We start from the raw sequence: 120,290 nt of genomic DNA, 5'->3' as shown, positions 1-120,290 counted from the left end.
GTTAGTGGTTCCTTGACGCAGCCACGCACAATTGTTCATTATATTAATGATATCAGTTTAATTTTATCATCACCCCTTCTGCTGTTATAATAATTAAATCATTATGTTATAATAAAATGGTACATCCGGAATCTCATACTGCAAGGATAGCTCGAGAACGATTAGAAGCAATTAAAAAATTTCTTCCTGTTAGAGATTCATTTAGAAAAAATCTACAAGCGCAGCAAGAAGCACAAGTTGAGTACGAAGAGGACACTAAAAAACTGTTTAAGCCCGTCACTGCAGCTACTGAACAAGTTGCAACAGTCATCAAAGAAGATCTTCTTCCGGTATCAAAACAAACTGCGGCGCAGACTGAAAAAATAGCAAGAAGAACTAAACAGACAAAAGAGATTTTACGAGATCTTCCAACTGATATAGCTGCAGCTCAACCTCCACCTGTCGGTGAAGAAATACTTGAAGGTATTGGAAAACTTCGTACTGAAGTCGCCGACGTGAGAAAAAAACATGCATCTGAATCCAAACCAGTAGGAGAAAACTTAGAATTGATTGCAAGATTTAACGAAGGGATTGTTGAAGATATTAGAAATACTGAAAGAGAAAAATTACCTGAAATGATATTATTTGGTATATTTAATAAATCTGGTATTTTAAAAACCAGTCATGAAAAAGTAAATGATGATAATTTTATTAAATGGATATATCGCGTATATTACAACAAAAAACGAGCTAGAGGCCCAGAATACGAAAGTCTTCATGAAGAAGTAAAAAGACTTTATAAAGAGAGAATGAAACAACTAAAACAAGAACAACTCTCTCAGTATCAACTTCCTCCACCTCTGCAACAGATAGAACAACAACAGTCTTCTCCACCTCCGCAACAGATAGAACAACAACAGTCTTCTTTGCCGAAACTTAAAAAGAAGTATCTTAAAAAAGCAAAAAGGTTCTTATCTAAAGACACAGAGACAACAGAAGAAAGAGATCCTGACGATGATCCTCCTGGCGCTGTAGGAAGTGGTTTTTTGACTGCATCAGGAGAAAATAATTTTGTTTGTCCTGATAATATTATCAATGACGTCTCACGGTTAGAAGTTCTTATAGGGGGAAAACGTGCAGGAAATAACTCAACAGAAATAACCAATGAAGCAGCTGATATTTGCCGGCGACTATTTCAAGGTGGTATCATGGATATCGGCGTTTACCGAGAACTTATTGATGAGCTCGTTGATGATTAGTCACCGCGATTAGATAAATGGTAAATAAAATAAGATGATCGTACACAATAATCATCGTAAACCCGTATCGGTCAGAGCGGTAAACTCACGATTACCAATCTATAGGGTTATTTACGGAGATGGACTTGGTGATGTCATTCGGGGATTATTCACAAGGATAGCTCCAAAAGCAGCACCTATTGCAAAACAATTATCGATGAAAGCTATCGATATTGTTCGTGAAAAAGCTCCTGGAGCAATTGTCAATGACGCTGGTAAGGCATTCTCGGCGATCAAAGACAGACTAGCACGATTATTGCGACGAAAACGACAACCACCAGTGAAACTGGCAAGTACTGATATTATGCCCGCAGACGTAAGTAAAATAATAAATCAAGCTGCAAATCAAAAACTAGCAGCGTTAGCAGATCAGGGACTCGGTGAATCGGGAAATAATGTCTCAAGTTTGATATCCGGAAGTGGAACTTCCCGAAGTGGAATTTTCCGAACGCGGTAATCAACGTGTTAGACGAAATAATTATAATAAAATGTTCAAGCGCGTATCCGACACAGCATTTGACATGGAAGCACCTGTCCTTAAGGATGAATCGGTACGTGATTATCAGTTTTATTCTTATGAAGCACGAGTACCAGATCAACGTGGAAGAATTGAACTACAAGTTCATGACACAAGTAGATACTTTTTACCCGCTGAGGCCTTTATTGAGGTAGAAGGTACAATTATAAAAACGGATGATACTAATTACGCAGGTGCAGTAAAAGTTGGTTTTGTCAACAACGGGATCATGGCATTATTTGATAGTGCCACGTATATGATTGATGGAAAAAATATTGAATCGATTGAGAAAGATGTAGACGTTGCTACAACAATAATTGGTCACGCAAGATATTCTGATGATTATACAAGATCAGCAGGTCCCACAATGATGTTTGTGAAAGATAACTCCAATAACCCTGAAAGCGATCCGTATAATATAAGACGACCAAGAAATAATGCCAATACCGGTGATGCTGATTTGTGGCCAGTGGTTCACGGTTCTAATGAAAATTTCAACTTGGGATTTGCAGCGCGTAGAAATATGTTGTCAGGAGACAACAGAAGTTTTTCATGTACAATTCCACTATCGCACATTTTTGGATTTTGTAGGAATGTTAAAAGGGTTATTTTTGGAGCTAGACACACGGTTGTTCTTGTAAGAAAGATTAATGATGACGACGCTCTGTGGAGACCTGTTGGTGATGCTGGTAAAGTAATATTATCGAAACTTTCACTGTGGATGCCGGTAATGACTCCAACGATCGCAGAAGAACAAAAATTGATTTCTTTCATGGACACAGGTGGTAAATCCTTGTTGTCATGGTTGATAACAAGCACAGATAGTAGGCAAACTAACGTTAACGGTCAGTTTACATGGCATATAGCATCACAACAAGGTGTTTCTGCACCACGGCATATTTTTATTGCGTTTCAGGAAACTAATCGTTTAAACTCACAAACTCACTCTCATATGATATTTAACCAACTAGGTCTCACAAATATTTCCTTACGGATAAACGGACAACAAGAACCAACAGAAAATATACAACTAAATTATGCACAAAATCATGTAGGACGTGCATATCATCGTTTGATGTCATTTATGGGACATGATCAAAATGTAGATACTGGGTTGCAAATATCACAATTAGATTTCAGAACTTTATATCCGATTTATTATTTCTCACTGGAGCATCTTGATCTATCAAAACAATCTGTCGTTGATATACATCTTAAAGCAACATTAGATACAGGTGGTGTTGATTATAGAGCAATCGCGGTTATTCTCAGCGATAAAGCCATGTTACTTGAAGGTGGTAGTGGTCTAATGAGAGTCGTTGATGCACCAGTGGAAAATCTTTAATCGTGTTATTTAAAAACACGAGTATTATCATAAAATGCCATATCAACACGTTAGCGTCAGTCTGACTCACGCTCAGATTAAAAACCTTCAATCAAATTCAGCAAAAAACTGCGGAATGAAAATATCACTAAAGCGAGATCAAATCACGGGTGGTCAAAATAAACTATCATTATCGGAACGCCAGCTTAAACATTTCAACGACGCTAAACAATCAAAAACAGGCGTCAAACTCAATCTCTCTGCGGGTGCGGTTAAAGACTCAATTAAAACAGGCGGTATTTTTCCACTTCTCGCGGCTCTTCCAGCGTTAATAGCTGCTGCCGCGCCAGCCGTAGCAAGGGCAGCCGCGTTAGGTGCTGTTGGAACAGCTGCTGGAATGGCTCTAAAGAAAGCAACAGGGCAAGGATACAAAAAAAGGGACGCGGCTTAAGATTGCCAGGATCTCGTTGGGGAAGAGGTCTAAGGCTTCCACGTTAGACGTTCCAGCATCAAATTTTGATTTACTTGATGCCGCTAAACGATTAAAAATAAAAGCTTCTAGAGGTGTTTTCATGCGAGATCAATTACCAAAACAACCAAACAAACTCGAAACAGGTATTATTAATCTCGACGAACGTTCCGGACCTTGTACTCATTGGGTATCATACGCGGTTGATCCACGTGGAATCGTTTATTTTGATTCATACGGGTTAGCTCCGCCTGTTGAATTTATCAAGTATGTTGCACCACTTCACGCAAGAACCTCTGGTTCCAAAGTTTGGTATTCAACGCTACCCACACAAACAATGACAGATTCGCCAATATGCGGCCGTGAAGTAATTAATGTACTCGATGCTATATCAAAATCATCCAGGCCACCACATAAAGTCGTGCATGATTATACAAGCAACCGATTCGTTTTAAACAACAGGTCTTATTATAATGGTTGATATTTACGGAAGATCTTCCTCACGTGTTAAGAAAAAGCCCGGCGACGTTGATCTATCGAAGTACGCGACTAAGGATGACCTCGCTGATATTATGAACCTGGCTGGAGTTGACCCAGATGAGGTTGTTATTTTTCAGGATCGACATGGTAAACTAAAAAGCAGCAATATCAAATGGAATGATATAATTCGACGAGTACTTGGTGCAGTTACGGATAATATACCCGTGTTTACTGACAGCGGCAGAATCAGGGATTCAAGTATATCGTTTACAACCATCAGAAATCAAATTACGGCAGCTGCTGCTAATCGCGTAAAAAATACCGGTGACACAATGACAGGTGAACTTAGCATGAACGGAAATAAAATAGTAGTTTTAGGAGATCCAACATCCGGTGAAGATGCTGCAACGAAAAATTATGTTGACACCGTAGATAATAAATTATCCACGCTGAGAGCCGAGTATGATGTTCACGTAGGCGCTTTTGGAAGATTTCGAAGAAATTTTCAAAAAACCGACGAATCCATAGATAAATTCTTCGGTACTCCGCACGCCGTTGACATGAAACTCGTTGATATCAAAACTAACCTAGACACGATCAAACAAACACAGCAAGACATCGTAGCGGGAATTCCTGAAATCGTTAATAAAACAAGTCTGATTAAAATCCCAGCCGGAATAACTTCCGGGCATATTACCAACATCGTATGCACGGTATCATCGGGATTTGCAACATGGTCGCAGCAAAATAATGCTATTAAATATACTGCAACAGTCACTGGCGTGTACAGGCTGTCTGTGTTTAGTGCTGCAAAATTTGAAATATTTACAACGTCTCCATGGCGTCATTCAACCGATAGGTTTTCCGGGGTTGTATCTGTTATATTAAATAGCGGAACCGAAGAAATATTTATTCTGGAAGCAGCTGATAAGAAATTAACCGCAACATCCTTCTGGTGGTGTTTGGAATTTGTAGCTGAAACACCTCAATTGGTTACGGCATAAAATATAATGAGTGCTATCGACGTTCAAGGATTTAGGTACAATCAAGCGCGTGAATGGCAGGCAGCGTTGAAAGATCGAGTCGAACAATATACAGTAAAAATAAAAAAGTATCAACGACGATTAGTTATCATCGACGTTGTTGTTTATTCGGTATCCGCTGTTGTTGCCGGAAGCGGAATAATATTATCCGCGGTAACAATGATGGCACCAGTAGCTGTGACTATTTGTGTTTGTGCAACTACGACAATTGCAGGTGTTCTTAATATCGTTGCAAAAAAAAATATGTACTTGCACGAACGAAAAATTATCCGATTACAAGATAAAATTACACATAGCAACTGTCGCATACACGAGGTTATCCTCGTTGTTATCAGCGAGTCTCAATGATAGAATTATATCCGATTTTGAGTTTTCAATGATGATCAGCGTATACAATTGCGCTGGTATTAAAGGTACGAGTATCAATAATGACGGAATTACTACAGCAGATCGTGACGAACACAACCCCGCACAAGACCACGATGATCTCGCTAAGCTCGATTAATCCTGAATTTAACATCAATTTTCCAACAGCAATTCGCGCGAATGAAATTGCACTAGTACAATTACGAGTATATTACAGCTGGCCAAACATCAGATCGAGATCATTTAATGGTACACCAGCAAATAATTCGCTTGTATTTGCTGATAAAAACAAACCCGATGGAACACCTGACTGGGTTGTTGTTGGAATACCAACTGGTAGTTATGAGGTCGAACAAATCAATGATGAATTTGCTCGTAGAATAAAATCAATAACAGGAAAAGAAGCAAAAATATCAATTAATGTTCATGAGCCGACGCTGTCCTCGACGATTGAAATAAACTCGCCTGATTATGCCGTTGATATTTATCAATCCACGATAAGATCCGTGCTAGGCTGGCCTGAAATATCACCACCGACAACACAGATACCACCAGAACCGAAAAAGTCTGATTATGTCACGGATAGGCAATCATATCATGAAATTAATCCATCATACCGGGAACAACTACGTATTTTAAAAAATAAATCACTGTTTAGCTTCCTTATCCCCGACGGTGGTAATGAGGCATGGACTTTTAAAAATCCCGGGGAAAAAACTACTTTAGGTATTCGTCGAAGTAATATTGTTGAATATTTTCAGGAAATCAATCAAGAATGTAAAAACAACTAGATCAACTAAATCAATATTTTAACGAACATATTTTTGACATATCAGCGTCATCACGTGAAAAAATCATCACGCGTGTGGAAATATTAAATCAGCTTGTATCAGATATGGAATATTTTAATAACCGAATAGTTCAAGCTATGGTTAGTTCAAAATTTGGTGAAGGGTCTAGTGAAAAAGAATGGTTAGATAAATATAAATTAACAGAAGCCGATGTACCAAATTTTAAATTTCCCGGGTATAGTGTAGTTGAGTTAAGAAAATCTGTCAATGATGTCATTGATGAGTTCTTTCCTAAAATACTTGATGCATGGACAAAAATAGCCCCACCAGCAACTGTTCTCAGACATAATAATGATCCACTCGGCGGCGGTAGGCACATATCTCCCGGAATCGTTAATATAACATCGACAATCGCGGTTAACCTAGTTTGTGACGTAATCGAAGGCAGTTATCAAATAGATCTTGGAAAATCAAATCAGGCTCAACAAGGATACATCCTATACACGTTCACACCACAAGTTCCCCCTGGCGATTTGATCGTGCAAGTACCAACCAATCCTGTCTATCTACGCACACATAATCAGTATTTGTCACGAATAAATTTCAAACTCACAGACCACCTTAATCGCTTAATTGACCTACGTGGAGAAGAGCTTGTAATAAATCTGTATGTGAAATCGTAGAAAGATCCAGCACGTGAGGGTTTTTATACACTTGAAAACGCGCGTTTTCACAAAACATAGAACAATTTAGCCACGGAAACGAGGATTTCTTATTAACACAATGAACTCCGTCGAGAGAGATCATTTGTAGCAGAGATCAGGCACATTCCTGCATTAAAGTCGATCAACTTAAAAAAATAATATTCCAGAATGAATAAAATAAGGAGTGGATTAAGAAATATTTTATTTTATTTTATTTCATCAGAAATATTTTTTTTCCTGAATTTCAGTGAAAAATCAACAAATTTCGTGTTTTTGATGGGTATTTTAGTCGATTTGTCAGGGAAAATTTGTCAAATTACAGTTTTTCATCAGGTCAATCCTCAAGCGGTTCTCTAATTGATTTATCGATAAATCGTCAAAAACCCTCATTTTTTTCGAAAACTACCAGAAAAATTAACAAAAATCGCATGAAAAATCTCATTTTTTGAGCTAATTTTACTGATTTTTGACGATTTATCGATAAATCAATTAGAGAACCGCTTGAGGTTTGACCCGAATGATAATGGAAAATTCATCAATTTTCACTGACAAATGTTAAAATATTTTATTTTTTTTTCTGAAAATTTGATCATTTTACATAAATCTGAGTACCAACTAACCCATCAATTTCAGAAATAATAAAAATTCAGAATAAATAAAATAATTCAGAAATAAATAATAATTCAGAAAAAATAAATAAAATAATTCATAAAAAAATAAATAATAAATCTGACTACCAACTAACCCATGAAAATTACAAAATTGATTGGTTTGCATGATTCAGAGTATTAACTAACCCATCAATTTCAGAAATAAATAATAATTCAGAATAAATGAAATAATAATTCAGAAATAAAATAATAAATCTAAGTACCAACTAACCCATCAAAGATCTCAGTCATCTTCAAAATTACTACTTTGGACGGGGTTACTCGCTAACATAATTTTTCTTAATAGTCTTATGCGAATACTAATTGTTTTCTTTTCCTCGTACTCGTGGGATAACAGCGATCTAATTTTTTCCACTGCGGCAGAGACAGGAACGAATTCCTTCACCCGATTATCTTCTACGGTAGCTAGCGACTGAAACATAGCTGCCTGAATCCGCTTTATGAACTTATATTGAGATGATAGAACGTACTTATTTTCATTCTTAAGCTCTTCTAACGTTTCAAAATCAGATATTATTTTTTCAGGATTTAGTTCATCAGATATATTAATTCTGTTTTCTTCTAGTTTTTTGATGGCAGAAATAATGTCTTCGATATTTTCATGGTTCATTATATAATATATAAATCTTTAAAATAAAAAAAAAATATCCCTAGAACCCCTATCGAGTCTTTAGCGAGTTCGTCGGGATGTTTCAAGGACAGTACAGCCAAGAACTCGTAGATTGCCTTCGCATTCTACCAAGTTCACCAGGCACACAGAATGAAGAGCCCCTATCGAGTCTTTAGCGAGCTCAGATTATGCATGGACGACACAAACATATATTATGAAATGGAACCTCTATTCGAGTCTTTTAGCAGGTTTAAGTATGTAATGAATGACGACACAAACATATATTATGAAATGGAACCTCTATTCGAGTCTTTTAGCAGGTTTAAGCATGTAATGAATGAAATATATATAATGAGATGTAATGAATGAATGAATGTAATGAATGAATGAAATGAATGAGGCCATTTTCTCCGCTCAACAGAACCACCTACCCCAATAACACTGGACAACAAATTTTTACAAAAGTCATGTTACTGAAATAAAATTAGTCAATTCTTATCAATTTTTATGTGCTGAACACGAATATGACAGTCAAATTGCAAAATTGGCTCTAGTTTTTTTGTAATCTGCAAGAAATTAATGTTTACATAACGAAATGCATTCCAATAGTAAAAGGTCAACTGTAATAGCCTACCTATAAAAAATCAAGTCATTGACTACATCTTAGATTTCTTCGCCTGTCTCTTGTACAGCTGTTCGGGAGCATCTCTGAGGAGTGTCCAGCAGTAGTCAGCCAGCATTGTAGTGGACCATTTTCCCTGGTATCTTTGTTCCATTGTTGCGATATCTTGATGAAAATGTTCGCCGTGTTCATCACTAACAATACCACAGTTGCTAGGAAAGAAATCCAAATGGGAATGAAGGAAGTGAATCTTTAGAGACATATTGCAGCCAAGTTTCTTATACTTCATCAACATGTCTTCTACTAGTTCCTTATAGTTTTCTGCCCTAACATTTCCGAGGAAGTTTGTAGAAACTAGGCGAAAAGCATTCCATGCTTGTTTCGCGTCACCTTCCAGCAAGTTGTTGAACCGGTCATCTTTGAAAAGCTCTCGAATCTGAGGACCCACAAAAACTCCCTCTTTAATCTTTGCTTCGCTGAGTCGAGGGAATTTTTCATGCAGGTATCGGAATGCTGGCAAAGTCCGGTCAATGGCTTTCACAAAGTTCTTCATCAAACCTAGTTTGATGTGAAGGGGTGGTAGCAAGATTTTCTGAGCCTCAACCAGAGCTGGGTGTTGGATATTCTTCTCTCCAATGGCTACATTCTGCCTGTGAGTCCATTCCTTCCTCATGTAGTGCATTTCCCTTGCTCGGCTATCCCACTCGCATAAGAAACACATGTATTTTGTATATCCTTGCTGCAGTCCCATTAAAAGGGCAACTACCTTCAAATCACCACAGAGGTGCCAGCTGTACTTGTTATACTCAATGGAATTCAGTAGCTGCCTTAAGTTATCGTATGTCTCTTTCATGTGGACAGCATACACTACTGGAATAGATGGAAGAATGTTTCCATTGTGTAAAAGCACAGCCTTGAGACTCGGTTTCGAAGAGTCCACAAATAGTCTCCATTCTTGTGGGTCATGAGTGATTTTTAAAGCATTCATGAGGCCCTCAATATCGGAACAGAATATCAGATTACTTTCCTTTCTGAAGAAAGGCTCCAATTGCTGGTGGCGCTTTCGATATGCAGTAATTGTGACATCTTCTTCTAGAAGATTCCATTGTTGGAGTCTTGATCCTAGCAATTCTGCCTTGTTCTTTGATAAGTCCAAATCACGAATCAGGTCATTTAGTTCTTCCTGTGTTATTCTGTGTGGGGTTGATGATGCACCACAGTGAAAATCTGGATCACTGCATGCTGATGGACCAGGAGAAGAACAGGTCGACTCACCTTTGTCTTCGTCAGATGAATCAAGAGAATATTCTGCTGGAGGTTCTGGAATAGGAAGTCCCTCACCATGTGGAACTGGTCTCAATGCAGACGGAATGTTTGGGTAGACTATTCTCGACTTCTTTCGCTTCGTTATTCCGCCGGAAAGAGGAGGAACCAAGCAGAAGTAACAGTCATTTAGGTGGTTGCTTGGCTCTCTCCACACCATTGGGACTGCAAACGGCATTGATGACCTTTTGCAATTCAACCACTGTGAAAGCTGTGTTGTACATGTAGCACAGCATATATGCGGAGCCCAAGGCTTGTCTTGGTCACCAACCTTGCATCCGAAGTAAAGATGATATGCCTTCTTCACTTGAGAATTGATACTTTTCTTCTGGTTGGCAAATGTCACTTCCCCACAAATATAGCAAAAATTGTCCGCGGTATTAACACACTTTCGAGGCATTACTGTTCTTTATTGTACGTAAATGGATAAAATAATAAGTTTTATGTAACAGTAGCTTGAACTGTCTCGCACAACGTCTAAAATATTTTAAATGCTGAACCTATCTGATTGGGCTTTATATAGTACACTGCTTACGTCAGCTTCAGCAGCCGCCTGGCATTAGTATAATAGGCCTACACATGTATAGTACACTGCTGACGTCAACTTACTTCAGCAGCCGCATGGCATTAGTATTGCATTGCATCAGAAAATGATGCAATCAACTGTGGATGATGTGAGCATGATGGTATTATGCAATGTTACATCATTATTCCGGATGTTGCTGCAGTCCTACTGGAGAAATTTACACAGTGAAACATAGAAAATGAGGTATATGAATATCTTCAAAACGAGAGCCAATACAAATTTTTCACGGTTATATTCGTGTTCGGCACACCAAAATACTACAGATTAGGGCCTTTTCAAGTCAGTAATGATTTCACTGTTGACCAGTGTAATCAACCCGTAGGTAATACAAAACATGTATTAACTACCGGTGATATGTGGTTTGGATGGTTTTGAGAGCGGAGAGAGGCTGGCGGTGCCCCAATTAATTATAAAAATCGCTAATATGCGTAACCACCGACCAATTGTCAGTCATGGGATTCGATCCTGGACCGCGAGCGTCACAGTCCAATTCGATACGGATTGAGCTATCAAATCTTATTACAAACATATGTTTCGGAAGTTAATATATAGCTACAGCATTTCTGAATTAAAACAGCGGAATAGTTTCTACATTTAAATAACTGTTTCTGAATATATCTGTATTATAACAACGGTTTCTGAATATAACAGCGTTTTTCGTAACAGACTGCAAATATAAACCTGCGTGCGGTATGTGAATCACTGCATATCGATTTGTGCATAACAACGGTTTGTAAATGCAGCATATACAGCTACTTGCGGATCAATAACAACGGTCAAGTTACCTCAGTTTCTCGCTATGTTGTGTGATGGGAAATTTCTATTTTGTAAGTTAGAAACCATAAATATACTTCTACGAGTAATTAATTACGACGTAAATGGTTAATCTGACCATAAAAATCGGAAATTTACGAAGAAAACTATATATTACAAAGTAATCTCCCTTTTGCATAATTAAAAATTCAGTAGTATAAGGGGGACATACAGCGACTAATATAATTCAATGTGGTGATGATACTGAAAGGTGATTTTCTGCTTATATTTCTTTGAGAAAGTAGATTTGGTTATATTTTCTGCGACGTATTTCACCGCACGCGAGTTAATATCAAAATATTTCGCAGCCGCGTTCATAGACTGAAATATAATTTCTTCGCCAGTTTCTGTGTTTGTAGCCTTGATCACCCTTCTAGAAACTGTCTTACATCTTCCAGTATTACCACGCGCAGAGTTCACGCTTTGCGTGACAACACAAAGGTTGGATAAGGAGTTGTTCTGAGGATTCCCGTCAATATGATAAATAACAAAACCATCTTCGATCAATCCGTTATGAAACTCATACGTAAATCTATGACACAGATAATTTTTCTTTCCAGCAGAAAACATTAGATAACCAGTATTAGTGACAAAACCAACCGGTCTTTTAAGCATACAATTTCTGATCATACCATAAATATTTGATTCGTAGTTTGTCACGACAGGATGTGGGATAAATATATTTTGCTCCATATATGATAATATTATTTGTTTAAATTATTGTTTGTCTGAAAACTTAGTTAGATAATCCTCCACGGATTTTATAGCATTTTCACTATTATTATTTTTTTTGTCATAATACCTTTTAAGTTGTCTGAACCGTTTCCCCCCGCACTTTCCACATAATTTTGTTTTTCCTCGCACTCCAGTACTACATCGCAGACATGGTATTGGTCCTAAGCTTCCACGGTTAACGCACTGCATGTGTTGTCCGCAGAACTCCCTTTTACAGGATTTATTACAACGAGTCAATGAACCCACCATGAGCCATCTGCATTGAGACATTGTATACATAATATTTTAATTTAAATACTTGTCTGAAATATAGTATGAACGAATTCGATATATTATCCCGAATAAAGCCCTGGAGCGTGGATAAATTCAACCTCAACAGAATATCTTCTGACTTACCAGTACGAGATCTGGTTGATCCGAAAAATAAAAGTTTGATTAATAAAATTCACGACGCCAAGAAAGAATTTCACACAGATGGTGCATCTCATGTCTGATCAACGTTCAAGATTATACGCAACGGCGCCATTAACGCTATGATGAACGACAAACGAGCAGCAATTATCATTAACTACCTCTTTGATATTCATCAAGGTAATCGCAAGTATCTTTTCAAAATAAAATTCGTCGTGCTGACAGAAACAAATGATTGGATTATCCGTGACAAATATGATCCTGTCCACGGTAATAAAAAAACTGTCGTACTAAGTAAAGATTCCAAACCAGGTCTATTGACAGGTATTGACAAACCGTATTATGAACGAGCATATCCTGTGACCACGGTTATTTATGGAATCTATGTGATAAATGAAAAACCTAGCGTTGATAAACTAGCGCCGATGAAATTTTCAAAACTAAATTGTGTAGCTGAACGAGTAACAGAACATTTTACCGTTTTGACTCGTGGAAACGGTCTAACGGATAAGAGACGTAAAATAATAAACACGTGGGGAGAAATGGTTAAATATACTGGTGCGTCTATGAAAGATGTCGCTGAGTTAGGAAAAAGATTAAAATTTCCAATAACCGTAGCGACGATAACAGGAGAAATTTTGTATGAATCAAAATATAGATCAAAAGGAGCTTCGATCGAAATTATTGATCATAACTCACACGCGTGGACTAACGCAGTAACAATATTTCCACGAGATCGAACTGTTAAATGTTATCCCGGAGACATGTTTGATTTTATTAACGAAATAAGTAAAAACGATCCTGTGTCAGTATGGTTATTTCATTCTTGCGTGGAAGAAAATAATCAATTTGATCAGTTTGTGAGGCCAAATGGTGTTATTTATCGAACAAATCATCTTCACGAGAAAATGAAAAATCTTGCACTGCAATACACTGATGACACTGACGAATTATTGACCAACTGCTTTACTGTTCCGTCCGTTGCGGCCCATTTTGCTAGAAAGAAAAATTCGTGGAAACCAACTCGGTTTGATTTTCTCAATGACATAGTATCCAGTTGTGTCGAATATGGACACGGCGGACTATGGAATACTAAATACGATCATAGAGATGTTATTTCAGTTGATATGGTTGCGTGTTATCCGGGAAGTTTTCTTGGATACGGAGATTGTTCTGTGTATTTTGAGCGATTCGGTCATCCCACGCACGAAATGACGCGAGTATCGATAAATGGACCATTACCGGATTTTGATCTGACTGGATTTGCTCGTATCGAGTCATTCGAAATGTCTAAAGGACTCCATGCAATTTGTTATGTTTGGTTTGGAAAACATTTTTCTGAAAAAATGTGGACACCAATAGTACTATTACGGTATATGCTTGATTGCACGATGTTAATATCGCTGACGATCAGCGAAGCAATTATATCATATCGAAAACAAACCGAAGTTTGGTTACCACATTCGGATGAAACCGATTCGAAGGATCTTGGTAGAAAAATAATTGGCAAATTTACCCAGGGAGCAGCATATGATCACAGACAACATTGTACAAGATTGATCATGGACGACGCTGAGTTAGATTTTATAATCGCTGATACAACGAACAAGAACACGTTTGTAAGTCGAGAAACAGCTTTCTTGTCAAATGGAAATAAACTAGGTCCATTGTGAACTACATGGACGGTGAGTCACCTCAGTATACTCATTTAAGATCATCGATGCTTGCGTATGTTTCAATAAATCTATTATCGATGATAAATAAGGTTTCTACGCACGCCGTCAGAGTTGCTACTGATTCGTTCTATATAAGTAAAAAACATTCAATGCTGTTAGAAAAATTAAACATAGGCACTTATGCATCGTGGGGTTCGTGGAGAATAAAAAAGGAATATATGCTCGATTATTCCGAATCCGCTGATGTTGCGGTTAAAGATATTTACTGTTAAAAAATATCAAACGTTGACAACTTCGTTGTTACCATCGGTATACGATCCAATAACTAGACACAAAACGGTTTATCTAAACGGACCTGGCGGCAGTGGTAAAACCACTCGAGCTATCGAACTATTTCAGAACTCGGATATGATCGTGCTAACACCCACACATAGACTCGCGCGAGAGATGAAACAACGCGGTGTTAATTCCTGTACTTATCACAGCTTTTTTCGATGGAAGGGTGATACATGGACATCTTTAAGGATGGGCGAGAAATACATTCCAAGGATTATAATATGGGATGAAATATGCACTGTACCGCTAGAAACATTAAAAACATTTCTTGATTGGTTGTTAACAAGAAATACTGCTGTGATAATGTGAGGCGATCACGGTCAACCACCACCTGTAGCTGGACCATCTCCACATGATTGGCTGAAAAGTTTCGTTGATCACGCTGAAGAAATAACTGATGATCATAGAGCACTTGATGCAGCATTGAAGGAATTTAAAAAATTAATCAGACTACAACCGAATGAAATTCAATGTGAAATAATGCGCGAGATAATTTCAGAAACACCCATGAAAGACTTTATGCAAACGTGGCGACCAAACGATTTGATAGTTGCAAGTAGAAAGATAGTTCGTGATACAGTTCAGCGGGAGTTGTTTCAGTTACAACGAGAAAAGTTTCCAACGTTGTCAGTTCCACTATGTTATCGACCAGCAGATACGCGACGGCAAAATATCGACGTTGATATACCAGGAGAGTCAAAGAGGAAACAGAATCTTTTATTGAATGATATTGTTGCCGTCGACGTTGATGTTGTTGAAGATGCTCTACGTGCTGATAAATCCCCGTGGACGCTCGGATACGCGATGACGATTCATTCATCTCAGGGATTAACTATTACTGATACAGTTGTTTGGATCGTTGATGATCACATCGAATGGTCGAACTTGGTTTATCTCGCAGTGTCTCGAGTTAGAAAAATATCTCAATTGAGACGAATCGTCATGGACTCGTCAGTGATCAGTGATGATGATGTTGACGGTGATATAATAAGAAAAAAATTATCTGGTTATAAACAGTGTGATAAAAAAAATAAACGCAATTTTGATCTTGATGTTGATTTTATTAATGCGCTAAAACAACAACAGAATAATCATTGTGCAAGTTGTAATTGTATAATGTTATGGCGGTATCTGAAAAATGATCCAAGACAATTTACCGTAGATAGAAAAAATAACAATCTTGGTCATACACGAGAAAATATCATGTTGACCTGTCTTGAATGTAATCGACGTCGTGGTGCTAGTTAAGTGATTTTGGTGGTAATTGTGTATCCGTAGGGATTACTTGTAATTGTTCACGCACAAATCCGCGTTGAGGAGCAGCCGAATCTAGTCTGTAGATTGCGGGTCTACCTGGCGATCTTGTCACGGTGGATATCTTATGCGTGGTAACACTCCAAATAGGATCAGTCGCTCTTTTTTTACCGCCTTCAAGTTCACCCGGTTCATATAAATATCTAACTGTAACATCACCCAATATTTTTTGTTTTTCAGTATCTTTTCGTTGTGTTGGTATATTTTTTTTTGTAATTGCATTAATGGGTTTCATGTTGGTTGTTCGTGTAATCTCATTATTTAATGCAGCTATCACGCTTGGTAATCTTGCCACCCATTCACGAGATCTTTTATCCTGAATCAATTCCTTCGCGTATTGATATCCAAATAACCGCTCAGCGAGTGTTCGATTAAATCGCTCAACAATTGCCTGATCACGATGAATTGCAGTATGCCCTCGTCGTATTTTGGTATTATGTTGTTTCATCAACGATGATACTGGACCAAGAAATTCCTTGCCAGGATCAACCTGTAGCAGCTGTGGCCATCGCAGACCACCTTGTGGTCCGGGTCCTCGTTGATAAATTCGTTTAAATGCGTCGGCTACTTCAGCAGCTGTTTTAGTCGTCAACGGTTCTGCTTCTTTATATCTACTTGCAACATCAACAACAGTTAGCGCATATTTGTACGTTTTTCTACGTACAGTATCATATGGTAAAAATAAAATATCAGCTTGATGAACTTCATTAGGAACACTGACACTGAAATACGCGTACTGAATTTGTTTAGGACGTGGTAGATAAATTTGCCATATTGCCTGCCTGGACAACCACGTTTTAGCGGCAGAATGTTTAACCGCTGCTGCATCAGCGAGTTTACTAATTGCTGATTTACCCTTCCAGTATCCAATTGGTGAATAATAAATTGATTCCATTATATATTACCAGCCCCTAGCGCTAATTTACTTTTCATCGCGGATCTTACTAACCAATTAGCTAATGATTCTCTGATATTTTTATTTTTTATGGAATTTAATGAATGAATTAATTTCTCATCTGCATTATGCCTATCTTGTAGATTTTTACTCTTATAAGCTACATCATGAACATGACAAGCTCGATCAATAGCGTTTACTGGTTCCTCGCCTGGTTTTGGTTGATCCTGATTATCAAGCCTGATATCGAGTCGAGTACCAGGACCGCAATAATTATATCCTGGTAGATGTTTTTCTCAGCTGTATTTAGCCCATGGAGCACCTGGAAACTTTGACATCAAATTAGCAATATCACCACCGCGCCTATTAGGTAAAAACGAAAATTTCTTTCTACCGCATACAGAACATTTTCCACCATACGCTATTTTTTTATTTTTTTTAATAACCGTAGCTAAATCAATGGTTGGAGTTTCAACTTTACAGCGTAAACATTATAAATTCATGTTATAATATATATTGATATAATTGATTTCTCAGCAACTCGGCAGCGAGAGCCAGTTAAACACCATCCTGCACTACCGAATTCCATCCGAATGATTATCATGGGACCATCTGGATCGGGTAAGACGCAATTATTACTTAATCTGATAATGAGATGGTTGAAATGGGATAAGTTGTATTTGGTAGCACCATCCGCTGATGATCAACGATGTTATGAAGTACTTAAAGATTTTAACGAAAACGCGCGATTACTGGAGGAAAATAATGATGTTATAGAGTTTATAACAGATATTGATGAAGCACCGTCCGTTGATGTTTTAAACGGATTTATTAATAATTTAGTTGTGTATGATGATGTGATGCTAGATAAACAGTCAAATCCAGCTAGGATTTTTTCCCGTGGTAGACATAAAAATACCGATGTTATTTATGTTACTCAACGATACACACAAATACCAAAAGTGATCAGAGATAACTGTAATATTTTAGTTGTGTTTAATGGCGTAGACACACACACGTTGCGAAATATTCATCAAACCTGGTGCAGCGGTGACATGGATATAATTAAATTCAGAAACTTCTTTTCACGAGCGCAAACTACTCCGCACGGGTTTATAACAATAAATTTGCACGATCCTAGAACAAGATATCGTATTGGACTTGATAAAATATTTGGATAACGGGGGGTGATGATAAAATTAAACTGATATCATTAATATAATGAACAATTGTGCGTGGCTGCGTCAAGGAACCACTAACAAATGTGATAAAAAATGTCGTGGAGAATATTGCAAAAAACATAATTATCTTATAAAGAAAAACCCTCATGCTGGTCCACGAAGATGTGTTGGATGTAACAACGGTGTTAGAGGATTATATCAGATTTGCAAAAATTGCGGTGGAGATCGATACAGAAGTTTGATGATATATTACAGAAAAAGAAAAAACATAAATCCAAAAATAGAAAAACCACCATCAGAACTTGAATATTACTTGAAACATAAAACAAATTCCCAGGATTCAGATGAAGATTCAGAATAACATAGCAGCAGAGGAGCCTTGTCTACAATTATGTTGGGGACAAACAATAATCGTAGACGTGGTATTTGACCTCTATGAAGGGTCACTATTTTTTTTGTATAACAAGGGTGACCCTTCCCTAAAGTGGTCTGTTCCCCTCCTCTGCTGCTGGTTTTCTGGTTCGGGATGATCTTAATGCTAGGTCGGATGTTGGATATTTATTTTCATCTATCTCCAACTTTCTTTAGATTTACTGTATCATAATTATCTGGTCATAGGATGGTGGAATACGGGTGAATTATTTATTGTCTTGAAAAATGACGAATTTCTAGTTATATGATGGTCTTCTCTTCTCGCTGTTATTATTTATCCCTTTTTGTTGAAACTTCATATGGTTTGGCGTCGAATGGAGTTGATAACTTGTCTCGCTTTTCTTGCTTTACTAGAACGCTGTCTCCAACTTTGAAATTTGATTTCTTAGCTTTCTTAGTTTGAACAATATGGTTTACATTTACGTTATTTAGGATTGAAAAATGATGGATTGATTTAGTTTTTTTTAATATACTTTTGACAGTAAAACTAGCCAACGAGAACACATGCATAACTTAAGCTTCAAATAAAGGGTCAACTGGTTTTCACGACTATGGGCTCGTATCGTTACTTACAATTTACGTGTCATGCATGAAATATATTATATAGTACATGCATGACAAGTAAATTGTAAGCAACGATACGAGCCCCTGTGTGTCAGCCACATGTGCAAATACCAAAATCTAAATGCCTGGAAGGTCAAATAGGGTCAATCCCGTGTAAAACAGTTGTACAGAGAATTAACAATACCTTAATTGAATTATGTCAAGCACGCTTCCCTCAAATTCATTTGTTAGTTATTATTTCTGTCTTTAATGTAAAATTATTCCCTTTGGATTTGTTTTTTCGTTTTGTTTTCTCTGCAATCAGTCATAGTCTGGGGAAAATTAAACCAAAAGTATGTGAGACATTAAAATGGATGAGAACTTGGAATAACCTTGGCTATTTCTGAAAGACAGAAGTCTCTCTTTGATCGCCCTCGAAGTTGCGAATGATCCCAACCAAGTCATGCAGAAGTACTGCCCGAGGAAGGCACACTAAGCAAAGAGAAAAAATGGTACCCATCAAGACTTGCAAAGAGTTTAGTTGTTTCCAGGCAACCTCCCCTCTTATCTGGAAATTGTACGGGTTGCGATAGCTCGCTACAACATTCTCTTCATTAGATTGGAATTTTGCGTCTGATGTTTTGGGTCTGATTTATTCTTTAAGTAGAAAAGTCCTCCCTCTGTTGGACTGTCTTTCTTCTACTTACATAAAACGATGTAATTACTGAATAATGTACATTTTGACCCACGCCAATAAAAAGTATAAGTAACCAAATGCAAAAAAAAAAAAAAAATACAATCAAGTTTATACATATAATCTTAGAATTTAAACCTATTGGATAGACGGCGAATCTTTTAATAGAGGGTTCATTCTGAAATTAATAGTATCTGCCTGAAAATGACAATTTTGTAAATTACGGAAGCCGTAGAGATTATAATCACACATCGCTAAGTCATTCATATCCAATCATTGTTTGTTCAGCTGTTCACTGTTGGTATGTTCTAGTGTGACTCTATGGTCTTAAAATAAATAATACAAAAGAGTGAAAAACAAAAAGCTTTGTAAAGTTCAACAATTAATTTATTTGCCTAGATTACAAAGTGAAAATGTAAATAAAACTTACGGTATTGTGAATTAAATCCCACATAATCATAGAATTACAAACACAAGTCCTAATAATTATATTTCAGAATAAACTTTGGTGGAAATCCACAAGTAAGTCCAATGCTGAAAGGGTTGATGTGCTCAGAAATTGTTGACCAGCAGTCATTTGTTGAAAAACAGTAATATAATTCAAGGTCTGAATTCACTATACATCTCAATGTATTTCCAGAGAAAAATGACTTGAATTAAATAATTTGAAGAAATAAATTCCAGCCCTAAATGATTTACTGGACGCAATATAATGCATTGATTCTGCCTCAAGATCTTATAGTATGAAATAATATTTTTTTCCAGCAGCAGGATTATACAGTCCTCTTTTTGACCAGGGGTAACAACTAATATTTTCTAGTAAAACTATTACCTAATGGAAAATTTCAATCTGGAAGGTTCTAAATGTTTACAATATTAAGTGTTAGTTATAGTTAGAGAGTTGATAATATATGACCTGGAATATGTCAGGTACACCAGGTAAATTGTAGTGGAATCCCAAATAACCTAGACCCAGATCCAAATAAACATGTTTATTTGTATTAATAATGATCTTAACATTAAGCCCATACACACAGATAATATTTTAGCTATGTATTAGTTGTTTGCAGAATAATAAAAGATCAATATTTCAGGTCAGATAAAAAATAAACTTGATTTTGTACAAGGTTAAGTCCAATATACAATGTTACATTACAGTATCATATAATTAAATTAAAAATTTTTTTTTTTTTGTTCATTAATGAAACAGCAGTTCCAATATCTCGGTCATGTAATTAGTTAGTTAATAATTTATTAATTGACCATATCTTTTAAACATTTCACAACCTTAATTCATTTTTTATTGACATATACTAAAATTATGAAATCTGACGTCAGAGTCAGCATGACATACTCTCCAGATATATTTTGTCGTACTTATACTTATATTTCATGTTTCCCTCCTTGTACTATTTATACTTACATGTATATGTTCTTAAATTCAGCATTATTTCATCAGTGTGTTCCTCATGAATTATTTATACAATTGGTATATGTGGGTAACATTTACCGATCCCTTTTGTAAGTATGTTTTACCTTTTACTTCTTTCTCTAGCAGATACTCTTTTTATGCAATTATAAAACGTTCTCATATGCTACCAGACAGAAGACTTTTCTGTCTTACACCATATACAGGACCATCACTTCATATAGAAAATAATAGGCACATATATACCATTCCAAAAAATAAACCATCGCTACGGTGGCTTAGTGGTTAGAGCGTCCGCCTCGGATGCAGGAGGTTGTGGGTTCGATCCCCGGTCGAGTCATACCAAAGACTTACAAAAATGGTACTAACAGCTGCCTCGCGTGGCGCTCAGCATTAAGAGGTTAGTGTTAGGACTGGTCGGCCTGGTGTCAGGATAATGTGACTGGGTGGGACGGCATGCTATGTGTATGTGGCATGACTCTCCATTGCTAGACATCACTATAAACTGTCCCACTGCAGACATCATAGCGATATGACTGAATTGTTTTAAAAGCTACGTTAAAAATCCAAATCACACAGACTCGCGCGCGCGCGCACGCACACACAATAAACCTGCAACAGAAAATTACATGCCAAACAATAAATAAATATCATTTAATGCATATTAATCTCAGTTACAGTTTTCTTACATGTCATTGCTCTTATAACATCGCTTGGTACTTTTCTAAAGTACCACTCGTATTGTCGTGGTGTGGAATAATTGACTAACAGCGGGATACATTCTTCTTCTATCTGACATGAATGTGAGATTTCTTTTTTTGTGTGTGTTGTTGTTAGGTTTCAGCACATTATAGTCTATGTATGGCATCCATTATAGCTGGTGGAGGAAGAACCTGGGAAAGCCTGGAGTAGAACCAACCAATTAATGTTTAATGCCAAGAGAAATGTTTTGTTTTATTATCTTCATGCTTATCTCGTTACTACTTAGAAAGTATATCAAAATGTTTTGGTATACTTACTTTTTTATTTTTATCCCACTGCATCAACAACCAGCGTGTGTTGCATTGGTAAGAAATGAATGATTTTCATTTCCTAACGATCGCTCTGGTGGCTTAGTGATTAGAGAAACCACCTTGGATGTGGGAGGTAGCGGGTTCCAACCCTGGCTGAGTCATATCAAAGGCTTTTATAAATGGTACTAACAGTTATATCGCTGGGTTCTCAGCATTAAGAGGTTAGTGTCAGGACTGGTCGGCCTGATGCCAGGATAATGTGCATGGGTGGAATAGCATGCTCTATGTCTGCAGCATAATGTCCAGCGCTAGGCACCAATGTAAACTGCCACACTGCAGACATCGTAGCGATATGATTGAAAATTTGTTAAAGCTACGTTAAATATCCAAATTATTCGCACTCATATCCTATCAATAGACCCATCAACGTACTGGGCATTCCGAGTTGAAATCTGATATGAGGCACATTAATGACGGAGGGTATAACGTGAGAAAAGACCAATCTTTTTTTTTTTGCGTAAAGGATTTTCCTTCTGCGAAAAATAGACCGATGATTTTTTTTACTATGAGTTTCAATCAATATTTCTACGTCACAAACGAAACTTGTTTTGTGTAGTAACTCGTTTTCATAGCATTTAATATATCTTTCTTAAAGTAAAGTGTTAAAAAGGGTATTTTTCTCGAAAACGACTTACCGTCTGCAAAAAGTACCGAGGACATTTTTACCAACAGTTTCGAGTAATAGTTATATTTCAAAAACGAGTTTTTGTGTAGTAATTCATTTTACATATCATTTAATATATCTTTTTAAAAAATAAAGTGTTAAAAATGGGTCCTTTTCATGAAACAGATCCTCTCGCGAATAGGACTTACCGTCAGCGAAAATGACTCAATACGTTTATACGAACAGTATCAATTAATATTTCTATTTCACAAATTACAGCTGTCAGTTGCCCAGGTATAGGATATCAGGTCTACACGGGTCTCTTGTTGGTTAGCTTCATAGCAGTATCACAAAATTATAGCAGTAGCTAGTTAAAAACAGTTTGTTCATTTACATACACATACTAAGGCACAGTATATATTGTGGTATGCATATCTAAATGTTGTGTTTAACTTTTGTCCATGACTATAGAGTGGAATGGTCATTTGTAAACAACATATTACAAAGCCATCCTTTGTCTGTGATTGTAGTATATAATTTAAGATTACGGAAACATGCTGAAAGGGCCTTTTGACTTTAGAAGGTTCTAGAAGGTGTACCTTTTATGTATTGTTGTAATAGGGTTAAGTTAGAGGTCAAATTGCATATTTTAAAATTATTATTATTTATATATATTTAGATGGTTCTTGAAGAGATTTTTTAAACTACATCCTGGACATTGTGTTGTGTCCTAGATTTTCATGTAAGGTTCTGATAAACAGAATTAATTAATTCTTTCAATTAAATTCAGCTCTAAAATTACTGTTATTTGTGTTCAGATACACTTTGAGAGTAATAAATTATTTACAAATTATTAATTGGAATTACAAAATACTCGATTACATTTTGGACTGAATCACTATTTTAGGATTATTGTAAATTCAATTTCAAGGACATTCTGGAGGATATAACTGTGAAACATCAAGACTGTTGGCACACCAGCTTATCCAAACTGGGGCCTTCAGTGGCTGAGTGGTCTAAAGCGCTCACTATTACGGATCACTGCCATCTCACCTCTGTCTGTGTGGGTTCAAGTCTTGGGCTCAGCCAATGTGGGTACACGAGAAAGTTTGCCAGTAGCTTCTCATGGGTTGGTGGTTTTTTTCTGGTATTTTCCTAGGTTCTTCCTCCACCATTTATACTGGCCACCATGTATAGCCTATATTGTCCCAAAACATGGTGTTAAACCCTACAACAACAACTTATCCAAACTATCAGCACATCAGCACATTCAATAATGGAATTGATTTGGAACACTATACTTTTTTACTTGTGACTGAACTTTCAGAATCATCTGGGATTTAGTTCACAATACTGTAAGTTCTTGTTGCATTTTCACTTGGTACTCTTAAAAAATAAATTACCTGTTGAATTTTACCAAACTTGTTGGTTTTACTTTTTCATTTAATTTGTTTAAGACCATAGCATCGTAACAATTTTTATGACATTTTCTGTCCATCGCTCTGTTATTAGTTTTGTTCCACCTAACTTCAGTTACCAAGTTTTTAATGTTTTGAACTTGGGGTAAGGATAAACTAAACTGATATTGGGGTAAACAGGTAAAATGTCAAGGCCTTTCAGACTAAAAGAAGATAACAAATTTGTATGCACAATACCGTTGATTAAAGACCATGTACCTAGACCAAAGTTTGTAGGTTGCTTGCACTTAAAGTTAGGAATAGGTATGTTGATTTGGAGGTTAAAAGGTCAAAGGTTAAGGTGATTAGAAATAATTGCATTTTTAAAAATAGCTTGACTCTAAATTTAACATTCTTGACCAAACTTTGTGGATGGTTTGCACATAGGTTAATAAAGAAACATATTGACTCTGGTGTCTAAAGGTCAGTCACAGTCAAGTGCTCCTTAAATCCCAGGGTTACTGTCCTCCTACAATGTACAGCAGGGTGCTAAAATAATAACCAGCATAGGTGTGAGAAGTCGCATGCCAATTGAATCTAAAAGTCTACTATGGCAGAACATCTAATTACCTTTATAAACATTGATAACTTAATATATTCAAACCTGTCTAAAGCAGTAACTTCTGCAAAGTAAGAAAAGTATCCACTGAAGACAGGTAATTGTATAATAGAGGTGACCACTATAAACATCGATATCTTGGCACAATCCAGTCTGTCTTAAGCAGCCACCTTCATGAAGAAAGAAACCAGTGAAGACAGGTGATTGTGTAATAGAGGTGACCACTATAAACATGGATATCTTGGCACAATCCAGCCTGTCTTAAGCAGCCACCTACATGAAGAAAGAATCCAATGAAGACAGGTGATTGGGTAATAGAAGTGACCACTATAAACAGTGACATCTTAATGCAATTTAGTCTGTCTTAAGCAGCCACCTTCGGAAAGTAAGAAAAGTATCCTTTTGATGAAATCTTAACTGTGTATGTAATTGAAAAGTTAAATACACTGTCAGAAAAGAAAAGTATCCACTAAAGATAAGTGACTGCTTAATATAGGTTATCTCTAAGGCAGGTTTGATTTCTCTACTGACAGCCTTTCATTATTGTTGTATTCATGATTTATTTTAAACAGACTAATTTTAATCTCATCACATATAAGGAAATGAATTGAATCTAACTATGAAGTGAGATTTTATTGAACACTCTGCCTAATGTTATGAAGTGAGATTTCATTATATATTATGGAGAATTTTTGTAAGAAGTGAGATTTTATTGGACACTGTGCAAAATCAAATTATGTGAGATTTTATTGGATCCTGTGCAGATCATCATATGACAAGATTTTATTGGACACTGCATAATTATCTTATGAAGTGAGATTTTATTGGACACTGCAGAATTATCTCAATGTAATATTTTATTAGACTTCAGAATCATCTTATGACATGATTTTATTGGACACTGTGCAAAATCAAATTATGTGAGATTTTATTGGATCCTGTGCAGATCATCATATGACAAGATTTTATTGGACACTGCAGAATTATCTTATGAAGTGAAATTTTATTGGACACTGCAGAATTATCTCAATGTAATATTTTATTAGACTTCAGAATCATCTTATGACATGATTTTATTGGATACTGCAGAAGCATCGTATGAAGTGAGATTTTATTAGACACTGCAAAATCATCTTATGAAGTGAGATTTTATTGGACACTGCAGAATCATCTTATGAAGTGAGATTTTATAAGACTGTACATAATCATCTTATGAAGTGAGATTTTATAAGACACTGCAGAATCATCTTATGAAGTGTGTATAATCATCATATGACATGAGATTTTATTGGACACTGCAGAATCATCTTATGAAGTGAGATTTTATAAGACAATGCAGAATCATCTTATGAAATGAGATTTTATTGGACACTGCAGAATCATCTTATGAAGTGAGATTTTATTGGATAACATGTCAATTGGAAAATAATAGTGTTAATGAGTCTCCTTTAAAATACATACACATACAAAAAAAACAATACCTGATAATAGTTATAAGAAACAAAAGCATAATGGAAACAAAACAGGGAGACAGTAACTTTAATTTAGTAGATGGAGGTAGGTAAGATACATATGTAGAAATAAAATCAGTACAAACACTAAGAAGTGGTATACATGAAACAGGGATAAAATAGTTACAATTAGTCGGTAGAAGTGGGTCAGATAATTTCTAAAAAACTGTAAAAACACTAAGATGTGGCATGCATAAAACAGGGAGAAAAATAGTTACAATTAGTCAGTAGAAGTGGGTAAGAACTGTAAAAACACTAAGATGTGGCATGCATAAAACAGGGATAAAATAGTTACAATTAGTCAGTAGAAGTGGGTAAGAACTGTAAAAACACTAAGATGTGGCATGCATAAAACAGGGATAAAATAGTTACAATTAGTCAGTAGAAGTGGGTAAGAACTGTAAAAAGACTAAGATGCAGCATATTTGAAATATTGTCAAGTTAAAAATAAACAATATGGACTCCATATCCAATGTAGCACATTGAGAAATAATGCAAAGAACAAATACAGTTTTCCATAACAATTATAACATGATAATACCATTTATCACAGAATATAAACATTACAATCAATTTCTTAGAGGTTTTATATTCTTATTTCTTATAAATTTTAACATCGATAGTGGATTGTATATATGTGGGAAGTCATTCTAGGTCCCCATTCACTTTAAGATTGCTATGATATCTAATGACATATCAAATAAAAGATGAATTCAATATTTCTGACTACATGGTCCATACATCAAAATTAAAATATAAATATATTTTAAGCCTAAAAGATGATAGGTATCTTATGTATAAATCTACAAACACATACAAGTACAGAATGGGTCTGCCATTGTTAAGAACAAAATTATGTTGGGCATTATGATATCAAATTTTGAAAGTGACCTATTAGGGTGTTCCGGTGTGAAATCACAAGTGAGTTTAATGTGAACTGGTCTGTTAAGTGTCTGGGAGTCAAGCCATGCATGACCTTCCACATTAAGTAGTCAAGTGTCTGGAAGCCAAGCCATGCATGACATTCCACATTAAGTAGTTAAGTGTCTAGGAGCCAAGCCATGCATGACCTTCCACATAAAGTAGTTAAGTGTATGGGAGCCAAGCCATGCATGACCTTCCACATTAAGTAGTTAAGTGTCTGGAAGCCAAGCCATGCATGACCTTCCACATTAATTAGTTAAGTGTCTGGGAGCCAAGCCATGCATGACCTTCCACTTTAAGTAGTTAAGTGTCTGGGAGGCAAGCCATGCATGACCTTCTACATTAAGCAGCATTTGTTGTAGTTAATTCATTCATAAATAAAGGAGGAACTGAGCTGATTGAGTACATTAATTGTGTGAGTATGGTAACAACAGTCTGGATATTTTTTTAATTTTAAGTCAGTACAAGTCTTTGGCATTCCACAACATATATTACAACTATAATTGATACATGGGAGTATAAGAGTAGTATACAATAATTTTCAAGTACAAGAGTATTATACAACATTTGTCAAGTATAAAAATGTTACACAACACTTTTCAAGTACTAGAATGTTATACAACATTTGTCAAGTATATGTTAGGATGAAAGAGAAAACATTACTAAGCTTTGACTACAAAACTGGCCTTATTTTGTCAACATTGTTATAAGCAAAGTAAAATAATCATCATTTGCATATAGGTTAGCTTCAGCTTCTTTAAGGGATTAGATCATTTGTATAGATGACAAAAATGGGGTTAGGGTTAGATATTTGACCCTTGATGAACACCTGTATTGATGATCTTTGAGACAGAAGGGTTACTGGTAGTTACAGCTTTCTGTTGGATAGATATTCATGAAACCACAGTGTCCTTATTGCCGTAAGGTTTCTTATTCTAAGAAATATTAAATAGTGATGACTTAAAAATAGTTGAAACAATTGCGTTTTTTTCAACTTGCTAAAGGCTTTACATGTTTCTCCTTAGAAAAGAATTATGTATACAAGGCTATGAGAAATAGTAGAGACAGATATTATCATCAGTTTATATTGACAGTTGTCAATTCCTCTGTATTTGTTGTTAGAGGTGGTTTTCAATATGTTATAGCATAAATGTCAAATACCAAAAGATATATGTTTAAAATAACATTTTATTGTTTATGCAATGAGCTGCAACACATTTGCACATGTGTAATGAATTACTTAATTTTGCATGTTATATTGTGCATGCAATCAGCTGTAACATACTTGCAAATATGTTGTTGTTGTTGTTGTGGGGTTTAATGCCATTTTTCAGCACACAATAGGCTTTACATTGCGGCTTGCAAATATGTAATGGATTACTTAAATTTACACATTGTATAGTGTATGCAATTAGCTGTAACACATTTATTTGCATATATGTAATGGATTAAGTTTACACATTGTATAGGGCATACAATTAGCTGCAACACATTTATTTGCATATATGTAATGAAGTACTTATGTTTACACATTGCATAGTGTATGCAATAAATTGTAACACATATATTTGAATAAATTTAATGAATTACTTAACTTTACACATTGTTAAGTCTATGCAATAAGTTGCAACACATTTGCATATGTGTAATAATTACTTACCTTTACACAAACATATTTTACTCTCTCCTCCACAACTGCATTATTTGAATACTAGTAATATAAAGTGCTCTATACAATTAATTTAAAAATTAATTCAAAATAAATAGCATTGAGACATATTTATAGATATGGCTCTATGGGCAAGTTATTATAAAATATGTGAGCATGAACCATTAAAGGTAGGCTGTCTGTATCAAAATGGAGCATGCCATGTAGTCATCTCCTATTTGCAAACGTTCCAAATGTGGGTTGTTTTTTTATCTTGCATAATGATTGGTATTAAGGAATGAAAGTCACTATAGATAGAGAAACATGTTGCTCCCTCCATTTTCTTGCTTACATTTGTATAAATCCATTTGTTCCTTCTATTCCATTAGAAGTAACGGACAATGCCAGTAATCACTCTTTGGTGTTTTTTCTCTGTCCAGCCCTACCCCTCTATAATGGTGAAATTTTATCATACACACTCTGTTCTGTGTTTCCTTTATTCAATTCCTCATAAACTGGTTTTGCACTCTGTGGGTTCATCTCAGTATTTGAATATGTATGCATGGCTTCATCTGCCTTGCTGAAGAACAAAAAATAAATACATACTATACCCATCTCATCAAAATTTACATTAACCAGTCGTCCTGGCCTGTACCCTGATTACTATACATAATTTACCCATCTCACCAAAAGTGATAACCAGTCCTGTTGGCATGTACCTGATTGCTATACATAATATATACAATTCATCAAAAGTAATGTTACCCAGTCCTCTTGGCCTGTGGAAGGAACTCTTTTTGATAAAATTTATCCATCTGAACTTAATGTTGAATGTTTACAATCTTTGTATTATCTTATTTGTAGATCTACACAGTAGACATGAGGGAATAATATTGACCAGTGGTATCTTTTTTGATAACTGGACTCAAATTCCTGTAATTTGATACGTTGACAAACTAGCAGCATTTCATTTTGAATCAACTTTACAATTTCAGGCCAAGAATAATACAACATTGACATGACTCTAATATATCAGGCATGCCAGTATAAAGTGAGGTCATATATCAGGCCAGCCAGTATAAAGTGAAGTCATATATCAGGCCAGCCAGTATAAAGTGAAGTCATATATCAGGCCTGCCAGTATAAAGTGAAGTCATATGTCAGGCCAGCCAGTATAAAGTGAAGTCAAACATCAGGCCTGCCAGTATAAAGTGAGGTCATATATCAGGCCAGCCAGTATAAAGTGAAGTCATATGTCAGGCCTGCCAATATAAAGTGAAGTCAAACATCAGGCCTGCCAGTATAAAGAGAAGTCATATATAAGGCCTGCCAGTATAAAGTGAAGTCATATATCAGGCCAGCCAGTATAAAGTGAAGTCATATATCAGGCCTGCCAGTATAAAGTGAAGTCATATATCAGGCCTGCCAGTATAAAGTGAAGTCATATATCAGGCCAGCCAGTATAAAGTGAAGTCATATGTCAGGCCTGCCAGTATAAAGTGAAGTCAAACATCAGGCCTGCCAGTATAAAGTGAGGTCATATATCAGGCCTGCCAGTATAACGTGAAGTCATATGTCAGGCCTGCCAGTATAAAGTGAAGTCAAACATCAGGCCTGCCAGTTTAAAGTGAAGTCATATATCAGGCCAGCCAGTATAAAGTGAAGTCATATGTCAGGCCTGCCAATATAAAGTGAAGTCAAACATCAGGCCTGCCAGTATAAAGAGAAGTCATATATCAGGCCAGCCAGTATAAAGTGAAGTCATATATCAGGCCTGCCAGTATAAAGTGAAGTCAAACATCAGGCCTGCCAGTATAAAGTGAAGTCATATATCAGGCCTGCCAGTATAAAGTGAAGTCAAACATCAGGCCTGCCAGTATAAAGTGAAGTCATATATCAGGCCAGCCAGTATAAAGTGAAGTCATATATCAGGCCAGCCAGTATAAAGTGAAGTCATATATCAGGCCTGCGAGTATAAAGTGAAGTCATATGTCAGGCCAGCCAGTATAAAGTGAAGTCAAACATCAGGCCTGCCAGTATAAAGTGAGGTCATATATCAGGCCTGCCAGTATAAAGTGAAGTCATATGTCAGGCCTGCCAATATAAAGTGAAGTCAAACATCAGGCCTGCCAGTATAAAGAGAAGTCATATATCAGGCCTGCCAGTATAAAGTGAAGTCATATATCAGGCCAGCCAGTATAAAGTGAAGTCAAACATCAGGCCTGCCAGTATAAAGTGAAGTCATATATCAGGCCTGCCATTATAAAGTGAAGTCAAACATCAGGCCTGCCAGTATAAAGTGAAGTCATATATCAGGCCTGCCAGTATAAAGTGAAGTCATATATCAGGCCAGCCAGTATAAAGTGAAGTCATATGTCAGGCCTGCCAGTATAAAGTGAAGTCAAACATCAGGCCTGCCAGTATAAAGTGAGGTCATATATCAGGCCTGCCAGTATAAAGTGAAGTCATATGTCAGGCCTGCCAGTATAAAGTGAAGTCAAACATCAGGCCTGCCAGTTTAAAGTGAGGTCATATATCAGGCCAGCCAGTATAAAGTGAAGTCATATATCAGGCCTGCCAGTATAAAGTGAAGTCAAACATCAGGCCTGCCAGTATAAAGTGAAGTCATATATCAGGCCTGCCAGTATAAAGTGAAGTCAAACATCAGGCCTGCCAGTATAAAGTGAAGTCATATATCAGGCCTGCCAGTATAAAGTGAAGTCATATATCAGGCCAGCCAGTATAAAGTGAAGTCATATGTCAGGCCTGCCAGTATAAAGTGAAGTCAAACATCAGGCCTGCCAGTATAAAGTGAGGTCATATATCAGGCCAGCCAGTATAAAGTGAAGTCATATGTCAGGCCTGCCAGTATAAAGTGAAGTCAAACATTAGGCCTGCCAGTATAAAGTGAGGTCATATATCAGGCCAGCCAGTATAAAGTGAAGTCATATGTCAGGCCTGCCAGTATAAAGTGAAGTCAAACATCAGGCCTGCCAGTATAAAGTGAAGTCATATATCAGGCCTGCCAGTATAAAGTGAAGTCATATGTCAGGCCTGCCAATATAAAGTGAAGTCAAACATCAGGCCTGCCAGTATAAAGTGAAGTCATATATCAGGCCTGCCAGTATAAAGTGAAGTCATATATCAGGCATGCCAGTATAAAGTGAAGTCATATATCAGGCCAGCCAGTATAAAGTGAAGTCAAACATCAGGCCTGCCAGTATAAAATGAAGTAATATATCATGCCAGCCAGTATAAAGTGAAGTCTTATGTCAGGCCAGCCAGTATAAAGTGAAGTCATATATCAGGCCTGCCAGTATAAAGTGAAGTCATATATCAGGCCTGCCAGTATAAAGTGAAGTCATATATCAGGCCTGCCAATATATAATGAAGTCATATATCAGGCCTGCCAGTATAAAGTGAAGTCATATATCAGGCCTGCCAGTATAAAGTGAAGTCATATGTCAGGCCTGCCAGTATAAAGTCAAGTCAAACATCAGGCCTGCCAGTATAAAGTGAAGTCATATGTCAGGCCTGCCAGTATAAAGTGAAGCCAAACATCAGGCCTGCCAGTTAAAGTGAAGTCATATGTCAGGCCTGCCAGTATAAAGTGAAGTCATATATCAGGCCTGCCAGTATAAAGTGAAGTCATATGTCAGGCCTGCCAGTATAAAGTGAAGTCAAACATCAGGCCTGCCAGTTAAAGTGAAGTCATATGTCAGGCCTGCCAGTATAAAGTGAAGTCATATATCAGGTCTGCCAGTATAAAGTGAAGTCATATGTCAGGCCTGCCAGTATAAAGTGAAGTCATATATCAGGCCAGCCAGTACAAAGTGAAGTCAAACATCAGGCCAACAAGTATAATGTGAAGTCAAACATCAGGCCACTCAGTATAAAGTGAAGTCAAATATCAGGCCAGCCAGTATGAAATGAAGTCAAACATCAGGCCAGCTAGTATAAAGTGAAGTCAAACATCAGGCCTGCTATTATAAAGTGAAGTCATATGTCTGGCCAGCTAGAATAAAGTGAAGTTAAACATGAGGTCAGTCAGTATAAAGTGAAGTCATACATCAGGCCAACCAGCATAAAGTGAAGTTGTATATCAGGTCAGTAAGTATAAAGTAAAGGAATAGATTTGTATGGAATTAAACTCATACTTTTATGTTATCCAAAGCTACTCACCCCCTGAAGCAAGAGCTCTTGCATCCTGAAGAGAAAGAAATAGCTCAGTGAGGAGTCAGTAAACCACACGCACACACACACACACACACACATTAGGACAATTACTTTATTCACTTTGTTCAAATTGTGTATCACTGAACTGAATACATTTACTTTTTAAACAAATATATAAATACAAATGAAATAGATCAATCCATTTTTTATGTAAATAAAATATAAGTGAAGATGTCTCCTTAATATTCCTTCCATCTAGAAAACAATTGAGATATATGAATAAGTAAAATCAGATATGTCACAAAATCCAGACCATGAATTTCTATGAATATAGAAATCACAGTAGTAACAACCAAGATTTCAATCAATTTTGAATGAAAATGAACAATATTTGAAGCAGATCATTATTTGAAAAATCAAAATGTTGCTATCTGTCTCACAGGAAATGGATGATTCCATTGAAGGCTTATCTGACATATCAAAGTTTGACAAAAGATAAGCATGCAGTTTGACAGGTTTGAATATTCTATGCCACACATAGACATCATCCAACCAGAGGGACCTTATATACTGAATTGCCTGAATGGATTAAAAGATAAATGCTTGTATTAACCTTAAAGAATAAAGATGGCATATGTATCTTTTCTGGAATAGAGAATTTATCAAATGCACCAGTTTTCCATTTAGATAGCCATTCAAATGATTGCTTTATGACATCAAAGGAAAGTAGAGAACATCAGAAACTTTGAAAATGAATATGATATAAACTTCACTATATATGAAATAGTTGCATCATCTAACATCAAGCCTGCCAGAATGTATAAAGTAAAAATGAAAGACATGCTAACATCCTAGTCAATCTTAGTAACAAGCAATAATGTGTATTCCTTTGAGAGAAAAAAGGATGTTGATTATATATGTATTAATTTAAGAGTTAAAAGTGTGGTCAAAATATGTGTATTCATCTAAGAGTTTGCTGTGATAGATATATGTAGCACAATAATAAAATCTAAACATTGTAGCAAAGCCACAAGTGGTTAGAATATCCACCACGATGCAGGAGGTCACAGGTTCAAACCCTGGCCAAGTCATACTGAAGACTTATCACAGTAGTATTAGCAGCTACCTTGCTTGACACTCAGCATTAAGAGGTTGATGTTAGGATTAGTCATTCTTGTGTCAGGATAATGTGATTGGGTGGGACCTGATGCTACATGTCTGCAGCATTATGCCCCAGTGTTAGAAATCACTATATACTTACTGCCACACTGCAGACATAGTAGCTATATGACTAAAATTCCTTAAGCTACATTTAAAAGCTTAATCACACACACACACACCCCAATTGCTTATAGAGGTACTGACTGTGTCTGAGCATTCTTTAACTGGCTTAGAAAAAAAAAACATTCGTGTATCATGATTAGAACTTAAAAATATATGTTGTTCACAGTGGATTAAAAGTATATTTTAACTTCACACATACAAAATATGTAAGAGACAATGTCTTGAACAAGATTTCTCAACAGACACTTAAATCAGAGATAAATTTTGTCATACTATACAAGCTTAATTTTAAAACAAACTCACTAAGTCCTCTTGGAAATGTGAATACTGTACTAGGCACTGACTTGGTTGTTTCTCTCATTACAGCTACTTGCATTATGCGTAAACATTTTACACACATGCTGTGTTAGTCTATGACTTTCACATCTTCATTTATGTTGCTTGGAATGGCACTCCTAAACAAAGTCACCACGTGAAACATTACCAGTAGAAATTGTGATAAAGATGAATAGTAAGCACTAACATAGTCTGTGTTCCTGTTTTGCCTGAGATAAATTTAGCAATGATCAGGTTGAAACAATCCATTACTTGTATCAGATCCATAAGATATCTACATGGTACAATCCATTACTTGTATCAGATTCATAAGATACCCAAATGGTACAATCCATTACTTGTATCAGATTCAAAAGATACCCAAATGGCACAACCCATTACTTGTATCAGATTCATAAGATACCTACATGGTACAATCCATTACTTGTATCCGATTCATAAGATATCCAAATGGTACAATCCATTACTTGTATCCGATTCATAAGATACCAACATGGTACAACCCATTACTTGTATCTGATTCATAAGATACCTACATGGTACAATCCATTACTTATATCAGATTCATAAGATACTCAAATGGTACAACTCATTACTTGTATCAGATTCATAAGATACCCACATGGTTCAATCCATTACTTGTATCAGATTCATAAGATACCCAAATGGTACAATCCATTACTTGTATAAGATTCATAAGATACCCAAATGGTATAACCCATTACTTGTATCAGATTCATAAGATACCCACATGGTTCAATCCATTACTTGTATCAGATTCATAAGATACCTACATGGTACAATCCATTACTTGTATCAGGGTCATAATATACCCACATGGTACAATCCATTACTTATATCAGATTCATAAGATACCTACATCGTACAATACATTACCTGTATCAGAATGATAAGATACCCACATGGTACAATCCATTACTTGTATCAGATTCATAAGATACCTACATGGTACAATCCATTACTTGTATCAGATTCATAAGATACCCAAATGGTACAATCTAATACTTGTATCAGATTCATAAGATACCCACATGGTTCAATCCATTACTTGTATCCGATTCATAAGATACCCAAATGGTACAATCCATTACTTGTATCCGATTCATAAGATACCTACATGGTACAATCCATTACTTGTATCAGGGTCATAATATACCCACATGGTACAATCCATTACTTATATCAGATTCATAAGATACCTACATGGTACAATACATTACCTGTATCAGAATGATAAGATACCCACATGGTACAATCCATTACTTGTATCAGATTCATAAGATACCCAAATGGTACAATCCATTACTTGTATCAGATTCATAAGATACCCAAATGGTACAATCCAATACTTGTATCAGATTCATAAGATACCCACATGGTTCAATCCATTACTTGTATCTGATTCATAAGATACCCAAATGGTACAATCCATTACTTGTATCCAATTCATAAGATACCAACATGGTACAACCCATTACTTGTATCTGATTCATAAGATACCTACATGGTACAATCCATTACTTATATCAGATTTATAAGATACTCAAATGGTACAACCCATTACTTGTATCAGATTCATAAGATACCCACATGGTACAATCCATTACTTGTATCAGATTCATAAGATACCTACATGGTACAATCCATTACTTGTATCAGATTCATAATATACCCAAATGGTATAACCCATTACTTGTATCAGATTCATAAGATACCCACATATTTCAATCCATTACTTGTATCAGATTCATAAGATACCTACATGGTACAATCCATTACTTGTATCAGGGTCATAATATACCCACATGGTACAATCCATTACTTATATCAGATTCATAAGATACCTACATGGTACAATCCATTACTTGTATCAGAATCATAAGATACCCACATGGTACAATCCATTACTTGTATCAGATTCATAAGATACCTACATGGTACAATCCATTACTTGTATCAGATTCATAAGATACCCATATGGTACAATCCAATACTTGTATCAGATTCATAAGATACCCACATGGTACAATCCATTACTTGTATCAGAGTCATAAGATACCCACATGGTACAATCCATTACTTGTATCAGATTCGTAAGATACCCACATGGTACAATCCATTACTTGTATCAGATTCATAAGATACCCAAATGGTGCAATCCAAATACTTGTATCAGATTCATAAGATACCCACATTGTACAATCCATCACTTGTATCAGATTCATAAGATACCCAAATGGTACAATCCATTACTTGTATCAGATTCATAAGATACCCAAATGGTACAATCCATTACCTGCATCAGATTCATAAGGTACCCAAATGGTACAATCCATTACTTGTATCAGATTAATAAGATACTTAAATGGTACAATCCATTACTTGTATCAGATTCATAAGATACCCACATGGTACAATCCATTACTTTTATCAGATTCATAAGATACTGAAATGGTACAATCCATTACCTGTATCAGATTCATAGGATACCCAAATGTTTCTCTGGGAATGGAATTCTAACAATATGGAGTTGTAGTTATTTATATTGTTATCACTCTATGGTCTTAAACTTAGTTACAGAAAAAAAGAAACCAACATGTTTTGTAACATTCAATAAATAATTTCACTAGAATACAAAGTAAAAAATTAAAAAGGCAAGATCCGTATCGATTAGAATACAAACACAGAACATACTGAAGAATTATCAATTGTCAGAAGTCACTTAAACTTGTCTACATGTGTAACGTGTCTACAAGTGTAACTAGTCTACATGTGTAATGTGTCTACATGTGTAACTAGTCTACATGTGTAACTAGTCTACATGTGAAACTTTTGCTGAATGATCATGAACAGGAATTATGCAATGAGCATGATCATGTGCTCAGAGTGCTGTAGTACATAACTCTTACGTTCTTTTTTAAAGTCTCTAAAGTGGTGTTGATTTATCATTATTTCTGATTTGACATTATTTGAAGTTTGAACAAATCCATCTGCTCTAACATTTTTCATCATTTTTAACATCCACATCTCACACGTATAGTGTTTTGCATAACATCTGGTGCCAGTTTTTTTAATGGTAGACTGCACTACAACTATCTTATCAATACATTGAATCTGGGAGGAAAAGTGTATATTTTAGGAAGCCTTTCTGTTTTGTTGGAAATGGATTATATACAGTTGTTATAAATAACAAATAAGGAAAGTACTCTTATGTTATTCATATGCAGCATTCATCCTTTTAAGAATATTCTCAAATTTATAAGTGGAATTAAATAGCTGGTAATAAAAATGACAAAAACAACTTTGTATTGCTTCATTTTTATTTTATTTTTTATCTACCCCAAAAATGTAACCCATATAACAGTTTACATAATGTAGTGAAAAGAAAGCATAATGATTATGCAAACATCATAATGGCTGGCATGTCTGTATTCCAAATGAGTTCCAGTGGTGTCTGGAATAGTTTGCTGTGCTAACGGTCTTGATGTCACAATTATAAAATCTAAAATTTCTTGAAAGGAATTCACAGTAATTCCAAAATATTTACTTAGTCCTAAAAGTTATGTGTGCCTTGTAATTCCAATGAATAATTGAAATAAATAAATCCTCTGAACACAACTAAAGCTGATTATACTAAGTTTTTAAGATAGAAATAATTAATTTTCAGCTGAGCATTATATATATATATATATATATATATATATATATATATATATATATATATATATATATATATATATATATATATGCACACACACACTAGGACACTATTTCATATCAAGGATGAGGGTCAAATATTCATTTCTAGATCATTCAAACAAGGTCAGGTACTTTAACAGCTAACCAATCAATAACCAGTTAACCCAGAAATTCCTAAGTGAAAGCCATTCACCTTAACTCAGATCCAATCAAATTCATCAACAATATCACTTTTACACCTTGTAAGGTCAAACAACCAAAAAATCAATTTACCAAGCAAAATGACCTTACCTTAAAGTATAAACCCACAATGAACAAAATTAACTATAATATAGATATAAAAAATATTATGTACCTTGTCTGTGTTACTCTGTGTAATTTTTTAACTTTTGTTGATATGCATGGTGTTATTGTTATGAACTAGACTGGTAAAATAGTCCTTTGTAATGATATTGTTTTCTCTGAAAATTCTGTAATAAAATTAACTTTCCATTTATTTGTCCCAAAAGGGTATAATAAAGAGCCTAATAAAGGTCTAATAATATATCCCTATATATAAGCATATTCATTTATATAGCATAGGGAAGAACCCACTTTGTTAGTCATGTTAGTTTTTGTATCCCTACATTTTTAGAATTAAAATTTTATTGATTCCATGACATTACTGTGATAGCTGGCCATCAAACCCTACACATGCATGCATAAGTATTTTTGTATTTTCTTGATTTTATTTCAAACCTGTAGAAAGTCTTTTGTTAGCTTTTCAGTATCCAATTTTTGCTGTTGTACTGATGGTGAATCATGAGTCATCAAAAAAATCTCACATCTTGTCTCTCTCAGCCAGAGGGTTGACACATGATGTTCATAATGCAGATTGACCCAGTATACAACCTTATAGTTTTCTTTGTATTTTTTTTCTTGCACCTCTATTGTATTAAATTTCTCTTATCGAATGAATTCTAATCTTGCTGATCTTTTGCAGCTTGAACCTTGGCATCATCATAGAAGACATACACTTCATGTCAGGCATTATTCTGTTGGATCTTCTCTAAAGAGGAATGCCACAGCATACCAACTCTATTGTCTCTCATGATATCAATTTGCTTGCATACTTTTAATTTATCGATTAAAGATTATTCTAGTATATGCTATTTAGTGGGCAGCCATTTTGACAGGTGAAAGTCCATTTGATATCAGGTGAACTGGCTCAGCATTATCATCCAACTTTTTTCAACTGAAATAGACTTTCCAGCTGGTAGGTAGATCGAGTGAAAGGACACTTGTTAGCCTTATCATGTCATATACTAACCATTGATGTGCCACCTTTGTGGCCTCTTTATACAAAGAGGTCTCTCCAACAGCATTGCAAGCTCTATGCTGCTGGTTTTCAGAAGGGTGTCACAGTTCATTCTGTGGGTGGTAAAATGATGGGGATGGTAAATGCCATATGTTTTGAATAGGTGTCTCAGAAGGCTTCAATGTTAGAAGTCAGAACGAGCACATCTATCATGATAGTTATCTATGGTCTTACAGACAAAGGTATCTCATATACACTTGGATTGCTGTTAGTTCTGCTTTTCACCTGACTGGTTTCAGCTGTCCATGTACTCATTTGGCAGTCAGACAAGTGACATTGTGTTTGGAGATAAAAGTTAATTTACATACTTTGACCTTTTGTCTCGTGCAAACTCTAAATCATTATACATACTTTGACTTTTATCCTATGTAAACCCTTTCTGTCAATATACAAACTTTGACTTTATATCCCGTGCAAACACTCCAAATTGATATACACACATTGACTTTTATCCCATGCAAACTTTTTCAATCAATATACATACTTTGACTTTTATCCCATGTAAACACTCTAAATCAATATACACACATTGACTTTTATCCCATGCAAGCTCTTTAAATCAATATACACACTTTGACTTTTATCCCATGCAAGCTCTTTAAATCAATATACACACATTGACTTTTACCCCATGCAAGCTCTTTAAATCAATATACACACATTGACTTTTATCCCATGCAAGCTCTTTAAATCAATATACATAGTTTGACTTTTATCCCATGCAAACACTCTAAATCAATATACACACATTGACTTTTAACCCATGCAAACTCTGAATCAATATACACACTTTCACTTTTATCCCGTGCTAACTCTTTCGATCAATATACATACTTTGACTTTTGTCCCATGCAAATACTCTAAATCAATATACACACATTGACTTTTATCCCATGCAAGCTCTTTAAATCAATATACACACTTTGACTTTTATCCCATGCAAACTCTTTAAATCAATATAGACACTTTGACTTTTATCCCATGCAAACTCTTTAAGTCAATATACACACTTTGACTTTTATCCCATGCAAAGTCTTTAAATCAATATACACCCTTTGACTTTTATCCCATGCAAACCATACTTTCTTCTCTTAATTAAATGAATACACATTATTGCTTGATACAAAAATTAATGCCTTTGAAACTCCTGTCATATTTCTAAAACCTCTCTAAGAAAATGCTGAATGTGTGACAGTGTAGCTTGGTACCATTAATTCATCTGTGTCAAAGAGTTTGGGATTCAATCAGTATTTTCTCAGTCTGTCTGGCCCGGCATAGTAAAGTGACTGTACTACGGTCCAAAGTAAAAGGCCATAAATTCTTAACCCATGCAGCAAAGTTCATCGCACTGGTAAGTTACAGGTTTCTATCATGCACTTCAGGCAATAGTTTGGAATTTTGTCTATAATATGCTCACTATACATACCATTTAATCGTCTTCTGACTGTGAAGGCAATGATAGCTGCAATTAATCCAAGAACAATTCCACCAACACCAACTCCAACAGATCCACCAACACCTATTCCAATAGATGCACTGGCTTCTAGCAAAGATGCAGTCTCTATTAAATGCATATCGAAGATCAGTTTTAACACATCATGTATATTTCAATTACAATGAGCCATTTAAAAATTAAACAATAATGATTAATTGGATCATATATCATATGTAATTTAGATAATAGATGTATATCACAAGGGACACACATATGCAGAGAAGAATTTTGGACAGTTTTAACAGCATGCATAACACATGTTTAACTATACAATGATAAAGAAATGGGAGCTAAGTGCCTTTCCCAGGGACAAAGTGAAGGAGACTACATGGGCTGGCATGGGCAGGTATCAAACCCATTGGATTTTGAGTTTGACATTCTGTCATGTATGTCTTGACTACCAAGACTCTCAGATAAACATGCAACAGTCAGAGATGTATACAGATAGGTAAACCTAACTGCCAGACAGAGATGTATACAGATAGGTAAACCTAACTGCCAGACAGAGATGTATACAGACAGGTAAACCTAACTGCCAGACAGAGATGTATACAGATAGGTAAACCTAACTGCCAGACAGAGCATTTGTTTATGGCTGAATAAAACTTATGGAAATGGCAAATTTATTATTGCTGTTGATATAAATTTGTACTTATTGGCCTATTTGTTTTCTAATGGTACTTGTAAGCTTAACATTAATGAAGTCCCTGCTTTTAAAAATGATAATATTCTTTTCAGATATTATTTTATGGCTGATCTGCAAACGTAAAATCAAAATGGGCATACTGAGGAAAATGAGTATACTAAAATACACTACTAAATATCGAGCACTTAAAAATAAAATTCAAGAAAATAGTTTAACCTTTTAGCATTCTGATGGCAAGTTGTACATCAGCAAAGTCTCCTCTTCCATTTATGTTGTATGCATACAATCTTAAATAATATTCCGATCCTGGGATAAGGTCCCCAATAATTGTAGAAAACCATCCATCCCTGTTTCCAGAGTTGACTTGAGACACATTATTCCATGTTATATTATCAAGACTTCTCTCAACCACGAAAGTTTGAGTGAATCCCCCATGATATCCAGATTGCCACCTCAGTGACAGTTGTTTTTCCTGTATGTTGGCAGCATGGAAATTTATTGGCTTCTCTGGTGTAACTGAAATGCAATGTTATATATAAGTTATACATAAAATAACATGTTAGGCATTACTAGCAACTCTTGTTGGGATTAAATATCTTTAGGAAGTCAGAAGAAAAACATATTTTGTTTCAAATGTGCAAAAAAGGTGGTAATTGTCCAGGATCAGAATTTTTATATGTGGAACATTTTAAATTTTCAGATACTACACTTCATGTAATATTGATGATTTTATTTAATTGTATGTCTGTCCATAACCTTGTACCAGATAATCTCACAAAGTTATAGTGCAACTAAAAAGCAAAATTGGTGACCTGGCAGACCAAAAAAAACATCAGACCTATAGCTCTTATGACTATTATTTCAAAAATATTTGAATACATCATACTGCAAAAGTGTGAAATCACAACCTTCGATAATCAGTTTGGTTTTAAAAAGCAGCATTCAACAGATTTATGCATATATGCCTTTAAGGAAACTGTCAGCTATTACGAAGAACATGGAAGCCCAGTGTTTGCATGCTTTTTAGATGCTAGCAAGACATTTGATAAGGTCAATCACTGGACACTCTTTAAAAATTTGATTGATATTAATATACCTGTCTACATAGTTCATATTTTAGTTAACCTGTATGGCAAACAGCTGTATAATGTGTGATGGGGAAGTGTAATATCCAGCACTTTCCATGTAACCATTGGGTTAAGGCAGGGGGTTATTATTTCCCCTTTGTTATTTAATATATATATATAGACGAGTTAAACCATAAGCTGGGTCAGTGTTACATGGGGTTACATCTGCCACCAAATGTGTTGTTTCTTAATTTTTAGTTTTGCTGATGATATGTCATTGATAAGTCCTTCTATCATAGGTTTAAGGAAATTATTAAAGATATGTGAACAATATGCATTTGTGAATAATATCATTTACAATACAAAACAAATCAGTATGCATGTTCTTTCAACCAACTTCTTTCAAATTACCATCTACTCCCCCTGCTGAGACATTACCAATATGTATGTACTCGAACAAACATGCTTCTGCATAAATTTAAGAACTGTTCATTGAGTATCAAAATTAGATTATTCAAATCTTATTGCTGCACTATGTATTGTACTCCTCTGTGGGCAAACTTTAGTGAATGTATGAAAAGAAAACTAGTTATTGGTTATAATAATAGTCTTTCATTTCTGTTAGGTCTTCCTAGATGGAACTGTATGTGCCTCCAACATGTTTGGAAATTATAATGTATTCAGTTTTGATGAAGTAATGAGAAAGTAGGTTTTTCAGTGATGACAAGAATATCTAATAGTAAGAACTGTATATTCAGATCTCTTTGGAACTATGACATTCATTTAAATTCTCATATTATTAGTAGATGGAACAATTTACTCTTTAAATGTGCCACTTAATTTCATTCTTGGGGCCCCAAGTGGCTGAGTGGTCTAAAGTGCTCACCATTCCGGATCAATGCCATCTCACCTCTGTCTGTGTGGGTTCGAGTCCAAGGCTGCCTGAGTAGCTTCTCATGGGTCGGTGGTTCTTCCCTGGGTTTTCCAGGGTTCTTCCTCCACCAGTTATACTGGCCGCCATGTATAGCCTATCTTGTGCTGGAAAATGGCGTTAAACCCTAGAACTACGACTACAATTTTATTCTTAACAATGCAGGGCGCAGTTAATTGTGTAGGTGTATCTGTATAATTGTACATATGATTTATATGTTCTTTTGTGTTTACAATGTTTTTTCTTTATATCACGATTTTAATTTAGATGTATGGACTATGTAGTCTGAAATAAAGAATTCTTATTTTATTCTTATCTTATCTATTTAAAAGCTTCTTGTCACAAAATCCTGATCCAGGCTCTTCTTTATCACTATTTTGCTTTACAAATAGTCTGCCTAAAGGCAATTATACACATCCCCACATTTGCTTTACAAATTGTCTGCCTAAAGGCAATTATACACATCCCCACATTTGCTTTACATATAGTCTGTCTAAAGGCAATTATACACATCCCCACATTTGCTTTACAAATAGTCTGCCTAAAGGAAATTATACACATCCCCACATTTGCTTTACAAATTGTCTGCCTAAAGGTGATTATACACATCCCCACATTTGCTTTACAAATAGTCTGCTTAAAGGAAAGTATACACATCCCCACATTTGCTTTACAAATTGTCTGCCTAAAGGTGATTATACACATCCCCACATTTGCTTTACAAATAGTCTGCCTAAAGGAAATTATACACATCCCCACATTTGCTTTACAAATAGTCTGCCTAAATGTAATTATACACATCCCCACATTTGCTTTACAAATAGTCTGCCTAAAGGAAATTATACACATCCCCACATTTGCTTTACAAATAGTCTGCCTAAAGGAAATTATACACATCCCCACATTTGCTTTACAAATTGTCTGCCTAAAGGCAATTACACACATCCCCACATTTGCTTTACAAATTGTCTGCCAAAGGAAATTATACACATCCCCACATTTGCTTTACAAATAGTCTGCCTAAAGGAAATTATACACATCCCCACATTTGCTTTACAAATTGTCTGCCAAAGGAAATTATACACATCCCCACATTTGCTTTACAAATAGTCTGCCTAAAGGAAATTATATACATCCCCATATTTGTTTCATTATTTCAATAGTCACACTACTACACATGAGAGTAGAGTCCAAAGTTAGTAAACATTTTCACTTATATTTTGAAATGGTGATGTCTAAGTAATAGTCTACTAATATGACTTTATTTGCTAGTCCTGAGTTCCTAATCCACTTTTTTTAATTCTCTATTTTGCTTGTTTGAGATACAAGTATTACATAGGTTATGTGTTACAAGCATTTTCTGTAATAAATATAAAACTTACAAGAAATTCTTTGGCGAGTTATTTACAGAATACTTGACCATAGTGCTTTCATTAACTTGGCTGATGATACAGTATGCACAAAGATTGCATCAATTGGTTATAAATAACCCATTTTTGTGCAACAACAACAATGCTTACTGTGTATTCATTCATTCATTCATTCATTCATTCATTCATTTATTTATTTTGTCCCAATGGTCATACTACCGCACTTCCTTACCTACATCTATGCATGTGAAATATTATGTTAATCCTTCTTAATATACACACATTCTTCACTGAAACATACATGGGTAAAACTGGAGTCCTTAAATAAGATACTGTGAAACAATTAATTTTATCCAATAATATAGATGCATTTATTATAAAAGTATTTCAGGAAACAAAAATATCGCTGTAATTTCTAATCCAAAAACATGCTAAGGGATATAATAGTTATAAGACAAACGTAACAACTTACTCTGTTGTATTATTTTGACGTTTTCCGAATCTGGACCAATAATGTTTTTGACTTCTATGACATACAGTCCAAAATCATTTTCACTGATCATGCTGATGGCTAAAGTTGCTCTGAAGTCTGGAGCTGGTATCTGTGATGAATAAACTGGTATATTGTCAAGAAAAATTGGCAGGATTGTTCCTTGATATATTAATCCACTCAAGTTTGAATGTTGTGCTGTGACGGTTAAGTTCTCCTTTGTATTAGAGTAGAACTCAAACTGGATCATGGTATATTGGCCAACATAACCTTTATAGCTTGGAGAGACATCAAGTATTTTTGGAGCAGCTATAAAACAAACATTCATATTTATCTTTGGCATCTAGAGTTCATCTTTCTTTTCCATTCCCAGACAGTTATAATTACATACCCCATTTCCATTGCTGAAAAGACAGTTATAAGTACATACCCGATTTCCATTGCTGAAAAGACAGTCATAATTACATACCCCATTTCCACTGCTGAAAAGACAGTCATAATTACATACCCCATTTCCATTGCTGAAAAGACAGTCATATTTACATACCCCATTTCCATTGCTGAAAAGACAGTCATAACTACATACCCCATTTAAATTGCTGAAAAGACAGTCATAATTACATACCCCATTTCCATTGCTGAAAAGACAGTTATAATTACATACCCCATTTCCACTGCTGAAAAGACAGTCATAATTACATACCCCATTTCCATTGCTGAAAAGACAGTTATAATTACATACCCCATTTCCACTGCTGAAAAGACAGTTATAATTACATACCCCATTTCCATTGCTGAAAAGACAGTTATAATTACATACCCCATTTCCACTGCTGAAAAGACAGTTATAATTACATACCCCATTTCCATTACTGAAGAGACAGTCATAATTACATACCCCATTTCCATTACTGAAAAGACAGTCATAATTACATACCCCATTTCCATTACTGAAAAGACAGTCATAATTACATACCCCATTTCCATTGCTGAAGAGACAGTCATAATTACATACCCCATTTCCATTACTGAAAAGACAGTCATAATTACATACCCCATTTCCATTGCTGAAAAGACAGTCATAACTACATACCCCATTTCCATTGCTGAAAATATTCATGTACCATGATAACTTGCAACACCATATACCAACAAGATTACTAAGGCACGAGATATTAAAATTGTAAGAAAACATTACCTATCTTTGAAAAAGTGCATAATTTTTCTTAACAAGTCAAGTATTTTTTTGGAGAACAGATATCAAAACAAGTGGGTCTTCAATTTCTTTCATCATGGAGATATATGGCTTAAACCTTTCCAAAACTGCATCTTAGTGTGATTCTTTGATTCACTTGTGATTTTACATAATTACTGAAATAAAGCTGACACTTTATAATTTATATAATTATTAAAACAAACCTGTCATTTTAGACAGCATGACATCACATACAATGAAAACTAACTTTATCATGCAAAATGAAAAAGACAATAATCATTATTAGGATTTTCATGAATAGTTGATATTCAGGTAGTTTTCATGAATAGTTGATATTCAGGTAGTTTTCATGAATAGTTGATATTCAGGTAGTTTTCATGAATAGTTGATATTCAGGTAGTTTTCACATGTAGCATATTTTGGTACATGTTTTAATCCAGAATGGATCATTAACCCTTCTTAGATGTAAAGAAAAACAACACTTATTTCAAGATGGCCACATAGCCTTGCCATTTTCAATTTTGACCAGCTAGATATAAAAAGTCTATGATAATACTAAAGCAACATCACTGTTCAACCAGGAAGATTATAAATATCATTTTTAACATGGTAATTGTGAAAGTCATATTGGACAACAGGCTGGCACCATATTCAGGTAGGACCAACTAGACATTATATATCTGCTGGTGAAAACCTAATGGCAATATTACATTTCATTCAGGAGGATTGGCAGTCATAGCATTTTTAAGATGGTCACTTTTGTGGGAAAACTGGACATCAGCCCAATTTTCATTTAGAACCAATTGTCATAATAAGTTTTTAGTGTAAATCCCATTTTTGTGACTATTCCTCCATGAGTTGCAGTAGCCAGAAAACAATGTTGAAGATGGTTACTGTGGAGGCATATTGGACATTTAGATTAGCTTTATATTCAATTAGGGTCAATTAGACATAAGAAATCTTATGATGAAGTCTCATGTCAATATGACTTTCCGTCCAGGAGTAGCAATAATTAGATTTTCAAGATGGTTGTTATGGTGGCCATATTGAACATCAGATCAGTACCATTTTCATCTAGGACCAGTGAGATGCCATAAGAAGTCTTTCAAAGGGTGTGTGTGTGTGTGTGTGTGTGCTCTAACTACTAGACCACCAGAGCAGTCTAGTCTTTCACTGTATACCCAATGCTTATATGTCCTTCCCTTCAGAAGAAATAGTGATGAAAAAGTAAAGTTGTGGCATCCAGACTGTAATTGTCTGAACAGCACCATTTTCATGTATACAGACCACTGGAAGATTTTTTATGTCATGTGTCATTGCAATATTCCTACCATTTTATATGCAGTAGCAATAACACAACTGTGCTCACAGAAGATAAATTGCAGACCATCTTTTTGGAATTAAAACCAAACATCTTTACTGTGAGGCCAATCTTTAATATTTGCCATACAATTGTTCAAAGATTTGACTGCCATTCTCTCCCCACATACAGCCAGCTGACAATGAATAGCTGTAGTCTTCAGGCAGTTGAACTGCAACATACATAGTTGGCGACATTTCTACTGCTCATCCAACAAAGAAACAATATGTAAATTAGACCGATTAACTTTAAAATAAGTTACAGGCTGTAGACAAGACATAGTGACCATCGAGTTTTATTGTTTATTTGACAGTGTCATTAATAAACATACCAAAGAGAAGTTGATATAATGATATTATGGAAGGTCTTATGACCTGTATCCGGTTGCTCCAAACATATGCAAGTCAAGACCTTTGAACTGCCCGATATGTCTACAAATAGACGGATTTGAGGAGACATGGAGTATACCATCTCATATCTATAGGATGCATAATACATGCATTTACACCTATCACAGATTTCCAACCGTCCACTTGAGACATTGATCATTTGAATAAGGGGAACGTTATTAAGTAGATTTTAGTTCTCACTTCATATGGTGGTTAACCACTCTATATTGTAGGATTTCGTCATCAATTTTGATGCAGCTATAGTGGGTATTATGATACCTGTTGCTAATTTTACTGCATCTGCAATGGTTTGACATGCTAAATAAACAGATATCAGATTCTGTAATAATGAATTTGGCACATGTAAATCCCCTACCAATACTAACTACACACTAATTGCTTGTGTTCATGACTAGCTGCAGGCATACACAGTTATTGCTTGTATTGCTTGTGTTATTTATTGACTAGCTGCAGGCATACACACCTATAGCTTGCATTATTTATTGACTAGCTGAAGGCATACACACTTATTGCTTGTATTGCTTGTGTTATTTATTGACTAGCTGGAGGCATACACACCTATTGCTTGTGTTATTTATTGACTAGCTGCAGGCATACACACCTATTGCTTGCATTATTTATTGACTAGCTGCAGGCACAAACACCTATTGCTTGTATTATTTATTGACTAGCTGAAGGCATACACACCTATTGCTTGTGTTATTTATTGACTAGCTGCAGGCATACACACCTATTGCTTGCATTATTTATTGACTAGCTGCAGGCATACACACCTATAGCTTGCATTATTTATTGACTAGCTGCAGGCATACACACCTATAGCTTGCATTATTTATTGACTAGCTGAAGGCATACACACTTATTGCTTGTATTGCTTGTGTTATTTATTGACTAGCTGGAGGCATACACACCTATTGCTTGTGTTATTTATTGACTAGCTGCAGGCATACACACCTATTGCTTGCATTATTTATTGACTAGCTGCAGGCATACACACCTATAGCTTGCATTATTTATTGACTAGCTGCAGGCATACACACCTATAGCTTGCATTATTTATTGACTAGCTGAAGGCATACACACTTATTGCTTGTATTGCTTGTGTTATTTATTGACTAGCTGGAGGCATACACACCTATTGCTTGCATTATTTATTGACTAGCTGCAGGCATACACACCTATTGCTTGTGTTATTTATTGACTAGCTGCAGGCATACACACCTATTGCTTGTATTATTTATTGACTAGCTGGAGGCATACACACCTATTGCTTGTGTTATTTATTGACTAGCTGCAGGCATACACACCTATTGCTTGCATTATTTATTGACTAGCTGCAGGCATACACACCTATTGCTTGTAGTATTTATTGACTAGCTGCAGGCATACACACCTATTGCTTGTGTTATTTATTGACTAGCTGAAGGCATACACACCTATTGCTTGTGTTATTTATTGACTAGCTGCAGGCATACACACCTATTGCTTGTGTTATTTATTGACTAGCTGCAGGCATACACACCTATAGCTTGCATTATTTATTGACTAGCTGAAGGCATACACACCTATTGCTTGTGTTATTTATTGACTAGCTGCAGGCATACACACCTATTGCTTGTATTATTTATTGACTAGCTGAAGGCATACACACTTATTGCTTGTATTGCTTGTGTTATTTATTGACTAGCTGGAGGCATACACACCTATAGCTTGCATTATTTATTGACTAGCTGAAGGCATACACACCTATTGCTTGTGTTATTTATTGACTAGCTGCAGGCATACACACCTATTGCTTGTATTATTTATTGACTAGCTGAAGGCATACACACTTATTGCTTGTATTGCTTGTGTTATTTATTGACTAGCTGCAGGCATACACACCTATAGCTTGCATTATTTATTGACTAGCTGCAGGCATACACACCTATAGCTTGCATTATTTATTGACTAGCTGAAGGCATACACACTTATTGCTTGTATTGCTTGTGTTATTTATTGACTAGCTGCAGGCATACACACCTATTGCTTGTGTTATTTATTGACTAGCTGCAGGCATACACACCTATTGCTTGTATTATTTATTGACTAGCTGGAGGCATACACACCTATTGCTTGCATTATTTATTGACTAGCTGCAGGCATACACACCTATTGCTTGCATTATTTATTGACTAGCTGCAGGCATACACACCTATTGCTTGCATTATTTATTGACTAGCTGCAGGCATACACACCTATTGCTTGCATTATTTATTGACTAGCTGCAGGCATACACACCTATTGCTTGTATTATTTATTGACTAGCTGCAGGCATACACACCTATTGCTTGTATTATTTATTGACTAGCTGAAGGCATACACACCTATTGCTTGTGTTATTTATTGACTAGCTGCAGGCATACACACCTATTGCTTGTATTATTTATTGACTAGCTGGAGGCATACACACCTATTGCTTGCATTATTTATTGACTAGCTGCAGGCATACACACCTATTGCTTGTAGTATTTATTGACTAGCTGGAGGCATACACACCTATTGCTTGTAGTATTTATTGACTAGCTGCAGGCACAAACACCTATAGCTTGCATTATTTATTGACTAGCTGAAGGCATACACACTTATTGCTTGTATTGCTTGTGTTATTTATTGAGATGTTGAAATGTACTTGGTGATCCTTTCATCCCAAACAGCATTACTTTATATTGGTAAAGTCAATCTGGAGTCATGAATGCTGAAATTTCCTTCGCTCTTTCCGTTAGTGAAATTTGCCAAAATCCTTTGAGAAGGTCAAATTTGGTGACATACTTGGCACTCCTGATCTTTTCAATACAATCACTGATTCTGGGTAATGGGAGTGAATATGTTTTTGTCACACTATTCACTTTCTTATTATCAGTATACATATGTAAAGTTTTTTCTGGTTTTAGAACAAGTGTGCATGGTGAACTCCAGTCACTTTTAATGGGCTCTATAAAATCATTCTCCAGAAAATATTGAATTTCCTTTTTCAAGTATTCCTGTTTGAGAGGGTTCATCCTGTATAGGTCTTGTTTCACAGGTTTGGAATTTACAATTTCAACATCATGGACAATTTTGTTTGTTCTTGTAGGCACATCTGGAAATAAGTGGTCATATTCAAATGATAACTGTTTAAGTTTATTTCTTTCTTGCTCTTGCAAGTGTGAATGTTTCTGGTCCAGACCTTTCATAATGTCTGAATTCCGAAGATTTGTCACCCCAATGTCAGTAGAATCCAATGATTTTCCTTCACATAAATCTTCACTGAGTGGGACAGGTACAACTAAATTAACCTGGCTATCTCTTTCAAAATAATTTTTTAGCATGTGTTTGTGACAGAGTTGCTTTTGTTTACACCTCCCAGGAGTATTTATGATGTAATTTAAATCATTTATTTTCTTGTTAACTGTGTAGGGACCATAATACTTTGCCTGAAGAGGATTTTGTGGTATGGGCAAGAGAGCCAGGACTCTATCACCAGGTTGAAATGTCCTTTCTATAGAGTTTGTATCATATCTTGACTTCATTGTCAATTGAGTTGAGTACAGATTTGCTCTTGCGACCTCACAAGCATTTGATAACTTATACTCAAAATTAGAAACATAATCAAGAAGATTAATTTTAGAATCTTCATTAGAATGAAGTTTCTGTTTCAGTAACTTCAATTGACCATGCACAGTATGTCCAAAAACTGGTTCAAAGGGACTGAAACCTAAAGATACTTAAACTGATTCCCTAACAGCAAACTGAAACAGTGAATGGATCCCAATCTTTACTTGTATCAAAACAATAGGACCAAATCATATTTTTCAAAGTCAGATGAAATCTTTCTAATGTCCCTTGGCTCTCAGGGTGATAGGCAGAAGATTTTAATTGTTGGATGCCTAATTCATATATAAATTGCTGGAAAATTCCAGATATGAAATTTGAACCTTGATCAGACTGGGCAGACTTGGGATGGCCAAACTGAGTAAAAATTTTTATGAAAGCCTTTACTATTGTTTAAATTTTATATTCGTCAAAGGAATTGCCTCTGGAAACCTTGTTGATGCACACATAATGGTCAACAGGTATTGGTTATCTGAATTGGTTTTAGGTAAGGGACCAACACAATCTACCATAATTCTACTGAATGGTTTGTCAAAGGCAGGAATAGGTTGTAGATGAGCCTTGGGAATTTTCTGATTGGGTTTTCCTACCATTTGACATGTATGGCAAGATATACAGTATTTCCTAACATCACTTTTAATTTTTGGACAATAGAAGTGAGCTAAGATCTTGTGAAAAGTTTTATTGATTCCTACATGACCAGCCAAATGAGTTTCATGGGCCAGACTAAGTATTTCCTGTCTGTAATGTTTTGGAACTACAATTTGATAGTTCAGTGACCATTTGTCATCAGCAGGTACCTTGTGAGGTCTCCATTGTCTCATAAGAATTCCATTTGTAATGAAATAACAGACAAGAACATCAGTAGCTTCAATTCAACTATTGGCCCTTTGAAACAAACAGGAGATCTCAGGATCATTTCCCTGTTCAACGACAAGTGATTGTCATTTATCACCCTGATTAGAATACAGAGAATGAGCAATTAAAAGAGGATCACTGTGATCAATACATTCTGATTGATCCAAACAAGGAGTGAAAGTGGCATAATCGAAAGCCTGACTAATACATGTGTCAGCTAAAGGAATACTTTCCTTATCAACAAGAGTTTTCTTTGCCATAACTCTGGTAACTGTACAAGCTGGAAATAAATCAGGAAATTCTTTTTCAATTGGATCGACTTTCTGATCCAAGCAAGACTAAGTGTCAGTTACAAGTGGATTAACCACAACCTTGTCTCCAGGTATGTCGTTGCCTAGTAATAAATGAATGCCCTCAATGGGTAAAACAAAGACTGTTCCGACTGTCACAGGTCCTGAGACTAGTGAGTGATGTGATTTTGATTTTTAACGTAGAGTAAGTCTGGTGAGAAATTTACACAATGGTGAGGAACATTAACAAAGCTGCACTCTACTCCCAGAATAAGAACACTCTCATTAGAGAAGACTTCTCAGAAAAAGACAAAGTACCTGACAATAAAATACTTTGAGAAGCTCCTGTTCCCTTAAAATATTAATAGGGATAGGATTGGCCAAATCACCCAAGAGTGATATAGAACCATTCGATATGAATGTTTCATAATTCTCCATAATAAAATTAGACTGGGGTTTATTAGACCCAACAAATGTATTGCTTTCAGGACTCACGGTACTAATTCAACTCCAACGGTAAACATATGGAAACACTATCATATTCAAAATTCAATAACTTAAAATTTCTAGTGCTGATAATGACACCTGTAATTCTTCATGTACATCTAACCTTGGTGCAAGCTTATGTGTGGAGAACACCATATGACCCGCGGCACTTTGTTTACATACATGTGCATGAAACACGTGTTATTGATTCTGCACCAAATGAATCAGGTGAAACTTTCAGTATTGAGTACTCCTGAGTCAAGCCTGTAAAAATGCTAAAATTGCATCAGTAGAAATCTGTCAATATTTTTTTTACATTACATATAGGATAAGCTCTCAAAAGATATTTTTCCTAAAACTTTGATCTTAATTAATAACCAATTATGGACCATCAAACCTGTAAATACTCTATTATTTCTTCATCCATTTCTAGACTGGTTCACAGTTCTTCCATATAATTAGTACCATGTGTCCTTCAATACATGACTGTGACATTGACATCTTAGAAATAAGAGCATTTGGAATAGGACTGTCTCGATTCTGATGCCTATTTTTCAATTTGTTGCAATCCAAAATAATGTGTCCTTTTTTCTTGCAATAGGTACACGTAGGACGTGACAAGGATCTTGAATCAAGCTTATCAGCAGTTTGAATTTTAGAATTTATGCCAGTTTGAGTTTTAGAAGATGTTGTATTAGGCTGAAATACTTTTCTGACAGAAGATTGTTGGGTAGAAGTCTTATTTACAAAAGGAACTTTATGAGTTAAAGAATACTCATCAGCAACATGAGCAGCATTTTCCAATGTTTCAATCCGATGCTTAGAAAGATAAGACTTTATGTCACTATGGACACAGTTTTTGAACTCTTCAATTAATATAAATAATATAAGTTGCTTGAGACTTTGATAATCTTGTTCAACTTTTTGGCTAAGCACCAGCTATCAAATAACACTGCTCTTTTTCTCTCACAAATTCAACGTGAGTTTGTCCTGCTTCTTTTCTATAGTTTCTGAGTTTTTGCCAGTAAGCTTAAGGGACTAACTCATAACCTGTAGAATGCATTCTTTAACTGTATCATTGTCACCACTTTGTTGAACTGACAGCGAATGGTAAATGTCACTAGCTTTACCAGTGAATACACATTTTAATAACTGAGTCCAATGCTCCCTTGGCTACTTTAAATTTTCAGCAACTTTTTAAAAATAAGGAAAATATCTGTCTACTTCTTTTTCTATGAAAGGGGGCACTAATCTAATATTATTTGCAAGATAAAAACTTCAATTTGTGTTTGAAGTATGAATGTGCTTTTCTCTTGCCAGTGTCATTTCTTTCATTCTAATTGATATTCCATCTTCCTTCTCTTTGCATTTGCATCTTGTTCTTTCTGTAATTGCATTTGTTTTTCTTTTTCACTTTGTAAATGCATGTTTTTTTTTGTAACTGCATTTGCATTTCTCTCTCTTTCTCTCTTTCCTCTTTCTGAAATTCCAGCTTTCTTAACTCCAATTCCATCTTGTATTTTAAATTTAATACCTTTACTTTTATGTCAGTGTCCCATACAAATTTACTGATTGAACCAAATCACTTTTATCCCAAACATTCTTTTCTACCAAGTACTGAACCAAAATATTTCTTATTTCCTGTTTCATTAAGGAAGCCTTTACCTCAGAAAGATTGTATTTTCTGACAAGTTGAATCAATTCATCTTTTTTGAAAAGATCTAATTGTTCCTGGGTAGGATTTGAAAGAAATATTTATACTTTTGATAACAATTTAGAAAAAGCTTGCTGATTTCACTAAAGATTTAAAAAACATGGGGAATTCAAATTTGAAAAAAAAAAGTTTTCTGAAAAATTCTATCCAAACTTCAAAATAATCCCTGATGAGCCCCTAATATTATATTACATGTTTTGGCTTGAATAAACAGTAACACAAGAAAGAGTGAAAGCAACAAGATTTGAAAAGTATAACAAATCATTTATTTCCTTGTAAAAATTCTGTAATAATGAAAATATATGAACTTACAGTTCCCAAAATCAAATCCAAAGTAATCCCTGAATAATCCATGAATAAAATTTTAGAAGATCTTATAATGAAATGTTCTAATGATTTCAAGTTCAAGTCCGGATGAAGAATCCAAGATCGAAGGCAATGATGTATGCTGTAGCCTGTACTGTGTGGAAGTCTACAGTTCCTTGCACAAACACAATAATTTATCTTCCGGTTTTGGAAATCCAAATAAAATTTTCAAGAAATGTCCTTGTTTTTTAATTCTGTATCAATACAGTAATATTCCAGAGAAATGAATTAATCTTCCTGGAGTCCAAATAATCGGAAGAAAAATTAATATATAAGTCAAAAACTCAAAATCTTCAATACTGGTCACAACAGAAGAAAACAACTTGACTTCAAGTGTTTAAAAGCATGGACTCTCAGATCGACTTCTCTAAACATCACTATTAAAACTAAGTATTTTGCAATTTTGGAAATGTCTAATTGTGAAATAGAAGTACACCTGATCATGTTTACATGTAAAAGACAAATAGCTCCTGTATGTCCTTGATAAGAACCAATCATTTTACTCTGTGAAAAAGTTGTTTACTTGACCCTCAATCAAGGCCAGGAACTATGTCAAAATAGAAACAAGTGTTTCTTTTATTAGGTATTTATGGAAACATTCAGGTCAAATTGAATTTTCTGGAAAATAACAAATTCCTTGTAAACAAAATTACATTATATTGACATGTAAAGAAAAGAAAAATATTCCTAAACCCACAAACAATTAAATATAATCAAACACAATTAAATCAAATATAAATTAAATCAAATATATGTAACACATTAAAATCAGTGGCAGTTTTAGTAAACAACTTAAAAAAAAAAATTATACTTTCTCAGAGTAAGAATTATGCACTTGAGTCAAGGCCATACCTGCACTATGTGACCTCAGGCATGTGATAATTCATGAACAAACTTCTATTTTTTCCAGAAGGATGAACTCTTGACCCCCATCTGCATTTTAGTTAGTCTTATAACTGATGTCATGGTAAGAATTCTATCAGTCATGCCTTAACACTTGAGACATCAAGTTGCTTTATGTTGTGTCTAGTTTGGGGCTGAAATTTTATTTTTCTTCAAATTATTGAATTGAAGTGATAGTTTTCCCTAGAAATACTAAAGTGCTGTGATAATTCTTGGACAAAGACATTTACCAGAATTTATATGGAATTCAAAAAGTGGAATAAAATTTTGACACATCAATACAATGCTGATTAATGCATACATCGTCGCCTTGCATTTTGGACTGTTATTGGGATTTGAACTGTGATTCACTTAAAACTTTTCATTGATAAGACTTTTGTTTTAATTCTTGGATTATTTTTGGATTTAATTCATAAAACCGTAAGTTCATTTTTCTCATTTTTCACTTTGTATCCTAGGGAAATAAATTATTTTTTATATTTTACAAAGCTTGTTGTCTTCACTCTTTTCTGTTACTTATTTTAAAAGCATAGACTAATAACAATGACCAAGTAGACCATGGGATGAATGTGTGTAATATCTCATGGCAATCCTCCATGCAGCTTAGGTGGTATAGCAATACAAATTTGTATTAATGGACAGCCAGACATTGGATGCCACACAATAGACCATCTTAGAAGTTCTTTAGATCTATGACCAGTAAAGCTAACAAACATCCTCACTACTATATCATACCTCTAACAAACAAACTAGGCTTGTTGGAGTCAACTTTAAGATTTGGGTCAATGTTGTATGCCTGACAGAAGATCACTTCATTATGGTCTGTGTTACTCGGAGTGAAAATCAGACTGGTTCCACTGCCTATTAACCGATATCCTATATACCAGTCTATATTAGGAGCAGGTCGACTGGTCGATGTCAAGCAGGTCAAAGTAAATTGTTCTCCAGAGTTGACAGTCAGGGTTGATGTGACATTCTGGTTCTTTTGTTGTAAAAATGCTTCCATAACTCTGACTGAAATTCAAAAATAACTTATTGAAGAATTCATAAAGAACATGTGGTACAAATGACAGAAGAATGTATCATAGTCATAAATATGATGAATTCAGTCATTTTTGTGCGATATGGTTTATGTTAAATGGCAGGCTAGTGAAATATTATTGTACCCCACAGTGATTTAATAGATTAGCTTTAATCACATTTCCAAACTAAAATCTACATACAAGTAACATTGGCGTATTAATACTCAAAGTATACATACAACTGTCATAGCCATGGCAAGAGAAAATGATACAAGGAGGGAAAAGTAGAATGTTCAATATTGGCAGGAAATCTGTACTAAATCTGTCTCTAAAGGTTAACTGTAAAATAAATGAAATCATGCAGATTTGACTTTGAAAGTGGAGAAAGACAAAGTTTATTGTTACAAAATTTGAAAAGATACTGAGTAATTACAAGTTAGCAAAAATGAATTATAAGAAGCACAACATTGATATACACGCAGGCATCTAGAAGTAGCCTTGGCAAGATTTTCAAGATGATTAATGATGTGGCCATATTTAAAGAGAGATCAGAACCATTTGCATTGAAAACCCCCTAGACATCATGAAAAGACTGTCAGTCAAAAATGCCCCTTGGCTTAAATGACCATTGATCCAAGAAAAACAGTGGTACCTAGATTTTTATACTGGATAAGATTACATTGAAGTAATACAATTTGGATTAATAAATCTGCTACATTCAGTATTATCATGGTAACACATAAACACTTTACCAGCTTTGTTTGGATTAACATAGAACATTTTCTGGATTAGTGAGAAATTGAAAGTACAATATTAGGATTACTTCTCTAAAATAAAAAAAATAAAAAGTTTGTTAAGCCATGTAGTACCATCATGACCTTGACAACAACCAATCATTTTAAAATAAAGTAGAACTTTGTTTACTGATTCCGAATCCAGGTCAGAATTTAGATCAATAAAAATAAACTAATAGTCAAGGTCAAACAATTTTCTGAAAAAGTATCATTTCTAGTGAACAAATATACATTACAATAGCATGTAAGAAAAATAAAAAGTTCAAACTGACAAACAAACAATTAAATTAAAATATATATATATTAAATCAAATATACATAACAATATACTGTCAGTTATTTTTAATTCTGTCACTTTCTTTGACTGTATATTTTATTTAAATAAATTTTATTTCTGAAGCTTGAATTCTTGTTGGATTCACCTTGTAATGTTACTTAATTTTAAGCCCCTAGACATAACACATTGCACATTAGAGTGGAACCATTTAATTTAGGCCAATTTAGACATCAGAAGAAGGCTTTTAAAGAAAATCACACAATGATATGACCATTTATGCAAAAAGAACAGGTTTAGAATGGCTGCTGTTTTGGTCATTATGACTGCCAGGACAACATCATTTTCATTTAGGAAGAAGGAGACATCCAAATTATGTGCTAAGAGACACACATAGATCATATACTAGATGCTGCAAAACATAATATTCCATACACTCTTCTGATCTATGACCAGTACCATTAAAAAGCAACATCCTCACTTCTATATATACCTCTAACAAACAGACTGGGTTTGTTGGAGTCGACTTTAAGATTTGGGTCAATGTTGTATGCCTGACAGAAGATCACTGCATTGTGGTCTGTGTTACTGGGAGTGAAAATCAGACTGGATCCATGGCCTAATGACCGAGATCCTATGTACCAGTCTATATTAGGAGCAGGTCGACTGGTTCCTGTTACACAGGTCAAGGTAACTTGTTCTCCAGAGATGACAGTCAAGATGGATGTGATGTTCTGGTCCTTTTGTTGTAAAAATGCTTCTGTAACTCTGACTGAAATTAAAAAATAATTTATTGATGCATTCATGATTGAGTGATAAATAACATATGGTACAAAATGACAGTAGGATATCTCATAGCCATACAATATGATAAATTCAATATGGTTTATGTTTGGTCACATTTCCAAACTGAAAGATACATACAAGTAAAATTGATATATTGTATGTAATACTCAAGGGCTATTCTCTGTACCTCTGATGGCAAACTAATGGTTGTGTCAAAACATCATTTCTAAAATACACAAATAGGTGGAAGGAGACCAATATATTGATGAAAGGTATATCTAGAAATAATATCACACTTACTTGATATCTCTGTATCAGTTTACATGACTTTTCTGTAAATGGTATGAATCATGAAATATATTCTTTCCTTACCAGCAAAGCTGACAGATTTTGATGCTAAGGAGGTGATGTTTTTTGATGGATCAGAGTACCCTATCCTACAGAAGAAGGTGACAGTCTTGTCACTGTTGTCACTCCATGTTGTGTTCTGGGACAAATATATACTGCCAGTGTAGATCTTCTCTGGTGACATGCATGGTCCTTGAGTAGATGATAGGATACTTCTAGTGTACATTTCATACGTATTGGAGGTAGGCTGGTCCTGAAATAGAGTCAGATGGAGTAACATCATGTCTCTAACCCGAAATAGAGTCAGATGGAGTAACATCATGTCTCTAACCCGAAATAGTGTCAGATGGAGTAACATCAGTCACAGATGAAATTGTCTCTAACCCTAAATAGTGTCAGATGGAGTAACATCATGTCACAGATGAAATTGTCTCTAACCCTAAATAGTGTCAAATGGAGTAACATCATGTCACAGATGAAATTGTCTCTAACCCTAAATAGTGTCAGATGGAGTAACATCATGTCTCATATGCTTGTATTTTGTAATTTTTCAGTTCATATTCAAATAACTGTGAACAAGTCCTTTATATTATCTGCATGACATTTGAAAATGCCAATGAAAGAGTTTGCTTTTGAAAACTATTGAAAAATAGCAAATAAGTCTTTTAACCTGAAATATTTTACTCTTTTATAGGTCATTCCAATATTATTAGTGTGCATGCACTATGTCCTGCAACAGTAAACCTGTTCCTACAAGAATTTGGAATATTTTGCTTAAGGGGCCAAACCTGCCAAATTTATCTGAGGCCATATAAAATGTATTAGTAAAAAGACAATCACAACAACTTCAACTTTTAAATTTATATTTCCTATTATGTGCAAATGCACAGTAATACTTGCATATCATAAGTAAAAGGTATGCTTTTTGCTGAAGGTACATGTATTTTTAAAACCAAGTTGTTATTGTAATGTACAGTAAATATAACTAACCATTTGTTGTAATACTAATATTAAATTATGAACAAGAATAAAACTTAAGATTTACTGCTATTATTGCCATCTGTTGATAGAAATAATGATATTATCATTATCATTACATTACCATGTGTTTAATGATATTGTATCCTGTATGTATGGGTGATCAGTGAATTTTTCACAATTCTTAAGCGTATTTCGTTTTACTGAAAGCAAGAGTCTTAGAAAATAGTTATTGTATTGCTTGGTCAGATAATAATACTAAAACCTCAGTTCAAAAGATACATCCCATATAATTATATTTTTACTCCTAACAAATATATTTCACTTACTGTGTTCATGAAAAAAAATGTCTGTATGTGATTCTAATGAACACATATTACATGTTACACATTACATATTACATGTTACATATTACACATTACATATTACATGTTGCACATTACATATTACACATTATATATTACATGTTACACATTACATATTACATGTTACACATTATATATTACACATTATATATTACATATTACACATTACATATTACACATTACATGTTACACATTATATATTACATATTACATATTACACATTACACATTACATATTACATGTTACACATTACATATTTTGACCTAACCCTCTTAATATACTCTCATTTTTCCCCTTCATATATGCTTGATAGTATGTACAGTTTTAATGAGCCAATATTCATGATAAAAATAGCAACTTTCTTTGCAGATATTTTTATACCATTAATTTAAATAGGGAATTTTACTGTCCTAAAGTTTACTGAACTTTGTACTTTTTCAGTCAGAAAGTGATAAATTTATATTTTTACTGCATAATAACTGTGCACACTTGTGTACATTTCACTCTTCATTTGAAATAATTAACATCAACATTTTTAGTGAATTATTAGTCTATTAATTAATTCATCATTCATTCATTTATTCAGTTTTATTATTTTTGTTATCTACTTTGTTCATTTTCTTAACATTATTCACTGTGAAAATGTAGCTTTAACAATTTTTGAGTCATATCGCTATGATGTCTGCAGTGTGGCAGTTTATAGTGATGTCTAGCACTGCATGGGGCACCATGTCACAGACATGTAGCATGGTATCCCACCCAGTCACATTATCCTGGTACCAGGCCAACCAGTCCTAACACTAAAATCTTAATGCTGAGTGCCTAGCAAGGTAGCTATAGTACCATCTTTATAGGTCTTTGGTATGACTCAGCCGAGGTTTAAACCCGCAGTCTCATGCATCCAAGGCAGATGCTCTAACCACTTAGGCCACTGGAATGGTCAAGTTTATGCTGGTAAAGAACATATTTTATACTGGCAGAAGGTGTTACATGAGCTACAACATAGAAATACTGAATATATTGATAGAGTAGTCAATTTAGAAATTACTTTTGAAGAGGAATGATAAACTATGCCAATATTTTCAGCCCCAAGAAATGAAAAATCCTTGTTCTATATTGTATGTAGGTCTAGGTGCTTGACCATGTTTCAGATTTGGCAATTAGTCAAATCATGTAATTTGGCAATGGAGTCAAATCATGTAATTTGGCAAGGGAGTCAAATCATGTAATTTAGCAATGGAGTCAAATCATGTAATCAGCTTAACCATTGCTATGGAGGCCACTGAGTATGTTCATGAACAAGAATGATGCCATCGTATCACACATACCATTGCTACAGAGGCCACAGAGTATGTTCATGAACAAGAATGATGTCATCATATCACACATACCATTGCTATGGAGGCCACTGAGTATGTTCATGAACAAGAATGATGTCATCATATCACACATACCATTGCTACAGAGGCCACTGAGTATGTTCATGAAAAAGAATGATGTCATCATATCACACATACCATTGCTATGGAGGCCACTGAGTATGTTAATGAACAAGAATGATGTCATCATATCACACATACCATTGCTATGGAGGCCACTGAGTATGTTAATGAACAAGAATGATGTCATCGTATCACACATACCATTGCTATGGAGGCCACTGAGTATGTTAATGAACAAGAATGATGTCATCATATCACACATACCATCGCTATGGAGGCCACTGAGTATGTTAATGAACAAGAATGATGTCATCGTATCACACATACCATTGCTATGGAGGCCACTGAGTATGTTCATGAACAAGAATGATGTCATCGTATCACACATACCATTGCTACTGAGGCTACTGAGTATGTTCATGAACAAGAATGATGTCATCATATCACACATACCATTGCTATGGAGGCCACTGAGTATGTTAATGAACAAGAATGATGTCATCGTATCACACATACCATTGTTATGGAGGCCACTGAGTATGTTCATGAACAAGAATGATGTCATCGTATCACACATACCATTGCTACTGAGGCTACTGAGTATGTTCATGAAAAAGAATGATGTCATCATATCACACATACCATTGCTATGGTGGCCACTGAGTATGTTCATGAACAAGAATGATGTCATCATATCACACATACCATTCCTACAGAGGCCACTGAGTATGTTCATGAACAAGAATGATGTCATGTATCACACATACCATTGCTACAGAGGCCACTGAGTATGTTCATGAACAAGAATGATGTCATCATATCACACATACCATTGCTATGGAGGCCACTGAGTATGTTCATGAACAAGAATGATGTCATCGTATCACACATACCATTGCTACAGAGGCCACTGAGTATGTTCATGAACAAGAATGATGTCATCATATCACACATACCATTGCTATGGAGGCCACTGAGTATGTCCATGAACAAGAATGATGTCATCATATCACACATACCATTGCTACAGAGGCCACTGAGTATGTTAATGAACAAGAATGATGTCATCGTATCACAAATACCATTGCTACAGAGGCCACTGAGTATGTTAATGACCAAGAATGATGTCATCATATCACACATACCATTGCTATGGAGGCCACTGAGTATGTTCATGAAAAAGAATGATGTCATCGTATCACGCCTACCATTGCTACTGAGGCCACTGAGTATGTTCATGAACAAGAATGATGTCATCGTATCACACATACCATTGCTCTGGAGGCCACTGAGTATGTTCATGAACAAGAATGATGTCATCATATCACACATACCATTGGTATGGAGGCCACTGAGTATGTTCATGAACAAGAATGATGTCATCATATCACACATACCATTGCTATGGTGGCCACTGAGTATGTTAATGAACAAGAATGATGTTATCATATCACACATATAATTGCTACAGAGGCCACTGAGTAAGTTCATGAACAAGAATGATGTCATCATATCACACATACCATTGCTATGGAGGCCACTGAGTATGTTCATGAACAAGAATGATGTCATCGTATCACACATACCATTGCTATGGAGGCCACTGAGTATGTTCATGAACAAGAATGATGTCATCATATCACACATACCATTGCTATGGAGGCCACTGAGTATGTTCATGAACAAGAATGATGTCATCGTATCACACATACCATTGCTATGGAGGCCACTGAGTATGTTCATGAACAAGAATGATGTCATCGTATCACACATACCATTGCTACAGAGGCCACTGAGTATGTTCATGAACAAGAATGATGTCATCATATCACACATACCATTGCTATGGAGGCCACTGAGTATGTTCATGAACAAGAATGATGTCATCATATCACACATACCATTGCCATGGTGGCCACTGAGTATGTTAATGAACAAGAATGATGTCATCGTATCACACATAAAAATGCTATGGAGGCCAATGAGTATGTTCATGAACAAGAATGATGTCATCATATCACACATACCATTGCTATGGAGGACACTGAGTATGTTCATGAACAAGAATGATGTCATCATATCACACATACCATTCCTACAGAGGCCACTGAGTATGTTCATGAACAAGAATGATGTCATCATATCACACATACCATTGCTATGGAGGCCACTGAGTATGTTCATGAACAAGAATGATGTCATCATATCACACATACCATTGCTATGGTGGCCACTGAGTATGTTAATGAACAAGAATGATGTCATCATATCACACAAACCATTGCTACAGAGGCCACTGAGTATGTTCATGAACAAGAATGATGTCATCATATCACAAATACCATTGCTATGGAGGCCACTGAGTATGTTCATGAACATGAATGATGTCATCATATCACACATACCATTGCTATGGAGGCCAATGAGTATGTTCATGAACAAGAATGATGTCATCGTATCACACATACCATTGCTATGGAGGCCACTGAGTATGTTCATGAAGAAGAATGATGTCATCATATGACACATACCATTGCTATGGAGGCCACTGAGTATGTTCATGAACAAGAATGATGTCATCGTATCACACATACCATTGCTATGGAGGCCACTGAGTATGTTCATGAACAAGAATGATGTCATCGTATCACACATACCATTGCTACAGAGGCCACTGAGTATGTTCATGAACAAGAATGATGTCATCATATCACACATACCATTGCCATGGAGGCCACTGCGTATGTTCATGAACAAGAATGATGTCATCATATCACACATACCATTGCTACAGAGGCCACTGAGAATGTTCATGAACAAGAATGATGTCATCGTATCACACATACCATTGCTATGGAGGCCACTGAGTATGTTCATGAACAAGAATGATGTCATCATATCACACATACCATTGCTACAGAGGCCACTGAGTATGTTAATGACCAAGAATGATGTCATCATATCACACATACCATTGCTATGGAGGCCACTGAGTATGTTCATGAACAAGAATGATGTCATCGTATCATGCCTACCATTGCCACTGAGGCCACTGAGTATGTTCATGAACAAGAATGATGTTATCGTATCAAACATACCATTGCCATGGAGGCCACTGAGTATGCTAATGACCAAGAATGATGTCATCATATCACACATACCATTGCTATGGAGGCCACTGAGTTTCATGAACAAGAATGATGTCATCATATCACACATACCATTGCTACGGAGGCCACTGAGTATGTTAATGAACAAGAATGATGTCATCGTATCATGCATACCATTGCTATGGAGGCTACTGTGTATGTTCATGAACAAGAATGATGTCATCATATCACACATACCATTGCTACTGAGGCCACTGAGTATGTTAATGACCAAGAATGATGTCATCATATCACACATACCATTGCTATGGAGGCCACTGAGCATGTTCATGAACAAGAATGATGTCATCATATCACGCCTACCATTGCTACTGAGGCCACTGAGAATGTTCATGAACAAGAATGATGTCATCGTATCACACATACCATTGCTCTGGAGGCCACTGAGTATGTTCATGAACAGGAATGATGTCATCATATCACACATACCATTGCTATGGAGGCCACTGAGTATGTTCATGAACAAGAATGATGTCATCATATCACACATACCATTCCTACAGAGGCCACTGAGTATGTTAATGAACAAGAATGATGTCATCATATCACACATACCATTGCTACAGAGGCCACTGAGTATGTTCATGAACAAGAATGATGTCATCATATCACACATACCATTGCTATGGAGGCCACTGAGTATATTCATGAACAAGAATGATGTCATCATATCACACATACCATTGCTATGGAGGCCACTGAGTATGTTCATGAACAAGAATGATGTCATCGTATCACACATACCATTGCTATGGAGGCCACTGAGTATGTTCATGAACAAGAATGATGTCATCGTATCACACATACCATTGCTACACAGGCCACTGAGTATGTTCATGAACAAGAATGATGTCATCATATCACACATACCATTGCCATGGAGGCCACTGAGTATGTTCATGAACAAGAATGATGTCATCATATCACACATACCATTGCTACAGAAGCCACTGAGTATGTTCATGAACAAGAATGATGTCATCATATCACACATACCATTGCTATGGAGGCCACTGAGTATGTTCATGAACAAGAATGATGTCATTGTATCACACATACCATTGCTATGGAGGCCATTGAGTATGTTCATGAACAAGAATGATGTCATCATATCACACATACCATTGCTATGGAGGCCACTGAGTATGTTCATGAACAAGAATGATGTCCTCAAATCACACATACCATTGCTACAGAGGCCACTGAGTATGTTCATGAACAAGAATGATGTCATTGTATCACACATACCATTGCTATGGAGGCCACTGAGTATGTTAATGAACAAGAATGATGTCATCATATCACACATACCATTGCTACAGAGGTCACTGAGTATGTTCATGAACAAGAATGATGTCATCATATCACACATACCATTGCTACAGAGGCCACTGAGTATGTTAATGAACAAGAATGATGTCATCGTATCACACATACCATTGCTATGGAGGACACTGAGTATGTTAATGAACAAGAATGATGTCATCGTATCACACATACCATTGCTACAGAGGCTACTGAGGATGTTCATGAACAAGAATGATGTCATCATATCACACATACCATTGCTATGGAGGCCACTGAGTATGTTAATGAACAAGAATGATGTCATCATATCACACATACCATTGCTAAGGAGGCCATTGAGTATGTTAATGAACAAGAATGATGTCATCATATGACACATACCATTGCTATGGAGGCCACTGAGTATGTTAATGAACAAGAATGATGTCATCATATCACACATACCATTGCTACAGAGGCCACTGAGTATGTTCATGAACAAGAATGATGTCATCATATCACACATACCATTGCTATGGAGGCCACTGAGTATGTTAATGAACAAGATTGATGTCATCATATCACACATACCATTGCTACAGAGGCCACTGAGTATGTTCATGAACAAGAATGATGTCATCATATCACACATACCATTGCTATGGAGGCCACTGAGTATGTTAATGAACAAGAATGATGTCATCGTATCACACATACCATTGCTACAGAGGCTACTGAGTATGTTCATGAACAAGAATGATGTCATCATATCACACATACCATTGCTATGGAGGCCACTGAGTATGTTCATGAAGAAGAATGATGTCATCATATCACACGTACCATTGCTACGGAGGCCACTGAGTATGTTCATGAACAAGAATGATGTCATCGTATCACACATACCATTGCTATGGAGGCCACTGAGTATGTTCATGAACAAAAATGATGTCATCGTATCACACATACCATTGCTACTGAGGCTACTGAGTATGTTCATGAACAAGAATGATGTCATCATATCACACATACCATTGGTATGGAGGCCACTGAGTATGTTCATGAACAAGAATGATGTCATCATATCACACATACCATTGCTATGGTGGCCACTGAGTATGTTAATGAACAAGAATGATGTCATCATATCACACATACCATTGCTACAGAGGCCACTGAGTATGTTCATGAACAAGAATGATGTCATCATATCACACATGCCATTGCTATGGAGGCCACTGAGTATGTTCATGAACAAGAATGATGTCATCATATCACACATACCATTGCTATGGTGGCCACTGAGTATGTTAATGAACATGAATGATGTCATCATATCACACATACCATTGCTACAGAGGCCACTGAGTAAGTTCATGAACAAGAATGATGTCATCATATCACACATACCATTGCTATGGAGGCCACTGAGTATGTTCATGAACAAGAATGATGTCATCATATCACACATACCATTGCTATGGAGGCCACTGAGTATGTTCATGAACAAGAATGATGTCATCGTATCACACATACCATTGCTATGGAGGCAACTGAGTTTGTTCATGAACAAGAATGATGTCATCGTATCACACATACCATTGCTACAGAGGCCACTGAGTATGTTCATGAACAAGAATGATGTCATCATATCACACATACCATTGCTATGGAGGCCACTGAGTATGTTCATGAACAAGAATGATGTCATCATATCACACATACCATTGCCATGGAGGCCACTGAGTATGTTAATGAACAAGAATGATGTCATCGTATCACACATACCATTGCTATGGAGGCCACTGAGTATGTTAATGAACAAGAATGATGTCATCATATCACACATACCATCGCTATGGAGGCCACTGAGTATGTTAATGAACAAGAATGATGTCATCGCATTACACATACCATTGCTATGGAGGCCACTGAGTATGTTCATGAACAAGAATGATGTCATCGTATCACATATACCATTGCTACTGAGGCTACTGAGTATGTTCATGAAGAAGAATGATGTCATCATATCACACATACCATTGCTATGGAGGCCACTGAGTATGTTCATGAACAAGAATGATGCCATCGTATCACACATACCATTGCTATGGAGGCCACTGAGTATGTTAATGAACGAGAATGATGTCATCATATCACACATACCATCGCTATGGAGGCCACTGAGTATGTTAATGAACAAGAATGATGTCATCGTATCACACATACCATTGCTATGGAGGCCACTGAGTATGTTCATGAACAAGAATGATGTCATCGTATCACACATACCATTGCTACAGAGGCTACTGAGTATGTTCATGAACAAGAATGATGTCATCATATCACACATACCATTGCTATGGAGGCCACTGAATATGTTAATGAACAAGAATGATGTCATCGTATCACACATACCATTGCTATGGAGGCCACTGAGTATGTTCATGAACAAGAATGATGTCATCATATCACACATACCATTGCCATGGAGGCCACTGAGTATGTTCATGAACAAGAATGATGTCATCATATCACACATACCATTGCTACAGAGGCCACTGAGTATGTTCATGAAGAAGAATGATGTCATCATATCACACATACCATTGCTATGGAGGCCACTGAGTATGTTCATGAACATGAATGATGTCATCATATCACACATACCATTGCTATGGAGGCCACTGAGTATGTTCATGAACAAGAATGATGTCATCGTATCACACATACCATTGCTATGGAGGCCACTGAGTATGTTCATGAAGAAGAATGATGTCATCATATCACACATACCATTGCTATGGAGGCCACTGAGTATGTTCATGAACAAGAATGATGTCATCGTATCACACATACCATTGCTATGGAGGCCACTGAGTATGTTCATGAACAAGAATGATGTCATCGTATCACACATACCATTGCTACAGAGGCCACTGAGTATGTTCATGAACAAGAATGATGTCATCATATCACACATACCATTGTCATGGAGGCCACTGAGTATGTTCATGAACAAGAATGATGTCATCATATCACACATACCATTGCTAGAGAGGCCACTGAGTATGTTCATGAACAAGAATGATGTCATCGTATCACACATGCCATTGCTATGGAGGCCACTGAGTATGTTCATCAACAAGAATGATGTCATCATATCACACATACCATTGCTACGGAGGCCACCGAGAATGTTCATGAACAAGAATGATGTCATCATATCACACATACCATTGCTATGGAGGCCACTGAGTATGTTAATGAACAAGAATGATGTCATCATATCACACATACCATTGCTACAGAGGCCACTGAGTATGTTAATGACCAAGAATGATGTCATCATATCACATATACCATTGCTATGGAGGCCACTGAGTATGTTCATGAACAAGAATGATGTCATCGTATCATGCCTACCATTGCCACTGAGGCCACTGAGTATGTTAATGACCAAGAATGATGTCATCATATCACACATACCATTGCTATGGAGGCCACTGAGTTTCATGAACAAGAATGATGTCATCATATCACACATACCATTCCTACGGAGGCCAGTGAGTATGTTAATGAACAAGAATGATGTCATCGTATCATGCATACCATTGCTATGGAGGCTACTGAGTATGTTCATGAACAAGAATGATGTCATCATATCACACATACCATTGCTACTGAGGCCACTGAGTATGTTAATGACCAAGAATGATGTCATCATATCACACATACCATTGCTATGGAGGCCACTGAGTATGTTCATGAACAAGAATGATGTCATCGTATCACGCCTACCATTGCTACTGAGGCCACTGAGTATGTTCATGAACAAGAATGATGTCATCGTATCACACATACCATTGCTCTGGAGGCCACTGAGTATGTTCATAAACAAGAATGATGTCATCATATCACACATACCATTGCTATGGAGGCCACTGAGTATGTTCATGAACAAGAATGATGTCATCATATCACACATACCATTGCTATGGTGGCCACTGAGTATGTTAATGAACAAGAATGATGTCATCATATGACACATACCATTGCTACAGAGGCCACTGAGTATGTTCATGAACAAGAATGATGTCATCATATCACACATACCATTGCTATGGAGGCCACTGAGTATGTTCATGAACAAGAATGATGTCATCGTATCACACATACCATTGCTATGGAGGCCACTGAGTATGTTCATGAACAAGAATGATGTCATCATATCACACATACCATTGCTATGGAGGCCACTGAGTATGTTCATGAACAAGAATGATGTCCTCAAATCACACATACCATTGCTACAGAGGCCACTGAGTATGTTCATGAACAAGAATGATGTCATTGTATCACACATACCATTGCTATGGAGGCCACTGAGTATGTTAATGAACAAGAATGATGTCATCATATCACACATACCATTGCTACAGAGGCCTCTGAGTATGTTCATGAACAAGAATGATGTCATCATATCACACATACCATTCCTACAGAGGCTACTGAGTATGTTAATGAACAAGAATGATGTCATCGTATCACACATACCATTGCTATGGAGGACACTGAGTATGTTAATGAACAAGAATGATGTCATCGTATCACACATACCATTGCTACAGAGGCTACTGAGGATGTTCATGAACAAGAATGATGTCATCATATCACACATACCGTTGCTATGGAGGCCACTAATTATGTTAATGAACAAGAATGATGTCATCATATCACACATACCATTGCTATGGAGGCCACTGAGTATGTTAATGAACAAGAATGATGTCATCATATGACACATACCATTGCTATGGAGGCCACTGAGTATGTTAATGAACAAGAATGATGTCATCATATCACACATACCATTGCTACAGAGGCCACTGAGTATGTTCATGAACAAGAATGATGTCATCATATCACACATACCATTGCTACGGAGGCCACTGAGTATGTTAATGAACAAGAATGATGTCATCGTATCACACATACCATTGCTATGGAGGCCACTGAGTATGTTAATGAACAAGAATGATGTCATCGTATCACACATACCATTGCTACAGAGGCTACTGAGTATGTTCATGAACAAGAATGATGTCATCATATCACACATACCATTGCTATGGAGGCCACTGAGTATGTTCATGAACAAGAATGATGTCATCATATCACACGTACCATTGCTACGGAGGCCACTGAGTATGTTCATGAACAAGAATGATGTCATCGTATCACACATACCATTGCTATGGAGGCTACTGAGTATGTTCATGAACATTAATGATGTCATCATATCACACATACCATTGCTATGGAGGCCACTGAGTATGTTGATGAACAAGAATGATGTCATCATATCACACATACCATGGCTACTGAGGCCACTGAGTATGTTCATGAACAAGAATGATGTTATCGTATCACACATACCATTGCTACAGAGGCTACTGAGTATGTTAATGAACAAGAATGATGTCATCATATCACACATACCATTGCTACAGAAGCCACTGAGTATGTTCATGAACAAGAATGATGTCATCATATCACACATACCATTGCTATGGAGGCCACTGAGTATGTTCATGAACAAGAATGATGTCATCGTATCACACATACCATTGCTATGGAGGCCACTGAGTATGTTAATGAACAAGAATGATGTCATCATATCACACATATCATTGCTACAGAGGCCACTGAGTATGTTCATGAACAAGAATGATGTCATCATATCACACATACCATTGCTACGGAGGCCACTGAGTATGTTAATGAACAAGAATGATGTCATCGTATCACACATACCATTGCTATGGAGGCCACTGAGTATGTTAATGAACAAGAATGATGTCATCGTATCACACATACCATTGCTACAGAGGCTACTGAGTATGTTCATGAACAAGAATGATGTCATCATATCACACATACCATTGCTATGGAGGCCACTGAGTATGTTCATGAACAAGAATGATGTCATCATATCACACGTACCATTGCTACGGAGGCCACTGAGTATGTTCATGAACAAGAATGATGTCATCGTATCACACATACCATTGCTATGGAGGCTACTGAGTATGTTCATGAACATTAATGATGTCATCATATCACACATACCATTGCTATGGAGGCCACTGAGTATGTTCATGAACAAGAATGATGTCATCATATCACACATACCATGGCTACTGAGGCCACTGAGTATGTTCATGAACAAGAATGATGTCATCGTATCACACATACCATTGCTACAGTGGTTACTGAGTATGTTAATGAACAAGAATGATGTCATCATATCACACATACCATTGCTACAGAAGCCACTGAGTATGTTCATGAACAAGAATGATGTCATCATATCACACATACCATTGCTATGGAGGCCACTGAGTATGTTCATGAACAAGAATGATGTCATCGTATCACACATACCATTGCTATGGAGGCCACTGAGTATGTTAATGAAGAAGAATGATGTCATCGTATCACACATACCATTGCTATGGCGGACACTGAGTATGTTAATGAACAAGAATGATGTCATCGTATCACACATACCATTGCTACAGAGGCTACTGAGGATGTTCATGAACAAGAATGATGTCATCATATCACACATACCATTGCTATGGAGGCCACTGAGTATGTTAATGAACAAGAATGATGTCATCATATCACACATACCATTGCTATGGAGGCCACTGAGTATGTTAATGAACAAGAATGATGTCATCATATGACACATACCATTGCTATGGAGGCCACTGAGTATGTTAATGAACAAGAATGATGTCATCAGATCACACATACCATTGCTACAGAGGCCACTGAGTATGTTCATGAACAAGAATGATGTCATCATATCACACATACCATTGCTATGGAGGCCACTGAGTATGTTAATGAACAAGAATGATGTCATCATATCACACATACCATTGCTATGGAGGCCACTGAGTATGTTAATGAACAAGAATAATGTCATCGTATCACACATACCATTGCTACAGAGGCTACTGAGTATGTTCATGAACAAGAATGATGTCATCATATCACACATACCATTGCTATGGAGGCCACTGAGTATGTTCATGAACAAGAATGATGTCATCATATCACACATACCATTGCTACGGAGGCCACTGAGTATGTTGATGAACAAGAATGATGTCATCATATCACACATACCATGGCTACTGAGGCCACTGAGTATGTTCATGAACAAGAATGATGTCATCGTATCACACATACCATTGCTACAGAGGCCACTGAGTATGTTCATGAACAAGAATGATGTCATCATATCACACATACCATTGCTAGGGAGGCCACTGAGTATGTTAATGAACAAGAATGATGTTATCATATCACACATACCATTGCTATGGAGGCTACAGAGTATGTTAATGAACAAGAATGATGTCATCGTATCACACATACCATTCCTATGGAGGCCACTGAGTATGTTAATGAACAAGAATGATGTCATCATATCACACATACCATTGCTATGGAGGCTACTGAGTATGTTAATGAACAAGAATGATGTCATCGTATCAGACATACCATTGCTACAGAGGCCACTGAGTATGTTCATGAACAAGAATGATGTCATCGTGTCACACATACCATTGCTACAGAGGCTACTGAGTATGTTAATGAACAAGAATGATGTCATCATATCACACATACCATTGCTACAGAGGCTACTGAGTATGTTAATGAACAAGAATGATGTCATCATATCACACATACCATTGCTACGGAGGCCACTGGGTATGTTCATGAACAGGAATGATGTCATCATATCACACATACCATTGCTACAGAGGCCACTGAGTATGTTCATGAACAAGAATGATGTCATCATATCACACATACCATTGCTACGGAGGCCACTGAGTATGTTAATGAACAAGAATGATGTCATCGTATCACACATACCATTGCTATGGAGGCCACTGAGTATGTTCATGAACAAGAATGATGTCATCATATCACACATACCATTGCTACAGAGGCTACTGAGTATGTTCATGAACAAGAATGATGTCATCCTATCACACATACCATTGCTACGGAGGCCACTGAGTATGTTGATGAACAAGAATGATGTCATCATATCACACATACCATTGCTATGGAGGCCACTGAGTATGTTAATGAACAAGAATGATGTCATCGTATCACACATACTATAGCTATGGAGGCCACTGAGTATGTTAATGAACAAGAATCATGTCATCGTATCACACATACCATTGCTACAGAGGCCACTGAGTATGTTTATGAACAAGAATGATGTCATCATATCACACATACCATTGCTACAGAGGCTACTGAGTATGTTAATGAACAAGAATGATGTCATCATATCACACATACCATTGCTACTGAGGCCACTGAGTATGTTAATGAACAAGAATCATGTGATCATATCACACATACCATTGCTACTGAGGCCACTGAGTATGTTCATGAACAAGAATGATGTCATCGTATCACACATACCATTGCTATGGAGGCCACTGAGTATGTTAATGAACAAGAATGATGTCATCATATCACACATACCATTGCTATGGAGGCTACTGAGTATGTTAATGAACAAGAATGATGTCATCGTATCAGACATACCATTGCTATGGAGGCCACTGAGTATGTTCATGAACAAGAATGATGTCATCATATCACACATACCATTGCTACGGAGGCCACTGAGTATGTTAATGAACAAGAATGATGTCATCATATCACACATACCATTGCTACGGAGGCCACTGAGTATGTTAATGAACAAGAATGATGTCATCATATCACACATACCATTGCTACGGAGGCCACTGAGTATGTTAATGAACAAGAATGATGTCATCATATCACACATACCATTGCTACGGAGGCCACTGAGTATGTTAATGAACAAGAATGATGTCATCATATCACACATACCATTGCTACAGAGGCCACTGAGTATGTTCATGAACAAGAATGATGTCATCATATCATGCATACCATTGCTACAGAGGCCACTGAGTATGTTAATGAACAAGAATGATGTCATCATATCACACATACCATTGCTACAGGGGCCACTGAGTATGTTAATGAACAAGAATGATGTCATCGTATCACACATACCATTGCTACAGAGGCCACTGAGTATGTTAATGAACAAGGATGATGTCATTATATCACACATACCATTGCTATGGAGGCCACTGAGTATGTTAATGAACAAGAATGATGTCATCATATCACACATACCATTGCTACTGAGGCCACTGAGTATGTTAATGAACAAGAATGATGTCATCGTATCACACATACCATTGCTATGGAGGCCACTGAGTATGTTAATGGACAAGAATGATGTCATCATATCACACATACCATTGCTATGGAGGCCACTGAGTATGTTCATGAACAAGAATGATGTCATCATATCACACATACCATTGCTACGGAGGCCACTGAGTATGTTAATGAACAAGAATGATGTCATCATATCACACATACCATTGCTACGGAGGCCACTGAGTATGTTAATGAACAAGAATGATGTCATCATATCACACATACCATTGCTACGGAGGCCACTGAGTATGTTAATGAACAAGAATGATGTCATCATGTCACACATACCATTGCTACGGAGGCCACTGAGTATGTTAATGAACAAGAATGATGTCATCATATCACACATACCATTGCTACAGAGGCCACTGAGTATGTTCATGAACAAGAATGATGTCATCATATCATGCATACCATTGCTACAGAGGCCACTGAGTATGTTAATGAACATGAATGATGTCATCATATCACACATACCATTGCTACGGAGGCCACTGAGTATGTTAATGAACAAGAATGATGTCATCGTATCACACATACCATTGCTATGGAGGCCACTGAGTATGTTCATGAACAAGAATGATGTCATCATATCACACATACCATTGCTACAGAGGCTACTGAGTATGTTCATGAACAAGAATGATGTCATCATATCACACATACCATTGCTACGGAGGCCACTGAGTATGTTGATGAACAAGAATGATGTCATCATATCACACATACCATTGCTATGGAGGCCACTGAGTATGTTAATGAACAAGAATGATGTCATCGTATCACACATACCATAGCTATGGAGGCCACTTAGTATGTTAATGAACAAGAATCATGTCATCGTATCACACATACCATTGCTACAGAGGCCACTGAGTATGTTTATGAAAAAGAATGATGTCATCATATCACACATACCATTGCTACAGAGGCTACTGAGTATGTTAATGAACAAGAATGATGTCATCATATCACACATACCATTGCTACTGAGGCCACTGAGTATGTTAATGAACAAGAATCATGTGATCATATCACACATACCATTGCTACTGAGGCCACTGAGTATGTTCATGAACAAGAATGATGTCATCGTATCACACATACCATTGCTATGGAGGCCACTGAGTATGTTAATGAACAAGAATGATGTCATCATATCACACATACCATTGCTATGGAGGCTACTGAGTATGTTAATGAACAAGAATGATGTCATCGTATCAGACATACCATTGCTATGGAGGCCACTGAGTATGTTCATGAACAAGAATGATGTCATCATATCACACATACCATTGCTACGGAGGCCACTGAGTATGTTAATGAACAAGAATGATGTCATCATATCACACATACCATTGCTACGGAGGCCACTGAGTATGTTAATGAACAAGAATGATGTCATCATATCACACATACCATTGCTACGGAGGCCACTGAGTATGTTAATGAACAAGAATGATGTCATCATATCACACATACCATTGCTACGGAGGCCACTGAGTATGTTAATGAACAAGAATGATGTCATCATATCACACATACCATTGCTACAGAGGCCACTGAGTATGTTCATGAACAAGAATGATGTCATCATATCATGCATACCATTGCTACAGAGGCCACTGAGTATGTTAATGAACAAGAATGATGTCATCATATCACACATACCATTGCTACAGGGGCCACTGGGTATGTTAATGAACAAGAATGATGTCATCGTATCACACATACCATTGCTACAGAGGCCACTGAGTATGTTAATGAACAAGAATGATGTCATTATATCACACATACCATTGCTATGGAGGCCACTGAGTATGTTAATGAACAAGAATGATGTCATCATATCACACATACCATTGCTACTGAGGCCACTGAGTATGTTAATGAACAAGAATGATGTCATCGTATCACACATACCATTGCTATGGAGGCCACTGAGTATGTTAATGGACAAGAATGATGTCATCATATCACACATACCATTGCTATGGAGGCCACTGAGTATGTTCATGAACAAGAATGATGTCATCGTATCACACATACCATTGCTATGGAGGCCACTGAGTATGTTCATGAACAAGAATGATGTCATCATATCACACATACCATTGCTACGGAGGCCACTGAGTTTGTTAATGAACAAGAATGATGTCATCGTATCACACATACCATTGCTATGGAGGCCACTGAGTATGTTCATGAACAAGAATGATGTCATCATATCACACATACCATTGCTACAGAGGCTACTGAGTATGTTCATGAACAAGAATGATGTCATCATATCACACATACCATTGCTACGGAGGCCACTGAGTATGTTGATGAACAAGAATGATGTCATCATATCACACATACCATTGCTATGGAGGCCACTGAGTATGTTAATGAACAAGAATGATGTCATCGTATCACACATACCATAGCTATGGAGGCCACTGAGTATGTTAATGAACAGGAATCATGTCATCATATCACACATACCATTGCTACAGAGGCCACTGAGTATGTTTATGAACAAGAATGATGTCATCATATCACACATACCATTGCTACAGAGGCTACTGAGTATGTTAATGAACAAGAATGATGTCATCATATCACACATACCATTGCTACTGAGGCCACTGAGTATGTTAATGAACAAGAATCATGTGATCATATCACACATACCATTGCTACTGAGGCCACTGAGTATGTTCATGAACAAGAATGATGTCATCGTATCACACATACCATTGCTATGGAGGCCACTGAGTATGTTAATGAACAAGAATGATGTCATCATATCACACATACCATTGCTATGGTGGCTACTGAGTATGTTAATGAACAAGAATGATGTCATCGTATCAGACATACCATTGCTATGGAGGCCACTGAGTATGTTCATGAACAAGAATGATGTCATCATATCACACATACCATTGCTACGGAGGCCACTGAGTATGTTAATGAAGAAGAATGATGTCATCATATCACACATACCATTGCTACGGAGGCCACTGAGTATGTTAATGAACAAGAATGATGTCATCATATCACACATACCATTGCTACGGAGGCCACTGAGTATGTTAATGAACAAGAATGATGTCATCATGTCACACATACCATTGCTACGGAGGCCACTGAGTATGTTAATGAACAAGAATGATGTCATCATATCACACATACCATTGCTACAGAGGCCACTGAGTATGTTCATGAACAAGAATGATGTCATCATATCATGCATACCATTGCTACAGAGGCCACTGAGTATGTTAATGAACATGAATGATGTCATCATATCACACATACCATTGCTACAGAGGCCACTGAGTATGTTAATGAACAAGAATGATGTCATCGTATCACACATACCATTGCTACAGAGGCCACTGAGTATGTTAATGAACAAGAATGATGTCATTATATCACACATACCATTGCTATGGAGGCCACTGAGTATGTTAATGAACAAGAATGATGTCATCATATCACACATACCATTGCTACTGAGGCCACTGAGTATGTTAATGAACAAGAATGATGTCATCGTATCACACATACCATTGCTATGGAGGCCACTGAGTATGTTAATGGACAAGAATGATGTCATCATATCACACATACCATTGCTATGGAGGCCACTGAGTATGTTCATGAACAAGAATGATGTCATCGTATCACACATACCATTGCTATGGAGGCCACTGAGTATGTTCATGAACAAGAATGATGTCATCATATCACACATACCATTGCTATGGAGGCCACTGAGTATGTTAATGAACAAGAATGATGTCATTGTATCACACATACCATTGCTATGGAGGCCACTGAGTATGTTGATGAACAAGAATGATGTCATCATATCACACATACCATGGCTACTGAGGCCACTGAGTATGTTCATGAACAAGAATGATGTCATCGTATCACACATACCATTGCTACAGAGGCCACTGAGTATGTTCATGAACAAGAATGATGTCATCGTATCACACATACCATTGCTATGGAGGCTACTGAGTATGTTAATGAACAAGAATGATGTCTTCATATCACACATACCATTGCTATGGAGGCCACTGAGTATGTTCATGAACAAGAATGATGTCATCATATCACACATACCATTGCTATGGTGGCCACTGAGTATGTTAATGAACAAGAATGATGTCATCATATCACACATACCATTGCTATGGAGGCCACTGACTATGTTAATGAACAAGAATGATGTCATCGGATCACACATACCATTGCTCACTGAAACCACTGAGAAAGCACTGCAATTACAAATACCTGAATATGTTTCACAAGCACAGTGGTGAATTAGACAAATTACGATACTTGGCAATTATCTCATGTACATACAAACCAGGTAAGACACTTGACAATTGTTATCAATTGTTGGAATCCTATCGGTGTGACAGGAACCTTAGGAGTTACATTTATTATTATGTTATTTTAGGCTTCCACAAAGAATATTCATGTCAGACAGCTCTCATTAAATCAATTGATCAGTATTTAATGTAAGAAATAAATAATGGCAACCTAAATAACATAATAATTCTAGATTGTTAGAAGCCTTGATCTAGTTTCACATAATATTCTCCTAAGTTACATTGTTATAGATTTCATGACCATACAAAAAATTGGTATAGTTCATATTTATGTGACAGGAAGCAACAATTCTTCATGGGAAATGTCCACTTTATCCCATTATATAAGGCATGGTGTTCCACAAGGCTTTGTACTGGTTTTCCTCCTGTTTCTTTTATTCATCAATAGGCATCCAATCTGTACTCAACATACAAATACTGACATGTCTGCAGATGATGTAACAATTTCTTCATCATATAGCAATGTCTATATTACCCTATACAATACAAACTAAGTTAATACCATACATCAACTGAGGGGTGGGGAAAAAAACACATCTAAAATTGTATTGCTTAGTAGAATAAAAAAGGAACCTGACAAAGGACTCCAGAATTTTTCAAGTACAATGCTTATATACTTCCAACGGTTGACTACTGTTCAACAAAATGGAGAATGTCTATTGGTTGCCAACTCGACAGAGTTTACAAGCTACACAAATAAATAGCTCATCTGATTAATGATGTCACCAGTATCCATCATCATGAAAAAATGGATAGCTCTTGGCAGTATCACAACCAAGGCATAATGGCCATTACTTCAAGGTGTTCACCAAGTGGTCAGATGAATATGGAGAGTGGATGGTGGTAGCTGATAACTTCAGACAAAATCTGTAATTTCCTACTAATAAACCTTCTGCAGGGAGTGTTACTAATAGAATGATAGGAAGCTGGTTCAGGATGTCAAACCTATCAGCACATTTAGCGACCATAAACGGTCAGTGGCATGGCATTGATCACCTTCCAGCTCTTCCAGTACATACCGGTATATAGAGTTGGTACCATAACATGGTATCTAAGACCAGCTGCTACTAAGGTGATACTAATGTACTGATGCATATAGCCTGCTTAGATAGAGCATGAATGGCATCAACAGGGTTTTAACCCATGTGCTGCATTACATCACAATTTAGGGTAGACACACTTAACAGGTGGCCATTAAACCCATATATAGTTGGCTTTTTAATTTAATTCTCAACTCAAAGTACACATACTGGGCATGCTTAGAATGTCATTCAGTCAGATAACGTTGTAATGGTTGTCAACATCATCCATGGTCAGCACTTACATGTAAAGTGTATTGCACCTATGTACCTATACTGTAAACAGTACTGTGTCACTATCTCATCATTGTTACATATATTGTAAACAGCACTGTATAACTATCTCATCATTGGTACCTATATTGTAAACAGCACTGTATCACTATCTCATCATTGGTACCTATGTTGTAAACAGCACTGTATCACTATCTCATCATTGGTACCTATATTGTAAACATCACTGTATCACTATCTCATCATTGGTACCTATATTGTAAACAGCACTGTATCACTATCTCATCATTGATACCTATGTTGTAAACAGCACTGTATCACTATCTCATCATTGGTACATATATTGTAAACAGCACTGTATCACTATCTCGTCATTGGTACCTATATTGTAAACAGCACTGTATCACTATCTCATCATTGGTACCTATGTTGCAAACAGCACTGTATCACTATCTCATCATTGGTACATACATTATAAACAGCACTGTATCACTTTTTCATCATTGGTACATATATTGTAAACATCACTGTATCACTATCCCATCATTGGTACATATATTGTAAACAGCACTGTATCACTCTTTCATCATTGGTACCTATATTGTAAACATCACTGTATCACTATATCATCATTGGTACCTATATGGTAAACATCACTGTATCACTATCTCATCATTGGTACCTATACTGTAAACAGCACTGTATCACTATGTCATCATTGGTACCTACACTGTAAACATCACTATCTCATTATTTGCAGAGAAGATAAAAGACTCATTTCATTTGCAAGAAATGATGCATATATACACTAGTGTAATTTGCTTTATTGTCTAGAGCAACATATTTTGAAAATGAGAGATGAATGTTTAATTTCTGAAATTGTATAACTTTACATATTATCAGTATGATATTTTTTTAAAAAAAACAACAAACTATTTACTCTATTTTGTATTTGTGATACAATGATAATATACATTCACAGGCTTTGAACAAATGAAAAATGCATTACTGCTATTTTTATAGAAAAATGAGGTATATCTTGTAAAGTGTTCAATCTGAACTCACCTTTCTTACATGGAGAAAAATTATCCTTCTAATGAATATAACTTGCTTACTGTCAATCCTAAATTATATTGCAAAGAGTACTGTGAGCTGGACATGAAAAGACTGACCCATGTTTCATATTCCTCTATGATGAACATTTACAAACAAAAACATTTCCTCTCTCATTCAGAGTGCCTTCACCTTTAACATTTTGACCCCAAAATCACCAGCTTACTTGTGTATTTGTGTACCCCAAGTGCATGTCTTCTAGATGGTTTGGTTGAGGTCTGTGATGCAGAACTAATTTCACTGTGTACTAACCATTTTTTCCTTCGGTTAATGGCCTTGACCTTTGACCTTGTGCAAATAAAATGATTAGCCTTCTCCTTACTCCAAGTGCAATAAATAAACAAAGTTTGGTTGAGATATGCCATGTTAAATTAATCTAAAAATACATATAGCATATCTTTCAGTCACAGAAACCTTGACCTTTGACCTAAGTCAAATATGCTCTAAAACCATTTCCAAGCCTTCCACAATGACTGGTAACAACAGATGAAGGAGGAGTGAAGTCATTTTGCGAAACTATTCTCCCTATTTTAGTCATTGTGACTTGGACCATTAAAATTTTGAACCTGAAAGCAATAGGTTTCTTCCTTACTCCATGTGCAAATCGTATACAAAGTTTGTGCAACTTGACCTATTGTCCAGATCCATGTTTCCTCTCACAGTCATGGATAGTTTGACCTTTAACACTAAGAATCTGCAATCACTGTCATTCTTTCTTATCAAACTGTGGAGAGCTTTCTCTTGGGGTAAGGAGGAATGACAGTGATTTCAGAGTCTAAATGTAAGAAAAGCCACTACATCTTAAACTTTGAGTCCAGCATGGAGCCTGATCTTCAGCCAGTATTTCAAAGTCTCTAACTTCTGGATGTTTTGGTTAACTGATGCAGGTCTCACATACACCATCATTAAAATGAACATTTCTGATAAGCTAATTTGGAGAAGAAAAAAAACACATACTGGTAAGTACCCCATTCCATTTTATTTTCAGAGTGTTACTTACTTGGTACAGCCACTCTATGGATGGCTCTGGGTAAGTGCAGCTTGTTGTTCTACACTGAATAGTAATGGACGCCATGCCCAGATCAGCATTCGTGTCAGGTGTTTGAATTAAGTCAAGTCCTCGGGGAATAGCTTCAATGAAAAACAAACCCATGAATACGTTGTAGTCTTTAAGCAGTAGAGCAAGCAAGAGGCCCAAGTTGGCTTGATGTCACTCACTTGGGTAAATGATGATTGTAAGTTTGTGAAAGCAAATTATATATGTTCTTTAACTGCAGAGTGAAATGAAACACTTGGAGCACTTAGTTTAGACATGGTTTATTACACCCAGCAGAATATGAGTATCTGTGGTTTCATGCCACAAAAATTGCATTCTGGTCCCGTCATTGTGAATCTTTTATGCAAAGACTAATTTAAGACAATATCTATGATTCTGTGTGAGGTTGTTTGTGCTGATAAAATTAGATTTCAGATAAAAAATGTGGAAAAGTATAAAAAAAAATGGAGGAGCAGATTGAGCAAGAAAAGTATTTAAAAAAAAGTGATCATCATGGCAACGATGGAGTAAATATTACATAGTGACTGCTGCAGCAGTTTGAAATCAATCAGGTGATTAGGTGGAACAGTGGAAGTCAGAGATAAGAAATTCAGTGGTAACAATGAATGCAAAGTGATTAATGTATTGGCCATGAAGATCTTTATAACAGATCAGTTATCCACTAGCAGTCAATCTCTCAGGAAAACAATTGGTCAGATCATGAGAAACTCAAAGGAAGTTTTTCGGCTGTTCAAAATTAAACATGCTTGAGCAATTGTTGAAGCAAAAGGGCCCCAGCATTTCTCAAACATTTTACTGAAGAATTACAGAACATACAAAATGTGTTAATATGAGAGTAGAAACAAATGAATATCATCTCTTAATTTACATGTGAGTTGGTGCATGCTAGAAATTAATTTTAATGTGAAACAGACTGCTTTTAACACATGTTGCATTTATTTTTACAGTTTTAACTTCCCACTACCCCAAAGTTATTTCATGATTAAGGAGGAAATGTTACTATAAATTTGTCAGTTCCTTGAATCATCAAATTTTTATAGGATCTATTCATGAACAGTCATGACTCTTTTATTGTTAGAAACTTTTTTTCATTAATAGTTTGGGACCCTGGATGGCTGAGTGATCCGAAGTGTTTGCCTTTACAGATCATTGCAATCTCATCACTGTCTGCATGTTTTCTTGGTCTTGGGCTAGACCAGTGTGAGAAAGCTTTCCAGTAGCTTCCTGTGGGTAGATGGTTCTTAATGGGGTTTTCTACAGTTCTTCCTCCACCAGTTATACTGGCCACCATGTATAGCGGCTATCATGTGACGAGAAATGGCATTAAATTAAACCCAAAACAACAGCCATGTCATCAACAGTTCATGAATAATACATTAGGGACATTGTTCTTGCATGATTCATAAGAACTGATGACCAGATATGTGAACTTCAAATAACTCATGAACTTTTCAAGTACATTTAGTGAAGTGTGGGTTATGAACAGTTCATGAATTCAGTTTTCAAGAAATGACCATTTTGAGTTCACATACAGTTCATGAACCTTTCATGCAAGTTAATAATCATATCAAATGGGAAGCACCATATTTATATAGAACCAATCGGACCTTGGGATGAATGTGCATTTGTAGTATCCACGTAGTTTAGAGGGAGTAGCAATAAGAATCTTATGATGGACAGAAGACAGACATCTTACAACGTACAACATGCTATCCCATAATGGTTAATTAATCACAAGAAAGATTCAAATATTTATCTTTTTGAGCTATTTTATACTAATGTGTTGGAATCATTTCACAAAGTTTTCTTTAAATGGACACGTCAAAAATAAATGGCTCACACTGTACTTAAAAGTGAAGTATATTTCATTTATTAGTAAAATGTCTAGTCTGCAGGTGAAATGCATAATTTGTACATAAAAAGCAAATGTCTAAGTAAAATATGTTTCTCTGAGAATACTTACTCAAACACATTACATTTGGAATATTAAGCTGCTACCTCATTAATCCAGCCCCACTAATAAACTTACCTTTTTCTGACTATTTCAATAGACAAAGGGCAATAACTCTTGCCCATTAACTTCCTTTGGCACTGCCAGCTGTCGCTAGTTTTTAGGTGAGTGAGATAATAACAAGGATGTTCATGTGGTGGGGTGGTAGGGAGGGTTTAAGTAATATGATTGGGTAAGTAATCTCAGAGAATTGTAATTTACTGAAAAAGTTTGCTTTGTCCAAATCAAATATGTTCCCAATCACATTGTGTTAGGAGAAGAAGTAATAGGAGGGAGGGGATGCTGAACATCCGACCTCTACCTTGGGTATCTTTCTAGGGAAGAATAGCTGGATTCCCCATGTGAATGATAACCCGTTCTCTTAATTACATCGGCAACACAGTCTCGGATTGCTTGATCTGTAACCCTAACATATGGTTAAGAAGATGAATATTGAAATCTTCTTACCTACAAAATTTCACTGCCAAATTCAGTGAAGCTAAGAGGCTGTGTTGACTGATCTAGTTTAGTTGAGTCTGGTGGCCATCTGTGTTGCCACCACTGGACCTACCAGATTGAAGTTTGTGCCTCTGTGATACTAAATCTCTGAGAGGAAGGCCTTTGAATTTGAACATGAGGCTCTCAGAGATGAATTAAAGCTTCTGATCAGTAATCATCATGAGGCGACTCTGATCTCGTGAGACATCAAATTACACCAAGCTTACAACCCACTTCAGCCACAAAGCGTGGGCTTGAGGGGTGATATCCTTTGTTCCAGCTTACACCGAAAGAAAAAGGCATTTGTGTGTAGCACGACTTGTCTCAGTGTGTTTCAAAAAGAGGATGGTCCGGGCAGGGAAGGGCCACCTGTGATCATTGTTGCTGGAGAAGATTCATATTGGCTGGAATCTTCCTGGGCAGATCTATTGCTGTAACAAGTAGATCAGTGACCCAGGACTGGTCCCATCTGAAAGGGACTATCAGAATCATTTTGCCATTCTGACTCCATAACATCTGGATTATTTTCAGTATCAGCACCCTGGAAGAGGAGGCACATGCCTACAATCCCTCCCAAATGATTGACAGTGCATCCATGGCCCAAGCTTTTGGGTCTGGAACTGGAGAGATGAAGGTTTGTAGCTTGTGATTCCACCTTGTTGCAGACAGGTCGATCATCAGATGTCCCCCTGGAGATCCAGTGATGGCTGTATGGCCGGTAATGGTGAAGTTTTATTATGCATTAGATCCAATGTATTCAATACAAACACCATGTATCCAGACTCATAAGCTCAAATACCGTGCTTGGACATGTGGGTGGACTTACATCCACTGGGGTGCCTAAAATTGGGGAACACTGCCCAAATGAGTCAGAGTTGGCTGGGCCATCTTCTCAAATGGTCTCCCATGTGGGCCGGTCAATGACGGCTGGACGGACAGTAATGGTGCAGTGATATAAGGAGTTGTATCCAACTGATCCGATATAAACCTCATGCACAATGACTTATAGACCCGAAGATCAGGCTCGGACATGTAGAGGTACTTATGCCATCTGGGCTGCCTAAAATGGGAAATACTCTCCAAACAATTGGTATCACCAACAAAGAACAGGAGATTGTCTTCCTTGATTTATTCCATCCTTCCATTCCCTTCAGTGCCAAATGGACTATGACTTTGAACATGTATTTCATACATTTAGTAAACATTTCTCCTGAAACAACACAGGAAGAGAACAAAGCATAGATTAGCAAGTCAGTATGTGACTAAAAAGCTAATACAGTAGCCCAGACTTCCTCTGACCATGTAGTACAGATGCTGCCCAGACTTCCTCTGACCATGTATTACAGATGCTGCATATCATGTATGGTGTATACTTAGTATAAATAAAACAAGAGTCACGGTAGACTTCCATGCTCTAAAGTTGCATAAAAAGCATTTAAATGGCATTCTACTGAAATGATACAAGAAGTGAAAGCAGAGCATAAATTAATAATCCAAGAAGTTACTAATTCACTAATATTTATAACTAAATTCCCCTTTACAAATGAAGTCAGTGTCACATTCAAACTTCTAGACTATGTTTTGAACTGTTGCATTTCAAGTATTTAACATATCTTTCTAATGAAAGTACACAAGAAGCAAAAAACAAAGCATAAATTAGCAATGCAGCATGTTAAAATGTTGGCAAAACAAACTCCATTACAAATAGAACAAGCAAAAAAGGTCAAAGTCGTGCTAACTCGTAAGGACCTTGCAGATGCAGATGCCATCAACAGCATGGTGTTACATGGTCTTAAAAGGGCAAACTCTCTGAAGGTCACAAAATCACTTAAATTTGGCAGAAACTGTAAAAAGAATGAATACAGAGTGCAGCAGAATGATTAATATACACAATAAATCCATAAGGAATGTTGGATGAGTCAACTAGAACACAAAAATGGCTTGGATTGTCAGAGGATAAACTGGACAATGTTGTTCAGTCCAGTAGCGAAGCTAAAGCTAGTGACAACTGGTGGTGCCAAGTGGAGATAATGGGCAAAAGTTATTGCTCACTCTGAGAATCAAGCAGGGACGTTTGAACAGCTGTACCTTCTGGTCTCTAATGAGTGCAAAGGAGAACACAAATGACACTTGAATTGCCTTCAAACCGCCCTACTGAGCAATTTGAAGCAGCAGAGACCATATCTAGTTAAGACTATATTCCGCTGTCCAATGGATTTCAAAGATGGAACCATTGTAAAATTTATTAAATATTTGTGTGATTGTGATTATGTGAGTCAGTGTGCATATGTGAGTGTATTTGTGTGGTAATTATACATGATTGTGCTAACTGTACAAACTAATTTTTGTTTGTAAGTGCATTAAATGCTTGAAAGACATTGTATTTTCTTTTATTCAAATTAAAATTTCTAGCTGTTTTCTAGAAGATCATATGAAAAAATAGTTTATTTTGAGTTGAATAATGCTACTTTTTATCACAAATGCTGACAAAATGTTTAGATCTCATGTCTGGGAATATGACAGGTATGATAAAGGCAAATTATTAAAAATTATTTTTATATACTGAACCCAAGCATATATAAAAGCTATACCTACCATTTGTCTGACTTCAATATTCCCATGATTTTCACAAGCTTGATAAGAAACTTCATTTCATGCAAAAAGAACTCACTTTAGTTTGAGCACTAAACTTTTGCTGTCATTCCTTTATACAAAGTTATAGGTCAAACTTGTATACATAAATATTTGAACAGCTTTTATGCAATGTTATTGTTCAAACATGTATGCATAAATACTTGGACAGCTTTTATGCAATGTTATTGTTCAAACATGTATGCATAAATACTTGGACAGCTTTTATGCAATGTTATTGTTCAAACATGTATGCATAAATACTTGGACAGCTTTTATGCAATGTTATTGGTCAAACATGTATACATAAATACTTGGACAGCTTTTATGCAATGTTATTGGTCAAACATGTATACATAAATATTTGGACAGCTTTTATGCAATGTTATTGGTCAAACATGTATACATAAATACTTGGACAGCTTTTATGCAATGTTATTGTTCAAACATGTATACATAAATACTTGGACAGCTTTTATGCAATGTTTTTGGTCAAACATGTATACATAAATACTTGGACAGCTTTTATGCAATGTTATTGGTCAAACATGTATACATAAATACTTGGACAGCTTTTATGCAATGTTATTGGTCAAACTTGTATACATAAATACTTGGACAGCTTTAATACATAGTTATAGGTCAAACTTGTATACATAAATACATGGACAGCTTTTCAAAACATAGTAATAATTTGTGGAATACTGGATATCTGGAAGGGGCGGATAAATTGCCAAGCTAATATATATGTCTGACGAGACATGTCTGACAGCTATCTTAGTGCTTGATTACATAAGTGGTGGAGTTAATGGATAGGATAAAAAATGAACTCTGTGACAGACAAAATAGAAACAGAAGTATGGCAAATGGTACATTAGATGCCCACCTATGAGTAACAGCCCTCTATGTAGGTAACTGAAATGCTTACTACAAAAACCATTTTCTTTCTTCTGTCAAAGTGACTGTGACCTCTAACTTTCTGATATTGAAATTAACAGGCTTCTTTACATGCAAGCCATTCACAAAGTTTGGTCCATGTCTGTGATGTAGACTTAATATTACTGTTCAGATACAATTTTTCTTCTTCCAGGTTAAGTGATCTTCTTCTTGGATGTTTTGACATGAAGGTAAATTGGCTTCTTATTTATACCAAGAGTAAGCTATCTACAAGGTGTCATTGAAGTGTGTAATGGAGAACTGATGTTATTGTTTGGAAATCAGCTATATTATTTATGCCATAGTAATATTCAAACTTGACATGTTGAGTCCAAAAATCGACACTTCTTTCTTAACTCAAGTTAATGAACAAAACAGTTTTCTTCTTTGTCAGAGTGACTTTTGTCTCTGACCTTTTGAACCTGAAAACAATAGCAATCTTCCTAAACCAAAGAATAAAGCCATTCTTAGAAGTCTAGAGGATGATGAAGATGATGATGATAGTATATGACTGTTGATGATGGAGAACTCAAGTTATTGTTCAAAAAAGCAATTTCTCTCAATCACTGTGATCTTGGTATTTGACCTTTTGGAGTTTCAAATATCAACAGGATTATTTATCACCCCAAGTGCAAGCTATCCGAAAAGGCTGGTAACTGCAGATGATGGTGAACTCAAATTATTGTGTGGAAGCCATTTTCTTTATCAGCCAATGGCCTTGACCTATGACCATTAGGCCCCAAATTGATATGGTTTATTTTTACCCAAAGTACAAGTCATCCAAAAAATTTGGTAACTAAAGATGGCAGATAACTCAGAGTTGTTGTTTTGGAAACTACTGCCTTTACTGAGGCCTTGAATCCAAATTTTCTGTGGTTCTTTGCAAGCTATCCACAAAGTTTGGTAACTGTGGATGGTGAACAACTTAAGTGTTTGTGCAAAGATGTAATTAGTAACAGATGGATGGATGGACTTTGCAACAAAATATGGCCTGCCTTATGGTATATCAAAAGCAGACCTGACATTACTCACTTGACTTATATAACTTGAAAGTTGACAGTTTTACTAATCGAACATCTGTAGTCCTAAAAAATCTCTCTCTCAGCTTTGATATAATGTCAGTAGTATAAAATCCCAAAGAAAATATGTAGCTGCATGAAGCTCACTATCAAAATAATGTAAGATTGTGCTGATATATTGTTACCAGTGATGATACCATGTTTTATCAAAAGTGGATGAAAAACAGAGTCTTTAGCGAAGTTTCTAGCTCAACCAATCAGATCTATGATCACCTCATAAATATGAACGGATTTCACTTTTTATAGAACTCATCCAACACCTTGTAGATATAAACTTATTTACCACACAAAATCTTAATTCTCCAGTTGCAACAAACTCAGCTAATCTAGTACAAGATTACCTCATAAATATTGGAAGAAAGTACTGCAAACAACATCTTACTGATATAAGTTTATTTAATAACTTGTATTAAAATCTGTTCATAAACAGGGCTAGACATAGTGTTGGAAAGTACAACCAGTCAGATGCAAGATCACTAATTGCTCTTAAAGATAATGATGATATAAGACTGTTCCAAGGAATTAGCAAAATGAGATCAGAAATATGGCCTATAGAGTTTTAACATTTGGTCAGCTAACAGGATGCAAAATCACTTAATTTATCTATGTGGCACTTTATAATTATCAAACATTTCTGACATTTTGATTACATATTTTAAGTCTGACCCAAATGAGACAAGAAAAGTAACCTGTGGAATAATAACAAAGTCAGCCAATCATATTCAAGATTACCTCATAGGTATATGCAGATCTCACTCCTTCTTTAACTTATACATGACTTTGATGATATACTCTTATATTAAAGAAATAATCAGGTTAGAAATATGGCCTAAAGGGTGGCATCAAGTAATTATAGACAGAAAAGGAGACAACAGAGGGCCATACTGTAAGTCTACTCTGTGAGATTACAATGAAAGAGTGCATGATGAAATCAACTTACTATAAATCAGCAGACTGATGCTGTAATTGTTGCTTCCTTGTTGACATGTCCACATTCTTTCATCTCTTGTTCTATTCAAAGATTGCAAAATAAATTCTGTCTTGCTAGAATCTGCCTTGAATGTGTAGCTACCATATGCATCTGGGTTACATTCTACATTGCTGCATAGTACTAGACCTGGAGGTAGATACCAAAATCTTGGTGCAGGTATAAAACATGAAATTGTCGCTGTCTGGTTAACCTCTGGGACTTTGGGAGTTATTGCAATATTCCCTGCAAATGAAGAAAAGACCACAGTAATAAACAGTTTGAACATTCATTTAAACTTGGCCTAAAATTGTTAAAGGGAAAACTAATGTTCATTTTCTCCCTGAAAGGCACAGAAAACTATTTTATAACAGTTACATTACAACCCTATTTAGACTGTTGTAATACAGTATGGGGTGATTCAAATGATAAAAACATAGCAAAGCTGGCACATCTTCAGAAAAGAGCATTTGGGCTAATATCAACCCAGAAACAAAGCAAGGAACATTTAGCTGGTAAGTTAAAAATAAGACTATTAAAGACCAAATCCATTTGAGAAAATTTAGCCAAATTAATGTACAGGATATCCAATAATAGTGCTTCTGAATATTTACAATCACATATTCCAGTATAGGCTACCTGGCAATACTCCCCACCTGCTATCCATGTCTAACAAACAGTATAAAATTCTCAAACCAAAAAAAGAGTTATTTAAAAAATGTTTCCAATGCTCTGGAACTCTGCTCTGGAATGGTATTCCAGTTGAGATTAGAAATGCCCACTCTATTTCCTTCTTCCAAACCCAATATATCCAGTGGCTTCAGAGATGCAGCTAAAATAAATAAATTCCTTTGTACGAGGGCCTCAAGGTAGATTAGTTCTTAGCTAATTGTGTTAGCCTTTTTAAATAAGGTCATTATTATTATTATTATTATTATTTGGTCCTTAGCAAAATGCAAAACTTAATACAAGCCAGTAAAATGTTGCATATAGGTGACAGTGAGTTTCTGGGTATAGGTTTGGTGCTAACAGACAATCATACAGATTAGTGTTTCAAACGTGAACAATAAAAATGCAATTTAATCATTCTATGAGACATGAAACATGGGTCACAGTGACCTGCTTGTAGATGAGGGTGTATAAATTTACAAAATGCATCCACACTCCAAATTTTATGATTCCAAGTACAGTGTGATTTGTGTGATTTGGATTTTTAATGTAGCTTTAACAATTTTTCAGTCATATCGCTACGATGTCTGCAATGTGGCAGTTTATAGTGATGTCTAGCACTGAGGCATCATGCCGCAGACATGTAGCATGATGTCCCACCCAGTCACATTATCCTGACACTGGGCCGACCAGTCCTAACACTAACCTCTTAATGTTGAGCGTCAAGCGAGGCAGCTGTTAGTACCATTTTTGTAAGTCTTTGGTATGACTCAGCCGGGGATCGAACCCACGACCTCCCGCATCCGGGGCGGACGCTCTAACCACTAGGCCACCGGAGCGGTTCCAAGTACAGAAGTATTAGATAATGTTAACACCTATGTGATCATTAGCTAAATGTAAATATCTTAATATAATCCAGTAAATTGTGTAATTTGGGTCAAATTGACCTTTTTTGTTGTAAAGCTTTGGTAAATGCATGGTTTGATGATTCCAAGTCATGAAAGTATGAAACATGGGTCACAATGACTTACTTATGTTATGTGGGTGTGGATTTTATAAGCTGCATCCCAAGTTTCAGGAATCTATTTAAATAACATTATATTAATTGGGTGCATAAAACTTATCTGGTTATGAGGCATACACAAAAACAACCTAAACCAGAAAAATATGAAATTGAGTCACTGTGACTGTTTGCTATGCAAATTTGTGCTAAGAAAGATGCATTCAATTGGCTACTTTGATGATTCTGGCATGAATGGAGCATGATAAATTAACTATAACAAAATTTACTCAGTGTCAGTGAAGCATAAAATATAGGTCACATTAGCTTCTTTTCTCATGATTTTGTTGGAATCATCAATATGCATCCCCTCACCAAATTTCATGAATATTTATAGTCAACTTCCAAATTGTCTAGAACACTTGCCTTTCTGGAACTGAAATGCTACCATATGTTCTATAGTTCAGTATGTAGGCATTAGCATGGCATGACTGACTCTAGACAATATTGACCAATTAGCAGTGTTTAAGCTGGGATTAGGTACAAAAGGATGCAATGACCTGGAACCAATGAATTGCCCTCAAGTCTAGAGTCTTCAATATGCACCCAGTTCATATTTGTCAATAACATGTTACTCATTGTGCAGTCCAGAACCGAACCATGACCTCCCGCTCCCCCCCCCCCCCCAAGACAAAGGCATGTTTGCAGAAGAAAGACGGAGATGTTCATCAACACTGGAATCAGATAAATACGTTATTTAAAGTAAGATTAGTTATCCAGTAACAAGTGATATGAATTCATATCTGCACACTTTTGGATTTTCAGGGATCAAACAGACCAAACTGTTGCTTACCCATGATATATGCCATCCAATGGATAAAATCAAGTTAATTCCACTGTAGAGAATATGAAGTTTCTACCATTTGCGTACATTTAAATTTTTGTAAAGTTAATAACATCAGCTATGTATTAAGGAGCTATTTTAAAGCTGGTAGCTGATATATATATATATAGTCCCACATTCAGTAACATACAATTAAATGCCTGTTTTTAAAAATTTCACATACTCTGTACCCTTGATTGAGGGCTGGAGTCACACACCTTTTTTATTCCAGCTTGAACATTGATAAAGTCAAAGAAAATTTTACATTTTAGACCATTAGGAAAAGGTTCTTACCTTGAGCTAAGAGACAATCATTTATGAAGATATTTTGCATAAAACACCAGTTTTCATGTAACACTTTTCATGTAAACCCAACGGTCATTATTTATTATTCAAGAGTAGGCTTGTTTGATCCAATTCAAAGGAGTAATATTCATTTAAATCATGATTTACATCCCCCCCCCAAAAAAAATTATTTATAATATTATTCAAATGTTTTTTCTTTTTTTTAACATATGATGATAAACTACACAGATTGTGTGACCTAAATCACTTGTAAATGGCTTTAAAATGTCTTACATTTGAAATATGAGTCTAAATAAACACATTTTGAATGTGTTTGAATAATTTTAATCATGTGTTTGAACATTAAATAAGCAAAACATTCAAACTGAAACTCTAAAGTCTAAACAGACACATGTAAGATGCTAGGATTTACTAAAATAATTGTAATTTTCAATTGTGTGATTGAAGTTTGAACATGTAATTCTATAATTCACTGTAAAGGCTAAATACAGCCTGAGACTGGGCTTCTCACTTCATGTTTTTTAAAAGTAGGTTTAAGAATAAATGATTATATGGCTTCTTAACACACCAGCATTAAAGTATAAAGCATGGATTTTTACATATTCCAAGGACTGAGAGATCAGCAAAGGCTTTTCATATTAAGGGTATCTGATCAAATGAACCTGCAGCTTATACAGGTTATGTCTGCAGACATAACCTCTATAAGCTGCAGGTTCATTTGATCAGATACCCTTAATATGAAAAGCCTTTGCTGATCTCTCAGTCCTTGGAATATGTAAATCTCTTTTATTGTTTGTGCAATGCCTGGAAGAAAACAAGCTTATATCTGGCTCTACTTTACAGGATTGTCATTCTTGGAAAAGCTGGGTGTCATGCAATATATAAGACTTGTAATGCAGAATTTCATGGAGTAGCCATTTGTATGAAAAAAGTGCTATGAAGTCTGCAACCAGACAAAGAGCAGAAGTGACATGTAAGCCACCTCTGCAACTGAGAAACCAGTCACATCTTTAACTTTTCTAGTACCAAGAAAATCTGAGGCTTCTCCAGGTCAGGCAGTATCACAGAAATGGCTTAAGCATGGTCCAGGCATTTACATCTTTGTGGTGCAGACATCAGCAAACATGAAAACAGCCACAAAATTTGGTCAAGGTACATGTTCTAAAACTATAGCTATTATTTGTAAGCCATAACATTATTTTCACATCTTCAAACTTGGAAAACTGTTCTTTTGTTTTAAACAAAATTAAAAGAAAAATCAAATCAATAACTGTTAAGTGTACACATATTGACATTCGGCAACAGCATCTCACCTGAAGTTATTCCAGTGTGAAGTACAGTCAGGATGAAAATGACCCAGGGCATCTTTTATTTGGAACGAAAAGCAGTCTCCATAAACATCTCATGGACTAACTGGATTTATTCCTGGAAAGGATTGAAGAAAAAAAGAATTAGTTAATCTGCATATACACTGGACAGAACTTTAGCATTTTGTAGCGACTGGATAACACATCCTTCATTAATTACGGATTATCATTTAACCCAAGTGAACTCCTAAGTAAATATAATAATGAGAATTTCCAAAAATAAGCACCTGTTCTTGGAGAAGTAATTGCAGGATTCATGCTAATTTCTAAAGAGGAGGCCCAATTGGGGCTGAGATCACTCACCTGGCTGACATCTATCATCTATCCAATCTAAAGGGTACTTGGACAAGAAATCAGGGTTGTTCTGATTCATACAATTAAAGCATTTCTATTTTTAATAACAGCAGCCATATTAGATGAATAGACAGAATCATTTATATAAACCTGAGGCATCCAACATCACCCATGTGTACACACCAGCAAGATACTTACGCTCCTCTTCTGACAATTGTATACTCATTATTCCCACTATGAAAACAAAGTCATATGGACGTCATTCTTTTGTAAACCAGGGCCCAGCAATGTGGAATGAATTGCCCACTGAACTTAGATACAAAGACAGCAATCCCATTCAAGAGTGCTCTTAAAACTCACTTATTCTGACTGCAAGAACAAACTTAAAGACCTAATAATGTTTCCTACCTTAAATATTGTCAGCATGTTTTTAAGTTTTCTAATTTCATGGTGTTTGTTTTTTGTAATCATATCATTATATGTTTTTTATGTTATAAGTGTTGTCTAATGTGCAAAGTGCTTAGAACTTCTAAAGATTAGGTGCTATATAATGTCCTCATTATTATTGTTATTATTATTATTATTATTATTATTATTATTATTATTATTATCCATGAAAAATTGTATTTTATATTGGTCAAACTCCATTCAGCAGTCTTCACAGAGGTTTTTGTAATGTTTTTCTAATGCTAGTAACAGCAGTCCAGCAGCCATATTTTGTAACATATCAGAATAATTGTGACAGTGTCAAATGTTTCCATTCCAGAATGTTTTCTGTCAGGTTTCTATATAATTATTTTAATATACCTTAGTTTCTGTCTCAATGATCTATAATGACTATATATAAATAAGCATTAATTACTAGGTCGATATGTGGGCTTGTCTGCTATGCTTGGATGCTTCTACCACTGACTCTGTAACATAGTACTTTGGTGATGTGCACATGGTCAGTATGGTATGGGGGTCAGTTCTTAGAGACATTGAGATGGGTACTGTTTTCCCATAGACCCAGGTTCAAATCTCTGTAGAGTATGAATTAAGATCTGTATTTGTTCTTATTTATAAAAAAACATTATGTCAGTATTATCCAGCATTTTTCTGTAGAACCCAGGGATAGCACTTTCCATTTTTTTATTTGGTGTATATTTGTAATTCTATTATGGATATCTGTATTATATATTAATTTATAATATAGTTTTGGGTTTCAAGGGTTGTCATCACCGGGGGCGGTTGTGGGAGATAAGCACCCACTTCCCTTGGAAATCTCCCAATGGCTTGCTTCTATTAGAGCCTCTGACAACCAAATCCAGTTCCAGGCCTTCACGAGTGGTGGAACCTGTTTAAACTGACTGGAGAAGGGATGACAGGCGAGTTTTTGGCGCCTCAAAACCAGATGCTTCAGGCAGATGGGGCTCGTTATCCTTGGGTGGTCACCCAGTCAATAAGGTGCCGTCCCACCACAGTTCGCCTGCCTTGCTGGGTGCGTAAGGCTTAAGGTACGCGAGTACCTGACAAGCGGACTGCAACTATTGCACCAAGAAATAACAAAATAAAAATAAAAAAGAAGACTTCAATCCTCAAGCTAGGTACCTAGAATGTCCGGACCATGCTGACTGGGCTTTCAGATAATCTCCAGACAATCAGTGATGTTCGTAAGACTTCAGTCATCAACGACGAACTTGCAAGGCTCCAGGTCGACATCGCCTCACTACAGGAGACACGACTACCAGATTCTGGGTCCCTCAGAGAAAAGAACTACACATTCTTCTGGCAAGGAAAGAGTGCAGATGAACCCAGAAAGTTTGGTGATGGATTCACTGTCAGGAACACTCTGCTGGGAATGATAGAACCCTGCCAACAAGGAAATGAAAGACTGCTATCCCTCCACCTCTACACCACAAACGGGCCTGTCAACCTGATCAGTGTTTACGCTTCCACACTAAGATCTGCCACAGATACCAAGGATGAGTTTTATGATGAGTTAAACTCGCTCATTGACAAAATTCCCAAGGAAGAGAACTTGATTTTGCTGGGCGACTTCAGTGCTAGGGTGGGTGCCGATCATGACTCTTGGCCCTCCTGTCTTGGCAAGTTTGGCATTGGGAAGATGAATGAGAATGGGCAGCGCCTTCTAGAGATGTGCTCGTACCACAAACTCAGCATCACCAATTCATTCTTTCAGACAAAGCCACAGCACAAAGTGTCTTGGAGGCATCCCCGGTCTAAACACTGGCACCAGCTGGACTTGATCATTACAAGACGGTCAGCCATGAAGGGTATGCTTCTTACCCGTACCTTCCACAGTGCTGACTGCAACACTGACCACTCACTGGTGTGCTGCAAAAGGAAGCATCATCCAAGGAAGATCCACCGCTCTAGGCAAGAGGGTCAACCACGCATTGATGTGAGCAAGACATCATATCCAGACAAGGCTGAGGAATTCACATATGCTCTTTCCAAGACGTTTGGCTCAGAACTCCCCAATGGCAGTGCCAAAGAAAGATGGGATTACATCAGAGAGACTGTATACAGCACAGCCACATGGATCTTTGGAAAGAAGAAATCAAAGAACAATGACTGGTTTGAGGCTAACTCTGCCACACTCATGCCGGCCATAGAAGAGCGTCGCAGTGCTCACCTGCAATACAAGTGATCCCCTGTCAGAAGACACTACAGGCATACAGGTCTACCAGAAGCAAAGTGCAGAGATTAGCACGGCAGTGTGCAAATGAATACTGGCTTCAGCTCTGTTAGAGTATCCAGTCAGCAGCAGATATTGGAAACATCAGAGGCATGTACGATGGCATAAAGAAAGCAATGGGTCCCACGAAGAAACAGACAGCACCACTGAAGTCTGCCACAGATGATACCATCCACAACAAGAGCAAGCAGATGGAGCGTTGGGTGGAATACTACTCCGAACTGTACTCCAAAGAAAACCATGTGACCAATGAGGCCCTCAACACCATTGAAAACCTCCCTCTCATGGCCGAACTGGATGAGAAAACTACTGTAGATGAACTAAAGAAGGCCTTAGAGAAACTGCCCCTTGGTAAAGCTCCAGGGAAGGATGGCATCACAGCAGAAATCATCAAGTGTGGATGTAGCGTGCTGCTCACACGCCTGCATGACCTCCTCTTCCAGTGCTGGGACAAGGGTGCAGTGCCTCAGGACATGAGAGATGCTAACATTGTAACCCTGTGCAAGAACAAGGGCGACAGAAGCGACTGCAACAACTACAGGGGCATATCACTTCTCAGCATCGTGGGCAAAGTTTTCGCACGCGTCATCCTGAACAGACTGCAGATGCTTGCTAACAGAGTTTACCCAGAGTCGCAGTGCAGGTTCCGCACAGAGAAGTCCACAATTGACATGATCTTCTCTGTCAGGCAACTGCAGGAAAAATGCAGGGAACAACACAGACCCCTCTTCCTGGCCTTTATAGACCTCACCAAGGCATTCGATGTGGTCAGCAGAGACTGACTCTTCGCAATTCTGCTGAAAATTGGTTGCCCTCCAAAGCTGCTAAGCATGATCCAGTCCTTCCACGATGACATGAAAGGCACAGTGCAGTACGATGGCTCAACATCCGCCCCCTTTGACATCTGCAGTGAAGTTAAACAGGGCTATGTCCTTGCCCCCACGCTCTTCGGCATCTTCTTCGCAGTCCTGCTCAAGCACGCCTTTGGGACGTCCACAGAAGGGATTTACCTGCACACACGATCAGACGGCAGACTGTTCAACCTGGGAATACTGAAGGCAAAGAGCAAAGTGCATGAAGTAACCATCAGGGACATGCTCTTCGCAGACGATGCTGCTCTAGCCACCCACACAGAAGCTGAACTTCAGTGCCTGATGGCCCGCTTTGCTAAAGCATGTGATGAGTTTTGATTAACCATAAGCCTAAAGAAAACAAACGTGATGGTTCAGGACGCGGACCCCCAAGCATCATCATCAACAACTACGAACTTGAGGTGGTGAGTCAGTTCATGTATCTTGGCTCTGCCATCACCAACAACCTCTCGCTCGATGCTGAGCTCAACAAGCAGATCGGAAAGTCAACAACAACTCTATCCAGGTTGTCGCAGAGAGTGTGGAACAACAGCATGCTGACCATGAACACTAAGATCACCGTGTACCGTGCATGCGTACTAAGCACTCTCATGTATGCCAGTGAAACCTGGACTTTGTACGCCTCAAAAGAGAAAAGACTGAGCGCCTTTCACATGCGATGCCTCGGACGCATACTCGGGATCACCTGTAGCGATCGAGTAACACACAACGAGGTGCTCGAGCGTGCCAAGATTCCCAGCATGATCACACTCCTGCGCAACGCCGCATCAGATGGCTGGGCCATGTACGTCGTATGATTGACGGACGGATCCCCAAAGACATTCTTTATTCGGAACTTGCCTCTGGCAAAATGTCGATCGGACGGCCACATCTCCGCTTCAAGGATGTCTGTAAGCATGACATGAAAGCCCTTGATATTGATGTCAACACCTTGGAAGAGCTCGCTCTAGACAGATCAGGCTGGCGACATGCTCTGATCACTGGTCTGAAAGCCGGAGACGACAAGCAACGCTTGCTAGCTGATGAAAGACGATCACAGAGGAAGAAGAAGCTGCTTCAACCAACACCTGACACAACCTTCAAGTGCAGCAAGTGCAGCAGGGACTGCCACTTCCGCATTGGACTACTTAGCCACAGCAGACGCTGCACAACCACCAACCGGGACATCTCTCATGGGCGCAGTTCCATCGTCTCTTGAGACTAACGGATGCCAACAATATAGTTTTATTTAAGTCAATTGGTTTATGAATTTATGTTTTGATTATTTAATAGAGTATCTGACTTGTGTTATAAAAGTATATGTACAATACGTGTACAATCTCATATATAAATAAAGGATGATTGTGAAGGCCATGTCAATGATTATTTTGGTCAAAGTATGCCATGCATTATTTTGAATGAAGGTCACAAAAACATCACATGACAATGAAAGTAGAGAGACAAAGGCTTACCTGATGAAACATGAATCAACAAATTCATAGATTATTTGGTAAACTAGAAAGTCTTTGATAAAAGTGTTTATGGTTTGATAAAGAAGATTCAGTCTGATTCAGGCAGTAAATCGAGGGAAATAGAGTTAACAGACTGAAGCTTCAGCAAGAGATGCAAGACGATTTGAAAAAGGAGGAAGATCAAGAAAGAGAATAGAAAATCAGAATTAGGTAATGCAAGAAAGAATGGAAGAGAGAGAGAGATGAAATGAAGAAAGTAGGAGAGAAAAAGAAATGCAGAAGGACCAAATGCAAGAGAGGAAGAATGAGAATGAGAGGGAAATACAGAAGATACAAAGATAAATGCCAGAGAGAGAGTTAAAGATATGAAAATTATATTAAAGGGAAACTGACCAATAAAGGACACTCATGGAAATACAGATTCATAGTTTGATCTTACCAAACATATGAGACACACAAGGATGAAGACAAATATTTTGTCAGTTTTGAGACAACTGCTGAGAATTTGAAATGGCCAAAGATTGTTGGACTGCATTGCAGAGTGTGTTTACTCATAAAGCTAGTAATGTGTACATTTCACTTTCTTCTGAACAAACAGCTGATTTTGATGTGGTCACAAATCATGAAGAGTTTAGAAATTGTAGAAAGGAAACAACACAGACTCATCTTGAATTTGCATGGGAAATATAATGATTTTGTTTAATAGATGGTGTACAACCAATATGGCTGACAATGGTTCTGATAATCTTTAAGGCAACTCATATTGATTGAAGAGTTCAAGAATTGTGTCAGTCATTATAACATACATTGATGAGAAAGGGATTGAAAATTTTAGAGAAGGCAGTTAGTACAGATGATGATTAATTTTTTATTCACAAGGTTCCATTTGTAAATAAATCTTCCTCTCAACAGGTTTCAGCTAAGAAACCATTTCAGACTTGTTTAAGTACTTACAAACTGAAAAACTGTATAACTGTGAAGAATCAAATTTTTTATAAGATAGATCAGAATTCCTTATCTCTTCCCATGTGCACTTATTGTAAGAGAAAATGGCATTTTATTTCTGATTGCTATGGAATGAGAAAAGGCAATAGAATTTTAACAGAACAGTCCCAGATGTTCTTATGTCTAAGAAGTCAAGGTCATGATCATGTAGTGAAAGAAATTCAAGAGTGGGGGACAGTCTGATTTTGTTATTGTTACGAAATGCCCATATGGCTCATTTAGTCTTCCATACTTTTCATTTAATCAGGTTGTCTTGTTTCACGCGCCGTAATATTTCTGTAAATGTAATTTTTCGTCGTATCGCGTGACGCTTTTATTGCTCGCGCGGCACGTGCGAAATAATGTATTATTGCGCACTACTATATATATCGGGTAGAGACATTGAAGGGCACAGCCAATATAGAGGGAAGCACTTAAACATATTCAGCTGTCGGGCAGGTGCCATTGTAATTTCGTTAAAGCCAAACAGTTGGGTGAGTCGAATGTTTTTTAGTCAACTCTTTTTATTATTTACAATAATTATTCAGTTTCGTAAAAGCACGTTCATTGTTGTATTATGTGGTCACATCGTTTATCGTATTTGCAATTCAGTTTATTAAGATATAACCTAGGCAATGTGGTAGCGAGTTAATTTCGTCTAGCCGCTTTCACGACTAATTTCGAAAACATATGTTGTATTAATGTCATAGCATTACGTATGTTTGCTTTTATTGCATAGCATTCCTATGTCATACTTCGTACCTATCGTATATTAAAGTAGTTGCAACAAAACCCATTCCAATTAAATTAGACTATTGGAAAGGTGTGTTTATTTTCCATATTCAGCTCGCCGGTTATGAGCAGCCGGATGGGCTTGCGAATACTTGACGTCTGGTGTACCATTTCTAGTATAACCCACCAATTCAGTGCCAACGTACGGGTACAAGTTCGGAGGGGAAAGTGACCGTGCCAGAGAGAAGGCCGTGTCAGCGTGTATTTTCCAATCAAGTAGTGTTTTGACTACAAGTAAAGGACAATACCAAGTAGTGTATTGACTACAAGTAAAGTACAATAACAAGTAGTGTATTGACTACAAGTAAAAGAACAATAACAAGTAGTGGTTTGACTACATGTGGATTATGACAGTAGTGTCTGACTACATAAATGTTTGCAACCAGTAGTTGATTATATGGGTTTGCAACAAGCATTTATTTATATGAACGTTTGCTAGAGATATTTGTGTACATGAAGTTTACATGGAGTTTCTAGAACTTTTTGACTACTTGAATGTGACATGGTAGTCAAAGTGTATTTCGTATGTGTTTTATATTCATTTTATATACTTTTCTGTGTTATTTTCATATCATTAGTACCAGTGTTTAATATATTGTCATTTGTCATCCACGAACGTGTTTATTGTTTCTTTAAAACCCTGCCCGGTCTCAAATGGTCAGCTCGACTACGTTACAGTTATGAAGATTTGCAAATCATTAATTTCAACAGGTTCAATATCACTTGGTGGTGATTTAGATAAGGCTACTCCATATAAAATATTAAGAGACATTAGGAGTTTCTCAGTCTTTTGTTACAAAGTACTTTGCCCTTTTCTGAGAAGTCTTCTTCTAGTGAAAAATGTTCTAATACAGGAAGTAGAATATGGATATGTTAATTGTGTTAATTTGTCATCAGACTTAGTTTTGGGACCAGTGAAATTAGGAGATGTGCTTCTTTGCCTATTCAGGGTGTTCATTGTTACTAGGTAATGACCTAACTGTAGATAATATAGTGGCTAATATACTTGTAACTGATATGCCTTGTATGGATCGAATAGTTGATCCTATTGAAGTAGAAATCATTGGTTTATATCTAGTTTGCGCAGTTACTAGAGCTGTCCAAAAATAAACATGCTCTTGAGAATAAAGTTGTTGAACAGGATGTTGTTAATTCTTTAGAGGACAATTTTTGGGGTCATGCTTTCAATGTTTGGATCAAGCAGGAAGTATTGATTTCGATGATACTCATTTGGCTCCTAAATCTAATCAGAGTGATAAAAGACAATCACTAATTGTCTTACAGAAAGCTGATCCAGAGATCACCTGTTTGTTTCAGAGGGTGGTTAGTGAAACTGATGCCACACAAGAAGGAACTATTTCAGAGTTCCTTGTTAATATCAGTAAGAACTGATGCAATGTTTAGGAATGGCTGGCTATTATTGGCAATTGTGTTCTAATTTTTCCATTATCGCTGAATCCCTGTCCAATTTATTAAGTAAGAAGACCCAAGTTTCACTGGTAAGACATATATCAAGAACCTCTTGATAAGTTAAAGGTAATGGTCACAAGTGTACCAGCTGTTTCAGCTCCAGATTTCACTAAATCATTTGAAATGTATGTAGATGCCAGTGACATAAGGTTGGTCGAGTACTGTTACTGGAACAACGTAATAGTGTGAATCTTGCAGTGTGCTATTTTTTTTAAAGGAAATTGAATAAGTACTATATACATTATTTCACAGAAGAGGAGTGTTTGGCTGATGGCCTTGTAACACTTCGTAATGAATGTTAGTGCAGTTCTTTCTCCAACTGTTGTCTTCACACACCCTTCAATTTCATTAATAAAATGAAGAATAAGATCAAAGACTATTATGATGGAGTCTGGTGCTACAATCATACAAGATCGATGTCAGGAACATCAAAGGAAACTAAAATGTGATTAAAGACGCACTTTTCACGTGCATAGAAGTACAATGTTGCATTATATATATGTTTTTAATAGATTTGTGTGTGTGTGAGAGAGATAGAGAGAGAGAGAGTCCTGATTTATTTATAATTTGTTCGTTTGACTAGCAGAGTGGAAAAACATTTCTAAAACAGACAGCACATGTCAGATCATGCGAAATTATTTAGAGACTTGAACGTTTAAATAATTCTGTCTGACTATGTGAAAGATTCAGAGAGGTTTGTGATATTCCGCTTTCGTGGAACTTATCTTCAAGTAAAAGCTTTTGGATTTAGAACTGTGATTATTCAGTGGCGCTAGCACTTTTGCACATAAGCACATTAGAACCTCCAATAGGATTAGCAGCAGAGGGGGCGAATCGGACATTTTGTCCAATCGTTATTTTGCTTAATTATTACTTTCTGCACTCAACGATCTAGTGTCGTCAGCGCCTGGTAAAAAAAAACGACGACGTCGTTGGGGGATCGTTGCGTCGTCATTTGGTTTAATTAACACCTTCTGCGCGTCGATCCCCAGCGTCGTCAGCGTCCGGTAAGCACATCGACGACCGCGTCGATGTCATCGCCCCCTCTGCTGCTAAGTGGTTATTTACAATGAAAATTATTTACAACTAACCGAATATTTGGTCAAGTCCGATACGATATCGTGTCCGAGGATCATGTAAATTTATCGTTACAAATCCATGTGGGGTCGACTGAGCATGACTAAAAAAGTTTCGAAAAATATTAAAGTCCATGTCACCGCCGCACCATGTCTGCCAAATATTTCGTAGCGTGTGTGTATCAACGCCGTTGAATACAGCAAGAATATTACAGTTATCTCTGATTACTTTTGGAATCTGAGTGTATCGTTGAGTGACATATATCACGTCAGTGTTTTTATGCCTGCCTCTGGAAAATATCCTAGCTGGGTTCTTTTGATTGTCTAACATAACATCATCGTACACGACTAGATTGTTGACGTCGCCATCAATATCATCAATACCCGGTGCATCATTGATATCCGTAATAAACTCAATAACATTTTTTTTAGCGATCGCTGATGCATTCTCGTTGAAATCTTTCAACACCTCGTAGCATCGTTGATCATCTACGCTAGGAGCAACCAAATACAACTTATCCCACTTCATCCATCTCATTATTAAATTGAGTAACAATTGCGTCTTGCCGGATCCAGATGGTCCGATGATAATCATCCGGATCGAGTTTGGTAACGCTGCAACATGCTTAACTGGTTCTCTTGTTTTAGTCGCCGAAAAATCAATTATATTCATATCTCTATACATAAATTATGGATCTATATTGTGTGAAGTGTAGAGTGCGTACTGGCACAAATGATATGACAACCGTTACGACAAGAAATAACAGATCGGCGCTTACTGGTAAGTGTGTACAATGCGGTACAAAGAAATTTAGATTTATTTCTATTAGACCCGGAGATGTTTTAAAAAAAAGCGAGGTGGTGACATCGCAGCCAAGTTATCAAAACTCCCCGGAACACCGTGGGCAAAGTATCCAGGAGAAAAACACCTCCCAGGATATAACTACTGTGGCCCCGGAACACGATTAGATATTAGACTCGATGATCAAAATCAGCCCAAACCCGGTGAGTATCCAATAAACGCTATCGATAAGGCGTGTCATGCTCATGATGTTGCTTACAAAAGTAGCGATCTGCAACAGCGTCATATCGCGGATATAAAATTAATTCACGCGCTAAATGCTATTCCTGATAAATCCGTCAAAGAAAAATTGGCCTCATGGTTGGTAAAATCGGCTATGAAAGGTAAATTAATGATTGGCGCTGGTAATTAATAACAATCATCCAAGAAAAACGATGGATTCCATCTATTATTCTCCGAGAGGATACTGGAAGGGGAAGGCCGCAATTGGTAAGCTTGCAAGCGCTGCAAAGGTAACAAAGACCACTGCGGCTAACTGGTTATCCAAACAGGCTATATGGCAAATCTATCTACCACCGCCTAAACAAATCAACTTCTCGCGCTTTGATGTCAGCGTACCTAATGAAGTTCATCAGGCTGATATACTATTTCTGCCGCATGACAACGGTTACAAATACGCGCTAACCGTAGTTGATGTTGCGAGTCGATACAAACAAGCGGAACCGTTGAAAACAAAGTCAGCAACTGAAGTAGCCGATGCGTTTGAGCGGATTTATCGAAGAGGTCCTCTGCGCTGGCCAAATCTATTACAAGTTGATCCTGGTAGTGAATTTCGCGGCGCTGTTTTATCAACGCTGAAACATCATAGCGTCGCGATACGACGAGGTCATACTGCGCTACATCGTGATCAGGCAATTGTTGAACGATTCAATCGGACTCTCGCTGAACGGTTATTTGGATATCAATACGCGAAGGAATTCATCCAAGAAAAACGATCTCGTGAATGGGTTAAAAGGTTGCCAGGTGTAATTGCAGCGTTAAATAACGAGATTACCCGAGTAATCAACATGAAGCCCAGCGACGCGATTAAATACGAGTATATACCCGGAAAATTAAAAATAAATAGCGTTTCTAAGCCGATTCTTGGCGATGTCACTGTTAGATATCTATATGAACCAGGAGAGCTTGAAGGCGGTAAAAAAAGGGCTACCGATCCTATTTGGAGTGTTACCACACATAACATATCAACGATAACACGATCAACTGGTAGACCACCGATCTATAGACTGGATTCAACTGCTCCTCAGCGCGGATTTACACGCGAGCAACTACAAGTGATACCTAACGATACTCAATTACCCCCGCGTGGTCTTAACTAGCGCCGTTGCGTCTATTACACTCAAGACAGGTCAACCTCACATTGTTTTTGACATGACCGAGACTGTTATCGATCCTATCCACGGTAAATTGGCGAGTGTTTTTATCCGAATAACGCCAACTCATTATACAATTGCAACTCGCGCAGTGATTATTCTGTTGTTGTCGTAGCGAGATTATTAGTTCGGCATCAATATCAAAACGCCGCTGTTTTTTTTTATCCTGTTGGCGGTAACCCGAGAGTTTTCTATCAATGACGCTTGCATCGATGGTGACTTTGTCGCCGGCTTCGTCGGTGGCTTCGTCAATAACAATTCTTCGAAGCTGATTTATCCTTCGTACTCTGGACACTGCAAGATAGACTAGATTCGACCATTCGATGCGATTATCAACTATCCAAACAATTGTGTCCGTGATGGTTAGTCCCTGCGAGGAATGTATTGTTGTTGCGTATCCTAGCGTCCACGGGGATTTATCAGCACGTAGCGCGTCCTCGACGACGCTGATATCAACGAGCACGATATCATTCAGCACGAGAATTTGTTTTTCTGTCCGGCCTGGAATTTCAACTTCAATGTTCTGCCGCCGTGTGTCCGCGGGTCTATAACATAACGGCACTGGACGCGTTGGAAACTTTTCCTTATGCAACGCAAACAACCTCCGCTGAAGTGTGTCTCTGACTATCTTTCTGCTCGCTACAATTAAATCGTTTGGTCTCCATGTTTCCCAGAATTCATTTAACGGCGTTTCCGGAATCACCTCGCGGATTATTTCACATTGAATTCTATCCGGCTGTAATCTGATTAGTTTTTTAACCTCGCGCAGTTGTTCATCAAGTGCTCGGTAATCAGTATCGGTTTCTTCATAATAGTCCACAAAACCCTTTAACCAATCATGTGGACCCTCGCCGACAAATGGTGGTGGTTGGCCATGGTCCCCACACATGATTACCGCTGTATTCGTGCGCAGCAACCACTCAAGAAACATTTGTAAAGTATCTAACGAAACAGTACATATCTCATCCCAGATGATAATGTCGGGAATAAATTTTTCACCCATTCGATCAGGAGTCCACTCACCGCCGCTGTATCGAAAAAAGCTGTGATAAGTAACGGCGTCAACATTTCGTTGTTTTATCTCTCGCGCTAGTCTATGGGTCGGTGTAAGCACGATTATACTTGCCCGCGTTCGAAATAATTCAATTGCCCGAGTCGTCTTTCCTGACCCGCCACAGCCGCTTAAATAAACTGTTTTGTGTCTACAAATTGGATCAGAACACGATGGTGCATTAGACCATTCTGATAAATTATTACCGCGTAGGTAATTGTTCTCAACGATGACATTTGCTGACGGGGAATAATCGCGTCGTATTTCATTTTTAATTCTCCATGTACCCCAACTCTCGTCCGGACTAGTAAACTCGGCTACGTTTCCCTTATACGCTACGTCTATATAAAACGAATCAACGGCTACTCTAACCGCGGTATCGGGGAATCTATTTATCATCGAGAATAAATTGATAGCGGCGTAACCCAGCATAGACGCCCTCAAATGCGGGTATGCCGGGCTGTCTCCATCGCTGTAGGTAACAACTGTACCCAACTTTGTTCCATTGGACAAGAAAGCTGTTTTGCAGTTCACGTATCTATTTTTCGCCACTGCGTCCTTGATTACGAAATCATATTCTGCGTCATCTATAATCAGCCGTGAGCAATATCGTTTGTAATCGCAGTTTTTTCCACCTTGTGTAAACTTACCAATTATTCTTCTACCGAGATCTTTTGCCTCGTGGTTTCGTTGGTTGAATATCCTCCTGGACCATTCGATGATATATTCCTCGTCGGCATCAATGTGTTTTCTGGATTCGTCAATTATGCTATCTAGACGCTCCGGTTCTGGTAACCAGACTTCAGTCTGTGCCCGGTATGATATAATCGCGTCACTGACAATCAACGAAACTAGCATGCTACAATCAATCATATACCGTAGCAGCGCTATTGGCAGCCACTTCTTTTCAGCCATGTGTCTACCGATCCAAATATAGCAACAGCGATGGAGTCCTGCCGCGAATTCAAATGATACTATGCGAGCGAATCCGGTTAAATCAAAATCAGGCAGTGGTCCATTAATAGCAACACGAGTCATTTCATGACTGGGGTGTCCAAATCGTTTGAAATACTCAGCGGCGGATCCATACCCGAGAAAACTCGCTGGATAACAGGCAACCATATCAACCGAGATCATAGCGTCGCGGTTGTATTCAGTGTTCCATAGTCCACCGTGATAGTATTCCAAACAACTGGATTGTACATCTGGTAAAAATTCCCTGCGCGTTGGTCTCCACGCATTTTTCCTTGCTGCAACATGAGCTACAACCGATGGAATCGTAAAACAATTTGTTAGCAGTTGTTCATCATGCTCTTCAAATTCCATGGCGGTTTTTTTCATCCTGTTGTGAAATGCTTCAGTGCGATATAATTCGCCGTTTGGTCTTACAAACTGATCAAAGGTATCCGCATCGTTTTCAGCGCTGCGAAGTAACCACACTGATACAGGGTCGTTTTTACACAAGCAGGCAATAGCATCAAATAGTTTCCTCTCCGCGAGAAAACCATCCTTGGAGAATTGTTCTCCCAGGAATTCTTCGGGTATATACTTTACTGTTCTATCCCGTGGAAATATTGTGATCACGGGCGTCCATGCGTGTTCGTTATGATCGATAATTTTGATTGGGGCTCCCTTCGATTTATACTTCGATTCGTATAATACTTCACCGGTTATCGTTGTAACGGTTATTGGAAATCTCAACGACGTTTCTAATCTCGCTATGTCGCTGATGGTCGCTCCACGCTCTTTTACGGTTAGTTCCCACTGGTTGATTTTGCTACGTCGTAAATCAGTCAATTTGTTTCCTCGACACGCATTTGTAAAATGCTCTATTATTCGTTCTGCTACACAATTTATCCCGGTTGACTGTTTCATCGGTTTCAGTTTTCCGATATCAGGTTTCTTATTTAACGGGTATATTCCATAAACAACTGCTGTTTCAGGATACGCTCGTTCATAGTATGGTCTGTCAATTCCGGTTAACAACCCCGGCTTGGAGTCGCGGCTAACAATGACTGTTTTCTTGTCGCTGAGAACCGGTTCAAATTTATCACGTATGATCCAATCGCCTGATTTCACCCGGACAATGAATTTTACTCTGAAGAAATATCTTTTACCGTCAAGTTGTGATACTATCGTTGCTGCGCGGTTGTTGTTCATGGTAGCATCAACAACACCATCAATTCGAAATGTTGACCAACTATGAGATGCACCATCACGTTTGAATTCATTAATACAATCACGTATTTTATTCAACAGGGTTCTATCGTTTATTAACGCTTTTGGTGTGTCCTTGAGGACTCTATCGAGATTGAATTTAATATTTTTCCGGGGCTTAATTGCTGCCAATCTCTCAAACTCATCCATATAATTAAAACAAGTATTTAAATGAAAGAATATAGTATAATGAATCACTGCAAATGGTTGATGATTGGGTCGACAACCCCGTGCAATAAATCATGTAGAGGTGAATTCTGCGGATACCATTTACAAAGCGTTCGTAATGGTTCTCTTGGCCCTCTCCCGTGCTTGGTTTGCCACGTCGGTGTAAGAGGAAAATCACAGTTATGTATTAATTGTGGCGGAAAGCGATACAGGGAACTAAAACGCTATTATGACAAGCGAATTAAAAACGCCGTCATTGACCCTACCGCAGACTTCGTCATCAAAACCCCCCAAGACTACGTTGAAAGATTTATAATTAAACCAAATAATAAATTAGACAAATAGTATTATTATACAAATGGACCAAGAATTTCAGCCGCATCCTGTGCTCGTCAGTTACGAGGCATCTCGCGACGGCATTGTTAGAAACCGCAAACTGAAGAAGCCGGTTGGTACCGTGAATAATCGGGGGTATTTGCAATTTAGTGCTGTAAAGAAGACGTATTTTGTTCACAGGGTGGTATATGAAGCGTTTAACGGATTGATCAAAGATGGCCTCGTTATTGATCACATTAATTCTAATTGTCAAGATAACAGACTGTGTAATCTGCAAGCTATCTCTCAGAGCGAAAATATTAAAAAAGGCCAAACTGGTAAGTGTTCAAATCAAGCAAGAGGTGTCAAATCGTTTAATACATCAACGCACGAGGAAAAAACATTTCACTCCATGCATGCGGCAGGAAAATATTTCGACATTTGTAGGGCCTCAGTACGATTTGTTGCAGAACGAGTATATCAAACAGCGATCTCAAAAAGGACCGGACACAGAATTCGATTTTCATATGTAAATATCAGCGAGTGACGAAGTCACCGGCGCCTATGGCGCTGACAAGGCCACCGGCGCTGACAATAAATTGTCCGTTCCGGAAGAAAACAAAGTATGAACACCTCGGAATTGATACACGGGGTTTTCATTTTTTTTTATTTAAAAACAAGATGTTTTATAAGAATAATGAATATCGAAGACATCAATAATATATTAACTGAGATTTCAAAATTAAAAAATCAAGGAATTGAATTATCTGATGGTCTCGACAGTGAAAAAATATTATCCGATTATGAGATTATTAACGAACAGTCGAAACGGGGGCGTTTTACCCTGGCCCGCGAGTACTTTTTTATAAAACGATTACAACATACGATTAATGAAAACTTGTACCACAATGACGCAAATGCATTCATTGGACTATTTACTGCCGTTGAAATAATACGAAAAAAACTCGGACGTGTTTATGAACGACGCCGGGAGATTTCTAGTAAGATCAAAAACATTAGAAGGATTATAGACGAAAACTCCGGCGAGAAATTAGAAATTGCTTCGCAATTGCAATAATGGTAGGCGAATCACTTACTACTCGGCTAGCCAGAGAGCGGCTAGCAGCGCTTAAAAAGTTTATACCGTTACGAGACAGGGTCCGAGAACAACTTCAAACGCGGCAGCAACGACAAACCGATTTTACTGTTGGAAGCGAACAACTCTTTGCCCCGGTAACTAAAGCGACCAAAGATGTTACGGCGGCAACTGTACCCGTTCTTGGTGCGCTTGAAAAGATAGCGGCTCAGACCGAACAAACAAAAAGGTCTTTAGAAACACTTCCTGCAAAAATAGCGGCTGCTACAACACGGAGGCCACCACCACTCGCTATAACCGAACCACAAGAACCTTATGTTACAATGGCCGACGAGGAAGAACTAGGCGCTGCTGCGAAAGAACCAGAAGAAGAAATACCCGAAGAAACACCGGAAGAAGAAATACCGGAAGAAAAAGAGGGAAATATACCCCGTATTGTACTCAAGAAGAGCACAATAGATGAAATTAGAGGCTTCAGCAGCAGGGAAGAATTAATTAATTTTACTGCCAACAATTTTGCTAAGAGCATACGAGATAAGAAGCATATCAATAGCGGTTACGAGAAAAATATAAAGTCGTTAAAGGACTGGGCAAGAATAGTGTATTTAGCGAGTAAACATAAAGATGCATTACCACATCGTGGTGATCCCGATTACGATGAATTCCACAAGGAAGTTAAGAGTATAACACCAAAAAAAGGAAAAGGATACTCTGTTGGTAAAGAATCCTACGGCGTTACCTGCCCTGGTAGTGTTCTCAGTGATATATCACGGCTAGAGGTACTAATTGGAGGAAAACGAGCCGGAAATAACTCTCCGGAAATAATCAATGAGGCCGCTGATATTTGCAAGCGTTTATTTGCAGGCGGTATTATGGACATTAATGCATATCGAACGCTCATAGACGAACTCGTGGATGATTAATTGGAAAACTGGTGTTTTTAATAAGGATGATCATACACTACAACCATGATAAACCAGTACTCGTCTACGTGGTAAACTCGCGATTGCCTGTTTACCGCGCGTACTATGGAGATGGTCTGGGTAGCACCATTGCGGGGTTATTTACAAGAATGGCTCCAAAAGTAGCGCCGTTAGCCAAACAATTAGGGATGAAGGCTATTGATGTTATTCGTGATAAGGGAATTAGTGCTATTGGAGATGTTGCCGGAAAGGCGCTTTCAGCCGCGCGGGACAAACTAATGTCGTTGGTGAAATCCAGGAGAAAAAAACAGAAACCACCGGTAATGCCATCAACGACAGTGATGCCTGCAAATGTCAGTAAAGTAATAAATAACGCCGTGGAAGAAAAATTAGAGTCGTTGGCGACGACTCAGTCGTTGGCGACTTCGCCATCCGCCGATGCGGCAACCAACGCGCTCATGAACGCGATAGCGGGGAGTGGTTTAAATTCAAAGAATTTACGACGAAAAAATCGCAATTGAAAATATCAACATGATAAATAATAGAATGTTTGCGCGAACCGCTGATCCCGCGTTTGATATGGATGCCCCAGTGCGCAGGGATGATTCTGTCCGTGATTATCAATATTATTCTTATTATGCAGCGCAACCTGACCTACGATCGCGAATTGAACTTCAAGTCCAAGATACCAGTAAATACTTTCTGCCGTGTGAAGCGTTTATCGAAATTGAGGGAGAACTCGTGACAAATGCCGCCGATAATACACCATACGCAGATGACCATCGTGTTCGAGTTGGCTTCGTCAACAACGGTATTATGGCGTTATTTGAGAGCGCCAGATATCTTATTGACGGGCGAGAAATTGAATCAATAGAACGCGAGGTTGATGTTGCAACGACGATAATTGGGTTAGCGAGATACTCGGATGATTATACAAGATCGGCGGGTCCATCTATAATGTTCGCAAAGGACACCACTAATAACGCTGATCATCTTCAGTACATCAACGTGCTGGCGGAAAGAGATACCGCAGTTGACCCACAGGCTGAAGCAGCCAATCCAGACCGCAGAGCAAGACCAGGTGCTAATTTTAATATTATAAAAAGCACCAACAATGATTACAATCTAGGATTCGCAGCACGAGTAGGAATGTTGCAAGGACCACGCCGACAGTTTTCATGCGCGATTCCACTCCATCACATATTTGGATTCTGCAGAAATGTCAGAAAAGTTGTCTATGGGGCTAAGCATACAATCGCGCTGACGCGAAGGGGCGATGATAACAATGCAATATGGCATGCTGCTGGCGTCGCTGCCGGTAAAGTCATTTTAACTAAAATGGCATTGTGGATGCCGGTGCTGACTCCATCAGTTACCACGGAAGCACGATTGTTAGCATTTATGGAACAGGGAGGGAAATCGCTGTTGAGTTGGCTAACGGTAACAACTGATGCTAAAGAGGATAACGTCGCCGATACGTTTACATGGCACCTAGCATCAAAACAGGGTGTTTCAACCCCGCGTCATATATTCATAGCGCTACAGAATAGGGAACGATTGGGTAATCAAGAACGCAGCCATATGATATTTGATCGATTAGGAGTCATGGAGGTTTCGCTGAGAATAAACGGACAACAGGAACCATCCGAGGATATACAGCTTAATTACGGTGATAACCATGTCGCACGTGTGTATCATCGATTGCTGTCATATATGGGTCGTGATCAAAACGTCGACACTGGTTTGCAAATATCACAACTTGATTTTAAAAACCTGTATCCGATTTATTACTTTTCGTTGGAACATCTTGATTTAACGAGACAATCCGTCGTTGATATACACTTCCGAGCTCGTATAGCCCCAGCTGGTGTTAATTACAGAGCGGTCGCTGTCATTCTCAGCGATAAATCAATGCTGCTAGAAGGTGTTGGTGGACGAATGAGAATCGTTGATGCGCCAGTGGAAAACATGTAATTGAAAGCACAAAACGCGTTTACAATAAAATGTCGTATAGTGTCGTCAGTGTAGAGTTGACTGATGGTCAAGTCAAGAAATTACGATCAAAGTCGGCTAAACAATGCGGGACCACAATAACGCTGAAGCCGTCACAGATGGCAGGTGGTAATCATAAGATATCGTTGACGGCGCGTCAAAGAAAACATTTCAATAATGCGATGAAGAATAAAAAGGGTGTTCAAATAGATTTCTCGGCCGCAGCGATCAAAGACATGGAAAAGACCGGTGGGATATTTCCGTTGTTAGCCGCGATTCCGGCATTGATTGCCGCGGCCGCACCAGCAGTGGCTAAGGCGGCGGCGTTAGGAGCCGTTGGTACCGCGGCGGGGATGGCATTGAAGAAGGCAACCGGGAAAGGCTACAAAAAAAAACGACCCGTGGCCGGAAAGGGTCTAAGACTACCGGGAACCCCGTATTCATGGTACTCGGGAAAGGGTCTAAGACTACCGGGAACCGTTTATTGACCCGGGGGTCAATGACTCCTATGTCTAATTTTGATTTAATAGACGCCGCGAACGCGCTAGCGATAAAAAACTTCAGAGGTGTTTTTATGAGGGATCAATTACAGGCGGCACCAAGGAATATTGAAACAGGCATAATTAACCTCGATGGGTCCTCCGGAGCGGGAACTCATTGGGTTGCATACGCGATTGATCCGCGTGCGATCGTCTATTTTGATTCATACGGGTTAGCCCCGCCGAAAGAGTTCATGCGGTATATCCGGGCGTGTTCAGCCCGGGCGTGTTCGACCCGGGTTTTTTATTCCACGCTGCCAACACAGCAGTTAAGTGACCCACCGATATGTGGCCGCGAGGTATTGAACGTACTTGCGGCGATTTCATCATCGCGAAAACCACCTCATGTGGTTGTAAACGAATACACTAGTGGGGTCGTAGAAGCTCAACGGATTTTAGAGAATAACATTTACAATAATAATGATTGATATCTGGGGACGACCGGTTTCGGCGCTGAAAAAGCCCACGGAAACGCCCGCCACCGATGACATAAAAAAACTAATTGAGGATGAAATCGCTGATACGTTGAACTTAACCAGTGTTGACCCAGATGAAATAGTTGTATTTCAAGACCGCCAGGGTAAATTGAAATCCAGTAATGTGTCGCTGGATGACGTTTTAATACGACAGCGTGATACCGCCGAGGACACTATCGCGCTGTATACCAGCGACGGACGACTCAAACCGGGTGAATCCATCTTGACGATAAATGGAAAAATAAGTACACTTGGCGACAATTATATAACCATGTCAAATTCGTTAAAGGGTTTACGTAGTGAAATTAAATTATATGAAGAACGGATCGTGTTGACGCTAACGCATTTCGACGATGTGCAACACATTGTCAATAGTTTTTTTCGGGGACCCCCGACGGCAACCGAACCAAATCTTGCAACAATAACAAATGCTATTTCGGAACTTATGGCGCTGTCGGCCAATTTACCACCGTTGCGAAAAAATGTTAACAGGATCGATGACAACTTTGATAAATTCTTTGGTAAAAAAAATACCAAGCCGGATGAGATTACAATAACTATAAATGATATCACTGCGTATGGACAGAGAATAGAAACAATCAAAACTGATGTTGCAACGAACAAAAGGAGTGTAGACGTGCATGAACGGGAAATAGGAATAATCGGCGCTAATGTTGCAACGATCATAAATAATGTAGACTCGCATGGACGGAAAATAGAAACAATCAAAACTGATGTTACAACGATCATAAATAATATGAGCGCGCATACACAGGAAATAGGAACAATCAAAACTGATATTGAAGCGAACAAAAAGGGTGTGGACGCGCATACACAGGAAATAGGAACAATCAAAACTGATGTTGAAGCGAACAAAAAAAATGTAGACGCGTATTGGCGGGGAATAGGATTAATTAAAACTGATGTTGCAGCGAATAAAAAAGGTATAGACGTGCATACATATGAAATAGAAACAATCAAACTTGATGTTGCAGCGAACAAAAAAAGTATGACCGAGAATACACGGGAAATAGAAATAATCAAAACTAATGTTGCAGCGAACAAGAATAATATAGACGCGAGTTGGCGGGGAGTAGGAATAGTTATAACTGATGTTGAAGCGATTAAAGACAGACTACCGAGAATGGCAGAGCAACTCGAAAAAATAAAAACCCCTCATGAGAACATCATCAACACAGTATACACAATTCGGCATGGATCATTCGATTGGACTCTTACACAGAATACAGTAAATATCACCGCAACTGTTAAGGGCATTTATCGACTGACACTGGTTTCAATGATGCAGTTTAATATATTATCGTCGAGTTCATCCGGGTTTAACAATACAATATCAACAATTATAGACAAGGACGCAACTGAACCGTTTACAATTTATGCCGTTGATGGAAATTTAACCAGGGCAAACATTACATGGTATGTGGAATTTGTAGCGAATCTAAGTAATTAAAAACACTAGCTCTTTTAAAATAAAAATGACCACCAAGGAAATTGAATCAGAGGTATCACCGACGTCACATCAATATCGATTCGATACCGCAAAAGAATTTTCCGCGAACTTGAAAACGCTTTCCGAACAATACCGTGCAAAAATAAAAAAATACCGCCGAAAAATAACCGCCATCGACGCGGTCGTGTACTCGGTATCGGGTATAGTAGCTGGCGCCGGTGTTATTTTATCCACGATGACCACGATAACCCCGATCGCTGTTCCAATCGCTGTCTCCGCAATGACAACAGTTGCTGGAGTTGCCAACGCAATCACTAGGAAGATATCATCGTGTTTTCAGAAAAAACTCAACGAGTATACAGTAAAACATCAAATAGTATCCGACGCATACTCGAAATTATCCGGGTTGATCTCGTTATCGATTGATAATTTGTTCGTATCCGATGTTGAATTCTCCACGATGGTCCAGTTATATAGCTCCGCGATGTCAAAAATCGAGGATTTTCAACTGGAAGCCGAAACCACCTGGTTGTTAAAATTAGACACTAAAAACAACGAATAATAATAATGTCGCTGAACCCCGAAGGGTTTCAATTACTTCAGCGGATCGCGGAGAACACCACTCCGGTACAAACAAATATGATATCGATAACGTCAACGAAACCCGAATTCAGTGTGAACTTCCCATCACCGGTTCCAGTAAAGGAAATAGCGCTGGCAAAATTGCGAATATATCACAGTTGGCCTAATATTCGAGCGGACGCATTTAACGGACAACAACCTAATAACTCGCTGGTTTTTGCACGGACAAATAAACCCGATGGGACCCCAGACTGGGAGGAGGTTACAATACCAACTGGGTCATACCAAATAGAACAAATCAATAAAGAATTTCAACGCAGGATAAAATCGATCACAGGAAAAGAATCAAAAATCGCTATTTCGGTTCATGAACCGACGTTATCGTCGACGATTGAAATAAGCACACCGG

General features: G+C 37.1%; 1 protein-coding gene across 1 annotated transcript; it reads right to left on the bottom strand.

The window, feature by feature from the left end:
- Window positions 1–26,458: 26,458 nt before the first annotated feature.
- Window positions 26,459–97,926, bottom strand: LOC149795972 (uncharacterized). The gene is made up of 11 exons (XM_089965892.1): window positions 97,123–97,926; window positions 92,925–93,197; window positions 84,794–84,924; window positions 60,375–60,603; window positions 59,710–59,988; window positions 57,862–58,140; window positions 45,873–46,199; window positions 42,249–42,548; window positions 41,318–41,452; window positions 33,201–33,225; window positions 26,459–29,598 (listed from the first exon to the last, which is right to left on the bottom strand). The coding sequence occupies exons 1-11, from the start codon at window positions 97,172–97,174 to the stop codon at window positions 29,469–29,471; spliced, it is 2,160 nt and encodes a 719-aa protein (XP_089822018.1). The 5' UTR covers window positions 97,175–97,926; the 3' UTR covers window positions 26,459–29,468.
- Between the last annotated feature and the right edge of the window lie 22,364 nt (window positions 97,927–120,290).

This window comes from Sinohyriopsis cumingii, chromosome 7, assembly GCF_028554795.1.
Source record: "Sinohyriopsis cumingii isolate HCF-2022 chromosome 7, ASM2855479v2, whole genome shotgun sequence".
In the NCBI taxonomy this organism is placed as follows: domain Eukaryota; kingdom Metazoa; phylum Mollusca; class Bivalvia; order Unionida; family Unionidae; genus Sinohyriopsis; species Sinohyriopsis cumingii.
Note: the sequence above shows the minus strand (reverse complement) of the source record. Positions and strands in the feature narration are given on the sequence as shown.

Coding starts and splice junctions, on each gene's coding strand:
- LOC149795972 (XM_089965892.1), bottom strand. CDS start 97,174: ATGCCCTGGGTCATTTTCATCCTGACTGTACTTCACACTGGAATAACT. Junction 60,604..84,793: donor CCATAGAGTGGCTGTACCAA/GTAAGTAACACT, acceptor ACTCTATTTCAG/GACCAGCCTACCTCCAATAC. Junction 58,141..59,709: donor ACCCAGTCTGTTTGTTAGAG/GTATATATAGAA, acceptor TTTGAATTTCAG/TCAGAGTTATGGAAGCATTT.